Source organism: Schistocerca nitens, chromosome 5 (assembly GCF_023898315.1).
Source record: "Schistocerca nitens isolate TAMUIC-IGC-003100 chromosome 5, iqSchNite1.1, whole genome shotgun sequence".
NCBI classification, from domain to species: domain Eukaryota; kingdom Metazoa; phylum Arthropoda; class Insecta; order Orthoptera; family Acrididae; genus Schistocerca; species Schistocerca nitens.
Window position 1 is genome coordinate 658,396,002 of NC_064618.1, and position 144,179 is coordinate 658,540,180.

Genomic DNA, 144,179 nt, shown 5'->3' on the forward strand with positions numbered 1-144,179 from the left:
CAATGATTGTTAGCAGAATATGGAATCGGTGGGTTCAGGAGGGTAATACGGAACGCCGTGCTGGATCCCAATGGCCTCGTATCACTAGCAGTCGAGATGACAGGCATCTTATCCGCATGGCTGTAACGGATCGTGCAGCCACGTCTCGATCCCTGAGTCAACAGATCGGGACGTTTGCAAGAAAACAACCATCTGGACGAACAGTTCGACGACGTTTGCAGCAGCATGGACTATCAGCTCGGAGACACGGCTGCGGTTACCCTTGACTCTGCATCACAGACAGGAGCGCCTGCGATGGTGTACTCAACGACGAACCTGGGTGCACGAATGGCAAAACGTCTTTTTTTCGGATGAATCCAGGTTCTGTTTACAGCATCATGATGATCGCACCCGTGTTTGGCCACATCGCGGTGAACGTACATTGGAAGCGTGTATTCGTCATCGCCAACTGGCGATCATCTGGCGTGATGGTATGGGGTGCCATTGGTTACACGTCTCGGTCAACTCTTGTCGGCACTTTGAACAGTGGACGTTGCATTTTAGATGTGTTACGACCCGTGGCTCTACCCTTCATTCGATCCCTGCGAAACCCTACATTTCAGCAGGATAATGCACGACCGCATGTTGCGGGTCCTGTACGGGCCTTTCTGGATACAGAAAATGTTCGACTGCTGCCCTGGCCAGCACATTCTCCAGATCTCTCACCAATTGTAAACGTCTGGTCAATGGTGACAGGGGAAGTGGCTCGTCACAATACGCCAGTCACTACTCTTGATGAACTGTGGTATCGTGTTGAAGCTGCATGGGCAGCTGTACCTGTACATGCCGTCCAAGCTGTGTTTGACTCAATGCCCAGGCGTATCAAGGCCGTTATTACCGTCAGAGGTGGTGTTTCTGAGTACTGATTTCTCAGGATCTATGCACCCAAATTGCGTGAAAATGTAATCACGTCAGTTCTAGTACAATATATTTGTCCAATGAATACCCGTTTATCATCTGCATTTCTTCATGGTGTAGCAATTTTAATGGCCAGTAGTGTATTAAAATTTCGCGCCAGTAGTATCAGAGTGGTGCTAGTAACGCCAGTAGGAGGATACAAATCAGGTTAGCTTTAAATACATGTTGTAACTGTCGTGAGCGTTAGTTACATTTGAGACTCGACGAGGTGAGTAGATGTTAGTCAAGAATACCGCTGAGGTGACAAAGACACCTGTATCAACACCTCAACGAGTTTCAACGAGGTCGTATAACATGGCAACGAGAAAGTGAATGTTCTTTCCACGATATTTCTGGAATGTAGCCATTGTACATGACTGCTAGCAGAGGTGGTCCCAAGAATGTACCGTCGCAAGAAGACCGTCCTCCCGATAGCCGCGTGGCACTACCGAGAGGGAAGACCATCGCATTCGTCATTATGGCTCTGGCGAATCATACTGCGCCTGCAGGAGCAAATTGAGCAACAGTTGGCACCACGGTGACACAATGAACTGTTAGAAATCTTTTACTTCAAGGACAGCACCGAGCCAGACGTCCTGTAGTGTGCGTTCCACTGACCCCATTGGCGACTTCACTAAAATGTAAATGTCGTGTGACTAGGGCCTCCCGTCGGGTAGACCGTTCGTCGGGTGCAAGTCTTTCGATTTGATGCCACTTCGGCGACTTGCGCGTCGATGGGGATGAAGTGAGGATGATTCCGACAACACAACACCCAGTCCCTGAGCGGAGAAAAGCTCCGACCGAGCCGGGAATCGAACCCGGGCCTTTAGGATTGACATTGTGCCGGCGATTTCAGTGTCATCAAGCGAGAGCCGGGTGGGGATTTCGTGTGATAGCAGGAGCGCTCTCGTGGTGATCCCACGCACCCCGGCTGCGAATTTGTACGTCAGTCTGGTGATTCGACCTGTTGTGCTGCCATTTATGCACGCATTCCACGGGGTGTTTTCTAATGGGATAACGGTCGCCCACATGCCGCTGTTGTTTTAACCCAACATGCTCTACAGAGCGTCTACATGTTGCCTTGGTCTGCTCGATCACCAGTCGAACACATATGACACATCATAGGATGACGACAACTCCAACGTCACGCACAAACAGCATTGACCGACCATGTATTGACCGACCACGTGCAGCAAGAAGGGAACTCCACCTCACAAACGGACATCCGACACCTGAACGACACAACTGATGCATGTTTGTAATCTTGAGCTCAACGTTCTGGCAACTACAACGCTTATTATCGTACTAGGATTTTACATTTGCAGTGGCATCTCTCGCACTTACATTAACCTGTGACTTCACAATATTGACCAGTTGAATATGTTGCCTAGACAAATTTCATTACTCTACGTTAATTATTTTTTGACGTTGTGATTTTTTTTCCGTCAGTCTATTTCTGCATCTACAGGGTGTTTCAAAGCTCGAAGACTAGACTTCAGGAATCGATTCCTCATATAAAAAGGAGAAAAGAGGATGTCAACAGAGGTCTGGAAATGCATCATAACGGATCTATTGGACCTACAGTTCCTACAGACTGCACTGTACGTCTGTTACACCAACTGCTACACTGATTACTTGTCAGCGGGAATGTTCAAATTTGCCTCCTCCTGTTTGAATACTTGTCTGCTTTCGTCGTCTCCTTGAATTCCATACAGCATCAAAAAGGCCTGGTATAATTCCTACTATCTGAAAGGCTGCTGTAATGCATGCATGAAGAACAGGTTCGTCCACAATAGCAATCGAATACACTAGAGACTTTGTGTCTTCGCAGGTGCAAGTGCAAGAGTTGTTAGTCAGGCGAACGGAGTTGCCAAGTAATCGGTCTACCACTACGTATCCAGCTCAGGAAAATGTGCATTCAGGGATCTCCGGGCAGACAGACTGAAATGTAGAGAGCACCATGGTGCATGAAATAGAATTGTTGACGGGATGGAACTAGTGTGTTTTCTAAGTACTCAGGCACTGCAGTACGCAAGAAATCTGTTTAGTTCTGTCCAGTAAGTCTCTCTTAAAAGACTAAAGCCCCGACAAGTAATCGCCAGCAATGGCTGCCCAGATGTTAATGGAGAAAGTCTGTTAGTGAGATGAGTGGATAGATGCATGGGGATTTGTGTACGCCCGCAAGTGCTGGTTATACAGATTCTAGATTCCGTCCCTTGTGGATTTCACTTCATCTGTGAATAAAGCAACACCTGCAAAGTAGGCGAAATAATACATTGTTGCAGGAACCAATGGCAGAAAGTTACTCGTGGAGGACAATCCGCAGGAGACAAACTTTTACACGCTGCAGATGGTATGGATACAACAAGTTTTCAAATAAAACGTCAAGTGCGGCACATTCCTCTGCAAGCCCAATCGCCTTGAGCTGACAAAAGGACATTCCTCCACAGCGTTCAGTAGATCTTCACCGGCCGGGTGGCCGAGCGGTTCTAGGCGCTACAGTCTGGAACCGCGCGACCGCTACGGTCACAGGTCGAATCCTGCCTCTGGCATGGATGTGTGTGATGTCCTTAGGTTAGTTAGGTTTAAGTAGTTCTAAGTTCTAGGAGACTGATGACCTCAGAAGTTAAGTCCCATAGTGCTCAGAGCTATTTGAACCATTTTAGTGGCCGAACTCCGATGCCTAATGGACGTATGAAACTCCCATATTCACAGAGGCAGTGATGAATTTCTTCAAATACCTTTCGGTCTGTAATCTGTGAACTAGACAGCGTTCCTGGTATAAGAGATGTACCTTCGATTCATTACAATCCAGCAAACCGTGCATGTAATCCATAGTCGCAAGCTCTTGGTTGGTTTACATTTTCAGATTGCAAACCACTGGCACAGGCAATTACAGATCACCCCATTCACACCTCTGATAACTCCTACGGATACATTTAAGATTCCTAGCACTTACATGTAAGGAATATTGAGGATATTGAAGCCAGTTGTCAATCGTGTGATTATTGCTACATGTTTCGGGACAACATATTCCCATTTTCAAGTGCTAAAAACAATGAAACAAGATAAAATAATCCTCCTTATAGCGACAGACGTACAAGGATTACATACGTCCTGAGTTATAACCTACCTTAAAATTTTCTGTGCCATTAGGCCTCGTCACAACTTAAAAACAATCTGCACACGTGCATTTTCAACTCAGACCACAAAACATAAAACATCACAAACTGGTGCATCCACCGTTCCCGAGGTGCAATTGAAACTGAAAGCCGCTGCCATCATCTACTAGCGACCATATTTATTAACGTAGGTTTCCGCCGCCTTTATAAATAAAAACATCCGGAAGAAGGTCACTTGCAACAGTGACCGTAACGTCGGTAGTTTTACATATTGGCAAAGCGGTCACAAACCCAGAAAACTTTTATTGACGACAACGATGATATTTACTTAAAGCCTAATGCTTCGCACCAAATATACATGTCTGTCATCGTTGGTGCTGAGCATTAGACGTTAAGTAAATATCATCGTTGGTAGACGATGGCAGCGGCTTCCAGTTTGCAACTGTATCTGTGGAACGATGAATGCAACGGCTTCTGATGTTTTATGGTTTGAATTGGCAATGCACGTGTGCTGCTTGTTTTTAAGTTGTCACGAGGCCTAATGGCATAAAATATTTTTTAAGGTAGGTTACAACTAACATGACCATTTTTTGGTGATAGCGGGACGCTTGCAGAATTTAGGGAAGAAAACTTATTTAACTATTTATAATTTATTCAAGAACAAAGACATGATAACAATGGATTACATATAACGTGAATTAATCAACATTATATTGCAGTTGCTGGCGCATTTGTTTTATATTTGTCGGGGGAGGAAATCAGTTGCAAAATGTCGGGTCTAGTTTTCAAATAGTAATGGAGCTTATCACGTGATTTGTTGAAGTGAGTATTGGTTATCAAGATAGCGTTCGAAGCAGTGACACTTAACAGTGTTTTGTCATTTGTCCATATCTCATTCATTATAGAAAAAACTTTTTCGACAGGTGTGTTACGTCCAGGCAAACATTAAACGTGTTGAATAATTACACGAAATTTTGTACAGTTCGGTTTGTTGTCACGGAAATGTGTGAACAGCTCCATCCAACTGTCTTTAGTAGCAACTTTTTTAGCGGTCCAGCTTGATATTTTTTCATCATAAAGTTATGCAGTGGGATTCACAAAGATGCTCTTTCAATTCCTCCATCACCATAGGCGCCAGCACATTTACAACCTTGGGATTTTGTACGAGATGATCCATTTTTTAACTATGTTTCAATTAAATCAGAGGCACAGTCATTTTAGCGAAATTGTGGTTTTCTTGAACCGTGTGATACGCCCACGCGCCTCCGGCTGCAGCTACATCCAGATCCTTTGAGAAAAGCAGGCATTGACGAACTGGAAGATGTAGCTTGATCGGAAAGTATGTATTTTTCTGATTTTAAATGTTTCTCAACATCGCTGGCACCACCATGCCCAACACTAAAACAGTACGACACTTTTCAAACGTAACATCCGATGCACCACACCTTTGCGCACATTGCCACCTTGCACACTTGGGTAATGGCATTTCGACGGGGCTATCAGTCTTCTGATTGGTTTGATGCGGCCCGCCACGAATTCCTCTCCTCTGCCAAACTCTCCATCTGAGCGTAGCACTTGCAACCTACGTCCTCAATTATTTAGTGGATGTATTTCAATCTCTGTCTTCCTTTGCAGTTTTTGCCCTCTACAGTTCCCTCTCGTACAATGGAAGTCATTCCCTCATGTCTTAACAGATGTTCTATCATCCTGTCCTTTCTCCTTATCAGTGTTTTCCACATGTTCCTTTCTTCTCCGTTTCTGAGCGGAACCTCCTCATTCCTTACCTTAACAGTCCATGTAATTTTCAACATTCGTCTCAAATTCGTCGATTATCTTCGGTTTCGGTTTTGCCACAATCCATATTTCACTACCATATGATGCTGTACTTCAGACGTTCGTTCTTAGAAACTTCTTCCTCATATGTTTGATACTAGTAGACTTCTCTTGGCCAGGAATGCCCTTTTTTCCATTGCTAGTCCGCTTTTGATGTCCTCCTTGCTCCGTCCATCATTGGTTATTTTACTACCTACATATGAGAATTTCTCAACTTCATCTACTTCGTCACCATCAATCCTAATGTTAAGTTTCTCGCTGTTCTCATTTCTGCTGCATCTCATTACTTTCGCCTTTCTTCGATTTAGTCTGTCCATATTCTGTACTATTAGATTGTTCATCACGTTCAGCAGATCATGTAATTCCCCTTCACTTTCACTCAGGATAGCGATGTCATCAGCGAATCATGTCATTCATATCCTTTCACTTTCAATTTTAATTCCACTCCTGAATCTTCCTTTTATATCCGACATTGCTCCTTCGATGTACAGATTAAACAGTAGGGGGCGAAAGATTACACACTTGTCTTACGCCCTTTTTAATCCGAGCACTTTGTTCAGGGCCGTCCACTCTTATTATTTCCTGTTGTGCACATTGTGTGTTACCCGCCTCTCCCTATAGCTTAGCCTTATTTTTCTCAGAAGTACGAACATCTTACACCATTTTACATTGTCGACGCTTTTTCCAGGCCGACATATCCTATGACTGTGTCTTGATTTTTCTTTGGACTTGCTTCCTTTATCAACCACTATGTCAGAGTTGCCTCTCTAGTGCCTTTACCTTATCTAAAGCCAAACTCATCGCCATCTAACATATACTCAATTTTATTTCCCATTCTTCTGTATAATAGTCTTGTCAGTAACTTGGATGTATGAGCTGTTCAGCTGATTATGCGATAATTATTGCACTTATCAGCTCTTGCAATCATCGGAATTGTATGCATGATATTTTTTCGAAAGTCAGATTGCATGTCGCCAGACTCATACATTCTACACACCAACGTGAATAGTTGCTTTGTTGCCACTTCCCCCAATGATTTTGGGAATTCTGATGGAATGTTATCTATCCCTTTTGCCTTATTTGGTCTTAAGTCCTCCAAAGCTCTATTTAATTCTAATTTAAATACTGGATCCCCTCTCTTTTCTAAATAGACTCCTGTTTCCTCATCTATAACATCATACAAAACTTCCGCCTCATAGAGGCTTTCAGTGTATTCTTTCCACCTATTCGCCGTCTCCTCTGCATTTAGCAGTGGAGTTCCAGTTACCACTCTTAATGTTACCACGCTTCCTTTTGATGTCACGGAATGTCGTTTTCTCTTTGCTGTATGCTGAGTCTGCCCTTCCGACAATAATTTTTTTTTTCGATTTCTTCACATTTTTCATGCACCCATTTCATCTTAGCTTTCCTGCATTTCCTATTTACACTACTGGCCATTAAAATTGCTACACCACGAAGATGACGTGCTACAGACGCGAAATTTAACCGACAGGAAGAAGATGCTGTGATATGCAAATGATTAGCTTTTCAGAGCATTCACACAAGGTAGGCACCTGTGGCGACACCTACAACGTGCTGACATGAGGAAAGTTTCCAACCGATTTCTCATACACAAACAGTAGTTGACCGGCGTTGCCTGGTGAAACATTGTTGCGATGCCTCGTTTAAGGAGGAGAAATGTGTACCATCACGTTTCCGACTTTGATAAAGATCGAATTGTAGCCTATCGCGATTGCGGTTTATCATATTGCGACATTGCTGCTCGCGTTGGTCGAGATCCAATGACTGTTAGCAGAATATGGAATCAGTGGGTTCATGAGGTCAATACGGAACGCCGTGCTGGATACCAAAGGCCTCGTATCATTAGCAGCCGAGGTGGCTGTAACGGATCGTGCAGCCACGTCTTGATCCCTGAGTCAACAGATGGGGACGTTTGCAAGACAACAATCATCTGCCCGAACAGTTCGACGACGTTTGCAGCACCATGGACTATCAGCTCTGAGACCATGGCTGCGGTTACCCTTGACGCTCCATCACAGACAAGAGCGCCTGTGATGGTGTACTCAACGACGAACCTGGGTGCACGAATGGCAAAACGTCATTTTTTCGGATGAATCCAGGTTCTGTTTACAGCATCATGATGATCGAATCCATTTTTGGCGACATCGCGGTGAACGCACATTGGAAGCGTGTATTCGTCATCGCCATACTGGCGTATCACCCGGCGTGATGGTATGGGGTGCCATTGGTTACACGTCTCGGTCACCTCTTGTTCGCGTTGACGGCACTTTGAACAGTGGACGTTACATTTTAGATGTGTTACGACCCGTGGCTCTACCCTTCATTCGATCCCTGCGAAACCCTACATTTCAGCAGGATAATGCACGACCGCATGTTGCAGGTCCTGTAGGGGCCTTTCTGGATACAGAAGATGTTCGACTGCTGCCTTGGCCAGCACATTCTCCAGATCTCTCACCAACTGAAAACGTCTGGTCAGTGGTGGCCGAGCAACTGGCTCGTCCAAATACACCAGTCACTACTCATGATGAACTGTGGTATTGTGTTGAAGCTGCATGGGCAGCTGTACCTGTACATGCCATCAAAGCTCTGTTTGACTCATTGTCCAGGCGTATCAAGGCCGTTATTACGGCCAGAGGTGGTTGTTCTGGGTACTGATTTCTCAGGATCTATGCAGCCAAATCGCGTGAAAATGTAATCACATGTCAGTTCTAGTATAATATATTTGTCCAATGAATAGCCGTTTATCACCTGCATTTCTTCATGGTGTAGCAGTTTTAATGGCCAGTAGTGTATTTCATTCCTCAGCGACTTCTATTTCTGTTTTCCTCATTTTCACGGAACATTTTTGTACTTTCTCCTTTCATCAATCTGATGAAGTGGTTCTTCCGTTACCCAAGGTTTCTTGGTAGTTTCCTTCTTTGTACCTATGTTCTTCTTTCCAACTTCTGTATGGCTCATTCCTTAGTACTTCTGTATCCCACTTATTTGCGCGTTGATTCTTCCTGATTAATGTCTTTAAAATAAAGTACACAAACGCGAAAACGCTAAATGACATAGCGGAGATGCTGAGTCGCAGATAGGCACAACAAATAGAGACTATCGCAAATAAGCTTTCGGTCAGCAAGACCTTCGTCAAAAATAGACGACAGTCACACACACACACACACACACACACAGGCGCGCGCGCACTTCCGCTACTCCCACACACACGAGCGCAGTCTCTGGCAACTGAAGCCATCATTCCATCCTAGAACTTCCATTATTTGAAAACGTTGGATGAGTTGTTTTATTGTGCATGTGCGCCCGTACGTTCCAGTACTAACTAAAACTAAACAGTGTTGCCTCACGTCAAGTTCGCACTCGCGTGACGTGAATGTTGGTTGAGTTGAGCGGTTTTCGAATCTGATGAATATATGCATATAGTTTTTTTGACTGCAAGAATAACTGTCAATAATTTTAAAGCAAACCAACACTGCATGACCTTACGTAACACAAAACTGAATCTGATGCAAGACTATTAATTTTAAATTGGCCGTGGTGATAAAACATACTTGATCAATCTGAAAATAATGGTTCATGAGTTTAATGAATGTTATACATTAAATAAAAAATTCTTACCTTTATCGCACGATGGTAACGCTCTTCGCACTGCTCTGTGTTAGTACTTGGAATTGGATAGTTAGCATACAGTTGCTGTGCAAGGCTGTCGCTTAACAAACATTTTAATTAAATCTAATATGACTGAGACAGTAACTTCTTGAACAAAATACTTAGCCAAAAACGACATGGATCTGGGAACAGGTATTTACTTGTGGTAAGTAACAATATGACACTAACTTCAAAACTTGTTTTTTCTCTCTGAAAATTAATAATGCTAACAATTAACACACAGTGAATTGATTACACATTAAAAATTAGCTTTACAAAGTCATTGGATGTGAGTGCTATTCATTGTCTCAATCATAACTTACGAAACGCGCACTGCACTGATGGCTCTGAGCACTATGGGACTTAAGGGGCTCCGGAAAGGCTCAAATCATGAAAAGTTCAATTTTTACTTTTTTGCGTTTTCTGAATCTGCAGACTATTACCTTTTAATAGATATATAATTTATTCAATTCCGAAGACTACAACTATTTTTAAATTTTTTTTGAAATGTGTTCTACATGGGCGTGACCCACTGTGGCGCTGTTAAACTGCTGTCAAATGGTGTTATTATTAACGTCCGTGTTCATCAGGTACATTTTAGTGATGTGAGATAAAGTATGTGTTGTGGCTAACCTGTGATGGTTCGATATATATCGCTGGTGTGATTGTCGATTGTTTCATATTTATTTACTCTGTCGTTATCTCGAAAATATTCGTAATTAATTCTGTTTCTTGAGTCTCTGTTTTGTTGAAGTATAATAATGAGTAAAAGTAAAGTTATTAGAAATCCTCTGAAGGCTTTTAAGAAAAGGAGAAATGTTGGAAAGCCAAAGGTATGTGTTATTACTGTAAACAATAAAGACGATGAAAATCCCCAACATAGCTTGTGTCCCAAAGAAGAAGACAGTTGGTGTAAATATAACAAAGGATTGCTAACTGGTGAAGTGTACACTCATAAGCATAGTCTGCCTCAAGCAATAATGGAGGTGATAAAACCTATTTTCAGAGACTTAGCAGCACCTGAACTGTTGAAAAAGTGTATTCACGGAAAAACTCAAAACCCCAATGAAAGTGTAAATAGTGTTATATGGTCGAGAATCCCCAAGACTGTATTTGTTGGAATAGAAACACTTCACTTTGGTGTGTATGATGCTGTTGCGACTTTCAATGATGGCAACATTGTAAGGTGCAAGGTATTTAGAAATATGGGAATGAAGATAGGTTCTAACATGGTACGAGCGATGCTTGCTTTAGACAAGGAACGCCTTCGGGCTGCAGACAGGGTTGTAAAGAGTCTAGAAATACAAGCAAGAGTAAACAGGAGGAGGAACAAGAGGAAGCTGGAGGAGGAGTTTGCAGAGGATGAAGATAATCTATCCTATGGACCTGGAATGCACTAAAAAGTTAATCCAATCTTTGTCGCTCGATTCCCAAAACTTTTATTTTCTCATACTAATTACATGTTTTCTAAGGATCTTCCAAACATATTTCTTTCAAACTTTCAGTAAATGTTACACAGTGCCTTCTGCATAATTTAACACATCCTTTTTCCAAAAAACTGTATATTTTTGAATATATAAATACAAAATTGCAGAAAAATGTAGTGAATTTTCATTACAATTGAAAAAAAATCATCTTTAATAACTGAACTAAAATTTTGTAAAATCCCTGTGTTAAGTTGTAGCCCATATTCCAATAAATAATCTGTGAAAAGTTCAACTTCCTACCACAAATACTTTGTGAGGAAAGATGTAATTTATAAGCGTTATTTTAACATTGCAAGTATAGGGCGTTCCGGAGCCCCTTAACATCTATGGTCATCAGTCCCCTAGAACTTAGAACTACTTAAACCTAACTAACCTAAGGACGTCACACAACACCCAGTCATCCATTGCACTGATAACAAAAACAACTTTCTATACTTTAATTATTTCCGGTATGGTTGTTGTTGTTGTTGTTGTTGTGGTCTTCAGTCCTGAGACTGGTTTGATTCAGGTCTCCATGCTACTCTATCCTGTGCAATCTTCTTCATCTCCCTGTACCTACTGCAGCCGACATCCTTCTGAATCTGCTTACTGTATTCATCTCTTGGTCTCCCTCTACGATTTTTACCCTCCACGCTGCCCTTCAATACTAAATTGGTGATCCCTTGATGCCTCTGAACATTTCCTACCAACCGATCCCTTCTTCTAGTCAAGTTGTGCCACAAACTCCTCTTCTCACCACTCCTGTTCAATACCTCCTCATTAGATATGTTATCTACCCATCTAATCTTCAGCATTCTTCTGTAGCACCACATTTCGAAAGCTTCTGTTCTCTTCTTGTCTAAACTATTTATCGTCCATGTTTCACTTCCATACATGGCTACACTCCATACAAATACTTTCAGAAACGACTTCCTGACACTTAAATCTATACTCGATGCTAACAAATTTCTGTACTTCAGAAACGCTTTCCTTGCATTGCCAGTCTACATATTATATCTTCTCTACTTCTGTTCATTCCGTTCAACTACTCTTCCAAGTCCTTTGCTGCCTCTCACAGAATTACAATGTCATCGGCGAACCTTAAAGTTTTTATTTCTTCTCCATGGTTTTTAATACCTACTCCGAATTTTTCTTTCGTTTCCTTTACTGCTTGCTCAATATACAGATTGAATAACATCGGGGATAGGCTACAAACCTGTCTCACTCCCTTCTCAACCACTGCTTCCCTTTCATGCCCCTCGACTCTTATAACTGCCATCTGGTTTCTGTACAAATTGTAAATAGCCTTTCGGTCCCTGTATTTTACCCCTGCCACCTTCCAGTCAACATTGTCAAAAGCTTTCTCTAAGTCTACAAATGCTAGAAACGTAGGTTTGCCTTTTCTTAATCTAGCTTCTAAAATAAGTCGTAGGCTCAGTACTGACACACGTGTTCGCATATTTGTACGGAATCCAAACTGATCTTCCCCGAGGTCGGCTTCTACTAGTTTTTCCATTCGTCTGTAAAGAATTCGCGTTAGTATTTTGCAGCCGTGACTTATTAAACTGATAGTTCGGTAATTTTCACATCTGTCAACGCCTACTTTTTTTGGTATTGGAATTATTATATTCTTCTCGAAGTCTGAGGGTATTTCGCCTGTCTCATACATCTTGCTCACCAGATGGTAGAGCTTTTTTATGAGTGGCTCTCCCAAGGCCGTCAGTATTTCTAATGGAATGTTGTCTACTCCCGGGGCCTTGTTTCGACTCAGGTCTTTCAGTGCTCTGTCAAACTCTTCACGCAGTATTGTATCTCCCATTTCATCTTCATCTACATCCTCTTCCATTTCGATAATATTGTCCTCAAGTACATTGCCCTTGTATAGACCCTCTATATACTCCTTCCACCTTTCTGTTTTCCCTTCTTTGCTTAGAACTGGGTTTCCATCTGAGCGCTTGATATTCATGCAAGTGGTTCTCTTTTCTCCAAAGGTCTCTTTAATTTTCCTGTACGCAGTATCTATCTTACCCCTAGTGAGATAGGCCTCTACATCCTTACATTTGACCTCTAGCCATGCCTTCTTAGCCATTTTGCAGTTCCTGTCGATCTCATTTTTGAGACGTTTGTATTCCTTTTTGCCTGCTTCATTTACTGCATTTTCATATTTTCTTCTTTCGTCAATTAAATTCAATATTTCTTCTGTCACCCAAGAATCTCTACTAGCCCTCGTCTTTTTACCTACTTGATCCTCTGCTGCCTTCACTACTTCATCCCTCAAAGCTACTCATTCTTCTCCTCCTTTATTTCTTTCTACCATTCTTGTCAATTGTTCCCTTTCGCTCTCCGTGAAACTCTGTACAACCTCTGGTTTACTCAGTTTATCCAGGTTCCATCTCCTTAAATTCCCACCTTTTTGCAGTTTCTTCAGTTTTAATCTACAGTTCATAACCAATATATTGTGGTCAGAGTCCATATCTGCCCCTGGAAATGTCTTACAATTTGAAACCTGGTTCCTAAATCTCTGTCTTAGCATTATATAATATATCTGAACCTGTCAGAATCCCCAGGCTTTCTCCATGTATACATCCTTCTTTTATGATTCTTGAACCAAGTGTTAGCTATGATTAAGTTGTGCTATGTGCAAAATTCCACCAGGTGGCTTCCTCTTTCATTTCTTACCCCCAATCCATATTCACCAACTACGTTTCCTTCTCTTCCTTTTCCTACTATCGAATTTCAGTCACCCATGACTATTATATTTTCGTCTCTCTTCGCTATCTGAATAATTTCTTTTATTTCATCATACATTTCTTCAATTTCTTCGTCATCTGCAGAGCTAGTTGGCATATAGACTTGTGCTACTGTCATAGGCGTGGGCTTCGTGTCTACCTTGGCCACAAGAATGCGTTCGCTGTGCTGTTTGTAGTAGCTTACCCACATTCCTGTTGTTTTATTCATTATTAAACCTACTCCTGCATTACCCCTATTTGATTTTGTATTTGTAACCCTGTATTCACCTGACCAAAAGTCTTGTTCCTCTTGCCAGCGAACTTCACTAATTCCCACTATATCCAATTTTAACCTACCTGCCCGATTAAGGGATATGACATTCCACGCTCCGATCTGTAGAACGCAAGTTTTCTTTCTCCTGATAACGACGTCCTCCTGAGTAGTCCCCGCCCGGAGATCCGAAAGGAGGACTATTTTACATCCGGAATATTTTACCCAAGAGGACGCCATCATCATTTATCCATGCAGTAAAGCTGCATGCCCTCGGGAAAAATTACGGCCGTAGTTTCCCCTTGCTTTCAGCCTTTCGCAGTACCAGGACAACAAGGCCGTTTTGGGTAGTGTTACAAAGCCAGAATAGTCAGCCATCCAGACTGTTGCTCCTGCAACTACTGAAAAGGCTGCTGCCCCTCTTCAGGTACTACCAGTATGGTATCTTGCAAATAAAAAAATCATTACTGCCCGTAGCAAATAAGGATATATTCAGCACACATCATATACAACACGTCTTTACACTTGAGATTCCCCCATACATATCTGTATCTAAAGTTACTCTAACACTTTATCCATAACACATTGAACCAGCAATCGCTGTTGAGCAGCGGCGCTACTACACAATCGATACTACTTTTGACCAACTCTGGTTCAATATAAAATTTTCTTACAACATTTTACTCTGTGTAAATACCTTTCAGTCAGCACTGCTTCACAGCATCATGCAAGAATAACTCGGTGGCTACGCATTTACGGACCCATATTGACATAGCCATTTTTCTTCTTGTTATATGAGGAATCCATGCTTGAAGTTTGGCAGCCGAGTTTCGAAACACTATGTACAGTCCACAGTCTAACACGTACGGTGGAGGGTATTTTGTGCAACACAGACACTTTCCTGATCCAATCACGAAAGATGCGCTAAAGGAACTATTGTTGCCTACCTCCCAGATGAGCTCGAATCTTCCTAATTTTTCACGACATAAACACTGGTAATATGTTGTAGCGCCTGACATTGCAGTCGGATGAGCACCTCCGTGACGCATTCGAGCTTACAGGACGAACCTGCGATGAAACGCACTGCTCTTCTTTGGATCTTCACTACTTCATCTATGAATCATATCTGCAAAGAGTCCCAGACTGACAAATAAAAGCCAGACATCGGCTGAACAGGGGTTTTGGCAGTTGCCTGCTTCGTGAGTGGACTAACCTTCCTGTGGAGTCTTCTAGTGAAACTCAGTTTGACATCTCCTTTCCTACAATTAGTTTTTGTGGATGTTCCGTTCTCATACTCCCAGATGAGACTGTTTAGCTCTCGTGCAATCGTTTATTCGTGCGCCGTATTTTCCATTTGTTTATGTTGAGGTTCAGCTGCCAATCCCTCCAACAAACGTCGATCCACTGCAGGTCGTGTTACATTTTGCTACAATTTTCTAGTGTTTCGGAGTCTCTATATACAGTATACATTATTAAAATTGTTATGTCTTACCTAGACCTTGTTCTACACCATCCCCTTCAAATTAGTCCCCTTGGGCGGGAATATACAGTTTCCAGCGTTTCTGCCAATTTCGAAATGCATCCTAGAAGTCATTCCGCACTTAGTAACCTCAGCAGTTTAGCTTGAATCTCCTTCACTCTATCGTATCTTTGCCCCTTCGATTTGATTTTCACGTTGCGGAAAAGGAAGAAACCACACGAAGCGAAATCTGGGAGTATGGCGGAAGGGAAGCAACTGCCATGTTGTTTCTAGTTGTAAATTCCTGAACAACGTAGGCCGTACATAGTTAGTAATTTCAAGGTAGAGTACCCAGTTGATTGAACGCAACTTCCGTGAACGCTTTCGTCCCTCCAACATAGAACACTGCGATAGAGCTATTTAGTGATAGTTTGACCAGGAGCGACAAACTATTGACGAACGATGCCGTCGGCATATATATATATATATATATATATATATATATATATATATATATATATATATATATATATATATATGCCGACGGCATCGTTCGTCAATATATATATATATATATATATATATATATATAGTGATTTTTTTCCACCGTGTACAAACTCTAGGGATTGATCGATAGGATACGGAAGAAAAACAGGCTAATGAACTTATGTCCGGAAATGCATGGTTTCCGTAATAGAGACCATTTATTCTGTCATAATATTGTTACAGAGACTGCGGTTTAATACGCGCTGTACCACGCAGCCGCAGTTACAGTATGTGTTGAAAATAATTTCCATGTGCCTCAACGCATGCGTGTTCGCGCCTTAGCATATTCTGTGTCACACGTTTGTATCGGCCCGGCTGCATCCGAACAGTGTCAAAGGCAGCGTGAATATGCTACTCCAGTGTCTTCACATCTGAAATGGGCTCTGCATACACTACATTTTTGAGATGTCCCCATAACGAAAAATAGCACAGCTTGAGATACTGTGAACGTGCAGGCCACGCAACTGGATCCTTTCGTCCGACTCATCGACCGGGGAAGACACGATTGAGATGTGTCCGGACGTTAACGGTGACGTGAGCTGGAGCACCATCATGTAGCAGCCACATGAACCCTCCAATCATCAATGGCACTTTTCCAGCAGGAGAGGAAGAGTAACCAGAAAGAAACGCAGATAGTTCCGACCCATTAGGTGTCGTGGAAGGAAGACTGGTCCTAAAATACAGTCGCCAATTATCCCAGCCCACACATTTCGGCTGCACTGATGCTGATAATTCACTGTCACCATACCACGGGGGTTCTGCATACCATCCCACAGATGACTGTTATGAATGCTGAAGATAGCACTCAGCGTAAAGGTGGCCTCATCTGTGAATAGGATGGATGACACAAATTCCGAAATCGTGGTTGGCTGGCGAAGAAACAAATGACAAAACTGCTCCCTATGTGTAAAGCCTGTCGCTAGTAAGCCCTGCACACGCTGTAAGCGATAAGGGTAGTAACAATTGTCACGGAGAATGTTCCACATGGTCGTGTAGCTTACGCTGTACTGGCGGGCCAACTGCCTGGTACTGACACGACGGTCGCCTTCCACAGAGTTAATCACATTTTCCTTCAAGTCTGGTGTCCGAACGTTTCGGGTGTGTCCTTCATGATTTCCTGTTTCCTTGAACGATCCTGTTTCAGGCAAACGGTGAAACACTGTTGCAAACATTGAACGGTGTGATTATTGTCAGTGGGCATAGGTCTCCTGATAAATCCTTGCTGTACGCCGCCCGTTGCCATTTTCCTTTTCTTAAGTAAACGCCTTGTCGGCAAGTTCTCGATATTCGAATACGGAACCACTACGTACAACGCTGTGTCGCATCCATTACAAGGTGAGTCAGCAAGAGAAGTGAATCGGACACAACGTTAAAACTTACTGTGGCAGGAGAGGGCGCTAGGGCATGACGTGTGAGGAACAGTACCATCCTCTATGAGGAAACCATGCATACTGTAACTGTGGCTGCGAGGCACATCACATATTCGTATTAGACCGCAATTTCTGTTCTGTAACAAAGTGTCATTAAATATATGGTCTCTAGTACGGAAACCATGAATTTCCAGATATAAGTACATTAGGCATTTTTTGTTCCGTATCCACTCATCGTTCAAGTCCTACGGTTTGTACAGAGTGGAAGTGGCTTTTGACTCATCGAATTTCTTTGGCCAATGCGAAAAAAGACTATGCCATTGCGAGTGTGCCCCTCACTGCTACCAGTGATACGCCCGCTAAACCAGCTGAGCAGAACAGGTAATTAGGATTGTGGAAAGAGCCATATACGTTGGGATCAGTTTCACCATCTAATTGTAATTTATTGTAATCAAATAACACTTTTACAACCAAAGTGGCACATAGCCGGAACTTTACCGAATGCAACTCTTTCACGGTTGAAGGCCTCCAAACAAGAAATCTTAACTAATCAACAAGATAAAAATCCAGTTAAGGTAGCAATAAAATAATTAAAAAAAACCAACATCACAGTAAAGTAGATCGAACAAACATACGCAAGGTGCAATACAAATGGCTGAAGGCTACAATTAAGTTTCAAAATTTTAGAATATATTACAATAGACTTTTAAAGGCAGAAGGCCACACGCCTAAAAACAAGAAATCTTAAAAATCAACAAGATAAAAATGCAATTAAAGAGGCAAATAAAACAAAAACTAAACATATCATGGCTAAGTGGAAAGCCTCAAGGCAAAGCAGATAGAACAAACATATGCAAGGAGCAATACCAATGGCTGAAGGCCACAATTAAGTTTCAAAATTTTAAAATATATCATAATCTTTTAACGGCTGAAAGTCCGCAATGTTTCAGCTTGAAAGATAAATTTAAGAATTAACATGGGGCACTCAGAAGCCTCCAGGGAGGTCAGTCTGCCCTCGTTCACTTAGGCGAGACAGTTCGTGAGCCCAGCTACACTTGATCCGTCGGAACACAACCAAGGGCAGCCACGAACCGACCGATACAACGACTTGCTTCCCATCAATCAGTACATGAGAACTCAAACAGAAAAGGTTACAAACGTGATAATCCCCAATGGAGTATGTATTAGCTGTCAAAATTACACACCATGTTGGACAGCGACAACAGGTGAGGAAAGGACGCTGCCTGAAATTACGTTAGTGGCTAGGCAGGTAACCGAAACACTAACGGCCACTAGGCAGAAAATTCCGCTGGTACACTTGAATTTGAAACACAGTAATATAGTTAACTTCGCCCAAAAGAACACTGCCTGAATTTACGTCAGCGCCCATGGCAGCTAACCAGAACACTAACGGCCGCAAGCGGAAAATTCCACTGGTGCACTCGAATTGTAGTCAACCAAAATAGTTAATTGCACTGCAGTGCGGCTAAATTTCAGCAGTAGAAACACTCGATATTACTCACAGGAAAACGTCCCAAACAGCAAACCACCGAACTAACCACCACAGCGTGAATGGATGTGGCTCGGGAATTTGAAACCACTACTCAACTTTGACGTTCTGGGTCGGTGAACGACGAAGTTCGTAGCGACTGGACAGCTCCACACACGCTCTGACACCGCGCAGGGGCCGCCAGCGGACCCAGCCGATTGCACCGCGTAGAGATAACTTCCCTCGTCCGCAACAACCGACCGACTCGCCACAGAATGCCGACAAAATCTATAATATTCGTTAGTAGAAATAACACTAACTACACACACAACCTGACAAACACTCACACGAAGACCTAAACGATACCCAACAGTAACTAAGCACACATGAAGACAAATCGGGAGTCGATGGATACACACAGCCAACTCATGAGAGCTAAAACGTGTCGTCCGGTTGGACGACTGACCGACGGTCCACCAAGACCGAAGCCCGGCTCAAGTGATGCGTGGCGGCAATGGTCGGGCGAGCCATGCCGACGCAGACCTCACTGCTGCTCCAACCCGACAGCACAAGTGCCACACTGCAACTCCCCGACTGACAGGTCTGGACTGCGCTCCAGACGCGGTCCAACTGATTGATAGACCCGAACTCGCGATCCGAAATCGCAGCCGGAACTCGCGATGAACTCCCATGACAGACAACGACTGGGAAGTAATAGCAGTCAAGCAAAGATAGTACGAGAGGGGATACATCGATCCTCGATGCTAACTCCTCTCACAGTCAGGCAAAGCAGCAACTCAGTGACAGCAGCAATTTAAATTAACGTAGTGAGATGGAAGTACGTTAAAAACATGATGTAAAATACATGATGGCTGTAAGGTGTCAGGCAAATCCAACACCTTTCATGAAAACCCTGACATGATAAGCAAATCCAGTAGTATGTCACATAGCTCCGAATAAATCGTGACATTAAATTAACCAAAGTAATACGAGTAACGAGTGAGCAAATGGAATACCACAGACTAACACAAGAATGCCTAAATGCATGTCACACCTTCCCACCGTGAGACAGACGCAGTTCCGAGGGGAGAAACGAGAACAGAAGCCGAGAGCAGAACCGTGTTAAGCGAGAGGGCCCTATGATAAAGGGCGGACACCCACGTCGCCAGCTAACCGCTACGACCACACCACCCGCAAGTTTTTAGCGTGAGACTTTTTCGCGTCTCTGTTACGTTAGGACCACCCCCCAGCCCATGTTAAAAGATACAACCCTCCGGAAGAACAGTATAGATCTTACGATAGCGCTAAAAGGACCACACCAGCTGCAAGTTTTAGCGTGAGACTTTTACGCGTCTCTGTTACGTTGCAGACTTTAAAAAACATTGCCCCACCACGAAAAGTATAACGTTTCTCATTGGATGGACAGAATTTTTGTAGGCGGAGCTTAAGGTTAACATTGAGACCCTGATTGGTCAGATGAAAACACAGCCAGATCGTTTTTTTAAACCAACTTTGGTAAACTGTAGTAAGGAGAAGTTAGAGAGAGTTGCTTCCGAGAGGGCGAGCTGGACGGAGCTGCGCCGACCGCCGCTCCCTGACGAACACCGACAAGGTAATGAACGCACGCGATGCCGCATAACAGCGCATAAAGCTTCACTCAGAACTGCAGAAGTCTCATCTGTTACACCCCCTTTTTGCGTAATACTAGTGTTGATCGTCAATTAAAGCTCATGGTGTTCACATTTGCCACTTGAAGTAAAAATCTGAAACTAAATGATTTTTCTGTTCTATAGTTATTGAGAAGCAACATCAGCCACTGTAATTTACGACAAGTTAGATAAGTAATTAAAGATAATTGAGGGTCACTGTAGACCATTTTGATAGTTTTCTCTTTTGTGAAACTTAATTTAAACCTAGATTATAGATGTGATATGGCATAGGTCATCCTTCGATCCATTGTAGAACTTGGAAACCCATTCAGGGAATATTCGTTCACATTTTTGTTGAACGCAGTTGGTTTTTACCATCCTGTATTAAAACATTTCCTTTTATCAATAGTGCAATTTATAAACGATGTTTTGTGAGTAGAATAAAATTTCCAATGGTAAACGTAACTGCTTTTTCGACGTTATTTTACCAGCTAACTAAAAATAGGAAAGCCTTGAACCCCTTCCACTACATTTAGTTAGTATTGAGATTCTTTTACAGGGAGTGTAGTGGAGTTGACGCTGAAATCATTAAGTATTTGGTTATATCATCGCTAGTCTCACTGAACTCTTCTGAATTCTACATGTCATGTGTGGTCTGGCGTCTCCTTACCAGTAACAGGTCCCAGGTTCAAACTAGTCAATTCCCTAAAAAACACGCTCAGAGCGTCGTTGCGCGAAAGTGGTAGGGAGACACGATATAGAACAGACACCACGCAGAATGTTTAGATGGCGGGAACATCACGTATTCACTCATCTAAAAACCAGATGCCGACATACAGCCCACATCTTTCGACTAGCATCAAGATGGCTACTGCGTAACATCCTCACACGATGGAAGAAACACTTTCGACAGGGTCACTTGCTCTCAGTCCATGAGACATTACTAAGATGTTTGGAATTTAATCTTGAACGTTGAAGCAAAGTCTGCCAATGAAGAACTTCACGCCAACATCTGCTCATTCCTTGCTGGCCAAGTACTGACGGGTCACAGTTACAGCTAAGACATCTAGGTGGCCGAGCGGTTCTAGGCGCTGCAGTCTGGAACCGCGCGACCGCTACGGTCGCAGGTTCAAGTCCTGCCTCGGGCATGGATGTGTGTGATATCATTAGGTTAGTTAGGTTTAAGCAGTTCTAAGTGGCTGATGACCTCAGATGTTAAGTCCCATGATGCTCAGAGCCATTTAAGACATCTAGTACTCTTGCCGCCGAAGTGGCGTAAGTTACAGAGGTCAGTACCAGGCTGTAAGCCAAATGAGGAAATAATTAAGTGTCTGCAACGCGCAGAAAAAAAATCTAATCTTGACAGAGCAGTGTACGAGACTTCGAGTCGTTCATAATTTTCTACGTAACCTTAGGTCAGAGTTGCACAGCTGTGGCCATAAGACGGTAAAGTAAACTGAGGTATATGCGTTGAACCTAACTTTTCCGACTAACACCTGTTGAATGGGGTAGGTGGCTGTCTCAGCAGATTGTTAGCTGGGCATGCCTTAAATTTTTGTTCATTGCTGGTTACACAGCGTGTGAGTATTCTCCGATATCTATTCAGTTAATTATACTACACGTGCCGTAACGCCATCAGCTTGTTAAAAAAATTAGTTGCACTATATTAATAACACTGAAACAATGTAGTCGACATATGGTATTGTAAGATGCAGTGTTGCTTATAAAGGAGGTTAAAGCCCATGTGTTTTAATTTTAGGTAATTTGCAGATAGTATAACTGAACTTTTATTCTACGAGTATCAAGAAACTCAACTTCTTAAAAAAAAAGTCATTTTTCTGCGTACGTTGTGCCGGCCGAAGTGGCCGTGCGGTTAAAGGCGCTGCAGTCTGGAACCGCAAGACCGCTACGGTCGCAGGTTCGAATCCTGCCTCGGGCATGGATGTTTGTGATGTCCTTAGGTTAGTTAGGTTTAACTAGTTCTAAGTTCTAGGGGACTAATGACCTCAGCAGTTGAGTCCCATAGTGCTCAGAGCCATTTGAACCATTTTTTTCTGCGTACGTTGTCCCTTTTTTAAATTAACAACTATTTTATTATTTAACAATTAGCTAATTTCGTCTCCCTGAGCATTCTCAAACTACATCACAGCACTTACTGTTACGCTTAGATCATGTTTCCATCTACACAGCAATGCGTGAACAACTGACATGTGATATGTGATGGGGTCCGTAACTAAAGCTCTGCACATCCACAACAGTTACTTGCCGAACCTTTAACTGCATTATCACAGATGATGAAGTAGAAACGTAAAACGAAACAAGTGTAACCGTTCAAGTTGCTTCTCTGTACCAGACTACATGACACATAATAAAACATTATCTCTGAAGTATAAACACATATGTGATCGAGGTCTTGAAGTCCAATACCGTTCATATCAACAAACTCAGCGGCAAAGCCGTATCGTCAAAGACATGTAAAAGTCTGTAAACAGAAGCATTGATGAAAAATATACCTGAAACTAAATACAAACACCCACTTTCTCATATCACGTTTAGTACTAAAATTTCGAAACATCTGCCTCCAACATCGCTTCAGAGCTGACAACATCGAGTAAGTGATAAACTCAGCCTCTCGAAAACTGTTAATGTTGTGAATAATATTCGTCATGTAACATCGTAAATTTGATACTTACCCCCTTTTAAAGTTCGGCTGCTTACATTCCTATGACTGAAATTCCGATGAGACGAAGCTATATTTTAAACAATGTGAGACGTGCACGATGACGTGTAAGGCGCATGCGCAGCGCTTCACTCAGGACTTTTCTAATAAGCGATTAGCATATTACGGAGCGACTTTCTGGTGCTAGTTCTCCGCTTGAGTACACGTGTTACGACTTCTTATTTGAAGCTAATCTGATGCATTGTTGAAAGTCAGTCATCTTGTCAAATTTGAAATTCAGGAAATTTAATCATTTGCTGAAGTCGTAATAAGATAGATACAAACAAGATTTGTTATTGTATAAGAAAAATGTTGGAAAATACACCATTTCGTAATGTGAAAAGGTAACTACGAATCTTATTTCAAGTGATACAGCATATGTGAATCCAGACGTTTGCTCATCAGGATAGACTTTCGGACGGATTTTATTTGGTAGCAATCCAAGAGCCTGCGCAAGGCCAGAACTTTTCTGGAGAATTTTATTCACCGCAAAAGTGTTTTCCTCCTTTTTTATTGTTTTCTGGGACAGATATTGTTTACCAAAATCCAGTGTAGAGTCTTGTCATTGCATGGACAACTTCCGAACTGTCTATTACGAGCAGTCTAATCTATTCCTGAGTTGCAGCCTACGACGAACTTAACATCGAGACGTCAGGCAGCAGAAGACTCATTTCGCCGAGGTGCATAAATCTCAATAGTAACTCCCAATACTGGGAATGACTTCCACTTAATAAGTGCACTGCTACATACGACAAACATTACATGCACGCAGTTTTGATTTGTAGATGAGTAGTTAGGACTTTGTTTTTTTATATTGCAAGATTAACTGAACCCATATAAATTCCAGACTTTTTCTTTCCTTTATTGGCGTTAAAAATTCTTGTGACCGGCACTTTACGAGTCGGAGGTGACTGGCTACCGTCTTATATCCATAGCTCCACGAGGATGACATTCCAACTAGTGGTTATATGGTAACTTATATCCGCACACTATAAATGCTGTACATCGATAACGAGATCAACGTATTTTTGTAAACTGTGTTTGGTTCTAAATTATTATATGTTAAAAAGGGCAGCGATTAATGAATAAAAATGCGTTGAAATTGATCGCAAAAGGTGGAAACTACTGTATTTGCTAAGCTGTAGAGCATGCCTTCCTCCAGATCCATTTTCATTTAAATATCATTATACCTCTACAAGTGTCTGTCCAAGCGACTATGCCTCGATAAAAAAATCTTCTCGAAAACTGAAACCATTCGTACAACAGCACAGGAAATGTACCACTAGCTTCGTTTTAGTCCATCTGCTCAGGACTTCTGCAGGTACTTTCTGAAAGAACGCGACTCGCCAGAGAATCACTCTAAAGCTGACAACGGGAAAGAAAGGATCGTCCCCAAGACGAGATGAGTTTGCTGAGTATCGGTCTGGGACGTCTCTCGTGGCGGGAAGGCGGGAGGACTTATTGGTTCAATTACAGGATTGGCCCCGTTTCCTGCGGTCCCCGCTGCCGGCCTCAGCCAGCTGTGTGGTCCGCCCTGCGACCAAAAAGAAGCGTGCGGCCGGAGATCGGCTGACTCACCACCGCACAGACCCCTGTTCAGAGGGCCAGCCTTGGGGAGAGACCGCCAGGTGGATTATACGTCGGCAGGAGAGCGTCGTAAGCCGAATTCAGCAACTTCACGCACACACAAACAGTTCGTACCTCCAGTCAGCTGCAGTGCTTATCTGTCTGGTTATATTGTTTATAGATACAAATCGAAGCGTTACCTCAGTCATTTAATATGTGTACTCTTTTAATACAACCGCTGACAAGAATATAAGTGACTGACAAGGAGGTTACACGGGAAACGGATATTTACAACGTGTTACGAGGGCTGCTCGGAAAGTTAGGTCCGATCGGCCGCGAAATGAAAACCACAGTAGAAATCAAAAAATTTTTATTCGCAACAGTTAGCCACACCTTCCAGCTACCTCTCTAAATAGTCGCCGCTCCGACTTAGACATTTGTCGTGGCGTTGTACAGACTTTCCAGTACCCTCGTCACAGAAAGCAGCAGCCTGTGCTTTCCGCCAATTCTTTACGCTGGTCGGACTTTCGTTGTTTGTGCCAAAATGTTCTCTTGGGAGCCAGCGGTTCATGTGAGTAGAGATGAACAACGGAAGGAGCCAATTAAGGGCTGTATTGTGGGAGATAAAACACTTCCCATCGAAAACGCTGCACGAGCGTCTTCATGGCCCCTGCAGAATGCGGCTGAAAATTGTCTTGAAGAAAGAAACGCATAACATTTATATTATTTGAGCTGCATAGCTTCAGGTGAAGTTCCAATTGATTTTGACAGTGCTTTCCATTTCGCGCCGAATCTGACCTTACTTTCCGAATATGCCTCGTATATGTATGCCACTTAAGTTCAGAACTCAAAGCAGTCGATGCAAATCTCACAAAAATTGACGAGAAAATCAATTTTTAAGGTTTTAAAGTGTATTTAGGTCAGTAAATCTTGAACTGTAGTGACTCTGATAGAATGCTCACGTGCCATAAGAGTGGCCCAGGTTCGATTCCTAGGTGCTGTAATTTTTTCAATAAATCTGCATGTCGTACGAGATGAGAGAAAATTGTTGGCACCCAAGGCTGTTAATCGCTCGTTCGAGTCTTGTTTTGGTCATTACTTTTTTCACTTTCCCCATTTATTTTGAATACCTACGTAAATGAATTATAAAATACCAGATACACTGGCGTAAAAATTAAAGCAGAAAACAACTATTTCCCCGTAATTCACGATATGATCATACCAACTGTCAATAGACGGCCGTACGATCATGTCGTGCATGGAAGACGGCATTCCGATCAACTGACAACCACGCCAACGATGATGTTATACACCTACCAAATGGGGTAGTGTTTGGCTTCTGTATTTTTTACATTGGATCCACTTTACTGCCTCCTGTTTATACTGTTCTATCGCAAAGTAAAAGCAATTTCGAAAAATTTCCGTTTGTTGTTTTACTGTTGGACACCAGTGTATATATTAAGACATATGCTCCCCTTCAGTGTCTCTGCACTCCCTCCTACCCTGTTTTCACTCTTCATCTCCTGCCCCACCACTCTCCTGCCTCTTAGTGTACCCACTGACGCCACTACTCTTTTCATCTCGCTGCCTCCCCTGCTCCCCCTTGCTCGCCCCTCCTTTTCCATCCTCTCCGGCCTCTCCCTCGGCAGCTCCCACCTGGCAGTTTTATTATTCATCATGTGTGCTCCAAGTTGGTTTTAAGTGTGTTGTTCTGGAGTGTTTTTAATACTGTGGCCGACTTTTAACCTGTGTGTGTGCCTTCAGTGTCTTCTTTGTATTTTAAGACTCGCTGACTGTGTTTTTTAACTTTATGTCAACCTTGTTTTTTAATTGTCCCCCCCCCCCCCATGCACGTCTCCATGTCAGTGTATTTTTACCTCTATTATCTCCCCTGACTCTGTTTTATGTCTCCCTTTTTTATCGCCTTACATGTCACGTTTTATTCTTGTCTTAGTCGTCATATCACTCGGTTGAAGAGCGGTGGATTGTGCCGCTGACAGCCCTCCCCTGCCCATGTAGGGCAGGGGAATGAAATCACAATAAAGAAAAGAAAGAAAACAAAAAAAATATTAAGACATATCTAACTGTCAATTTTTATTCTGATTACATATCCTGCACAAATTTCCAGTTTTAATACAAAATGTAAGTTCGTAATTACCAATCTTCTATAACAGTTGTTAGTCAATGGTTTAAATTAGGAAAGAATTAAATTTAAATACTGGAGCAAAACCCAAAAAACAAATACCATCTATCTGGTCTGTATCCATGGATTTATAACAAAGGCGTCATCTCTCATGAGACTCAGTACTAAGTATCATAAGAGCACAGAAAAAATAACTCGCAGCATCGAGCACCCCACACAAATTCTCCATTTTTACAGTTCAATCGTTTTTCAATATATCAGATGGAAAGCAAACTTCATTTAAGTTCTCCTTTCCTGTAAAATTTGCAGCAAGCAGCAATGAAACACACCCACTTGGAAAGCGAACACCGCGTAGCCCACCGAAATATTTTACTGATTTTAGTGAATTAAAGACGCCTGCAAAACTTCAAAGTCGATTTTCACAAGAATTTTTTAGAGTTTCAGCGGAATGCTTAGGTACAGTGATATTTCAGTTCTGAAATTCACGTGCCATGAAGATAAAAAATTACAAAAATCCGATTGCCCTGTGGTCTCCTTGGAAGATCAACTTCACCTCTAGATACAGTAACGAAAAAAATCGCAACACCCAAAGATAATTAATTCAGAAGGTAGGAAGAAAGGGAGGAAGACTGGGTTTAACGTCTCGTCGACATTGAAGTCATTAAAGATAGAGCACAAACTCTGTTTGTACCAAAGATAGGGAAGGAAAATTGACCGTGCACTTTCAAAGTAACCATCCCGTCATTTGACTGGAGATATTTGTAGAAACAATGGAAGACCTAAATCTGGACGGCCCGATGTGGGTTTGAATCACCGTCCTTCCGAATGCGATTCCAGTTCGCTAACCACTGCGCCATCTCACTCGGTATTTAATTTAGAGTAATAAAATTGCTGGAATATGTTTCTGTAGACAACGTATTTAAGTGATTAACATTGCAAGGTTACAGGTTAATGTAAGTCTGAGAAGTCATGGCAAATGTGAAATGCTGGTACATTAATAACCGGTGTAATTAACAGAATGTTGAATCCAAGCATGCAAACATGCATGCATTCATTGCATTCCATGTATTCATTGTGTACAGGTGCCGGATGTCAGTTTTGGGGATTGAGTTGTATGCCTATTCCACCTGGTCTGTCTATACAGAGACGGTTAATGCTATTTGTGGATATCCCTGGAATTGTCATCCGATGATGTGCCACTGTGTTCAATTGGAGACAGATCTGGTGATCGAGTAGGCCAAAGCAAAATGTTGACATTCTGTAGAGCATGTTATGCTACAACAGCGGTATTTTGGAGAGCGTTATCCTGTTAGGAAACACCCTCTGGAATGCTGTTCATGGAAGGTAGCAGAACAGATCAAATCACCAGACTGACATACAAATTTGCAGTATGAGCACAACCAGTATGAGATAACCACGAGGTGGGGCCTGCTGTCATACGAAATCTCACGCCAGACCACAATTCTAGGTATAGGTCCAGTGTATCTACGCCTCCGAACCAAAACACGGCCATCACTGGCACCGGGGCGGAACCAGTTTTCATCAGAAAACACAACAGATCTCCACCCTGCGCCCCCGTGAGCTTTCGCTGTATGTAGGCTGTTTAGGTTTTTATGTTGGTAACGCCACGTAGCGCTCTACATGAAAATCACTGACTGTGCTGTATGAAGTCTGTGGCTGGTTTGCATTGTTGAAATATTCTCTATTGTAGTGTTGGGCAGTTGGATGTGAACAGTAAGTAACTCGTAGACCTACTACACGACAGCGTTCAAACTCGGTGAGTTGTTGATAATGGCGTCTTTGTCGCCTTAAAGGCATTCTCAACTAACACCGTCTCACGGCGTCCAACCTCAAACGTAACTAACGCTCAAGACCGTTAATGCGCGCATTTAAAACAAATCTGATTTGCATCTTCATAGTGGTGCTAGTAGCACCACTCTTATGCGACTTAAATAGACATCGTCTTCAAATGTAGAACCTCGTCTACGAACTTTCGTTTTGTCGCACAACTCATCCTTAGTGTTGCGATGTTTCCGCGTCAGTGTACCGGTACATCAACACATCAGCATCCTGATACCCGAGATCCACTCCTGAATGTCTCTCTCTCTCTCTCTCTCTCTCTCTCTCCACACACACACACACACACACAGTATGAAATTGCAGTAATAACTGAAATGTTATATAAAATTCGTTACCGTTGGCAGCATCATTATTTTACACGTTCCTTGCCTTATTTCATCTTTTTGTGGTTCAGGTTCTAGAAATTGCACGTAGTGAGAATGCGACCGTCAGTGAGCATTGAAAGACATTTGAATTTACATAACTATGCACCTATGCAATCAAAGCGTCCACATAGCTATGAACCGTATACCAAAATAGTTTCTTTATCTTCTGCTGCCAGTCACTGCGGCAAGTTACCCGAACTTATACATACAGCATACAAATCGTTCACGTCTTTGTGACATAAACGCAGCACCTGATGCTGTAGGAACAAATCTCCGAAATATGCAGTATCAAGAATAATGAATGAGTGACTGGTTACAGTGATTTCGATTTTCAGTTGACATACTAACTCATTATTAAGCAGCCATTCTACATTCGACTGAACCAGGTGTTTGCTGCAGTCATTCACATAATATTTTTAATGCCTATATGGTTTCGAATCACCCCTCATTAACAATACTCCAACGAAACTGTAGAATTGTAAATAGACATATAAAGACAAGGCAATGATAAAATACATAAATATATTACCAGGTTACATGAAATTTTCAAGTGGTGTAGTGATGTACTTTATGGCACTAAAATAATCTTTTTAATTTCTTGCTGATGTACTGAAACTGATTGGTAACACCAAACTGGTTTAGTCATTGACATAACTGACAGCCATACACTTTGTTGTTAAACTATGCTAGTTTCTGTCAGTAATAAGGAAAATAGTAATAAATTCTAATGCTCGTTGACATTGTGGTTTGCAACTCTAGCACGAGGGATTCTGCCAGTTCAGTACCGTGCAACTCCTGCGTGAGTCAAACGAAACTATCAGTGTTTGAGTTTTCCTATTACGTATCCACTGTTAATACAACGCCACACGGACGATACACAGTTCAGCAGTGTTCCCTTAAAGGTCTTACTCGATTGTTATCTGGTATCTTCAGTTGTATAGCGTTCTACAATGAACTGATATTCATTTGCTTAAACCTCATTGTGTATTATCGTTGCATTGTACCTAGATAAATACCTTATCTGCGACAGTCAAAAGACTAAAACTAATGTACCCATTAGTTAGATAAGAAAGCGATTTCAAATTTACCGCAGAAAATTAGATTGGTGAAAAAGTGAGTCAGTAACAAGTCAATTACGTGGAGTGTAATGAAAGATGTGCAAATGAAGTACACACGTACGTAAACATAGAGCGTATTAAGGGGCCGCGTTTATCGCAGTACTGGCTTCGAAGCCGAGACGCTAACACAGCCCTGTACAGTGGCGTTCGACAAGGATAGTTGGTTCGAAATCTGCCGGGTTAAGAGATTTTTTTCCAGCATTATCGGCCGGCATCGAGACAAAATGTTCTTGGTCACCATACTTCACACCATCGTGCTGCGTTGAATTTCCAACATCTTCGCAGTGTTTCATGAAGTGAAGGCAAGTTACACCGTTGATGGTGGTGATCCGACCGTCGGATGGGGATGTTAATCACTCCTGTCCCCTTGGTGCGATTCCAGAGGAGTAGGCACTTTTATTATTATACAAGGGAAAATTATACAATGGACAACTGACAACGTATTATTCACGTCCCCATACAGTAGCCTAAAACTTGCAGATACACTTCAGAGACAACTCACTGCGATTAAACGAGCCACTGGTGGCTCAGGGAAAGATAATCCATTCGGGTTAGGCGGCTGAGCTACCTCTTGGATTGTCCTACACAAAAATGTCATACGATTCTTTCTTTCCTTATCGGCATATGAGAAAGAGATCAGTGAATCATGGGAAAAGAGTAAATAAGGGAGACGAAACAAACTGGCTGGCAGATAATGCTGAAAATTAATTTTTCAGTACACTGAGGTTCCGATCTCCCAGAGGCCGTTCGTCAGCAAACATATACAGAGTTTTTATCTAACAACGTCTTTCAGATATTCCTTCAAACTAAAATTATTCCCAGACGCCGTTTCAAGTAAATTTTGCGGATTTTTCGTAGTTGGATGCTCTTGAATGGGAACAACTTAAGCTGATGAGGCCACATCAGTGGAAGCCTAGACGACTGGTTCACCCCAGCCTTTAAACCACATAATATTTACGTGTCATTTTATAGGCTAAACCTTAAAATATAAACAACTTAGTAAATTACAGTCCTTGTTACGTAGTCAGGGATCTAAGCGGTCTATTATTTTCATAACGTGGATACCCAACACTAAATGTTACTATAACTGCAAACACGGCCAATACAAGGGGCTGAAAATCAAAAGATGGGTACTATAAGCTATTACACGGAGGCCCACAAAATTTAACGTAGTTCTAAGGCGGTTCACTGTTCCTGTTAACTGGTAGTTTATCCATTTTGGGTAGGTACTAGTCAGTTAAACAGAAATTTTAATGAGGAATCTGAATGATCGGCACTAAGTCAAGGAAATTAAATTTATAGGGGACTAGTAAAGCAAATTCATTTAGACAATTTTATTACCCTTAAAGTCACACAAAAATATTTGACAACCGTCAAGTGTCCAAACGGTTCACAAAGTGCGTGTAATACACATTTTAATAATAGTAGGACTTTTCATTCTAAGAGACGATAAGTATACAAGCTTGTGGTCAACTCTGCAAATCAGTATTATTGTGCAATTTCTTTCAGAAAGATAAGTGAAAGAAATAGGAATGAGTGTTAGACGACACCTCGTCTGGATGTACCACTAACTGAAGCTTTTGTGACTGTGAAGTATGTCTTTGTGAAAACTAACAGCGTAAGAATATGAAAATTCTTTCCATGTAGATACGATAAACAGGAATAACCATCAGGGTATGCATGTACTTATTCCGTCGTGAAGTCGCGATGTGGCTGTTTATCTCTTTTTTCTGATTTCTTTATCTTAACTGGGAACATTAAAGTCTACATACCATGTTTCAGTTCGATCCTTCTACATGTTGTAATAAAAATAATACTAAATATACTACTAATAATGACTATTTTTATTGTTCTTATTATTAATAGTTGTAGGTTGTAGTGACGACAGAAATTATTTACGTAATTCTTCAGCTATTCATATTATGAGAATACCTCTCCTTACGTGACTTTACCGTCAGGAGGGTGTAATGATGCATTAACACAATGACACGTCAAGAAATCTGAAGTAGACCTTAAACAATAGTTAAATGAAAAAGCTACAGGTAGTAGGCAAAAGTCAGCAGGAGACAAATCAAAAAAAAAAAAAAAAACTATAGACAGAAAGGAAAATTCAAAGATTCATAAATAAAGCTGGAAGACTTCTGGCAATCGGACCTGTTAGACACTGCGCACTAGTCAAATATGGGGTGCCTATGAAACCTGCTTCTCGGACTGCTAGACAGCAATTCAGGCAAATCGGATTAATACGTTTTTGAGCCGTGTGTGGCTCGTGTTCATGCAGTCTATTGCTTGGCATCTTGTCATTGCGGTCGTGGCATCTCGTTTCTTACTCGATTTACTGACGTCACTAAGTTGCTGGCTTGCCTGCCTGTGAGTGGCAGCGGCAGGGCTTATCGATACGAGTACTGTGGCACTATCTTCGGAGCGACCGCTAGTATTTCCGGGTCGCCTTGCGTGAAGTGGAGAGTTGCGAACGGACATCAGGTCGGTTGGGGGCACAGCAGCGAGCAGGTGTGTCCAGCGCGAGGGCAAGCCAAGTCGCGAGAGCGACGACTTCGTTGCACACCGAACCCAGGACGTTTAAGTTGAGGGAAGAGTTAACTGCTAATGCAACCTCGACTATTCTGATACCTCGCATTTGGTCGGCGGGTTGTTGCTCCCAGGGCCGCTGAGCCTGGCCCCAACGAGTGAAGTGTTTCGAAGCGGTGAAATATTGCAGCCATCTTTCTCTATTTGTTATTCACCATTGGAGGAGGCGGAGATTAGTGTTTAACGTCCCGTCGACAACGAGGTCATTAGAGACGGAGCACAAGCTCGGGTGAGGGAAGGATGGGGAAGGAAATCGGCCGTGCCCTTTCAAAGGAACCATCCCGGCATTTGCCTGAAGCGATTTAGGGAAATCACGGAAAACCTAAATCAGGATGGCCGGAGACGGGATTGAACCGTCGTCCTCCTGAATGCGAGTCCAGTGTGCTAACCACTGCGCCACCTCGCTCGTTACATTCATCATTGAATTTAGTATTATTCATATTAGTGAAGTGCAACCAGTGGTAGTTTCTGCCTTGTGGCCGATAACGCCCCAGTTACCTGCCCTGAAGGTTAGCGTACTTTTCCGGCAGTATACCTTTCCTCGGCTGGTCCCGACGGCGGTTCGAGTCCTCCCTCGGGCATGGGTGTGTGTTTGTCCTTAGGATGATTTAGGTTAAGTAGTGTGTAAACTTAGGGACTGATGACCTTAACTGTTAAGTCCCATAAGATTTCACACACATTTAAAATTTTTGTTTGTATCTTTCCTTGTCGTGTTAATGCTGTCCGACACGGCGCGTAGTTCGACAGCCTCTTGTATTGTGCAATTTTTTTGGGAGGTCTATCTTGTTTCTAGTGTTTCCTTCGGCCTTGGGTGTTTTATGAAGACGTAGTGCTGCCTGTTTCTTCGTCCTTGCCTAAAAATATTCCATCGTTGTACCGGTCATCGGACGTTAGGCGGATTAGTTAGTCGGTCGGTCGACGCTTAAGCTGCCCCTAGTTTGAGTTGCCATCCTGTTACGTGAGTACAACCCTTAGCTGCCTGTCTCACGTTACCTTATGTTTGAGTTACCTTCCCAGGCCGATCCGTGGCACACTGAGAGCTGCTTGTCCTGATTCCTTAGATTGTTATGTTTGTTTTAAGGTTATTTGTAATTTTCTAATTATTGTTGGTGTGGCCTTCAGTCGAGCAATAATTTCACTTCTTTTATGATAAGGTCTTCAGCCGTGTTACAATTTGTTTTGTAACGAAATATTTATGTTAATATGCGCTTTTTGGAATTGTTCTTTTGACCTTTAATTCGGGCCTTCAGCCGTTTGTTGTTTGAAGTTATTGTTGGTGGCCTTCGGCCCTAAAATTGTGGATTTTTTTCTGTCATAATGCCTTGAGCCGTCATACAGTAAACTGTATTTTTTTAAAGACATTGTTTTAAAATGTTCATTTCTTTAAATGAAGTTTACGTATGTATTGTGTAACCGAGAGTAACTGATTACGGCTCCATCCACAATCGTATCCTTATCCTGCCACATCCTGAGAAACCAGCTCTCAGTTTTATTACAGAAAATTAAATGACAATACTTAACTTTGAGAATTTACAATTGTGTTTCGCAAGCAAATGGCGACAGACAAATACAGTAAGAAGTCTCTTCAGTACATGCAATTCGTAGTACAAGAGGAGTAATACAGTGTCCAAGTGGCTGTGGAAGTCGGCGGACTGCTAATCTTGAACTGGCCGCGGCCAGGCGGCGTGACGCTTATGTCCTCTCCGTGTCGAGGGCGTGCCGTCGGGTTGTCGTCCTAGAGGGGGGCGGTCCGCGTGCAATTGGCTAACGTCTTCTTCACAGCCCTCTCTACATGGTTCAAATGGCTCTGAGCACTATGGGACTTAACTTCTGAGGTCATCAGTCCCCTAGAACTTAGAACTACTTAAACCTAACTAACCTAAGGACATCACAAACATCCATGCCCGAGGCAGGATTCGAACCTGCGACCGTAGCGGTCGCGCGGTTCCGGACTGTAGCGCCTAGAACCGCTCGGCTACTTCGGCCGGCACAGCCCTCTCTCTTGTAACGTTCACGACCGGTGTGCCGCCACTTGACGTTACGCCGGAACATTTCTCTCTCTCTCTCCCCCCCCCCCCCCCCCTCCCTCCTCTTCTAAGCGACGGACTGTCGTTGTATACGGAGCTCGACAACAGGAGAGGAACAACAGGAGAGGAGGCAGGATTGTGGACGCTGCGCTGGACCGCAAGCTGTGGCTGCAGCCTCGCGCGGAAACGTCATCTGGAAAACGACCAGAAGAGTACGCATCCACCTCCTGAGGCCCATAACCAGAAGTACAAGGCGTCGGCTTTTGCGGCGTGGGCGGGTCCAGCTCCAAATGTAGGACGAGCGGAGGCGGAGGATACGAGGGCACCGTCTCCATGGGGTCGTGCCGCGGTGTCGTAATGACACTCACTGCCGGTTGCTGTGGCCGCGATGTCCCCGGGATCCGTGAATCTGGTGGAAGAGACACAGAAGGATCACCGGGCGCATGACAGTGGCGAATTTGAAGGTTATGTCGGCGCTGCAATCCGTCTGGGCCTGAAATGAGATACATACACGCCCCAAGTCGACGAAGGATCTCTCCTCGCGCTCACCGTCTTCTGCCGCTAAAAACCTGTAAAACACAATATCATGCGGCGCAAAGCGATACCTGCGACCATTCTTCGGCGCCGGATGCTGAGGAGGGTGGAGTAAGTGGAGTAGTGGCCGATGGCGGAGGACGTGAAGCAATTCCACCCGCGATGGTCCATCTCGTGGGTGAGAACGACAGCAAGCGAGAAACAGTTGCAATGCTTGACCCTTGGTGTGTGCCGTGCGTCTGGTCATCTGTTGCTTGAATGTTCTGACAAAACGTTCCGCTTCGTCGTTTGTATGTGGATGGAACCATGCACTAGTTAGGTGCTGTATGCCATTGCTTTCACTGAATGTTTCAAATTCATTTGACGTGAACTGAGGGCCGTTGTCCGACACTATGTCTTCAGGCAAACCTTCGAGGCAAAAATGACAGGATAACACCTACATTATGCTACGTGACGTTGTCGAGTTCATTGACACAACTAAAGGAAACTGCGATGGCGATTGCGACTAAGGCTAAGCAGAAAATTTTTGCGCGGAGCAGACTGTCTTCCGCACATATCTGACACTGCGACATCATCTGTTATATATGGGTGTCCATACTCTGCCAAGTACAGTGTCGACAACCCTCCAGTGTCGTTGGTGAAGTAACTGCAACACTTCTTTTTGCAAGCTTTGTCTATCAATACACGTGACTATTCACTGTCATTTTGAACGAGAATCACATCTTTCTGCATAGCAAGGCTATGCCGACGTGCAAAGTATCGGCGCACTACAGAGTTCTTCATGCTGGGCGATGAGCGAGGTGTAGATGCGCGAATGTATTTTAGCAAAATGTTCAGATCAGCTTCCGTGGCCTGTGCAATTTTCCGATAGTTCAGAAGAAAGGACTGAAGCAATTCAGAATTGCGAGCATCGATGTGACAACAAGATGCGGCAGAACCGTCAAAGTCTATATCTGGACCAATCGGAAGACGTGAAAGTGAGTCCGCATTACCATGTTTAGCCGTCGGACGATACACAATCTCGTATTGATATTGAGAGAGCAACAAATCCCATATTTGCGATTTTTTGGCAGTTTATACAGGAACCGGCTTCATCGGATGAAACAAGGACTGCAGTGGCTTGTGATCCGTTGCTAATTAGAATTTTTGATCATACAAATAGCGGTGGAATTTGTAACACCATACACAACAGCCAGTGCCTCTTTCTCTATTTGTGAGTAGTTACACTGAGCTTTGGACAACACTTTTTATGCGAAAGCAGTAGACCTGTCTTAATCACCAAATCTATGCGAAAGCACTGCACCTCTTCTATAAGAAGAAGCGTCAACTTGCAACACAACCGGTTTGTCAGGATCAAAATGAACCAAGCATCGATCACTGAGCAATGCATCTTTAAGAATTTGAAAAGCATCTTGGCTCTCATCTGTCCAAACAAAGGGGACATTCTTGCGACGCAAGCAATGCAATGGAGCTGCGATTTGTGCAGCATTCGGTATGAACCGAATATAATAGTTAATTTTCCCTAAAACTGACTGCAATTCTCTGACATTTTGAGTAACTGGCAGGTTCCGTATGGCTGACAAATGTGACTGAAGAGGATGTACAGCTTGACGCTTTATTACATGACCAAGAAACTGCAACTCAGGTTTAAGAAAATCATATCCAGTCGACACTTCAGTCCTGCATCAGATAACACACGAAACAACGCACGCAAATTTGCAATGTGGTCTTCAGGTCTAAGACTTGCTACGGCAATATAGTCCAAATACTTTGAACAGTATGGTACTTGAGCAGTCAGCTGTTCCAAATAGCACTGGAAAATGGCGGATGCAGAAGCACTGCCAAAAAGCAAACGCTAATACTGTATTTAAATAAGCCCGAATGAGTGTTCACAAAACACACGATTTAAGATTCTTTGTCTAGTCGTATTTGAAGATATGTGTCCCGCAAATCAGTTCGTGAAAAGTAATGACCAGCGCCTAATTTGTCCATGAGATCCCCTGGGCGTGGCAGTGGATACGTATCAATCAGAGTTCGTGGGCTGACTGTAGACTTACAGTCAACACAGAGACGTATGTGACCTGAAGGTTTGGGGAGCAAAAGCAGTGAACTTGCCCATTGACTGGCTTGTATGGGCGCAATAGCTCCGCTATCTTACAATTCTTTAAGTTCAGCAGCGACTTTGTCCCGTAATGCAATGGGAACAGTTCTCACCCGACAAAATGTTGGCTGAGTTCGCGTATGCAAGTGATACATGGCAGGCAAAGTACATGTTCCGGGAAAGTGTAGATGTTTATATTAATATGTCTACTCACACCGATCTTAAAATCCATTCAACCACTACTGGAAACAGCGAGAAATTTTTCAGTGTCGTATTAGTTTTGCAAAAACGGTAGTCACAGATTGCCACTTTGTGTTTACCTATCTAATATTAAAGGGGCCAGTATTAACCTAAAATCGGAAAAATATGTAGACTGATCAAACACTTGACGGTGAGCCCCCGGTGCTCGAAATGCATCGTGATTTGAAATAAATATCACGATTTGTGACCGAAGGCAGTTTGTTTCTTATTTTATGAAAGTAATACAGTCGCGAAATCAAGAATGATAGAAATGGGTTCAAAACATTTACTTAACAGTTCTTTGGGGGTGGAGTGGTAATCCCCCCACCCCCCACCCTCCGCCTCCCTCCATGATTCCCACCTTGCATGCGCCCGCACATGGGTGCGATAGTAAGTGAATATATATATATATACACTCCTGGAAATTGAAATAAGAACACCGTGAATTCATTGTCCCAGGAAGGGGAAACTTTATTGACACATTCCTGGGGTCAGATACATCACATGATCACACTGACAGAACCACAGGCACATAGACACAGGCAACAGAGCATGCACAATGTCGGCACTAGTACAGTGTATATCCACATTTCGCGGCAATGCAGGCTGCTATTCTCCCATGGAGACGATCGTAGAGATGCTGGATGTAGTCCTGTGGAACGGCTTGCCACGCCATTTCCACCTGGCGCCTCAGTTGGACCAGCGTTCGTGCTGGACGTGCAGACCGCGTGAGACGACGCTTCATCCAGTCCCAAACATGCTCAATGGGGGACAGATCCGGAGATCTTGCTGGCCAGGGTAGTTGACTTACACCTTCTAGAGCACGTTGGGTGGCACGGGATACATGCGGACGTGCATTGTCCTGTTGGAACAGCAGGTTCCCTTGCCGGTCTAGGAATGGTAGAACGATGGGTTCGATGACGGTTTGGATGTACCGTGCACTATTCAGTGTCCCCTCGACGATCACCAGTGGTGTACGGCCAGTGTAGGAGATCGCTCCCCACACCGTGATGCCGGGTGTTGGCCCTGTGTGCCTCGGTCGTATGCAGTCCTGATTGTGGCGCTCACCTGCACGGCGCCAAACACGCATACGACCATCATTGGCACCAAGGCAGAAGCGACTCTCATCGCTGAAGACGACACGTCTCCATTCGTCCCTCCATTCACGCCTGTCGCGACACCACTGGAGGCGGGCTGCACGATGTTGGGGCGTGAGCGGAAGACGGCCTAACGGTGTGCGGGAGCGTAGCCCAGCTTCATGGAGACGGTTGCGAATGCTCCTCGCCGATACCCCAGGAGCAACAGTGTCCCTAATTTGCTGGGAAGTGGCGGTGCGGTAGGATCCTACGGTCTTGGCGTGCATCCGTGCGTCACTGCGGTCCGGTCCCAGGTCGACGGGCACGTGCACCTTCCGCCGACCACTGGCGACAACATCGATGTACTGTGGAGACCTCACGCCCCACGTGTTGAGCAATTCCGCGTACGTCCACCCGGCCTCCCGCATGCCCACTATACGCCCTCGCTCAAAGTCCGTCAACTGCACATACGGTTCACGTCCACGCTGTCGCGGCATGCTACCAGTGTTAAAGACGGCAATGGAGCTCCGTATGCCACTGCAAACTGGCTGACACTGACGGCGGCGGTGCACAAATGCTGCGCAGATAGCGCCATTCGACGGCCAACACCGCGGTTCCTGGTGTGTCCGCTGTGCCGTGCGTGTGATCATTGCTTGTACAGCCCTCTCGCAGTGTCCGGAGCAAGTATGGTGGGTCTGACACACCGGTGTCAATGTGTTCTTTTTTCCATTTCCAGGAGTGTATATATATATATATATATATGTATATATATATATATATATATATATATATATATATATATATATATATATATATATATATATGAATTGGTATAATAATTCCAGCAACGTTTAACATCATGCCAACGTTAATTCCATCAGTACCTACTCTCTCAGCACTCTGCTGTTTCTGTTTGCTTTTTTCCTGCTAAATTAAGCTATGCGACGCGCCGTTGTAGCCAGCTTTTTAAGTGTTTGATATAGCGTCCTCCTTCTACTGACGCTGCATAGGACTTACTTTATTATCTCGGAACTTTAGTATTTAGATAAGGAACAATTAGCTCCCGCTAAGACGGAGTTTCCGGTTTAATAAGATCATATTAGCGCGACAAACAACAAGTACATTAATTTCCAGCACAGACCTTCTCTGAGGCACAAAGCTCTTTTAAAGATGGAAACAGCAAGCCTTGCATCTCAGATGCTTCAGTCTCGCTAATTCATTAAGAGCGACTCTCATCTCTTCCAGCTCTGTCACTAATTTAAATGACCGCCACAATATTAAGAATAGCTTGTCTTCCCCTCGAAAGTTCCACTAAATAGACTTGCTACTTACAGTGAACCGCACCGAGCGTACCGCGTCCTCCTAATATTGTCATTTATCAGGCTGAAGGAATCTGCGACGAAGTGACTTTTATTGTAGTCCGAGTACTGCGCAATATACTACTGTATGTATGTACTGGCGGCCGGTGTGGCCGAGTGGTTCTAGGCGCTTCAGGCTGGAACCACGCGACCGTTACGGTCGCAGGTTCCAATCCTGCCTCGGGCATGGATGTGTGTGATGCCCTTAGATTAGTTAAGTTTAAGTAGTTCTAAGTTCTAGGGGACTGATGACCTTAGATGTTAAGTCCCATAGTGCTCAGAGCCATTTGAAGCATTTTATGTATGTACTGGGAAATATTCGCAAATTCTCTTTCATAATATCGAATGTAGCGTATCGTCTATGAAGATGAAAAAGTATATCAGAGAATGGAAGATAAGAAGATAAATGCTCTTAATGAAATAAAACAATCGTAAATCAAGTTACATAGAGTTTCAGATTCTAGGAATTACGAGAACAAAAGAGATTAAATGAAATGAAGTGCATAATCGTAAGTAGTGGCCAAAAGACTTAGTATCCACTATAATGATACCTACAGAGGACAACAGAAACACCAAAAAAATGTGCAGAACTCAGGGCCATCATATTAATCCCACATGCAGCGGCAGTGTTACCAAGAGTGTCGAACGGTAGAATAATCGCCAAAATACACAGCTTTATAGATGAACAGTTTGGCTTTAGATGAGGAACAAAAAACATAATACAATTATCAAGAGCAGTAGACGATAGATATGCAGACAATAACATAAAAGATTATCTTAACTTGGGAAAAACATTTGACAGAATGCAATGCGATAAGATGTTACAAATTTTAAGAGGAGGGGGAGTAGACTGCAAGGAAAGGAGGGTGATTAAGGACATATACAGGGTGTTACAAAAAGGTACGGCCAAACTTTCAGGAAACATTCCTCACACACAAATAAAGAAAAGATGTGTCCGGAAACGCTTAATTTCTATGTTAGAGCTCATTTTAGTTTCGTCCACCTACGCTCAATGGAGCACCTTATCATGATTTCATACGGGATACTCTACCTGTGCTGCTAGAACATGTGCCTTTACAAGTACGACACAACATGTGGTTCATGCACGATGGAGCTCCTGCACATTTCAGTCGAAGTGTTCGTACGCTTCTCAACAACAGATTCGGTGACCGATGGATTGGTAGAGGCGGACCAATTCCATGGCCTCCACGCTCTCCTGACCTCAACCCTCTTGACTTTCATTTATGGGGGCATTTGAAAGCTCTTGTCTACGCAACCCCGGTACCAAATGTAGAGACTCTTCGTGCTCGTACTGTGGACGGCTGTGATACAATACGCCATTCTCCAGGGCTGCATCAGCGCATCAGGGATTCCATGCGACGGAGGGTGGATGCATGTATCCTCGCTAACGGAGGACATTTTGAACATTTCCTGTAAAAAAGTGTTTGAAGTCACGCTGGTACGTTCTGTTGCTGTGTGTTTACATTCCATGATTAATGTGATTTGAAGAGAAGTAACAAAATGAGCTCTAACATGTCCACATAACATATTTTCTTTCTTTGTGTGTGAGGAATGTTTCCTGAAAGTTTGGCCGTACCTTTCTGTAACACTCTGTATAGGGAACAGGAAGTCAAGGTAAAAACTGAAGAAGAGACATGAAAGTCTAGTGGGCAGAGGGTTCACACAAGGTGTCAAGTCAAATATGCAGCGTGACAGGATAATTATTCACCTGATATTACTTTTCATCAGTTAGACATCAGTAATGTGTTCTCACTAAGGCAGTGGCCAGGGGCTCATGAAACAAACAGTAATGCGTTCACACAACTTCATTAAGAGCTGTAATGTGACAAAAACTATTTTTTATGTAACTAAGATTCTTTGCCACCAGATTACCAGATCTCGATGAGATAAATTCGATAATGTTACTTTTTTGCAGTTCTGAAAAGAAATCATGAAGTAAAAATACAGTGGATACTAAGATTTTTGTGCTATTGCTACAGACAGCTCTTCAGTTATGTAATGACAAAATAGTAGCAGAAGACAGATAAGAGTCTACATTATCTGAAGACTGTTGTAGCGTTGCTCTTGGGGGACGAAAAGAAAAAGAATTGTTACTTTTTTTTTAATGTCGAAAAAGTGAATATTTTTGGTGGGCCACTTGGCAACAGAATCAGGGATTTATTACGCTATTATAATAAGATACGTTGACCATTAAATACCTGAATAACAGCAGCATATTGATATATATATATTTGAGATCGCTCGGAAGAAATATTATCATTTCTGTGCATTTTTATAGTCGCGATGTAGTCATACCCGGATCAACACTAAGGGACCAGAAGGTTTATAGACTTTAAAAGAAATGCAACACTACACAATTAAAAAAAGAGTTGGTTCAGAAATAATAGGAAAACGATAATGTTCCTTCTGCCTCATACTGCGTTCGGCCCGTCAGCGTGATCGTAATTTCTTTTCATATTAAATTACAATAGATGACCATTGTGGTTAAATACTTTATACATAACAGTCAAAATGTCCTCTTGACGCTGTCTGTTCGATATCAGTTACAAGAAACTACATGTTTTCTGATTGTAAAAAAATAACAATTAGCATATTCACTCAATATTTTCACATAGAATATAAAATACTGTTGCGGAACGCAGCAAGTCCGCGACCGCCTCTCATGGAATACAAACAGTAAAAGGTGAGGCGCCAAAAGCCTCATTTGTCTTGAAACAACAGAATTCTTTCTTATACCATTAATCGATACATGTACATAGATTTACTGGCACCGCGAAAGAACGGCACAGATAAAGAATAATAGATTTTGTCGCTGCTATGCGATGGTTCATTTCTTTTACTTTACAATTGTTCGATAACTTTAGGCCATCAGGCGTTTACTATTGTGCGTATATTAATGTTTGTGAGGCGAAAATTACTAATATTACACTGCCTCCCATGAGGAGGGAAGGAATACCGAAAGTATTACTTTCATCCTCATGCCCATGGGAATATTTGTAATTTTCGGGTGTAACATACAGGTTATTAAAAATTTCATTTCACATTCATTCCATAATAAAAGAATTAACTTTTCAATTTGTAATTACTGACGGTGGATCATTGTGAATTTGTTCTGTGTTTCTGTCAGTGTTTGTATGGATTCAGTCTTTCTTGATGATTCTTAAAATTAAGGCTATAAGTACACATATTTACAAAATTTATAAGGAAATAGAGTCACACTTCATTTTTCATCGTTGCAAAAGGAATTTGACTATCACAACTGGTACACAACTTTATGTTTTGACTGTATTCATTATATTGTCATCATCTTGTCGATTGATTGCCTTGTCCGTTGTCGCACTTAATTATACATTTATTTTCGTCGCACATACACTATTTATGATAGACTTGGATTGTAGAGCGGCCAGTGGTGATGGCTTCGACAAGGAAGTCCATATCTTTCACTTTCAGGGCTCGAGTGTGGCTCTCCGAATTATTTCTCATATGAAACAGATAAAATATCTTATATTAGAATAGCTTACAAAACTAATTTTATATACATGTGGGATGGGATATAGGAAGGATCGGATCCTTGACGTATTTTCGTGTGCTTATTTTCATTCGTATCGTGACCTCTCGTTAAAGTTTACATTTCAACATTGTTTAGAGGTGACCTTGTGACTTGTCTCTGTGTACAATCCAGTCATTATACTAATTACGTTAACTTCTCTTTCTTAGAGTCTCTCGGAAGGTTTATGATACATACAAAATGTTTTCAGTACTGGGTGTGAATGTTTTTGCTACAGAATGTAGCGCACAGCAACCGTGTTGGCGGTTGAACGTTTACATTATTTCGTCACGTGGTGGCTGTCAGCCTCCACTGTTGCGAGCAGTCTTGAAATTCAGTCTGTGCGCGCGCACGTGACCGGAGCTTTCTTGCAGAGCGTTGATTTCTCGCTTGAGGTGCCGTGCGTCGCTTTTGCTCGGCGAATCGTGGCTTTGTGCTTTTTAGATTGCTGGAGGGAGCTTCTGCCACCGAAACTGCCTCACATCACTTCCTGTCCACTATCCAGTTACGGATTCACAGGTAAGTCGTAGCTACCGCTGCAACTGCATGTGTGGAATGACACTGATTATTACACACTGCACACATCAACGAAGTTTTCACACACATATGGTGCAGTAGAATACTGCCACTGAAAATCGTCGAACTTTAAAACTTCACTTGCACTGTGGTGAGCGTCTGCGTGAACGGTGTATTAAAAGAAATTCTCGCTTCATAACATCACACGGTGTTTACAATTTGATTTACATACTAATATTTACAAGAGTTCATTTAAATCGAGAAATAATCTAATTGACCACTTTGAATAAAACAATTGTTTCTTAATTAGTCTTTTTTTTTTATTTATGCCTACGGTCACAGGTAGGCTATTATAAGTCCTTTTTCTTTGACCAAATTCATTCCAATCTCCTTTACAAATTAATTTAATTCATAGTAATCTTTATCACGCTTGCTTATTCATTTTGTAGGCCCAATACATTTTTTTTTTTAATTGCTCGTTTTATTAAGTGACTTGTGAGGGGAGCTTCATGTATGTCAAAAGTTTTTTCTCGTATGTGCTTGTCTTTAAAGAAAGTTCGAGGACAGATTTGAAAATAGCAATTCCGCCTCTGAATTTCGTGTAGAAATACAAACAGTCGAAAAAGAAAAGTAGGAAAAGCGGGCCTACTCGCGAGTCGTCGACAGAATTTAAATTACTCCTCAACCAGGTTGAAAATTTAATTTACATTGCGCATTACAAGAGCAATATGCGCGTCGCGAACGTACTCATTTTTATATGTAGTGCCTCACTTCCTAAGCACACGTGCATCTTTACAAGTTGATCCTGAGGAGTGGATAGGATCAAGGATCTTAAAGGATTTGCACTTAGGAAAGGGATTCAATAATCAGATAATCACAGAGAAAACAATAAATATTGCAGTGCGCACTTAAAATAAAATCTATCACTTCTAGCATTTATATCTAATATGCATCTTGCTGCAGCTTGCTTACTACTCTTTGCTCATTTCTTCGACTAAGTCAAGTTTATGCATTACGCATTTGGGTATTAATTATCATTTGTATGTATAAGCCTCTCATTAGAGTGTTGTTGTTTGCTGCTGTCGCGACCTGTGAAGCTTGGGCGAGATCCTTATTCTATTTGCTGCTAGCTTGTGAATTTGCAGTATCGCTAATGCTCAATAGTACCGTGAAGTTGGCATAATAAATCATGTTACTCATATGTTCTTTTACTCAGCTTGTTTATAGTCTGAACTCATCTTACTTTGCGTTATATAATAAAATTCCTTTTTATTCCATCACGCTTTTACTTAAGGTTAACGTCAGGCCTTTTTTTAGAACAATTGCACTGCGTTATCAATCTGTTCATGCTTAATCCTAGGTATCTGTTTACTTCAAAGAGATGTTATTTCATCGCTGGCACAGCACTGTGCTGTAAGTTACAAGTTAAATCTACCGACTGTTTTGCGCTAACAGGTGGTGCCTTATTTACGTCACATTTGAAAATAGGGAATAACCTCATGGAATCGAATCTTCTCTCACAACTTTCCTCTTTTGTCTGGACGTTTAAGTATTTCCTTTTAAAACAGGTCATTAACTTGTCCTCGATTAAATTTCACTTACTAATACTAAGCACATATAATCATCATTTTCATATTACTATTTAGTGAGAGAAGTGCATTATTCGCTCCTTCCTGCTCATTCTCAAATTACTGTTTAGCGAGAGAAGTGCATTATTCGCTCCTTCCTCTTTCCTCATTTTAGTACCTCGGGGCTAATTAATACCTCTCGAGTACATCATTTTTCTTACATACTAACTTATAACTAAAATTGAAAATCGCCTCTAGGACATGTCCTCCTGTTTAAATAAAGATTATTCATGTAAATACTTTTCTACAACTTATTCTGTATTTTATTTTCCAGACACGTTGTTTTGATACATAAGGTTTCCTTTTAGCACCGGTTAACGTCCGTAGTCAGTTCAGTTCAGTTCTTGTTACTCATTGGTTAATCCTGATCTCCAATACCTTAGAATTTTCTTACAGCTTAAATTAACTTAATTCCTGGCGTTATAAAATTTTCTTAAATCATGATGGTGGAACAATCCTTTGATTTTATTCGTGGCAGGGTCAGATAACAAATAGCTACCAATGTGTGGTTTCCTCATTATCACAAAGGGACCTTCATAAATGTGTTGCCACTTACGATTCTTCTTTAACAACAGGGATGGTTTAAAGTGAGTCCTGACTAATACCTTTTCTCCTTCTTTGAAATCTATAACTCTGTTTACCTTCTTATCAAATGCCTTTTTTCGGAGGTTAGCATACGTTGACAATGATATGAGAGCTTGCCTGATTTTTGCGTCTAGGTCTAATTCGTTGTCTTTGTAACTTTGGAAGGGGGTCTATCCATTCAAACCTGCAGCATCCTCTAGGAGGCTCAAAGGTGCTGCTTTTAATTTTCCGCTCGACGCTTACTTTCCTCCTGATTTATATTTCTTAAAGTTTCTTCCGTCTGGAACTGGTGTTGGTTTTGTGGTACGAACTCGGTTGGAAATGGATCTTGTTGTCCTGGCGTATTCGCTTGCGCATAATAAATTTGCGTATTATGCGGGCGTTTAGGCTTCAGACTTCCCAAAGGTCCGTTCGCTTGTTGCGTGAAGTGTATATTTTGTGGCTGAAAGGTATTTTGCTGTGGCTTGTGTTGATTGTAACCGTTACTGAAAGGTGTACATTGGTCTCCACCTTGATTATGCCATTTATTTCTTTTCCACTGACGATTTGAATCGTAAGACTGATCGTTTTGATAATTACCGTTGATCGGTTGCGTGTTCCCATATTGCTGGTGCTGTGTATTATAATGTGCATTTTCGTACTGAGGTGGTGACGAATTATATATTGGATTGTATCTCTGGCCGTTATTGTACTTATTTTTGTATTTGCTGTTGGAGTACGTATTGTGTTTATTTTTGAAACCGTTGTGGGGTTGGTACTGGCTGTCGCTGTGACGCGCTTTCGCTCGGCCACCATTGTTGCCTGCATATTCTGTATTGTGCTGGCCGCCTGCACTGAAGTGAGCGTTGCCAACATCAACTCTAGTGTCCTCGTAAATCAGATCTAACGAGTCTAACACAGATAGGAAAGTGTCCGTATCGTCCTCAGACACGTTTACTAACTTTTCTCTGATCGCAATCGGTAGCTTAGTTTTCAGAATCATAATAACGTCTTTGGCGGTGATCGGCGAATCCCAGAACTTGATTTTCGCTAGATACTTTTCAAAATATCTTCTCAAACTACCGCGCTTACTGTTAAACACTTCGGCGTTGTAAACCTCTTTTCTCAGGCGCTGCTGCACACCAGAAGTCCAGAATTTAGCTAAAAACATCTGTTCAAACTCTTTGTAACTTTTACAAGAGTCGACCATTTCGGTTCCCCATAAGGCAGCATCGCCTATGATAAATCCACTAACGAACTGAATTCGCTGGCGGTCACTCCAGCTACTCGGGAAAATTCCTGAAAAATTTCGGAGGAACACTATAGGATGAATTTCTCTTTTCTGTGGGTGAAAGGTCGGAAAAATGCGATGTTTGATCACGCTTTCCTTCTGCATCAAACTGACAAAAGTGGGTGGGCTGGTACTCTGGTTAACTTGTGCTTCTATAGAACTATGAGCTTGAGCATTATCAAATGGTGAACGGTAATGTACCTGCTGTTGTTCATTACATCGTGGTGAATTATTCCACTCTCCTGACACGGAAGGTGGGGAATTTTCAACTTGACATTTTAGTGAACGAACTTCATCAACTATCTGTTGACGCCATTCAGGTAAATCTTGAGCTAACGTTCGTCTTATCTGGCCTAATTCTGACATCACCGTGTCTCCTGTTTTTCCAGGGGCTGCCAATAATTCAAAGGTCACGTTTTTGACCGTTTCCCTGAGTTCGTTCTTGACCTTGTTTTCTATGAATCCGTCTTTGTTTTTAATCCACTCTTGGTAGTGGTCGGACAATGCTTCAGCATGTGCCTTAACCGTATTCTTTATTTGATCCTCTACATTAAGAGTCTCTATCTGTTTGGAAAGATCATCAACAACATTCTCGATCGTGTCAACTGCGGTTTTAACTCCTTTGACCTCATCAGAGATTGCAGTATAATCTTCTTTTAAGGTCGCAGCTTGTTTTTGATATTCCATCACTTTTGAATTTATTTCTCCTTTGGCTGCTTCGAATTTTTCATCTAACCGTTTTGAAATATCCTCTATTTTTGACTCTACTTGTGTGTCAATTTCTAGCCTCATGGTCGTGATCTGGCTACTGATTTGGCTTTGGACATTACCCAACAGGGTATTTAAATCAGCTGTTATGTCTGCCTTTAGTTCGGCCTTTACCGAATTTAACCGTGTATTTAGGTCATTTATCTCCGTTTGCAGATCTATTTTTACTGAATTTATGTCTGTTTTTACTGAATTTATGTCTGTTTTTACTGCTTTTACTGAGTTACACAGATTTGTAAGGACCTGATTTTTATTATGCCGCCTTTCGGCCTTCTCTTTTTCTTCGCGGGCCTTTTCATCTAATTTTTCCTGCTTTTCACGTTCCTGTCTTTGCGCTTCTCTCTGTCTTTGACTTTCGAACTTGCGTTCCATTATTGCTTCGATCATTGCAGCCAAGTCGTTTTTTTCAAAAGCGGGAATAGTTTGCACACTAGGACCAGCTTCAAAAACTTCGGTCGAGGCTGTTTCTGCCTCCGCTCGTGTACCTGTCGCGCGTGATCGTAATGGATAGTGAGGTCCATTCGCATCACCGCTGTCGTCTGGTTTTGTTTGTGTCCGCTGTTTACCGTCAGCCATGTTCATGAATTATTTGTCAAACGTCAAAATGCTACAGATATTGTTTGTCACTGCCGTCAGTCGTTTGTCTGTGACGTAGTGCTATGGCTTACTGGGACCTAAGATGAAATTTAAACTCTGGGTAACAACTGACGTTCATGTACGCCAAGAAGACAAGATGGTTCCTACTAATTACAAACAAATGAATTATCACACGTTTTACCAGTTTTGAGCGTAGTTATCCGCCATATCGTAATTTTTTTTTATGCACTGACAACAATGATACACTTTCACTGAATTTAACTACATAAGAATGGACTATGAACAAATTGAAATAAAGCTGTTTCAAGGCAAGGAAAGACAGGTTTACGTTCTGATCAACTCGAAAGATGCAACGTCACTACGAAAGCTTGGCTACTGCGTATAAAAATTTGACTTACTATGGCTGTCTTGATGATGATACGGCTGGATACTCGCGTTTTTTTTGTAATTTCATCAATCGTTCTCCTGGATTAATTAAAAGGCTTTCCCACTTCTCTTTCTCGGTTAAATTGCATCCACATGAAAAAATGAAACAATTATTAGAACAAGCACTGAAAAAATTTTAAACACATACATGAAATGATTTTTTTGATCAAGTCCCTGTTCGGGCGCCAAGTGTAGCGTTGCTCTTGGGGGACGAAAAGAAAAAGAATTGTTACTTTTTTTTAATGTCGAAAAAGTGAATATTTTTGGTGGGCCACTTGGCAACAGAATCAGGGATTTATTACGCTATTATAATAAGATACGTTGACCATTAAATACCTGAATAACAGCAGCATATTGATATATATATATTTGAGATCGCTCGGAAGAAATATTATCATTTCTGTGCATTTTTATAGTCGCGATGTAGTCATACCCGGATCAACACTAAGGGACCAGAAGGTTTATAGACTTTAAAAGAAATGCAACACTACACAATTAAAAAAAGAGTTGGTTCAGAAATAATAGGAAAACGATAATGTTCCTTCTGCCTCATACTGCGTTCGGCCCGTCAGCGTGATCGTAATTTCTTTTCATATTAAATTACAATAGATGACCATTGTGGTTAAATACTTTATACATAACAGTCAAAATGTCCTCTTGACGCTGTCTGTTCGATATCAGTTACAAGAAACTACATGTTTTCTGATTGTAAAAAAATAACAATTAGCATATTCACTCAATATTTTCACATAGAATATAAAATACTGTTGCGGAACGCAGCAAGTCCGCGACCGCCTCTCATGGAATACAAACAGTAAAAGGTGAGGCGCCAAAAGCCTCATTTGTCTTGAAACAACAGAATTCTTTCTTATACCATTAATCGATACATGTACATAGATTTACTGGCACCGCGAAAGAACGGCACAGATAAAGAATAATAGATTTTGTCGCTGCTATGCGATGGTTCATTTCTTTTACTTTACAATTGTTCGATAACTTTAGGCCATCAGGCGTTTACTATTGTGCGTATATTAATGTTTGTGAGGCGAAAATTACTAATATTACACTGTCTAACTGGCTAAAACTTTAATAATTAAAAAGGAAAATCATCTATCTAGACCTCCCTTTTTTATTTATAAATAATTTGCAGTCCCCCAGTAGGGAACATGATAGCAGCAGCAATGTACTCACTCCTCACTCTTTGAATAATATGGATTAGATCGACATGAAAATATTTTGAAATGAATAAAATTTTAGATTTGAAGTTCGGTGACACGTCGATAAAGCGTGTGGTTTTGACTTCTGTGAGGATGATGATGCTGGGCGTCCATGTTGAGGTATTTGGACGCAAATTGGATAGAAGGAAATGTTATTTGGAAATAATGGATGTGGTATCGCTGTTAGCAAGTGTGAAGAGATAGGATGTTGGTGGTAGAGTGTTGATATGATTTTAGTTGAACTGCGAAAGGATGGGGAATGTAAGTAGCATGGTAGATTATCCTGCATTTGATAGGGAGGGGGGGGGGGGGGAAGAGAATAGGTTTCAGGACTGACTATACTGTCCATCAGGAGTGATCAGTTGAAATTACCAAGCAAAAGGACATGGAGTGTGTCATAATGTAAAGGAGGTGGAAGTAATGTAGCCCAAGGTTATCCAACATTCAAAATTTACATAATTCCTTATATTATCTGCACTGATAAAACATTATTACTGGGATTAAAACTTCGCAAATTTGTCTCAGTAACAAGCCACATCGAAACTGACATATGTGGTCCCTCTTTGTCTTTCAAAAAATATTAGGGTGACGTGGCCTCCACTAATAAATAATAAAACGCTGAGACAGTTAATGTAATCACTTTCTAGATTTCTCTTTGAAACAATAATCTATCGTCCACAAGAAATACATTATTTGTATTTTAATCAAAGAGCATTACCCAGCAATTTTTTTTGTTAACAAAGGAGTTACATACATACATCCCAGAAACCAATGTCAAAATATAGCACACATAAATAATGTTTAGTCATGCATCTACCTCCACCTAACCAAGCATTATTTATAAATATATTTTGAAAAGTTATGGATTCTTAGAAATGAATATTTGTTAGTCAAGATTTATTTACAATAATGATAACTAGCTTAAGCTAAAACAGTCATCTTCAGATCTGAAATTTATAGAAAACTGAACATAAGGGAAAATAGTGTGACACAGGAAACTACATGCTACCAGGTGACATTGCAGTTATAAAAATTATACTAACGGTAATATAAGACTAATTCTAACAACTGTTACATGACATATACAGAATATAATAGTAATAATTACGTAAACAAGTTGACCAGTTCCAGATAACAACAAACATTCATGTTCAAAATAATGCGTAAGTTTTATAAGTGCCTTTGAATAGTATTCACTATATGAATATGTTGTTATGAATGTAGGTATGCAATCCACTGATATGCTTCCTCATTGCCGATGCCATTATCTTATTTCTGATGATAAAAAATGGGTCTCTGGGTCATTCCTCACTCACTATTTTATTATTATTATTTTTTTTTTTTTGCTCATCAGTCTACTGACTGGTTTGATGCGGCCCGCCACGAATTCCTTTCCTGTGCTAACCTCTTCATCTCAGAGTAGCACTTGCAACCTACGTCCTCAATTATTTGCTTGACGTATTCCAGTCTTCCTCTACAGTTTTTGCCCTCTACAGCTCCCTCTAGTACCATGGAAGTCATTCCCTCATGTCTTAGCAGATGTCCTATCATCCTGTCCCTTCTCCTTATCAGTGTTTTCCACATATTCCTTTCCTCTCCGATTCTGCGTAGAACCTCCTCATTCCTTACCTTATCAGTCCACCTAATTTTCAACATTCGTCTATAGCACCACATCTCAAATGCTTCGATTCTCTTCTGTTCCGGTTTTCCCACAGTCCATGTTTCACAACCACACAATGCTGTACTCCAGACGTACATCCTCAGAAATTTCTTCCTCAAATTAAGGCCGGTATTTGTTATTAGTAGACTTCTCTTGGCCAGAAATGCCTTTTTTGCCATAGCGAGTCTGCTTTTGATGTCCTCCTTGCTCCGTCCGTCATTGGTTATTTTACTGCCTAGGTAGCAGAATTCCTTAACTTCATTGACTTAGTGACCATCAATCCTGATGTTAAGTTTCTCGCTGTTCTCATTTCTACTACTTCTCATTACCTTCGTCTTTCTCCGATTTACTCTCAAACCATACTGTGTACTCATTAGACTGTTCATTCCGTTCAGCATATTATTTAATTCTTCTTCACTTTCACTCAGGATAGCAATGTCATCAGCGAATCGTATCATTGATATCCTTTCACCTTGTATTTTAATTCCACTCCTGAACCTTTCTTTTATTTCCATCATTGCTTCCTCGATGTACAGATTGAAGAGTAGGGGCGAAAGGCTACAGCCTTGTCTTACACCCTTCTTAATACGAGCACTTCGTTCTTGATCGTCCACTCTTATTATCCCCTCTTGGTTGTTGTACATTTTGTATATGACCCGTCTCTCCCTATAGCTTACCCCTACTTTTTTCAGAATCTCGAACAGCTTGTACCATTTTATATTGTCGAGCGCTTTTTCCAGGTCGACAAATCCTATGAAAGTGTCTTGATTTTTCTTTAGCCTTGCTTCCATTATTAGCCGTAACGTCAGAATTGCCTCTCTCGTCCCTTTACTTTTCCTAGAGCCAAACTGATCGTCACCTAGCGCATTCTCAATTTTCATTTCCATTCTTCTAAATATTATTCTTGTAAGTAGTTTCGATGCATGAGCTGTTAAGCTGATTGTGCGATAATTCTCGCACTTGTCAGCTCTTGCCGTCTTCGGAATTGTGTGGATGATGCTTTTCCGAAAGTCAGATGGGATGTCGCCAGACTCATGTATTCTACACACCAACGTGATCAGTCCTTTTTTTGTTGCCACTTCCCCCAATGATTTTAGAAATTCTGATGGAATGTTATCTATCCCTTTTGCTTTATTTGACCGTAAGTCCTCCAAAGCTCTTTTAAATTCCGATTCTAATACTGGATCCCCTATCTCTTCTAAATCGACTCCTGTTTCTTCATCTATCACATCAGACAAATCTTCACCCTCATAGAGGCTTTCAATGTATTCTTTCCACCTATCTGCTCTCTCCTCTGCATTTAACAGTGGAATTCCCGTTGCACTCTTAATGTTACCACCGTTGCTTTTAATGTCACCAAAGGTATGCTGAGTCTGTCCTTCCGACAATCATATCTTTTTCGATGTCTTCACATTTTTCCTGCAGCCATTACGTCTTAGCTTCCCTGCACTTCCTATTTATTTCATTCCTCAGCGACTTGTATTTCTGTATTCCTGATTTTCCCGGAACATGTTTGTACTTCCTCCTTTCATCAATCAACTGAAGTATTTCTTCTGTTACCCATGGTTTCTTCGCAGCTACCTTCTTAGTACCTATGTTTTCCTTCCCAACTTCTGTGATGGCCCTTTCTAGAGATGTCCATTCCTCTTCAACTGTACTGCCTACTGCGCTATTCCTTATTGCTGTATCTATAGCGTTAGAGAACTTCAAACGTATCTCGTCATTCCTTAGTACTTCCGTATCCCACTTCTTTGCGTATTGATTCTTCCTGACTAATGTCTTGAACTTCAGCCTACTCTTCATCACTACTATATTGTGATCTGAGTCTATATCTGCTCCTGGGTACGCCTTACAATCCAGTATCTGATTTCGGAATCTCTGTCTGACCATGATGTAATCTATTTGAAATCTTCCCTTATCTCCCGGCCTTTTTCATTTAAACCTCCACCTCTTGTGATTCTTGAACAGGGTATTCGCTATTACTAGCTGAAACTTGTTACAAAACTCAATTAGTCTTTCTCCTCTTTCATTCCTTGTCCCAAGACCATATTCTCCTGTAATCGTTTCTTCTACTCCTTCCCCTACAACTGCATTCCAGTCGCCCATGACCATTAGATTTTCGTCCCCCTTTACATACTGCAATACCCTTTGAATATCCTCAAACACTTTCTCTATCTGTTCATCTTCAGCTTGCGACGTCGGCATATATACCTGAACTATCGTTGTCGGTGTTGGTCCGCTGTCGATTCTGATTAGAACAACCCGGTCACTGAACTGTTCACAGTAACACACCCTCTGCCCTACCTTCCTATTCATAACGAATCCTACACCTGTTATACCATTTTCTGCTGCTGTTGATATTACCCGATACTCAACTGACCAGAAATCGTTGTCTTCTTTCCACTTCACTTCACTGACCCCTACTATATCTAGATTGAGCCTTTGCATTTCCTTTTTTCAGATTTTCTAGTTTCCCTACCACGTTCAAGCTTCTGACATTCCACGCCCCGACTCGTAGAACGTTATCCTTTCGTTGGTTATTCAATATTTTTCTCATGGTAACCTCCCCCTTGTCAGTCCCCTCCCGGAGATCCGAATGGGGGACTATTCCGGAATCTTTTGCCAATGGAGAGATCATCATGACACTTCTTCAATTACAGGCCACATGTCCTGTGGATACACGTTACGTGTCTTTAATGCAGTGGTTTGCATTGCCTTCTGCATCCTCATGTCGTTGATCATTGCTGATTCTTCCGCCTTTAGGGGCAATTTCCCACCCCTAGGACAAGAGAGTGCCCTGAACCTCTATCCGCTCCTCCGCCCTCTTTGACAAGGCCGTTGGCAGAATGAGGCTGACTTCTTATGCCGGAAGTCTTCGGCCGCCAATGCTGATTATTTATGAAAATTTAGGCAGTGGCGGGGATCGAACCCGGGACCGAAGACGTTTTTGATTATGAATCTACCCCTAGACCACGGGTACACCCATTTTATATTATTTACTATTTTATATTATTTAGTATTGCATACTTCAGTGCTTTAAGTTGCTTGCACTTAATTGCTTGGTATTATTCCTAGTACAAATATTCTTATTATTATTCTGAATTATACTGTACAAAAATTATATGCCATCTAGTAGCATTTTTTTACTTTGAAATATGATTGTAAGTTACAATTATACATTTTGTAGTAATCTGGGACTTGGGTACATGTCTCATTACAACTTTTATTAGTATTGTTATATTCTGTATATGTCATATAATAGTTGGTACAATTATTTTTCTGCTTCATTTCATATATTGTAACTGCAGTGCCATGTGGGCACAAGTAGTTTCCCTGTAAGCCCATGCATGTAACACGAGTTAGTGTTCTTCCCACACTGACGAGGGATATTACTCCGTTATTCATCGATGTTATATGGCAGTGGTAAAATTGTCCATTAGTGTATGATAATTACTCTTTATATTGTGTGGATACAAGATGACAAAATGTTATTGTATAATTTGTACGACAATTTCACACATTCGAGTGAGAATTATTTGGTTTCAAACTTGCAGTGGTATAATGACACCCTATGTGATATTCCCTGTTTAATTTATATATTTTAGGTGATATTTATAGTAGTGTTTATCGATCAGCACATGTACGAAAAGTATGAGCTGTGAATGCTGTTAAGCACAAGCATATGACGAAAATAGTCTCCTACTGGCCTGTGATTAGACACAGCAATGTTTATATTATTTGGTATTTACTGACTTCATGTAGCCTTTGCCATAACGACAGTTTATGTCATACCACTCTTCCTCATGTGCTACTTGTCAGATCTGAAGATAGCTAGCTGTTTAGCTTAAGCTAGTTATCATGATTATAAGTAAATTTTGCGATCTTGACTGACAAAGGATTATTTAATCGTATAATAATCCATAAGTTTTAGCATTTGCGCACTGCTTATCACCAACACGAATATGTCACAACCAACGACAGAATCACATTTTAGACATTTTTTTTCAATATATGGGTAACTCTTGCTGTTAACAAATATTCATGCTGGATAATGGTATCTGACCGAAACTTCGGAAACAATAGAAACCAAACTAACTAAACAGCAGCTATAATGTTAAATGACATGATTTCTGTAGTCAACAAAAGCTGCCAAACACAATCAGTAAAACACTTAACGAAGGTTTATACAATGCTTGCACATAAAAGAGTGCGAAGCGAACTGCCTCCGGCCAGAACACATTCGGTGTATATACAGTTACAGAACGTTCCAGTACAATGCTTCTTGACATTTGTGGATATTTCTAGAATGTACTTGAACTGAACATAGAAACTAAAATTTTACAGTTAAGGTGAGTTCTGAACTCACGACCCTCAATGCAACAGTCTAGTGTCATAACCAGAACACCACGGTAACTGTGCTACTCAGCTTTTTCTGCGACATTGCTCCCTCCTTAAGAGAACAGCGCCTCGGTGTTACGTCCTCCTAGTCCAGAAACGAGTCATCAGTCCTGCATACTCCGATTCCCGATGACTGATGTTCGCCCTGCCAGTGATCTTCTTAGAACTTCCTTTGCCGCTACGCTCTTCGTCACTTTTCCACTTGTTGCCTGTCGCTGGAGCTTCGAATTTACCTTGGGTTCCAGGATCGTTATAGGACTTCATTCGAAGGACGTGGATCATATCTCTGAACTTTCGTCGTCTTGTGTCGGGGTCGAAATCTTCAACTTCGTAATTAATATCAGACAACTGTCTTACAACCTTATAAGGTCCAAAGTAGCGCCTGAGAAGCTTCTCAGAGAGACGAACCTTCCGAACAGGAGTGAAGAACCAGACGATGTCACCAGGCTTGTAGACAACAGGTCGGTGGCTAGCATCATACCTTCAGCGATCGTTTTCTTGAGCCTGAAGCGTGCGGAGTCGCGCTAACTGCCGAGGTTCCTCAGCTCTGGTTAACACCTGGCCAATGTAGTCGTCGTCCATGTCATCAGGATGTAATGGAAAAACAGTGTCCATCGTCGTATAGCCGCACGTCCATGAACCAGGAAAAATGGCGTAAATCCTGTGGTGTCTTGTTTTGCGGTGTTGTAAGCAAACGTCATGAAAGGTAGCACCTCATCCCAGTTGCTCTGCTCAACATTGACGAACATTGATAGCATGTCGGCCAAGGTCTTATTAAGGCGCTCAGTAAGCCCGTTAGTTTGCGGATGGTAGGCAATCGTCATGTGATGAATAATGTTGCATCGATGGTTTATATCTGTCAAAAGATTTGTGAGAAAACTTTCCTTCGATCCGTAACTAACGACCTTGGGACACCGTGTTTTAATACAATGTCTTCCACGAAGAATTTGGCTACCTCGAATGCTTCGACTGTTTGCACCGCTTTTGTAATGGGATAGCGTGTCCTCAGCAACACCCTTCATGAGATGTGCAACCTTATCTTCCTCCTTCATTCTAGGATCCACTATTTTACACAGCTCCAAGACGTTTTAAATGTAGGATGCTGTAGTTTCTTCTGGACGCTGTGTCTCGCATTTTAGTTTACCTTCAGCCTTGCACTTCTGTCGTTGTGTGTCGCCAAAATACTTGCACTGTTCCGCCTGGAATACTTCCCAGCTTGTGAATTTTTCCTCGTTGTTCTCATACCATTGCTTGGCAGTGCCCTCAAAGTATAGAAATACGTTAGCCAAACACACAGTGTCATCCCATTTGTTTAATTTGGCTATACGCTCATATACCTTCAGCCTCTTGTTTGGATCTTGGCCATCGTCACTATAGGACCCGGAAGGATGCCTCATGTTGTGGCACACAGTTGGTATCATCGTAACGTCCTCTTCTTCTGTCTCCGATAGATTGCGATCTGTTGAATATGGCTTGAACTCGGGTTTCTCGCCACGTAAATGGCGGCTCTATCGTGGCCTGATGGGAGCCACGGTGTCGTCGATAATGTGCGCTATCAAAAGTTCCAATACCCAGCATCTCCTCCAGAATGTCACATAGAGTAAGGTGTAATTAATGACGAACACTAACTCCACTTAATGAAGGTTTATTCAGCACTTGTACATACACGAGCGTGGAGCGAACTGCCTCTGGCCAGAACACATGCGGTGTATATACAGTTACAGAACATTCCAGTACAATGTTTCTAGACATATCTGGATACTTCTAGAATGTACTCGAACCAGTCACAGAAATTAAAATTTTACAGTTCAGGTGAGTTTTGAACTCAGGAGCCTCCATGCAACAGTCTAGTATCATAACCACTACAGCACAGTGACTGTGCTACTGTTTCTTCTGTGACAATATTTTATAATTTATTTATTTTACCTGCATACATTACGTCTAAACAAAAGCTCTTCGAAAGTTACCTTTGGTCCATGTTACATGAACTGTCAGCAAATAATAATAATAATAATAATAATAATAATAATAATAATAATATGATGATGATGATGATGATGAATTATAGTAACTGGTACAATGATTAATAGAAGGTAATCTTTTGGCTTTGCAGGAAGGGCTGAACTACAATCACAACACTGCAAAGTGCTGAAATTACGCTTTATGACTGAAATATATTGCAAATCAAATTCACTGCTGATCCTTAACGTGGTAACATGAGGAAGACTGCATGCAACAAATGTCAAACGTGATTAGCATTTCAGTGCAATCACAAAAAGTAGGTAGGAGGAACTCCATAGATGTTCATATACACCATTTCTCAAGTCAACATCTCTTTTTCTCAACATTTAGAAATCGTAGAGGGATAATGAAATATGATTAAAAAGGCTTTTTTACTGGTTTCTGACGTTACATACCGATTTGCTGTAAACTATTTGTGGAAGATGTTAACATAAAAGACTTTTAACTATCATAATCAAAAGGATATCATGGACATCCCACTTCATACCTATACCTAAGGAAGTTATCTTATTAATCACGAATAAGAAACCTCTTTGTCACATTACCTTATTGCAAATACCATTTCATTTGTTTTAAACTCTGTATTAAATCGATAATTTGTATATAGCTTCGTCATAGAAAATAACCGTGACAACTGTTGTAGTCCATTATCACTGCCCTTCTTATATGGTGACATTTGTAAACGAATACACTTTCCAAAATGACAAACATAGTTGTCATTGTCACCTTGCATTGTGATTTAGCTACTGCTGTTACGGCCTAACGTGCTTATTGTGATTGAATTTTGTTCGGAATTAAGTGCATGGAAATGTATATACAAGGATGTATCAGTAATTCATGAGTATTATTTCATATCGATCAGTTGATTTTCTAAGGTATTTTCTCTTCTTTCCCACAATTACCCTTATCTGAACGACTGCACTTTTTTGTTATTAATTAAAACTATCAGTGTGCGAAAGTTTCCACGGGTCCCCTCGTTCCGTATATTGGAAAAGGTTTCACAGCGGGTTTCTCATTCAGAAATCACATTTGAATGTTGGTTGTTTGTGAGAAGATCTTGTTATGCCTTGTGTGCTTACAGGCATGTGCCATCATTCAACAGTGGCAGATTAGTGGCCTATCGAGACTGCGGTTATCGTTCCGTGATATTGTTGCTCGCGTTGCTCTTAGTCCTACCTATTCCCATGCCATCAGTGTTTGCTAAAGTTATTGAAAAGGCTGTGAATGTAAGGATAACCGATCATTTTATATCACGCGATTTGCTATCAAATGTACAGTTCGGCTTTAGATGTCGTTTAACAACTGAAAATGCTGTATTCTATTTCTCTGCGAGGTACTGGATTGGGTAAACAAAAGGTTTCGAACGTTAAGCATAATGTTTTTATTTAACTAAGGCTTTTGATTGTATTGATCACAAAATATTGCTCCAGAAGTTGGACCATTGCAAAATACGGGGAGTAGCTCACAATTGGTTCACCTCTTACTTTAGCAACAGACAGAAAAAGGTCATTATTCAAAGTGTTGAGAATGGCTGTGATATGGGTTCTGAGTGGGGTACGGTCAAGTGGGGGGTGCCCTGGGGATCAGTGTTGGGGCCACTTATGTTCCTTATTTATAGAAATGATATGCCCTCTAGTATTACAGCTAACTCTAAAATATTTCTGTTTGCTGATGACGCTAACTTGGTAGTAAATGACGTATGAAACACTGGCTCGATTTCCAATAGTGCAGTTCACGATTTGAGTACATGGCTTGTAGAAAATAGACTAACGCTAAATCACAGTAAGCCTTAGTTTCTACAGTTTCTAACACACGATTCAACAAACCTAAAGTTTTAATTTCACAGAATGGGCATATGCTTAGTGAAACTGAACAGTTCAAATTTCTAGGTGTTCCGATAGATAGTAAACTGTCGTGGAAAGCCCACGTTCAGGATCTTGCTCAAAGACTTATTGCCGCCGTTTTTACTCTTCGAACGGTATCTGAAGCGAGTAATCATTCGACACGAAATTCAGTCTACTTTGCTTATTTTCATTCGCTTATGTCGTATGGTATTATATTTTGGTGTAACTCTTCCCGTTCTAAAAGGATATTTTTGGCTCAGAAACGGGCGATTCGGGCAATAAGTGGTGTACGTTCACGAACCGCTTGTCGAGTCCTGTCCTTGAGTCTAGATATTTTGACATTGGCCTCTCAATATATATATTCCTTGCTGTCTTTCCTTGTTAACAATATCATGTCATTCACAAGAATAAGCAGCTTTCACTCAGTTAATACACGGAAGAAATCAAATCTACTTTTGGATCAGACTTCCTTAACTCTTGTTCGTAAAGGTGTGCTGTATACTGGTACATCCATTTTCAATAAGCTAACACTAGAATAAAAAAATCTTAGCAGTAATCCAAGCGCTTTCAAATCGGAACTGAAAAGTTTCCTCATAGGTCATTCCTTCTATTCTGTCGAGGAATTCACTGAAACATTAAGCTGATTCGTGTTGTATTGTTGATTGCGTTTACTTAAACTTATGGCTTGACTTTTTTCGGTTTCATAAACATTTTATTTTTATCTGTTATTAATTTTATGTTGTAATTTCAAGTAATGACACGTTCCATGACCCTGGAGATTTACTGCTCAATTTGGTCCTACGGAACTTGACGTGAAAATAACTAAATAATGTACTACATGGAATCGATGAGTTCCAGAGGGCCATATTCAATGCTATGCAGGATCTTAATGGCCACATAAAAATCGCGCTCGACTGAGCTGAAATACTGTTCACTCGGCCGACCAGGGTCCTACAGCCATGTCATGTCCCTCGAGTCAGGAAATGGTCTTATTTGCAGTATGGCGAGTAGTCGAGCGGACAGCAGTATGACGACACCTGGAGTAGCACAGACTTTCAGCGTGGCGACCACAGACACTGCTACCGATGACCCGGTAACAGAGTAACAGAGCGAGAGGCGTGCCGATGATGGTGCATCCAACGATAAAAAAAAAAAAAAAAAAAAAAAAAAAAAAAAAAAAAAAAAAAAAACAATGGACACAGGAGTGCGACCACGTGGTCTTTTCATACGAATCCCTCGTCTGTGGGCAGCATTTCTAGGACCATGTCCGTGAAGACAACGAACCTAACCAGGTAGATTAGTCATCATCAGTCGTGCCTAGGTGTAATGTTACTGGGTGCCAGTAATCTGAGCAGTAGCTGCTGCATTTCTGACGCACTAAGTCCGGTGGCTGTGGCCTGTCACTGAGGCCTCCATGACGTTATTTTTCAACACAGTAACGTCACACTCAGTGTTGAGCTACTTGTCCTAACGTACATCGATACAGAGGGTGTTCAACTGCAGCCTTTTGTAGCACATTCTCAAGATCTCAAAGTCAGGCAAAAAACTGAAGCAGCGTGAAGCTGTTAGCCTGTCTCATCTTGACTCGATTTCCAGCCGAATTATAGCCATTGTTGCTGCCCGACAAGTGGCAGTTGTGTGTGATAAATTTCGCTCCATGTGTACCCCCTAATCAGTTACTAATTTAATCATGTATTCTTCCTACTATACTGTATACATGCAATAACTAAAATATCGTTATTTGCTATATTTCATGGTGTTGCCGTTTTAATTTATTTCCGCTTAGTAGAACAAATAATATACACTGATATTGGAGCAAAATAGTGCTCTATTACAACTAATTAGATTTCGTTGGTTGTCAGAATCGTCGATTTAAATAAAGACACAGTGAATACATTCTAAACAATCAAAACGTAGCATAAAGTTGAGGCGAACGGGACATAATTGTAAGCAATGAGAAGCGGGAGTGGAACATGCCTGAATACTACCTAGCCTATAGGTAGCCACATCTCCACCTGCAGCCGCAGACAGGGGCCGCCGGTTCGTCAGTAGCTCGCGTGAACCACGGAGGTAATTCACCTCTCGCAAACTGTAAGCGTCTCGCTTCACACTACAGGTTCTCATTGTGCCAACATGACGCAAAACACAAGATCCTCTGTGTTGGGCGTTGAATTCGTGAAGCAGGCGTTACCTGTTGGCTATTTCTGAAAAGAAAGACAATGGTTCTGACTAATCCAGATGGAACCTCTTTTAAGACCCGAGAAGACCGCATGCTGCCGAAATTGCAATCTTTCTCTATTGCCAACTTAAATGGTCTTTTCTATAAGACACAAGGAAACTCTACAAATATATTTTTGTGATTAACCAGGTGGGCGTAACCGTCCACTAGTTCCCATCATATTTATCCTTAAGGGGGTAGGACGTCGAACGGGACGACTTGGAGCAGGAGAAGCACCAGAGGACATTTTAATTTCCACTGTCTATACTTTTACGAATAAATTCATAAAACTTTGTCAAAATGACCAGAAAGGATTCAGGATTTACACTCATTAGCAGTGGAAGTTCAAAAATAGAAGGAAATTATTTTTTACATTTGGAATTTGACCTTTTTCACTTACCATTGGCTGCATTTGTTGCTATAGGTACACTTTTCTTCATAAGTAAGGGAGAATCTTCGATGAATTTTGCACAGCATACAAACCATACTTACATGTGTATGAAACTCTAGAATTTTCCAAATCTATTGAAAACTGTGGTAAAAATTGAGATAATTAACTACAAATTTTAAGTTTTTTCTAAACATGAAGTTTAAAATGTAACAGCACCTTCATTTTTTCATAAATGAAATAATTTCTCGAGTTTCATACACCTGTAAGTATGGTTTGTATGCTGTGCAAAATTCATCGAAGAATCTCTCTTACTTATGAAGAAACGTGTATCTACAGCAACAAACGCAGCCAATAGTAAGTGAAAAAATGATAAACTTTCACATGTAAAACAAAATTAATTTTGTTATGTTTTTCAACTTCCACTGCTATCATTGTGAATCCTGAATCCTTGTAGGTCACGCTGACAAAGTTTTATTAATTTATTCGTAAAAGTATAGACAGTGGGAATTAAAAAGTCCTGTGGTGTCTCTCCTGCTCCAAGACGGCCCGTTTGACGTCCTACCCCCCTTAAGTGCATTACGTTCTGCTTCCTACTAAGAGGACTATTTTATCGTCACCAATATATTGGTCATAAATTATAAGGAGACTGGACAAAAAATTATTCATCCCCAACATCTTAGTTTGTGATAAGTACCCTTCATAATTATGTGGATACTAGCTGACACAATGTTAGTGTATAGTATGTTCGACGATCTCACACATTTGGGGGAGAATTATGTCATTTCAGCCTTGCAGTGGTACAGTGTGGGGCCAATAAAAGTGGCCTGGATGAGTGGATACGATTGGACATGAATGTGTGCGTATAACCACACCCCGTGACGCGCACGCCACGTGTACAGCGCCAAGTGATCGACGCCGGTTCAGAGCGTAGTGCGAGCTGTCACTTTGAGTGGAGCAGTGCAGAGGGGACGATGGTACTCACAGTAGAGCAGCAGGTGTTCGTTGTGGAAATTTACGTGGCGAAGAAGTCGTGGAAACAGTCTGGTCAGTTGCTTGCTGAGAAGTTTAATGGTGTCAAAGTGCCAGCAAAGACTGCCGTGCAACGCGTAGTCCGAAAATGGCGTCAGACAGGATCTGTTTTGAACAAGTAAAAAAAACATTCCTAAATGTGCCAACTCACCAGAAAATGTGACTGCAATTCACAAGAAAATACTTCAAAGTCCTACCAAATCAACCCGATGCCTCTAGCAAGAGACCGGCACATCAGGTCGAGTATGTGGACGAGTACTCCAACTGGACTTAACCCATGCATCCATACCGAGTGCCTGTTGTTCATTCATTAAAACCAGCAGATGCAACTCAGCGCCTACAGTTTTGTGAGCGGCTGCTCACTGAGATAACAATGATTGACTTGGACATGGATCTGTTTTTTATGTCTGATGAAGTCTGGCTACACCTGGATGATAATGTTAGAATCGCAGATTCTGCGCAGCGCAGAATCCTCATAACTCCCACGAAACGTTATTATTGGGTGATGAGCTTTGTTGTGCAGTGCCTGCACGCCGCTTATTGATTCCATCTTCTTTCATCAGACGCTGACTCTGCATGTTACATTCCCAACATTTTGAAGTCATTTGTGCCAGCGTTAACGGAGGAGGGAAAGACCTATAGTTACTTCCAATATGATGGAACAACTGCCCATACAGCCAGCCGAACCTTGGACTCATTTACTCTCTTCACGCCTGACAGCTGTTAGCAGAGGTCAGTCTGGTCGCGGCTTTAGCTGGCAATCAGGTCACCTGATCTGTCAGCGTGCGATTACGTTGTGCAAAAAATGGATCAAATGGCTCTCAGCACTATGGGACTTAACATCTGAGGTCATCAGTCCCCAAGAACTGAGAACTACTTAAAGCTAACTAACCTAAGGACATGACACACATCCATGCCCGAGGCAGGATTCGAACTTGGGACCGTAGCGGTCGCGCAGTTCCAGACTGTAGCGCCTAGAACCGCTCGGCCACCCCGGCCGGCTGCTTTGTACAGGGAGCCCTCAAGTCCAAGTTTTATCGTAACAACCCTCATAGTACTCAAGAACTGTATTTCGTTTGCTCTGCTGTGTTTCTTTGCACCCTGGAGCTCTGTTCTCCACGCCAATTTTATTCGCGCCGTCCTGCATAACGGCACACTGCGCCATTCATCCTATTTAATTTCTATTTTTAGGTGATATTTATTTTAATATCCGTAATGACTTCAGATCCCCGAGGAGGAGACCACAAGCTACTTGACGTATACCATGTCCAGCTGAAGCCACTCGTTTATTACGAGATCCCACAGAGGTACCAGAGTGTGGGTATGTTGATTGCCACGTTTTACTCGATCCTCCGAGTACTCGTAGTTCTAGATATTTCCCATGGGACAAAGGCTGACTAATTTACCGTTTCATTCAAGGTACGACAGTCTGTCTGAGAGTGTGTAAAATCGGGGACGTGCGTATAGAGCAAAGTGAACAGTTCTCTTGTCGTCCTATGAGTCGAAACTGTCCACAGATAGGAAAGGAAGATCCTTAGTTAGAGAGAAATAAATATGTTTTTTATATTCTCGTTTGCTTCAATGAATGGGCGCGAGTCATGGTAGGAAAGATAATCCAAGACAGGAGAGAACCACGTCCGGTTCGAACTCCACCCTCCAAGTACATTGGACCGTCGTTCACTGTACGCCTTATATTACCTAAAAAAGAAAACCGCTATTAGTGGTGCCACATTACAATCCTCTAGTCAGCATTCCTGATTCTGTTTCGTTTGGCCCATCGAATGCTAGCAACTTTTGTGCTCCTGTGCATCCAGTTTTCCTCCTAATGTTCACCAGAAACTACACTACTGGACATTAAAATTGCTACACCACGAAGATGACGTGCTACAGACGCGAAATTTAACCAACGGGAGGACGATGCTGTGATATGCAAATGAGAAACTTTTCAGAGCATTCACACAAGGTTGGCGCCGGTGGCGACACCTACAACGTGCCGACTTGAGGAAAGTTTCCAACCCATTTCTCCTACACAAACAGCAGTTGACCGGCGTTGCTGGTGAAACGTTGTTGTGATGCCTCGTGTAAGGAGGAGAAATGCGTACCATCACGTTTCCGACTTTGATAAAGGTCGGATTGTAGCCTATCACGATTGCGGTTTATTGTAGCCCGACATTGCTGCTCGCGTTGGTCGAGATCCAATGACTGTTAGCAGAATATGGAATCGGTGGGTTCACCAGGGTAATACGCAATGCCGTACTGGATCCCAACGGCCTTGTATCACTAACAGTCGAGATGACAGGCATCTTATCCGCATGGCTGTAACGGATCGTACAGCCACGTCTCGATCCCTGAGTCAACAGATGGGGACGTTTGCAAGGCAACAACCATCTGCACGAACAGTTCGACGACGTTTGCAGCAGCATGGACTATTAGCTCGGAGACCATGGCTGCGGTTACCCTAGGCGCTGCATCACAAATAGTAGCGCCTGCGATAGTGTACTCAACGATGAACCTGGGTGCACGAATGGCAAAACGTCATTTTTTCGGATGAATCCAGGTCCTGTTTACAGCATCATGATGGTCGCATCCGTGTTTGGCGACATGGCGGTGAACGCACATTGGAAGCGTGTATTCGCCATCGCCATACTGGCGTATCATCCAGCGTTATGGTATGGTGTGCCATTGGTTACACGTCTCGGTCACCTCTTGTTCGCATTGACGGAACTTTCAACAGTGGACGTTACATTTTGGATGTGTTACGACCCGTAGCTCTTCCCTTCATTCGATCCCTGCGAAACCCTACATTTCAGCAAGATAATGCACGACGGCATGTTGCAGGTCCCGTACGGGCCATTGTGGATACAGAAAATGTTCGACTACTGACTGGCCAGCACATTCTACAGATCTCTCACCAATTGAAAACGTCTGGTCAATGGTGGCCGAGCAACTGGCTCGTCACAATACGCCAGTCACTACTCTTGATGAACTGTGGTATCGTGTTGAAGCTGCATGGGCAGCTGTACCTGTACACGCCATCCAAGCTCTGTTTGACTCAATGACCAGGCGTATCAGGCCGTTAATACGGCCAGAGGTGGTTGTTCTGGGTACTGATTTCTCAGGATCTAAGCTCCCAAATTGCGTGAAAATGTGATCACATGTCAGTTCTAGTAAAATATATTTGTCCAAAGAATACCGCTTTATCATCTGCATTTCTTCTTGGTGTGGCAATTTTAATGGCCAGTAGTGTAGTTGAAATGGCCTGCGTCGCTGACGGCAAGTACATCTCTCTGTTCTGAGGCCGATTGTTAGAGAAAATTCTAGCGACGCGCTTCCTGTCCCTGTCCCAGTCTCTGTTCTTGTTCCTTACGCCGTGATACATGACAGCAGGTGGTACACCATGCTACACCGCTCTCTCTACTCACGCTGTAATGTCAGTGTAGATACAGTGATTTCATTAACGACGTGGTCATGAGCACGTCCAAACATAATCGTTATTTTTAGTCAATCGTATGAGATCTCAGTGTAGATATATCTTACTATACTGATTCCGTGCAACCGAATGGCAAACACACACCAATTCACTGTCCTGCCTGACGTCAGCAGTGGACGGTCAAGTGATCCGCCTTGTACCAGTTCTGCACTATCTACAGCGATCCACAACAACCAGTATCCTTTTTTCAGAGGGTGATATATGTATTCTTTGATGCTCTTATTTGTAAATTAAGAGGCATCACAAAAAATAATAAAGTATCTTCCAGACCTAATAAAAGATACAATCTATTTTCCGTCCGTTTCTTGTCTCGCGAACAAGTGTAAAACAGATATGGAATTTTTTATTATACCGATGAATGATTTGTTAATTAAAATATAGCACTTTAATTTAACTAAGTGTTCCTGAAAACAGGGCTTGTAAATGTATTAAAATCTCCATCCGCTTTGGGTATCACACTAAAGGCCTTAGGACGTTCTGATGTGGCACGCGTACTTTACAAAACAGTAAATGTTTTTCTGTATTAGTGTAGTTTTTGTGACATTTCCTGATTTATTGCAACCTTTGTAATCATAATTCGCATATCCTGAACAGACTTCATTAAACAACTAGTGAAGCTGAAAGGTATGTGCTAAGGTCTGATCAGGGTAGCTCCAGAAAATAGTCGGTAGTTGCCAAACGCAAGGTGGAACGAGTATAATATCTTTGAGTAGGAGGATTTTTGATGGTTAAGAGAGCCGGCCGCGCACAGTAAAAAACCCGGAAAGTCCCAGGTAGGTGCCCGGAGGAAGCAGACGTGTGGTGACAGCGTTAAGGTAGGTCGCTGCCCCTGACCAAACCTTAGGATGTAAATGAGAGAAGATATATAATAATTTCAAATTGGTTTTTGTTAGATAATGTTCAGAGTTAGGATTGGTATGTCCAAGATTTGACGCAGTAAGCGTTTTGTAAAATTTTTTGTAAGAGTGATTCGTGCTACGAAAATGTTTGAAATAGTAGGTTTTGTGTATGACTTAAAATTTTAACAATATATATATATATATTGAGATCAACATTGTGTTTAAATCTAACAGCCTGAATCATAATCCACATCCTTTGCTTGTATTGAATATGTAAATGGGTAGTAAACTAAAGTTACCCACCAATGAAAGAACCAAGTAAACATCAGGGCCAAAAGTTAATTTTCCAGTACCATCTTAATGCCATTGCACAAACGGCATTCTTCTCTTAAACTTGATTGCTGAGTCAAATACATGTTGCATTTCTGGCAAAATGGAGGAGTGCAAGAAACAAGTTCACAGACGCAGTCAGATGCAGATTTGCTGAATAATTAATGTAGAACAAGCTGATCACTGATACTTTCACAGAATAAAAGGATACGAATTTGGTTAGATACTTTCAAAGTAACAAATGCAGATCCAGTTACACAAAAACCACATCAAAACCACTCCAACGTTGTAATTTAAACAAAATTTTCCAACCCCTGTTACTCACAGTATATAATGGTGAAACATTCAAACAATCCACAGGACCTAAGTTCAAAATGGTGAGAAGTTCAAAACTTCACTCATCCTAAATTTAAAATGATGAGAAATTCACTTTCCCTAAGTATAAAATAATGGGAGGCCCACTGGTTGTTATAACTAGACCACTTGTTCTAACTTTAAAACTTTGGAGTTTACTACCGCAGGCTATGCGGTTGTCAAACACTTGTCGCTGTCGTGTTGTAAAATACGAATGGGAGATGTGTTCACTCCCATCTTTATGTAAACAAATACATTCGGGGAGAGACTTTTAGTTGCCGGACAGTTCCGGGTTTGCATTTCCGTAGGCCCCGCATATCGGACTGGTTTAATGCCACTGCCGCAAGGTTCGACCGCATCGGCCCCACCAGCTGCCTCATCCGCTCATGGTGAGGCTACCACCAAAGACCGCGTTGCGCTGTGTCACATTCCTCCACCCTCCACATCTACTATCAAACTGTCGATGGACTCTGGCATCCTACCGCAACAGAGCACACAATGCACGGCTAGAAGGATGTCAATACCATTTAATCAGTTCGCAAAATGGACAGCTGTTTGTCACCTTTGAAAGTTTCAGAAAGTGTGTCCCTCACCACAACCATGTGTTTCTACACTAACCGTACACAGATTCTATAACTGTCCAACATTCTATTGTACCGAGTCGCTTGCGATGGGGAGAGCCCACACGACTGTGATCACAGATTGAGACGCACCGCTGTTACAAAACTTGTCTGATTTCCGTATTTTGTTCTTGTGGCGGTGGCACAGAACCATATCAAATGCGGACCAAAGACAAGGAATTTGATATTGACATAGACATCGGTATCCATCGCCACCCAGGGCCTTGAACGAAAAGAGTGCACTTCGTCATCATTAAGAAAAACACGGTGTTTCCTAGGAGCTCTTCAATGAAATCATACATCTTGGTTCATATTCGATATTTCACTCGTTTCCTGGCAATGAGGAACTTTATCGAATACATCTACATCTACATCTACATCTACATCAATACTCCGCAAGTCACCTGACGGTGTGTGGCGGAGGGTACCTTGAGTACCTCTATCGGTTCTCCCTTCTATTCCAGTCTCGTAATGTTCGTGGAAAGAAGGATTGTCGGTATGCCTCTGTATGGGCTCTAATCTCTCTGATTTTATCCTCATGGTCTCTTCGCGAGATACACGTGGGAGGGAGCAATATACTGCTTGACTCCTCGGTGAAGGTATGTTCTCGAAACTTCAACAAAATCCCGTACCGAGCTACTGAGCGTCTCTCCTGCAGAGTCTTTCACTGGAGTCTATCTATCATCTCCGTAACGCTTTCGCGATTACTAAATCATCCTGTAACGAAGCGCGCTGCTGCTCTCCGTTGGGTCTTCCTATCCCTTCTATCAACCCTATCTGGTACGGATCCCACATTGCTGAGCAGTATTCAAGCAGTGGGCGAACAAGCGTACTGTAACCTACTTCCTTTGTTTACGGATTGAATTTCGTTAGGATTCTTCCAATGAATCTCAGTCTGGCATCTGCTTTACCGACGATCAAGTTTATATGATCATTCCATTTTGAATCACTCCTAATGCGTACTCCCAGATAATTTATGGAATTAATTGCTTCCAGTTGCTGACCTGCTATATTGTAGCTAAATGGTATGGGATCTTTCTTTCTATGTATTCGCAGCACATTACACTTGTCTAGATTGAGATTCAATTGCCATTCCCTGCACCATGCGTCAATTCGCTGCAGATCCTTCTGCATTTCAGTACAATTTTCCATTGTTACAACCTCTCGATGTACCACAGCATCATCCGCAAAAAAACCTCAGTGAACTTCCGATGTCATCCACAAGGTCATTTATGTATATTCTGAATAGCAACGATCCTACGATACTCCCCTACGACACACCTGAAATCACTCTTACCTCGGAAGACTTCTCTCCATTGAGAATGACATGCTGCGTTCTGTTATCTAGGGACTCTTCAATCCAACCACACGACTGTGGGGAACTGTATCGGACACCTTGAGGAAGTCAAGAAACACATACTGTCTATAAGTTGAGGGACACAGCATCAACTGCCTTGTGGGAGTTGTGAATGAACAGAGCCAGCTGACTCTCATACAGGCGTTATTTATGGAATGTGTGTTCATGTTCTGATCCCCAGGAACTTCATAATATGCGAGCATAAGACGCATTCAAAAAACTCCTCTGCCCACTGAAGTTAACCATACAGCCGTTTAGTTGCATGTATCAGCTGGATGACAGTTCATGAAAATGAAAATGACTTTTCAGTTACATGTGGACTACGTTTCTTTGTGCACAATTCAGCGCCGATTCCTTGTTGCATGGACAGGGCAAAGCCACTTTTATATTTTTCAAGCAGTACTTACAGAATTTGACGTTTTTAAGAATACTCGACCCTATAATCGGACATCGATGTAGTGCTCAGGCTAGCATTGCATTTTTAAGTGACCCTCCACATAAATTTCAATGAACGACTTTATCATCAGATGTTTATGCTGGTTTTCTAGATCATTTCTGACGAATACCAGTGTGGTTCCTCCAACAAGACTACTATAGAGATGTATGTATCTCATGGACATACCAGATACAAAAAACGATGTGTGATGATCAAAGGCAATGTCACGTTCCATGTGTGTGAATACGGTTGATATTTATGTCTCTGGAAGCTACTTGTTAGCAGCTAAAACCTGTCATATGGAACCATTATAGACATGAATTTCCTTCTCATATTTAGCGATACAGCCCCTACGCTGCATGTAACGACATGATGACACTTCATTAAAATGAGAATAAAAGTATAGAAGCATGTGGAGCACTTTTCCTTTTTATACACTGTACATAGCCGACTTTGTGTTAGAAGGAGATTGAACAAGTCCTTGACTTTTGAACCAGATACATCATCCTTATCTTTCTTCAGTGAAATATAATCAGATGAATACTTTTCCTGCCGAACCTGAAACACACATAAGACAAAAATGTGCAACTCACAACACACAGGTGACGACGGTTTAACGCCATCCAGCAGTACTTAGGTATACATTTTAAAGTAAAATCAGCAAAGCAGTAATGCATTGTTCCGTAGAAGACACACTAAGAGGCAGTGTACAGACACCAGATGTTTACATTACAGCATAATGCAACTCCATAGAATGATGAAACTTCCTGACAGATTAAAACCGTGTGCCAGACAAAGGCTCAAACTCGGGATCTTTGCCTTTCATGGGCAAGTGCTCTACTGGCTGAGCTACCCAAACATTTTTCATGAACCATCCTCACAGCTTTACTTCTGTCAGCATCACATCCCCCGGCGTTCCTAAAGTCCGAGGCTAAAGTAAAGCTGTGAGGACATGTCGTGAGTCATGTTTGGGTAGCTCAGTCGGTAGAGCACTTGCCTTTACAAAGTAAAGGTCTCGAGTTCGAGTGTTACTCTGGCACACAGTTTTAATCTGCCACGAAGTTTCATATCAGCATACTTTCCACTGCAGTATACAATTTTCATTTCATAGAAGAACGTTTGCACTTGGCCATATAAGGTTCCGAATGGTTTCGCGGCAATAATAAATTTATCACCAATTTCATGTTTCCCTCGTTCACAAAATGCACGGTTCTTAAATGAATGACATAATATATGTCCAAACTGCTTAAAAAAGTGTATCAGATGTGACAGAGCAGATTGTTTTAGGAGTTTTATACAGTTTTTTCATAGTAGTGCATTCCCTACAATTCGTCTATACATTACTGCAGCATCCTGCATCGAATAGCACACAGTTAATGCAATGGCTAGCGGAAGTGTATTCTGCAATGTATCAGCCATTATAATAAACTACATACACCCTCAAACGATTCGTGGCTTGTACCATTTGCACCTCTCCTGCTGAAAATGTAGTGAATACATGTTGCAAAATTTTTGTCTTTGCTGTGTAACTACAGTGGTGTTGTATTGCTTTACATAAAGAACTCTCTATGACAATCTATTATCAATACATAGAGCATCAGCGTTTTAAGTCTGCAATCAGCAGCATGCTGCTGATGTTATACTAACATCGTGAACAGAGGAGAACACTAAACCTGCTAATCTATCTCCTGCAATAAACGCAAGCAATTGGCTATGGCACACGGCGCTTACAGGATCTCACCATTTCATGTCACTGACTCAGGATGACTACAGATGTGAAACTGAACAACATGCTTTATGTTCAAGTATATCAGATATGACAGAGAAAATTCTGTCAGGAGTTTGATACAGCATTTCACAGTAGAATATTCCTGTAATTTATCCATACATAACTGCAACACCCTACACCCCATAGCACACGGTTACAGGTAAGAGGAATGTCATTCCGTATACGTTTGACTGCCTTTGCGGGAGCCTACATACACCTTCAAACGAACATAGCATGATTTTACTCTTTTAACACAGACACCAATCCTAATGGAAAACAGAACACAGTTCGTTGTACTGAACTGTCAATCTCCTAAGCGTCAGTATACATAAACAACAGATATAGACAGCTAATGTTTCCAAATGTTTTCTAAATCTTTTCTGATAAGAACCGCTGGTCTGCTGGGTATACAAATCTATCAAGGTTGCTTCTGATTCATATTACATCAATCCACAGTGACAGCTCGTTGCTAGGTTGTGGGACGTTGAAATATGGTGAAGTGTAGTTAGACTAAAGTATTTCTGATGACATTTGAAAAACTTGGTACAGAAATTGAGCGGTTCATGGACTGCACAGTGAAGATTACAAAACACTTTACTCCATTCATCTACACATTGCAAAAAAAAAATGTAGAAAATTGCTCACAAAACAGTAAAAAATTACCCCAAAAATCATAACAGATTATACCAGAAGTGTAACAACTTGTCCCAAAACTGTAAACAAGATGACTTACTTTAGTGCAGTGTGGATGGTGAGCAATCCAAGATGACGATCCTGAGGATACTGACGTAGTCTCCGTGGTCATAAGTTTAGAATTCAAGATGTCTGTCAAAGGTGGCACTCTGGGACTTCATCAACGACGTCAGAATCCAAGCTTGCAAATCCAGTATGGCGGACCTGTATTTATGAGCATAGCCTCCAATGGCTCCAGTCCAAAATAATTGTTCCAGTTTCCACTGTTTCCAATCTTCTATCTCCACCGCTCATCCTAAGTGCCCACTCATCAAGAGAACTCGGCAGATGTGTCCAATACACCCTAGTCTCGCATTCGGGAGGACGGGGGTTCAATCCCGCGTCCGGCCATCCTGATTTAGGTTTTCCGTGCTTTCCCTAAATCGCTCCAGGTAAATGCCGGGATGGTTCCTCTGAAATGGCACGGCCGACTTCCTTCCCCGTCCTTCCCTGATCCGATGAGACCGATGACCTCGCAGTTTGGTCTCTTCCCACAAACAACCCAACCCAACACCCTAGTCTACTTCATCACGAAGTGTCATCACAGATCTAGCATCTACAGACAGAAGAACCTACCTCGTACAGAAAATTGTAATTATTAAACCATGCCTCACTTTCAATGTTCATTGTTATTATTCATTACAGTTATGTATGTGTTTTCATGTTTTTCCATTTATTTCTGTTTCCACGCAATCACTGCCTGACATAATCACTGCAGTGCCTATACATCTGAGAAGCAGCAGAAATCAAGTCATCACGCAGAATTATTTCCAGATTTTGGGTCTCCACTGTTACCAACATCTGCATCGCTTGTTGAGCCACTATGAAAGTGGTGTTATTCTCTCCAGTGTACAAACTCAATGCGACCGACAATAAATGTGGCAGTGTAGGTTCGTCCTGAAGTCATGAGTTCGACGTAGTGGTAATTTTTGGAAATACACGATTTAGTGAAATGAAAGAAGTGCTTTCCGACTATGAATGGTATCCGTTATGTCAGGATTCATTACAAATAACTACAGTATTCGAACACCCAAACACCTGCACTATTTCTCAATTGTCATACCATGAAAATATACCCCAAACAGAATATCACATAGAGCATTTGCATTAGTTTTTAGGAATCTTCATTCCGAAACCTGTTGTGTGTTAGCTCAGCCATATAGTGTTTGGTAGTAGGCTATGATATTTTTGGAAATGTATGGCATGTGCTTATGAAGCTTACACATCAGAACATTTCAAAGGAAGTCTTTGGTGTTTATTTCGACTTGTGTCGTGCTTCAGCACGCAGTAAGCATGATGAATCAGCATCATCTGTAACTGATGTTGTTACAGAGCTACATGCATATTTATACTTACTTGTGTATCCTAAATTTTAGTTCGAATTTTAAAAAATCGCAAATAATTGACTATTTATCTTTCTAAATTGTGTTTCATTTCGTCAGAAACCTCAGACAGGTTGAATAAAATATACGGTTAAGATTTCTAAGGTACAGATGAGAATTATAATGATTTATGTGTTCAGTTATCTAGATAAAGAGGCAGGCGACACAGAGGGAGAAACTGGAAACATTTATTTATGAGCAGGAGCTTGTAGAAGAATTGTAACTCAAATTTAAACGAATAGTCGTCCATGCACACATATCTAGCAGAACAGTTCTTGACATGAAGGACCGTGACTTGCTATGTCAAAACAACTTAGCGTTTTCTTTTATGATATGAAACTTAACATTTCAATTGCAGTGTCAGAGAGATCCTTAATATTCCATACATTTTTAGTTGTTGGCACTCTGTTAGGGATTGCTAGCACTATGTTACAGAAACCTGGCAGTTCATTCATTTTCTGCTTTTGCTGGAGTTAGGAGTTCACTATTACAAAAGACGAAGTATGTGTCCAATGTGTTTGCTTAAAATGAAATTATATAGAGGTAAACCATGCAAGATTTCTGGGGGAGAGTGTCCCTTATGTAAGGGACAGTACAGCACATTTGTCAGTCAATATAGTGTAGTGCAGTACCTGAAAGTGTTTGTGGGTTTGTACAGCACAAGATAAGATGATACTCAGAAGGGGCGGTCTCCCACCATCCCACAGAGATCATGCATGGTTCGTCTCTACATGCCTTAATTTTTGAGTGATCACATTCCACACTTATTTTTTTCTTCTCATAATGAATTGCTAAGTTCAACAGCAGCTGGGAAAGCATGAACTGCTAAGTTTCTCTAATATAGCAACAACAACTGAAAATATAAACTGTTGAGTCTCACTCTGACTTCATAACGGTTGAAGTGTTTTCATCTCGTGTGAAAATTTGCGAAGTCAGATGTACATAGCACTAAGCTGTCTTATACTTTTACACCTGTTGTACAATGGATGACTGAGATTGTCAGTTTTCAGAGTTCTCTGCATGAAGCTATATAACTTTTATGCACAGTGAGAGGTGTTTTCTTACATTTTCTGGTGTGACATTGAAACAGCTGAACTATTAAATTTTATCCAGTGTAAAAAATCTGCTAAGTTTCTTCGACATAGCAGTAACTGGACTGTAAAGTCAAAGTACTTTACATCATAAATGTTCTATTAGCTATGTATGTATCCTGTGCATAGAGGCAAGTTGTTTAAACTTGAGCTACAGATCTTCTACATGCTCTGGTCTAAAGGTAAATGTTTCCAGGTCCTTGTTGAGATATGTCTCGACTGCCTCTTTATCTCGATAACTGCACAAGTAAATCGTTCTGGTTGTCATTTGTACTTTGTGAATCTTAACTGGATATTTTATTCAACCTGACTGAGGTTACAGAGAGATAAATTATCATATTTTAACTTTTTAAATTTTAGCTATCGTTGTATAGTGCAACTGGGCACATAATTCTCTGAGGCAGTAATGCTTATGCAACATACGTACTGCTTACTGAAGCAAAACATGCATCTAAATTAGTAGTAAAGACTACCTCTGAAATGTGCTGATGTGTAAGCTTTGTAAGCACCATCCATAAATTTCCTAAAAATCCATACACATACTGCCACCATCGAAGACAATCATACACTGCACACTATATGGCTCAGCCAGCACGTATCAGCTTTCTGAATGTGGATTCCTGAAAGTGAACCCAAATGCGCTTTGTGGAGTTCTTGTTAGTATATATTTTCACTGATCTTGGGCAGTCCCAACATATATTGTATGACAATCCAGTAACAGTGCAGGTGTTTGAGTGTTGAATATTGAAGTATTTGTAATGAATTCTGACATAATTGATACCACTGATTTTCTTATGGCACTACGTTTATGTACACTCCTGGAAATTGAAATAAGAACACCGTGAATTCATTGTCCCAGGAAGGGGAAACTTTATTGACACATTCCTGGGGTCAGATACATCACATGATCACACTGACAGAACCACAGGCACATAGACACAGGCAACAGAGCATGCACAATGTCGGCACTAGTACAGTGTATATCCACCTTTCGCAGCAATGCAGGCTGCTATTCTCCCATGGAGACGATCGTAGAGCTGCTGGATGTAGTCCTGTGGAACGGCTTGCCATGCCATTTCCACCTGGCGCCTCAGTTGGACCAGCGTTCGTGCTGGACGTGCAGACCGCGTGAGACGACGCTTCATCCAGTCCCAAACATGCTCAATGGGGGACAGATCCGGAGATCTTGCTGGCCAGGGTAGTTGACTTACACCTTCTAGAGCACGTTGGGTGGCACGGGATACATGCGGACGTGCATTGTCCTGTTGGAACAGCAAGTTCCCTTGCCGGTCTAGGAATGGTAGAACGATGGGTTCGATGACGGTTTGGATGTACCGTGCACAATTCAGTGTCCCCTCGACGATCACCAGTGGTGTACGGCCAGTGTAGGAGATCGCTCCCCACACCATGATGCCGGGTGTTGGCCCTGTGTGCCTCGGTCGTATGCAGTCCTGATTGTGGCGCTCACCTGCACGGCGCCAAACACGCATACGAACATCATTGGCACCAAGGCAGAAGCGACTCTCATCGCTGAAGACGACACGTCTCCATTCGTCCCTCCATTCACGCCTGTCGCGACACCAATGGAGGCGGGCTGCACGATGTTGGGGCGTGAGCGGAAGACGGCCTAACGGTGTGCGGGAGCGTAGCCCAGCTTCATGGAGACGGTTGCGAATGCTCCTCGCCGATACCCCAGGAGCAACAGTGTCCCTAATTTGCTGGGAAGTGGCGGTGCGGTCCCCTACGGCACTGCGTAGGATCCTACGGTCTTGGCGTGCATCCGTGCGTCGCTGCGGTCCGGTCCCAGGTCGACGGGCACGTGCATCTTCCGCCGACCACTGGCGACAACATCGATGTACTGTGGAGACCTCACGCCCCACGTGTTGAGCAATTCCGCGGTACGTCCACCCGGCCTCCCGCATGCCCACTATACGCCTTCGCTCAAAGCCCGTCAACTGCACATACGGTTCACGTCCACGCTGTTGCGGCATGCTACCAGTGTTAAAGACTGCGATGGAGCTCCGTATGCCACGGCAAACTGGCTGACACTGACGGCGGCGGTGCACAAATGCTGCGCAGCTAGCACCATTCGACGGCCAACACCGCGGTTCCTGGTGTGTCCGCTGTGCCGTGCGTGTGATCATTGCTTGTACAGCCCTCTCGCAGTGTCCGGAGCAAGTATGGTGGGTCTGACACACCGGTGTCAATGTGTTCTTTTTTCCATTTCCAGGAGTGTATTCAAACTGTGAGTTTCCAAAAATTACCACTATACTGAACTCAAGATCTAAAGACCAGCGTACAAAGTGACATTTACTGCCACACACATTCAGATTGTAAATTTCAGAGAATAACACATAGCTGCGTTGTACTATGGAAATGGTTCAAGAAGTGATGTGTAAGTTGGTGATAGAGGAAACTCAGTCTTGAAACAATTCTGCACACTGATGTGGTTTCTGCTCCAATATGTCAGGTGCATTATGCAATGAAGATGGTATAAAAATGTGTGCATATGTAGAATATATTGGAAGCTCTTGTTCTGGAAACAGCTCTGTGTTTCGCTCTGATATATCAGGCAGTGCGTCATTAGGTGTATCTGCATGCCAACTTGATTTCTGCTGCAGGACCCATCTGCTGATTTCATCTGATGAGTGGACACTGAGGCTGAGAGGTGGGTGTAGACAAATGCAACATAAGAGTTTTTGGGCATTTTCTTACAGTTTTGGGGCAATTAATTGCATATAAGAACAATTTGTTACAGTTAAGAAGCAACTTGTTACAGGTTCAGGTTCACTTGTCACAGTTTAGGGGCCATTTGGTACAGACTGGGGGGAATTTGCCACATTTAGGGGCGAGGTGTTACTGCATGGGGAAAATCTAATAGATTTTTGTTGCAGTTTATTATAGTGTGTGGTTAATTTGTCACAGTTTTGCTGCAATTAGTTACAGCTTGGAGGTGGTGCTTTTTGTTACTGTTTTGTGGGGTAAATTGATACAATAGTTTCTGCAGGATGTAGATGTCAATAGATAAGTGTTAAGTGGGCTGTTTTGTGTAGCATATAATGTGCTGAACTGTCCCCTCCATATTTCGACCTCAAATAAAACTAGCAAAGTCATAAATATTTTAGAGTGTTTGGCTACACTCAAACTTATTACAACGACCCACAAACTAGCAATGAGCTTTCATCATGGACTGATTTAATAATCAACCATATAAAAGTTTTCATGGTAGCTTGATAGGTGAAGTGAGTATAACAATATATGTCTACCCAGTTCACATAAATAACTCCTAAAATAACCTGCTCTCTCACGTGTAGCATACTTTTAAGTAGCTTTGACACAAAATGTGTAATTCAGTTAAGAACTAGGTATTTTGTAAAAAGAAAGAATCTTGACTTTGAGGAGAAATTATTGTAGCCCTAACATTCAGAACATTTATAGAGCCAAGTGTAAACTTTCTCCTATGAGTGTTCGATATAATGTCGGTCGTCCAGCCTCATAAAAATAATAAACGGTATTCAGTCGAAATATTAGAGGAAGCAGTTGAATTTATGTGGCTGCACGCCCGAAATTCTATGGAACAGTCTTTGCACTGCGAAAATATGAAGATGCACATTCGAAGTTGCATTGTGTTTTATGTACGAGTATGCATCTGGTGTATACAAACTGCATATAAATGTGTCTCCTGTAGACCAATGTAATACTGCTCTGCTGATTTTATTTTAAATATAGACCTAAGTACTGCTGGATGGTGTTAAATTATTATCACATGTATGTTGTGAGTTCCACATATTTGTTTTGTGTATATATCAGATGCACAGGAAAAAGTTTCCACCTCAGTATATTTCACCGAAGGAAGTTAAGCATGATGTACCAGTTAAAAAGTCAAGGGCCTGTTCAGGCCCTGTAAAACAGAATAGGCAATGTATTGTGCATAAAATGCAAAGATCTCCACATGCTTATATACTGTTAATCGCATTTTCATGACGTGTCATCATGCTGTTACATACTACTTAAATGGTATATCACTGAGTACAGCGAGCATATTCATCTCTATAATCGTAGCAAATGACAGTTTTTAGCTGCTAACGAGCGGTTATGTTCTTCAGATGTCTCCATCAATTGCGTTCACCCACATGGAATATGACTTCGTCATTTATCATCACACATCGTTTACCACTCTGGTGTGTCCATGAGATACACATCTCTCGATAATGACCTTGTTCGAGGAAGAGAGCCAGTATTCACCAGAAATGATTTAGAAATCCATTAGAAACATCTGATGATCAAGTCTAACACTGCAGTTTATGGGAGGGGAGGGTGGGGGGTTTACTTAAAAATCCAATGCTAGCCTGAAAACCAAATCGATTTCTGATTACAGGATATATTATTCTTATAAACTGAATTTCTATAAGTATTTATTGGAAGATATAAAAAGGACTTGTCCACTAGATGTATCAAAGAAATGGTGCCACATTGTATTGCACACGCTATTAAAGTTAATTCTCATTTTTCATGAACTGTTATTAAGCTGATACATGCAAGTAAAAGGCTATGTGTTTAAGATTGACTGGTTGTGGACTTTTTGAATGTGTCTTATGTTTGCACACTGAGTTTTCTGGTGGCAGAAAATCAACAAGCATTCCATAAACAATAATTGTGTGAAAGTCAGCTTGCTATGTTCATCCATGAGACCCATAAGGCAGTAGATACAGTGTTCCCTGGCTTCTAGTCCACGTTTGATACATTTCCGCGATGTCAGAAATGAGAAAAATATGGACTATCCAGCCAGATTTTTTATTGTGTTGAGGATTTCCTAGCAAATAGGCATGTTGCTCTTAATATTTAGGAAACGCACTCTGTTCGTTCATGACCTCAAATGGCTGTAGATAAAAGAGTCTATATTGCAACTAGTTGTTGTAGGGCTTATTTCGATAACACTAAATGTCTGACTGCAACTGTACTCTGTACTGTTATGTTTCAAGTTCAAATTAAAAAAGACATTGACTACAGTGTCATATGTATCGATATTTAGCACTTTGCCCATTAAATGAAATGATTCAGATCAACTCTGTTTCAAGGAAACAGCATATTGTTCTAAATGGTGAGGAAACTCACTCTGTTCATTCGTGACTACAAATGATAGTGGATACAGCTGTCTAGGTCGATGGTGTTTTCCTTGACTTCCGGTCGGTATTAGATACCGTTCTGTGGTGTCATCACAAGAATAAAATAGGAATATCAGACCGGACATGTAGCAGCAAAACGTCTTTATCAGTGTTCACAGAGGTATGGGCTCCCACCACCACATGCCACTCGCAACAACAAAACTCCTGACATTTCCGAAAATTGTATAGAGCTAGTATAAAAACATGCATTTGTGTGTGATGGGGGACACACTACCTGTGGCGTCTCAAGGTGCAAAGAGCTATCCACTTCCTTAACAGATGACGACATCCTTGTAGTAGCACATTGTGTGTCTTCCTGCAGCCAGCCACTGGAGTCAGCCAGCAGTTTGATGGCAGTTGTGGAGAATGGAGGAGTGTGATACAGCTTGGTGCAGCCTCTGGCGATGGCCTTGAAGTTTGTAGATGAGGCATTGGTGGGGACCACAGAAGATATGGCCTGTGCTGCCCACCAGAGAAAAGTCTCTCCCCAGCATGGTATTTGTTTAAATAAAGATAGAAGTGCATACGTCTCCTACAACAATGATAGTGAGACTGTTCAACATCCATACAGGCTGCCCCAGTAAGTTACATGGTCACAGAGTTACGACAAGTTATCTACTTCTGAAAAGCAGAGGGCCAGCCTTTACTTTATACTTAGGTTTAAGTAAATTTCTCACCATTTTATGTTTAAGATAAGCGAAGGTTTTAATTTCTCATTATTTTAGACTTAGGTCAAATGGACTGGTTGTATCTCACTGTTATAAACTTTCTTTACCACTGGGGCAGGGGAAAAAATTTGCTTAAACTGTGGTCTGAAGTGTATGGGAATTCCGTAAATGTAGCATAACTGGACTTAAGTTTAATGTAAGTAAACTGTGACATCATAGGAAAACCAATGATTTTTGAATTTCCTACCATTTTAAACTTGGCATTCTGTACTGTTTTTTAATCTTAGGACAGACTGCATCAATCAGCTTGGAAATTTGACAACCATGACTGCTATAAATAGTCCTGCAGGTCGCCACATTTCTGAGTGAATAATAGCTTGCAAACTGTATTGCAAAAATTTTTTGTGTCTGCTAAGTGGTTTTTCATGTCTCTGAAAGTAGGTCAGTATTAACAGATGCAGATTCAGAGTGATTACCAACTGTGGGGGGGGGGGGGGGGGCAGTGAAGGGTGAAAATAGGTTTACATATCCCAAGTGGGTTTTTGTAAATAGGCAGTAGAATTAGACAGACAAGGGGAAAAACAAGCTTTGTCACAACTATTAATAGCGTTCAGACTTGGACCTGCATGGTGAAAAACACCTTTGTTCCAGGACTGACGCAGGGGAAGGGGCGACTCTGAGAAACAATTGCCTTTCTCATTGAACCGGCGCAAGTCCACATCTTGAATTTTTTTTATTTTCATGCCAATTGAACAATGCACCATTCCAGATTTCCAGCCAGTTTATGCTCAGTACAACAGCCCTACATCCACAATGACATCATAGGAACTGGAGTAAGCCCTGTAGTAGAATTAGGCTGTTTTGGATTCCCTGCGATTTTTGAATTTCCACCATATTATACTTTGAGCAACTGGCACATCTTAGAGCGGTGAGGGGGCAGGGAGATGGGGGAAGGGGGGTGGGAAATCTGGCAACAGTGCATGGCAAATTACTAGGCATAGGAATGGGGAAAGCAGATAACAATGCAGGATATCCTAGTTCTCTCTTTGTTACACTACTCTAAAGCACAGCAGTCTTCATAAGAAGTTCTCAGTTTAATGTCTAAGAAAATTGTTCGGATAAAGCTACGAAAATAACGTAATTTAATCAAACGATGGTTTACCAAGAAAACACGTTACGTTGTTTCGTACTAAAAACTCACAAGAATGAGTTTAGAATTAAAGAATTCTGACAGTGCATTGGTCTGTAATATAACAGACAAAAGCACTGTGCTTTGTTCCTGTCTGGAATGAACAGCTTATTGGGTACATTCCTGCTCTCCTGCATTCCACGCACTCTTTGTAAGTGACACAATTTACGTCGCAAATTACACGGTTATTACAGACAATTATGTAAGATACGAGTTCAATGACTCTTGCAAACACAGCGATGTATTAAATTTTCGATGCTTCTCATTCGCTGAAACATCTAATTAATCTAATAAAAAGATGCTAAAAACAATCTCTTTCATATCTTCTTTTATTTGTTTATTTGCTATATGACATAAATCTTCCAGCTAATAACACTAATTGACTCACATTTAAGGAATAAATATTGATATTTCTTATAGCTTACGGTTCCTTATACCAACAAAAAAATTTCATGTAAAAAATAAAAATGCAGTGTATTGTGATATCATCAGAATAACCAAATAAAACAGAAACAGTTAACTTTGAACCCTAAATGGTAGTTAAATTATGGCAGCTGACAATTAATTTGTATCTCTGAGGACCACAACTTACTAGACCTAAAGAATAATTTAATTTGAGTTTCATATAAATCTGAGATAATTAACATTGAGTGTAATATGGTAGTTAACACAACTGATAATTTAGTTACAGCAGTGTGACTGACAACTTTCAGTAATTAGTGAAAAATTTAAATAGAATTACAAATATTTTGGCAGCACATATAACAGGGAAGGTATTCGATGGCTGTCCCTTGATGGTTCAGTTACAAATTTAATCTGTATATAATATGTTCTCTGTATATATTACATTATGATTATTATAAGTTTCATCCTTAGCAAATTTTTACGTTTACTACATTCGAGTCTCTTAATTTTCCCGCCGATATGTAGCATAATACTGAACTTCTATTAAAATTTTTAAGTGAGTGTATGAAATTGAATAGATTCACTATGTACCTCTTCATTTTACAAAGCCTCTCTTTTTTTATAAAAAATATTAAATTAATGTCGACATAAAGTAAATTTCGCATCACTGATGAAGCGTCGTTTTGGAAACTTTGCTAATTCTTCAACGAGTAAGTAATTAGATAGCATTCCCTGACTGTTATTCAGAATTATGGCAACTGGTGTAGAGTTTCAGTGTGTTCCTGAAGAAAATTCACCACTGCGTTTATTACAAACAGTTCTGTCGTCTATCTCTTTATATGTACACCACAACTGTTTTTCCTATTTACTCATACATTGCATCGTTTACAGGTCATGTATCAATGGAATGAGAAACCTCATAACAAAATTGTCTCCATATTTCGTTACTTCTGCGCAAATTTATGCAGGTCTAAAGGTGGTTATTGTCTTCCCATAGTAATGACATCCAAATAATATACATTTTTTATCGAAAATTCTTCTGCACTCTTCTGTATAGTTTCACCTTGTTAAAGGTTTTTTATTATCCTTTGTGCATTCACATTGTTTATGTGAATTGTGTCTCTGTTAGTTTGATCTTTGTTGCCTAATACATGTAATTTCTCGCCACTGAACATAATTTTCTGTACCGATAAAATAGTATTTCCAAACTCGCTGATTTCATAACCTAAGCATATCGCTATAGAACTTGTGGCGAAGCAAGTCGGGATATTTTTACTTCCCCTATTGTTTTGCCATCTGCTCCTTAAATTTGTTTTTTCCACTTTTCACTAATTACCATTAACATACGTGAGTATAACCTGCATTTTCGTAAAAGAGAAAGGTTGGCCCTCAGTTTTAAACAATAAAACATCCGGTCTAATTTTGTGCTTAGTTTTATGTATGCAATGGGTTTTTCAATTCATTTTGACTATTCCTAGTTAGTATCTTTCATTATAGGACAAAATCAGAATTGTTTCTTAACTCAAATTCTATTGTTGACTTACAAACAAATATAATTTCTATAATAATTATAAACGTTTGGAAGACGAAACACTAGCATTCTTTAAGTATTTATTTTCCTCTATTCCGAAACATGTTAGCAAAGCCAGCCCTTAATTAATTCCAAAATTATTAACAATTTTGTCAAAAGTATTGTTTGTGTAATGATACTTGCTAATTTCATGATTTTAACAAATAATGTGTCCTAAATCTTGCAGTAGAAGAAACTATTTAAAATAACCAGTTTTTCGATGTATTCAGTTAACTTAATGAGTTAAGTTTTAATTGTAATTTCTATAAATTTATCTTCAGACAGTGTGTAGTTTCAGTACCTATTATTGCGAGGATATATAAGGGCCACATTTTTGGTCCTGAGAGAGTCAGTCCATGACCGAGTTTCAAACAAGAAACCTGTGTTGATTAGAACAACAACAATGTTTCACCTTAACTGTGAAATAAGTGTTACACAATTAGGCCATGTGTTATAACAATGACAGTGTCTGCCCCATACATACCTTTCTATTCTTCAAAAGCTTTGAACTTTGTGGTTAGGTTTTTACTGCTTATAGATTTTCAATGGTAAACTATTGTCACAGTATATGGAGGTTTGCCTGCAAACTATTAATGAGACTTATGGAAAATTAAAGCACTGGCCATATATAACTGTGTGTTATCGGGGGGTTGCGAATAGTGAAAGTAAACTGCTGTGAAACAAGGACATGCAAACTTTGAACAGTGAAATTAACAGTGGTTTACAGTGCAGTGGTACAACAGCCAAACAGCGCATGGGTTTCATGGACACAGTATAACAACAACTTATCAGCGGGACGGTTCTATGGAAGCAGCCATTGAGTACAGGAGCAGCAAAGCAGGACGCAGGAGGACACAGCTGACCGAGATAAACAAGACGCATCACCGAGGGAATTATAACTCGCAGCAGACCACAAATCGAGATGACAACTGCAACAGCAGCAGCAGCAGCAAGCAGCAGACGAGTGATTAAAAAACAAGGTAATTTCATAGCGAAAGCCATTTCATATTTAGTGATGCATAATGAGTGGCCTACATGAAGAGGACAGTGTGACTGGAGATAAGGCACTACAGGTGCCTGATTCAGTAGACGATAGTGCTCATAAATCAGACATGAATGTAACTTTGAATGATAGGGACTAAAGTCCTATTATAGATGAAATGATAAAAGCGCCATCTACATTGTGTGGTGATGTGAGCGAAATGGACGATAACAATACTGAAGTGGGTGAGATCTTTAAGGTTAAGTAGGTTACCAAGGGCAACATTTTATGGCAGATGGAAATTTGGAAGCGATGATAAGGCAAATTATGAGTAGTTTGAGTAGTATGAGTACGAAAGAAGACATTAGTAGTATGAAAGTAGAAATTAGTACTATTAAAACTGACATGACTAGTCTAAAAGATGAACTGAAGAAAGAAATTAAAAAGGAAATTAAGGTAGTTAGTTCTAGCCTCTAAGAATTAAATAAGAAGGTTGAGGCAGTAGGGAAAAATTATGACGAAAAGATAAAGAAAGTAGAGCAGAATACTAATGAGAAATTAACATTGAGTAGTAAATGTGTAGAAGAGAGAGAGAAACTTTCTGATGGCAATTGTAGGAATGTGGAGGTTTTCGAGAAACAAGGTTCTTAAAATAGGGTTAAATTTGAGAACCACATCGATCAGATTAAAAATTATTTAGAAACAGATGTACAAACCAAGTGTGCAGTAGTGGTAGAGGAAAAACTGGTAAAAGTAAATGAAAATAAAGATTAAAAATTGACTGAAATGAAAATAAACGTGGAAGAAGTAAAAAACATAAAGCATAAAGAACGTGAAAGTGGGTCTGATTCTGACAGCAGTTGTAATGATGATAGCAGTGACGAATGCAGTAGTGATGAGGACGAGGTATTAGAATTTATTGTCAATAATGATGTCAATGTGTTAAGTAAAAAGAAAGTAATAACAGCTAGTGTATAAGGTATACATGTTAAGTGTTTACTGGTCAGTAGTAATGATTTGAATGGTAATTCACAAGCATTTTTTGAATCTGTTGAGAACACAGAGGGTATAGCACTGATGCATGTGACTGGAATAAAAATTATTGGTGCCACTGGTCAGCTATGAAAGAGTGTCTGTCTTATTTTTCATGTTTCTTGAGGTAGTCAAACACTTCTCCTATTCTGCCTCTATAAGTGAATCAGAATCATTCTTTCTTTGACTTTCAGGTGATTTTGTACAGCAGGATACATTAGTATAGAAATGTTTTAGAAAATGTTTTTCCAGTGTTTCCATGTGTGTATATATATTATGTTGTGTTTGTGATAAGTAATGCAAGCATAAGAGCGTGGAAGAAAGTAAATTGGTATAATGGTTAAAGAATTTCTGTCAAACAAAGAGGTAAGGTAAACAGAAAATAAAAGGTTTCAGCGTATGTGGAGGACAATTAACATGTGAAGTAATGAGCTCATTGGTGTAGTAGCAGAGGCAATATGCAGTAAAAACCATCTTGAATCTAGTCTTCATATTGACTGGGGTATAATAGAAGTGTTTGTGTTCAGTGCCATTAGTATACTGAGATAACTGTTCACCCATAGAAGTATGTCATGGTACAGCCTTTACTAACATTAAGGAATTTCAACTTTAAACATAGTTTTTGTACGTGCAACACATCATGGATAATATAACGTTTTACGCAAGATACTTCTCACTGTTCACGGTAACCAAAACGACATAGACGAAATTTTCCTAACATTTAACGAGCTTCATGTAAAAATTAATTTTACACTTGAAAATGAATCCTCTTACAGATCTTTAAATTATTTAGATCTTACCCTCACTATAGTGGATAGCCACATTGCGTTCAGCATTTTTCGTAGAAGTAAATAGTCTGATAATATCATACCGGCCGATTCCGTCCATCCGCAAGTTCATAAGTAATTTTTTTTTTCATTCCAGTATACATCGTGCCCTGACAATTCCCCTGCCTCCAGATGCTTTAGAATCTGAATTAGTAACGCTTGAGGAAATTGCTAGAAATAATGGTTACAAGGCTGATTTGGTGAGGCAAATGTACAACAAGAAACTAAATAAAAAAAATAACTCGTCATCCACATTAGACGATGGGGGAGAAAGTGAACCTGCTGCCATTTTATCTATTCCCTTCATAGGCAGGGTTTCTTACAGATTATGACGAATGCTTAAGAATTATGGGTTTAAGATAGCATTTTCAACCAATAATAATCTGAAAAAAAAAGTTTGGTCCATACGTTGCAAGCATCACATGACAAACTAGGGTTTAAAATCACCTGTGGGGTTTGCCAGAACTATTATATAGGTCAAACAGGCAGAGCCATTGTTATTAGATATAAGGAGCACATTCCAACCAAAAGTAGTGACAGCACACGAGGTTCCTTCTTCGCCGAACACCTGATCCAAATGGCACATGCGCCTAATCCCCTAAACAGCACGGAGCTACTTCATCATGAGATTAAAGATACTAAATTAGACATCCTAGAAGAAACGGAGATTTTTAAACATCTGAAATTTGATAAGGATAACCTCCTTAATGATCAACTTCAGTTAAACAACAATAATTTTTATGCCATTATTTTGAATATTATGGCCAGATAATGGCTGGTAGGCAGGAGCCGGGCAGTATTTCGGTGGCGGTGTGACACAGATGGGCGGTGTTTGATGTACTTTATTTTAGACGTCCCTTAAGGTAGTGGCTAGCATGCGTGAATTTGAGCACGTGACATTTTGGTATATGATTGCCATCAGGTGGTCTTTCCACATATGGTGCTTACATAATGTGGCACACATGGTTTTTAAACAATTAAGATGCCCGCTTTACCCCATAGATAATAGTCATATTCATATAAGTGGTCACTAGCCCACCAGCGGTGAAATGTAGTCTCAGGTGACAAGATGAAGTTTTGCTGGTCTGTCTCGACATTTTGGGATTTAATTCCCTTTACATTTATTTGTAGTTGCAATCCAGAGACGACTTCATCCTTGTTCATTTATGGCATGCTCATGGGCATATTAGTAGCTATCTTTTATTTCTTTTTAATTCTTCACTGTGAAGAACATGCCGTTTTCTCATGTCAGGTGTCCATAAATTTCCCTATGTGTCTCTTCGGGTCAAGCATGTTTTATCATATCATATCTATTTAATAATAGCCTTTAATATAAGAGGAGATAATTCTCTTTTGTAGCGCGTAGAAAAATTGGCCTCTGTGGTTCGATAGAGTATAAGGGCTATGAAAGAGCGTTGCACGTCCGTTCACGTAATTACCATATTTTTTACACGTAAAAAGAAAGTAGCAACATCAGAAGACTCGTACGTACTCCAGGAAGACCTGCAGAGGATTAATGAATGGTGCGACAGCTGGCAGCTTTCCCTAAACGTAGATAAATGTAATATAATGCGCATACATAGGGGCAGAAATCCATTCCAGTACGATTATGCCATAGGTGGTAAATCATTGGAAGCGGTAACGACCGTAAAATACTTAGGAGTTACTATCCGGAGCGATCTGAAGTGGAATGATCACATAAAACAAATAGTGGGAAAAGCAGGCGCCAGGTTGAGATTCATAGGAAGAATTCTAAGAAAATGTGACTCATCGACGAAAGAAGTAGCTTACAAAACGCTTGTTCGTCCGATTCTTGAGTATTGGTCATCAGTATGGGACCCTTACCAGGTTGGATTAATAGAAGAGATAGACATGATCCAGCGAAAAGCAGCGCGATTCGTCATGGGGACATTTAGTCAGCGCGAGAGCGTTACGGAGATGCTGAACAAGCTCCAGTGGCGGACACTTCAAAAAAGGCGTTACGCAATACGGAGAGGTTTATTATCGAAATTACGAGAGAGCACATTCCGGGAAGAGATGGGCAACATATTACTACCGCCCACATATATCTCGCGTAATGATCACAACGAAAAGATCCGAGAAATTAGAGCAAATACGGAGACTTACAAGCAGTCGTTCTTCCCACGCACAATTCGTGAATGGAACAGGGAAGGGGGGATCAGATAGTGGTACAATAAGTACCCTCCGCCACACACCGTAAGGTGGCTCGCGGAGTATAGATGTAGATGTAGATGTAAAACATAATTTGACGTATCTGGTCATTTGCTATTACATGGCGATGAAGTGGCGTTGTTCGTTCACTCACGCGTTATTGTTAGTAATAAGATAAAAAATTAATCTTCACAATATTCTTAATTCAGTGCGTGTCAGCAATAAGAAGTATATCTACATCAACTGATAAAAAACCTACTCGAACATCTGTGTACAGGTTAACCGAGATTATTGCATTATGCCGTTTACATACTACAGTTTCACTGTTTTATGTCCTACGTCATGTTTCATTAATAACGATTGGTGCGTTATGCAGCATTCGTTGTGAAAGGGCCGATATATTATAATAGTGTAAGTCGGGATATCGTGATCGAACTTATAAATATCCATGCATAATCTGTTAAAATATTTTAGTCATAACCCGGTGCAGAGGCTTTATGTTTAAGATTTTCAACCTTTCTATAAGTTTGAAACTTCCTGGCAGATTAAAACTGTGTGCCCGAACGAGACTCGAACTCGGGACCTTTGCCTTTCGCGGGCAAGTGCTCTACCATCTGAGCTACAGAAGCACGACGCACGCCCGGTACTCACAGCTTTACTTCTGCCAGGAAGTTTCATATCAGCGCACACTCCGCTGCAGAGTGAAAATCTCATTCTGGAAACATCCCCCAGGCTGTGGCTAAGCCATGTCTCCGCTATATCCTTTCTTTCAGGAGTGCTAGTTCTGCAAGGTTCGCAGGAGAGCTTCTGTAAAGTCTGGAGGGTAGGAGACGAGATACTGGCAGAAGTAAAGCTGTGAGTACCGGGCGTGAGTCGTGCTTCGGTAGCTCAGATGGTAGAGCACTTGCCCGCGAAAGGCAAAGGTCCCGAGTTCGAGTCTCGGTCGGGCACACAGTTTTAATCTGCCAGGAAGTTTCATATCAGCGCACACTCCGCTGCAGAGTGAAAATCTCATTCTGGGTTTCTATAAGTTTGTTTTCAAGTTATAACTGCGTTCGTCTTTTATCTTTGACAGTCATGGTCTTAGTTAGACATGCGCAATGTTCCCCGCCATGTTGTTTTGCAGCGCGTTACCTTTTAGTTCCACGTGAGCTCCCGAGGCCTACTGCACGGCGTCCATGCAGACGAGGTGCACGCCATAGCTTAAGTCTTGGTCTTGACTTAGTACTTATGTACCGCATTTTTAATATGTGACTACGCCTATTCAGGCTGTTTTAGTTTTATTTCTAGACCATGCCCTCTCAGACAAATTATGGATTCAGGTATATCTTCAGAAGAAGGCTCAATTACTTGGGCTGAAACCTAGGTAAAGGTTGGTTTCATTACTGCAATCGAGGCTGATACTTTTTTATATCTTATATATTAAACATGGTTGCCTGGAATAATGTGTTTGGAAAGAATAAGCAAGATATGTATGTATATCGCCCTTCAGGCTAGAATATTAAGCAATTTGATGGAATTCAGTGAAATAATAGTTTTCTAAGTGATAATTTTGTCTGATCAGTAATGAGAGTTACGTTTGCCTTAGTATAAGGATCTGTTACTGTGGAGTGTTTTTCAGTAGAGTCAATTTTGCGTTAGACAAGCAGGCAGGTGTTTATTTATTAGATAATGAAACAATAATGAAATAATATAACAATGAATAAAGTTACGGTATTAATGGTTAGGGAGCTTGTCTCTGCAGTAGGTATATTTTTTGAGAAGGCACTCCACTAGCTAACGAGATAAGAAAGGTAAGTAAAATAATGGAGCTGACAGACATGATTAACGAAAAAGATGACTGTACACAAACAATTGCGGTGTAACTGTACTGAAGATCTAATTGTGAATTAGGCAACCTTAGGTAGTGTGTATATTGCGCAATTCATGACAGTGCAACTGGGAATGAGAGCTTAATCGAAAGAGCAATATTTTAGCGAGGTACATGTCATATAATGCTGCATCATTGGATCTATACGTTATCTGGAATCTTCTATTTGTTTTCTGAGGAATTATGAGCTTGAAGTGGTAATACTGGAACGAAGAAAAGTAATTTTGCTGATTAACTGATAAATATAGCGCAAGAGTGATGTGAATATTCTGACAGGTCAACTATTTGGTAACATTATGTGATTTTATGAGGATTTAATTTTCTGTTTCAATGAGAGTAGTGCTCAGTTGAGTAGAGAAGTGGGGTGATGATTTGGTACAGCTTCCATCCCCTTAAGTTTGATTTTAATAGTAATTAAGTTATGTAATGGTGACTATTTTTTTCGTAATGTAATGATTAGTAAATTTATGCTACTGCACATTTGAGTTTTTTCTAGAGGTAATGTACATATTTTAGAAGCTAAGGTCATATTTTGCAAATTGGAAAGAAACAGAAGTCCTTCAAGTTTAACCAGTTTCAGACAGAGTTATGACTTAGAGTAATGTTTTGTAGTGTAATGCATACTTGATTAAAAAAAGTTTTTAGTCAGAACCTTTCGCATTATAGTCAAATTTAGTGCTAATTATTGTACTGTTATGAGAACTATGTATTTATTTATGAAGTAATGACCATTATTTGCCATAAGTGTTAAACATATTTGTATTAGACTTAAGTTAGTAGGGTATTAGAGCTTTTCTTTACTGTGGCAGAGGAGAGCCACCTGCAAGGGAACTGATCGCAGTGCATTTCCTAACTACCACTTGGACCTGATGAAGGCGTGGACAACTTGGTGAGAAAGTGTGTAAAAGCTCATTAAAAGTGTGAGAGTGCTTGTCAAAAATACTAAACATTGAGTAAGTGAAATTTTCTGCCTGAAAGTGAACTTCAGTGTGCAAGATAATTTAGTAATTTTTACTACCCATCAGGATTTATTTTGTTTAGCAGGACAGGATTTGCACAAATTTTAAAATGTAATCTTCGCTTACCAAAAAGAAAAGATATGACTTATGACGGAGATACCAAGTATAGCTTGTCGATATTTTGTGCAAATGTACAATACACTGTACGTAAATATTTTATATGGGGATTTTCATATGGCCAGTTGATATTAGTGTAAATTTCAAGAAATATATGTTCTGTAGTTTTGATGATATTTCTTGTCTAATATTTTTTTGTGTGTAGATTTAAACCCACTGTCTGGGCTCACTTGTGGGCATTGAATTGCCCAGTTAGCTATTCACAATATCTATCTGGTCAATCCAATGAGGGGGGCGATGTGACGAAGCAAGCTGGTCTAATTTTACTTCTCCTATTGTTTTGCCATCTGCCTCCTTCAATTCGTTTTTTCACTTTTCGCTAATTACCATTAACATACGTGAGTATAATCTCCATTTTCATGGAAGAGAAAGGTTGGCCCTCAGTTTTAAAGAATATAACACCAGGTCTAATTTTGTGCTTAGTTTTATGTATGTAATGGATTTTACTATTTTATTTTGACTATTCCTAGTTAGTATCTTTCATTATAGGACGAAATCAGAATTATTTCGTAACTTAAATTCTGTTGTTGACTTATAAACAAATATAAATTTTATAACAATTATAAACGTTTGGAAGAAGAAACATTAGCATTATTTAAGTTTTTATTTGGCTCTATTCAGAAACATGTTAGCAAAGCCAGCCCTTAATTAATTCCAAAGTAATTAATGGTTCTGTCAAAAGTATTGTTTGTATAACGATACGTGTTAATTTCATGTTTGCAACAAATAATTCGGCCTAACTCTTGTAGCAGAAGAAACTGTTTAAAAGAATAAATTTTTCTCTGTATTCAATTAAAGTTTTTATTGTAATTTCTGTAAATTTAACTTCCAACAATGAGTAGTTTCAGCACCTATTACCGTGAGAATATATAGGGGCCCGATTTTTGGTCCTGAGACAGTCAGTCCATGGCCGAGTTTCAGACGAGAAACCTGTGTTGATTAGATCAACAACAAAGCTTCAACTTAACTATGAAATAAGTGTTACACAATTAGGCCGTGTGTTAAAACAATGACATTGTCTGCTCCATATGTACCTTTCTATTCTTTAAAAACTGTGAACTTTGTGGTTAGGTTTTTACTGCTCATATATGTTCAATAGTCAACTATTGTAGCAGGATGCGGAGGTTTGCCTGCAAACTATTAATGGGGCTTATGAAAAGTTAAAGCAATAGTGCACTGGCCTTGTATGTATAACTGTGTATAATTGGGGGGTTGCGATCAGTGAAAGTAAACTGCTTTGAATCGCAACTGTGCACCTGTTGGCTACATTATTTAAAGTAGTCAATGTTGCACTTCCATACCACATTTTTCTGTCATTATCACAACGCAGTACGTCAACACCGAGGGCAACAGACAAAGAAATAAAGAAGGGGAACTGTCACAAACTGTGCTCATAATATGTTCTTTCTGATGTACTATTAGCACTAAAAATTATGATCAAACAATAAACATTGTTGTTATTTTAACGTAATTAAAGTGCCTGTCGGCATATCCCTCTCAGGTATTTTATTTTGAAGGGGGGGGGGGGGAGGGCTTGCAGCATATCGACTATATTTGGTCAAAAAGCACGCCAGTGCAGATGAGTTGCAACAGAGCCAGCTCAAGGCAGGCAAGAGAGTTATGAACTGTGGAACGAAATACGGCCGACAGCCATCGCAAACCAGAGTCAGCTGGGTGCAGCATAACAACAGCCGATGTTGCAGTATGCTAGTGGAGGGACAGAAGCCTTTTGTCACTTGCCACCATGTAAGTGTTTAGAGTATAGGCTTTAAGCCCTAAACGAACATAGTCTGGAGCATATAAGTACCCAGCCGTTCGTGTACTACAATATTCTTGTCTCAGTACCACAGCATACACCATGAGCCTGTGAAAACCAAACGATATGCTGGAATGCAGTCAGGGTTCGCTGTACGACCACTGGACAGAGCAGCCTGCCCTGAGACACGAGAGGGTCGCCACCAGAGCAAAGAGCTGCCCACTCGCTGGAGGTAGTTCACGGCCACCTCCACACTATCACCAGCTATGCTGCCGCACTGTCATCACAGTCGCAGCCGGAGACATCGCCGACAGCGGCATCTGAGTGATGCCACACTCATACTTGCTCTTTGTGCTGGCTGAAATGCTGGATATCTATTGTTTCGCATGAGAGGCAACTAGGCACCTCCACCAAGCTGTTCCTGATCCAGTACGGCTTAGGGCCAGAATAAAGAAGTTAATTAAACAAATCTACTGTCGTCCTGATATGACATATTACTCTCCATGGGTGACAATTAAAGGATCATTTAAAAGGGTCACCTGTCTTCTGCTCACCACAGCTTCCTTCTCATTGCAGGGTAGCTCTTACAAGCAATATCCTCAGTTGTTTGTTGGATTTATTCAAATTTCTGTTTTCCTCTACAATTTTTGCTCTCTACAGCCCCCTCTAGAATGTCATCACCATTTATTATAATTTTCAATACTAACATTAGCCGTAATTTCAATATCAATTTATTGGCAACCAGTTTCGTTGATACTGTTCACCATCATCACAGCGAAAAAACCAGGAAATAGTTATTAGTAGTACAATAAACGTGGACAGTGGCCCATTCAGGGAGGGAGGAGCCTTCTTCCCCTCTACCCCCCCCCCCCCTTCAACATGGAATTATACAGTTGAGAATTGCAGGGAGTGGAATCTCTCCCAAACAGGAGTATGGATATCGGCTGCAAAATGCACATTGCAGCGGAAGGTTCAAATGGTTCGAATGGCTCTGAGCACTATGGGACTTAACATCTGAGGTCAACAGTCTCCTAGAGTTTAGAAGTACTTAAACCTAAGTAACCTAAGGACATCACACACATATGCATGCCCGAGGCAGGATTCGAACCTGCGACCGCAGCAGTCGCGTGGTTCCGTACTGAAGCGTCTAGAACCGCTTGGCCACCGCGGCCGGCGCAGCGGAAGTAAGAATTAAAAAAGAGGTGAGCAGTCATTGTTCAACAACACCAACAAGAAATAACGGAGGTAATGAATTCGACAACACGCAACACAGGTATGTCTGACATCTTTCCTTTAAGTGAAGGATCAAGTTCTCTTCCCCGTACGGGACTTTGAGGACAGCACAGGGTGTTAATTCATTTACTACCCAACTTTTGCAAGAAAAGAGTAATATACCAAGGGAAAACCTTTTACAAACGAATGTAAGGCAAATATGTGATGTCATACTAATACCATAGGCTTGTTTCAAGTTTTTGTTGAGGTAGTTTAGGCAGATACCACCCAATGGCCTTGCGGAAGACAATATTTACCGTAGAGTCTGAGCGCAAGCAGACAATCACAAATCTCTGTGTAGTGGGGAAAAACAGGATACGTATTGATCATCAACAAGGGAATATGTAAACAAGTTTGTAGAGGACAACTTGCTACACCATAAGCAGATGATAGTATTCATACCAAACGACAGAACACATCGGCAGCGAGTTATTAGAAATGAAAATCCTTACCTGCAGCACGCGTCACGTAAGACGACGATCCCGCGCATAGAGGCGGAGCAGTGAAGTCCTGCATGCCCGGCAGCAGAAAACGGGCAAACGAAGTCGACGTTGCCGAACTACGTTACTGTGGACCACAGTCAGGCTCATTTGCCTGCGGTACATCGTATTATACGTCAAATCTATGAGGGGAATAATAAATATTAAAACCAATTTCGATCAGTCGTTATGAGAGAAATATTAATACACGTCTTGATGATGTTGCATCCTCTAGTCTACACATTTACTCTGCGTGAGGTCGGGAGGCGAGAACAGCTGATACAGCTTTGGGAAGACGTGAAGTAAAATGTTTCTCAAAATGACAGTTGTATAACGACAAGATCATAGAAACTGCTTGCAATAATTATCATTTATTGCGATTTGAACTCCATTTATAAGTAAAAATTTAATATACAACAAAATTAACTTCAAGCACAAACCGAAATCATTGGACAACTGCTTCTACTCAATAGGATTTTTAAAAACGTGCATAAGGTGTGTGTGTTGATGTATTTGACTGTAGTTAAGTGTAATCTCTGCACGTAAAAAGGAATTAGTGGTAGGAAAAACCAACGAAAAGACTATCCTAAAAATGGTCAGTAAGTTGTCATATTTTTCACTGTTAACGGGCGTTATGAGTGTAAATTAACTCGTTCGATATTACAGTGAGAGACCGTATTTATAATCCATTGAACATTGCCAATAACTCCAGGGAATAAAGACCGATAACATCGAAAACCACCGATATCTTGACAAGTAACAGTTACTGTCATTTTAGAGCCTTATCCAGTTTGTACCTTGAAAATGACAGGGGTTTACATGTGGAAATATCGGAATTTTGACGAATTTATCCAGCTGCATTCTCATGTGTTATTAGAGCATACAACATGGAGACAGAAGCTTAACTTCTCCTTGTGCAATATGTTGAAGATTATAGTCTGCATAATTAAATGAAAGCAAAGTCCTAATCAAAAAGGCTAAGAAGTTCTCATTATTATGCACACAACTGATATGTTGACAAACACATTTTTTAAATCACGAGTCTTTAAAACTAACAAATATTATTACTTTGTTCCAAAGTGTACATCACAATACCACCGTTACTTCTATTTCAATATGTTTGAGCCATGTGCGGCTAGCGTTCTTGCCGTTCGTACTTGGCGTCTTGTAATAGCGGTAGAGGCATCTCGTTTCCTTCTTGTGTTAATGGCGCCACTGTTCATCGGCGACGAAGGTTGGAATTTGTACGCCAGTACCGCACCTGGGTGCCCACTGACTGGTGACAGGTGGCCTTTCCAGGTGAATCACATTTTATGCTCCGTAGCACCGATGGCCGTTGGCGTGTACGCCGTGAAACGTCCAAAAGCAAACACCATCCAACAGTTATGGCTTGCGGAATGTCCCTGGGTGATCTCGTCATTGTGGAAGCGCAATGGATCAACACAAATCTGGGGACCGTATACATCCCTACGTACGGTTGGTTTTCCCTCAGCGCGACGGCATCTACCAGCAGGACAATGCCACATGTCACACAGGGCTCAGTGTACGTGCGTGGTTCCAGGAGCACCAGAATGAGTTTACCGTGCTCCCTCGCCCACCAAAATCCAACTAATAAAACCCAATGGAAAATCTGCGGGACCACCTTCATCGGGCTGTTCGCGCCATCGAACCGATAAACGTAGTGCAGCTGGCCACTATACTGGATTCGGCATGGCACCACATCCCTGTCGGTACCTTCCTGAAACTCATTGACTCTCCTCATGCACCTCTCGCAGCGTACTCACTGCAAAAGGTGATTAATCAGGCTTTTGACAGGTTGGCACATCAATGTGAGTGAAAAGTAGATTGGAATCGTATGGAGGCTGCCGAAACGTCGCTAGGAAGTACCTCTGCTAACGCAAGTCATAAAGTTTGCCAAATAGTGCGTTGCAAATGTAATTTTAAGGATAATAATACGAGAAAAATTGAACAGCAGCTGGCAACGACAGATGTTAACTGACTGTACAAGATGGCATAATCAATGAGAAAATTACGTTCGTATGCGTCATCGTGCCGCAGTTTGTAAGAACAAAAAGGGCGGTACAACGAAATAGAAATATGAACGGCTTAATATTAAAAATATTAACTACTAAGTGTGGCTAAAGTATCGCTATATTCTTATTCCAGAGAGTGCAGTTTCGTGTGAGATCGTTACAAGAAGATGGACCATTAAATTATATCAATTGCGCAACGGAAATTCCAATCATAATTCAAACGCGATGGTCCAGGGAACGGGTTATCTCAAAGTTTACGTAATCATTTTTCAAGCAGAGAGTGTTGTTGTCAGTGATCTCACAAGAGATGTAGGAAGATGGCGGTGTGCGCATGAGGGGAAGACGCAAATCGAATTATCTTTCAAAAAAATAATATTTATTCGCTTGTAAAATCCTCTTAAGAAATAAATATTTATTTGCTTGTAAAATCCCCTTTCTTACGTCGCTCATCATGTGCGTAATAAACTTATTCATATGGATCCTTGAAGTGGTATGTTTTATCCAATAAATATCATCATCAGCAAGAGATCTTTACCCAGATGCGATAATTCGCAGATGCACTCTGGAATGTAATAAGCTTTAACATTCGTAACATCTAAATATTTACACCGACTAACAAGAGGCTATGAACATCAACAAAAGCAAAACGAGGACATGGAATGTAGTCGAATTAAGTCGAGTGATCCTGAGGGAATTAGATTAGGAAATGAGACACTTAAAGTAGTAAAGGAGTTTTGCTATTTGGGGAGCAAAATAACTGATGATGGTCGAAGTAGAGAGGAGATAAAATGTAGACTGGCAATGGCAAGGAAAGCGTTTCTAAAGAAGAGAAATTTGTTAACATTGAGTATAGATTTAAGTGTCAGGAAGTCGTTTCTGAAAGTATTTGTATGGAGTGTAGCCACGTATGGAAGTGAGACGTGGACGATAAATAGTTTGGACAAGAAGAGAATAGAAGCTTTCGAAATGTGGTGCTCCAGAAGAATGATGAAGATAAGGTGGGTAGATCACGTAACTAATGAGGAGGTATTGAACAGAATTGGGGAGAAGAGGAGTTTGTGGCACAACTTGACTAGAAGAAGGGATCGGTTGGTAGGACATGTTCTGAGGCATCAAGGGATCACCAATTTAGTATTGGAGGGCATCGTGGAGGGTAAAAATCGTAGAGGAAGACCAAGAGATAAATACACTAAGCAGATTCAGAAGGATGTAGTTTGCAGTAGGTACTGGGAGATGAAGAAGCTTGCACAGGATAGAGTAGCATGGAGAGCTGCATCAAACCAGTCTCAGCGCTGAAGACCACAACAACAACAACAAGAGGCTGTAGGATGAAGCTATATAGGATTCGCACGCTAATAAGTAATAATACAGATGCATCAGTGACGGCCCAACCAAACTTCAACCTGCACATTTTCATAGTGATCGATAAGTTGCACAGGGTGTGACGGTATGGTACTATGGTGGGTCTCCATCACTTTAAGTTCGATCTGCCAAACCGAAGAAAAAAATTAGTAGAAGTCAGCACAAACAAATCTGTATATTGATCCAGGTATTCTTTCTACTCTGCTACGAGCAATCTGATTAATTGTTAAGATGAGGATTTGATCATTGATGTCACTCTCATACTTTGTGAACAAAAAAGCAACATTTATCAGAAAAATCATGGCTTTACACGCCACCAAAAATCGTTTAATCACCTGGAGGTTAAATTTAAATGACGCAAAGGTCATCTTCATTCAACTATGAATTAATCAGCGGTTCCTAGCCAAAAAATAAGATGAGCACGCCTTACTCGCAACTCAGACACAGCCCTATTGATGTCTTCCACGTTTTTAGATATCTACTTTAGCTGCAATGTAACAGTTCATTTTGACAGAGTGGGTACTTAGCTGGCCAATTCCCAAAACTCTGTAGAGTTGCCAGCCGTTTACCCAACCAAGTGGAAAAGAAAAAATACCGTAGTGGTCGTTGTGTTGTTCCCACTGAAATCTATCATAAAAAATTTGAACAGATAAGGAATTGTAAATTTTCACAGCTTCTCATGTTGGTTTTACTAGACCAGTCGCAAGCGGTACTTTTAATAACAAAAAAATTCAAATGGCTCTAAGCACTATGGGACTCAACTTCTGAGGTCATTAGTCCCCTAGAACTTAGAACTAGTTAAACCTAACTAACCTAAGGACATCACACACATCCATGCCCGAGGCAGGATTCGAACCTGCGACCGTAGCGGTCTCGCGGTTCCAGACTGCAGCGCCTAGAACCGCACGGCCACTTCGGCCGGCTTTTAATAACAGCGGGAAGCACTTCGTCGCTCGCCCCCTCAGGTCACAAGCCAGGTTATAAAACTAAATTCAGCGGAAAGTTATCTAGTCCCCATAAAGAAAGAATGAGACAAAACGACCCTGATTCTCCAGTTATTCACTCACCCACACATTATTGGGCGTATCCATGGTGGAGAGTATGGAGAGAGGACAATACATGTTGCTGGTGTGAAATGCAGAAAAATTAGATCAATAAACGATGGTTCGCTGTGCAGCCCTTCTCCCAGAAATGATTTGTATGCAACAAACAGCAGATGAGTAATCTCTTGGTTCAAATGGCTCTGAGCAGTATGGGACTTAACTTCGGAGGTCATCAGTCCCTAGTAATCTCTTGGACTAATTGAAAGTAAATTAAGTATTCCAGATAGCAATGGCATGAAAGGGGTTGAGGTAGAATCTTTTCAATATGTTGAGCAATGTACAAGTACACTAAACTGATGAAAGGTGGCCAGATACTCCTATTTTACGCACAACTGTCCACTAGATGTCACCAGAAGAAGACCTGCCGTTATAGAAAGAAGTGGGCTGGGTTGTCAGTAGAGAATCAGCCATAGCAGATTTGTTTGAACAGGAGAGCCCAGTGGCTTCGACCGTATGCTATTGTTTGAATATCACCTGAGTGGCATCCGTCATGAACATTTCAACCCTCCTACAACTGCCAAAGTCAACTGTTGGTGATGTTACTGTGAAGTGAAAACGAGAAACAATAACCACAGCCAAACCAAGTTCAGGTGCACCTTATGTACTCACAGACAGGAACTGTCCAGCATAGCGAAGGGTGGTTGTAAAAAATCGCATGAAACAGCGGGAGACATCACTTGTCATATGGAAAGTGCTACCAGCAGCCCAAATAGTACAATGATTATGCGTAGGTAGTTGACAAGGATGGAGTGTAATGATCGAGGAAAACATCATACGTACAAAGAGCGACGCCATTGGACAGTGGAAAAGAGGGATTTGTAGTGACGAATCACGCTGTAGCCTGTGGTAATTCGACGGAAAGGTTCGGATTTGGTGAATGCCTGGAGAAAATTACCTACTGTCCTGTCCATGAAGTACGGGAGAAATGGTGTTACGATATGGAAGTGGTTTTCGTGGTTAGCAACGTGGTCTCCTTATTTCGCTGAAGAGAATGTTAAGTGTACGTTCTTTTTACAGTAGAGGGACAGGAAATTGGTGGTGCAGTTTGAAAGGAACGATTCCGGAATTTGCCTCAGGTCTTTTAGGGAAATCACGGAAAACCTTAATCTTGATAGGGATTTTATCCGGTAGAAATGGATGTTTCGATTAAAATGTCCCACTAATGTGAAATCTTTGAAAAGCTAAATGCGTTGATACTCTCATTCCAAGGGTGCACATTTTAAAATTAACCGAAAGACTTCAACTCTTATAAAAAATTAAAACTATGGAAAAGAAAAATTAATGAAGGTGGTTCTCATTGTTATTTTTTCCTCTTGCATTAGTCTGTGTTCTTCAAAGAAATTGATTTATTGTGCAATACAAAATGAGTCGTTGAAGAGCACGTATCACAGCATATCAGTTTGGGAAATACTTTCAGAAAGGTAATAACAATAAATCTGCATAGATTGAAGACCTATCGAACGCCAAGGTTCAATCTGAATTTAGTTCTTTAGAAGAAAATCATTTTATTTTGTTGTTTCAAGACAGTACTTTGAAGGCAAAATTTACGAGACGGGAATTTTATTACTTTTTAAAATTCGCTAAATATGAATTTCCACTGCAACATAGTATTTGTGTGAAGTCTGCCCATTTAATTCAGAGATTTGATAAGTTATGAAGTCAACAACAAATACCTCCATCTCGTTAATTACAAATCTGTTCAGTTTATATTTTTGAGCTGAAAATACGTTTTTCTTATATTATTACTTATTTCAATTAATATGAACATCAAAGGGGTTAGATGGACCACTACTTACGGTACCACTGTAAAAAATCTTATATAGTAATTATGCCGCGAACCAAAAGATTCTACAAACTCCTGGTGACGAACATCATATGCTTCTTTGCAGCATGTTACTGTGATTTCTGTTGGATATTAGCCGTCCAATATAGCAGGCTAATTGCTTCTTGACCTGAAACTGTGCCGTAGGGTGTCACCAAGAAATCAATTTCAATATTCGGAATGAAATTTTCCTCCCACTACGAAATTTACAGTGACATGAAACGTTATTACAGATTACAGCTCTAGTTTTTCTTCGGGACTCGTCATACCAGGACCTTTGCCTTTCGCTTGTAGTGTTCCAACCAATAGAGTTATCCAAGGACGTCTCAGAACTCAGTTCTGACCTTCAGTCTCCCAGCACCTTTCTCCGTCAGGCGATAGGCACAGTTCAGGACAGGTGTGTTGAAAATCGTCGTCACAGGAGGCTACAACAGCCTGAAAATTTGGAGGTAGCGGAACATTGTTTAAAGGAGGACATAAGATGAAATTTTCGAGACCCTGATAGTTGCCGGTTCGTCCGGTTTTTAGGACAGTCTTTATAGGGAGTCATCTGAAATTAGGTTGGGAGGCAACTCGATCTTAGTAGAATGTGGAAGCCAGTACTATCTCGCATCAAAGGACAACATTCTTTGATGAGGCCAGCCTAAGTGTTTAAGGATAGTCTTTGATTGCACCAAACCGCTGGCGTTTGTCTCCTACTGCGGGAGGCGCCACAAGGCCAGCCTTGGTGGGCAGCACCTGTGGTGCGCGACGCTTGCGCTGTTTTAAGCTACGTGAGCTTATATAGGAAGGCGGTTACTGGTCTTGGAGTCCGTCTTCAGAGGTACTCATGAAACCTCACGACATATTACATCTCTCTACATCCTCGGTACTCGTCATAACAGGACTCTGCGAATCCACTTATTGACTTTGACTCGTGGCGTAAATGTGTCGGTTAGAGCTCCTAAAAACATAGGCTGGCGCATCCGCCTTTTGTTTCCCAACGAATGCTAAAGACAACACGCAGCATATGCGAACTGTATTGTTTTGTTCAAGTTTTCTGAAATATTTTAGAAGTGTCCTGCATAGAGCCTTAAATCGTGCTATTTTGAGCTTTCATTCCGCTCATGTTTACATCGATATGTTGATTAGACACAAAAATCTCGCATTTTATTTGCGTATTGCTGCTTTTCTTTGCTGGTGAATGAAGAATAAAGGTGCAAGAAAGATGTATATTTCTGTGATAGAATCGCGTACTATGTTTATGTTTTATTTTCTTCGCGGAATTCTAATTAAATATTCGATAATGACGTTTATTAAATCATATACCAGGCTCCTATAAATACGAGTTGGCGCGGCTGCATCTTAAGTGCATATTTGCGCAATAACCAGGTATAAATACGAAACTCACCAAACACGGCACTTCTAACCGAATGAAGGCTTGCTCCGTTAAATTTCCAGGACACACAAGAACACACTTAACACTCACACAATACACAATTCCTTCTCCAAGGTAAAGCACAATAATACGTGTAAATATGGAAAATAGCTAAAGTTGGCAAAGGGCCGATTATCTGTACTGTTAATTTCTACCTTCTGCATTCTTCCAGTTAAATATGAATTAAACCATTTGGGTTCTGTCCCACTCATACCACAATACTTAAGCTTATCTAGAAGAATTTCATGATTCACACAGTTAAAAGCCTTCGAAAGATCGCACTGTTAGTATCAAAGTTCGTCATTGTGACTTCTGGGGGGCGATCTGATATCGATGACATTATTGAAATACAAGCCAAAATCGCTTAAAATTTTTGCTTAGATGACCGGTTTTGGCAGAATTACACTGAGTATAGTTTTTGACGTGACCTAGACCCTATCAACCGAGGGGCCTCAAGTCTTACATTGTGCGTTCCTTATGTGAAACGGCGATAGTGGAACTGGCGAGCTTTCTCAACTTTAAAAATATCAGATAGCTCTGAAGTGTTACGATTACTATTGTGATACAGATCCGATGACGGCAGTTTAGGCCTAATTCTGCCGAAAACGCTCATCTAAATAAAAGTTTTAAGCGACCGTGGCTTGTATTTGATTAATGACTGTCAATATAGCATAAATGACTGTCAATATAGCATAAGACACACTTATAGTACTCTAAATACTGTATGTTCTGGAATGTTTTGCTGTGTTATGATATTTTGGGGCTGCTAATTCCCTACAGGCAGAATCTCTGTTAAGAGGTAGTACTTTCAAAACAGCTAAACGAAAATCTGCGTTCGAATACCCCATACGATTTTTACTATTAAATAGGTTAAGGTCATAATAAATATTATTTACTTACATTACATAACTGTGGGCTCCGTCCGCGTTCCGAGATTTGCGACGACAGTTAACAGTCCGTTCTTTTTTCCATCCGTATCTTCTGGGAAACGTACCATGTTAAATTCACTTCTAGAATGGTTAGAACAGTTTATGGCAGCACAACCACCCATAATTTCGTGCTAAAGTGCCGTGCCGCAAATCCTATAGCACCGCAGAACGTTTACACTTCAGAGTTCGGGGAAACAAAATGGCGGATGCGCCAGCTCGTACTTACAGGAGCCTTAGTGTTGGTTGCGTGAGTCGTGCATGCTTGCTGTATTTGAAGTGTGCGCTGCGACATATTATAGTGATGGATATTTGTGTTTTCGTTTGTAGTAACGATGTGATGTGTTTCGTAGTAATATGTTATTTAATTTTTTTTCTTTTTGAGCTTACAGCTTTCGGTCTTAGTTCGTTCGTGATTTAGATTGATTTTTTTTTTTTTTTTTTTTTTTTGCATAGATATTTCTTGGTGGGTGAGTGCGACGTGATTACATATTAAATGGGAGTGGTTTCTGAGGTGTAATTGTTTAGGAGATTTATGTGTGTGTGTGTGTGTGTGTGTGTGTGTGTGTGTGTGTGTGTGTGTGTATGTGTGTGTGTGTGAGAGAGAGAGAGAGAGAGAGATCTATATTAGCGACATAGGAGACAATCTGAGTAGCCGTCTTAGATTGTTTGCAGATGATGCTGTCATTTACCGTCTTGTAAAGTCATCAGATGATCAAAACGACTTGCAAAATGATTTAGATAAGATATCTGTTTGGTGCGAAAAGTGGCAATGGACCTTGAATAAAGAAAAGTGCGAAGTTATTTACATGATTACTCAAAGAAATCAGCTAATTTTCGATTACGTGGTAAGTCACACAAACCTGAGGGCTGTAAATTCAACCAAATACTTAGGGATTGCAATTACAAATAACCTAAATTGGAATGATCACATAGATAATATTGTGGGTAGAGCAAACCAAAAACTGCGATTCATTGGCAGAACACTTAGAAGGTGCAACAGGTCTACCAAAGAGACTGCTTACACTACGCTTGTCCGCCCTATTCTGGAGTACTGCTGTTCGGTGTAGGGTCCGCATCACGTGGGACTGACGGATGACATCTAAAAAGTACAAAGAAGGGCAGCTCGTTTTGTATTATCGTGAAATAGGGGAGATAGTGTCACAGACATGATACGTGAATTGGAGTGGTAATCATTAAAACAAAGGCGTTTTTCGTTGCGACGGGATCTTCTCATGAAATTTCGATCACCAGTTTTCGCATCCGATTGCGCAAACATCCTGTTGGCACCCACCTACATAGGGGGATATGATCATCACGATAAAATAAGAGAAATCAGGGCTCGCACGGAAAAATTTAAGTGCTCGTTTTTCCCGCGTGCCGTTCGAGAGTGGAACCCTCTTCCAGGCACATTGTTGTGAATAGCAGAGTAATCACGTAGATGTAGATGTAGAAGTGTTTCTGTGTCTGTAAATATGTGATGTGTTTGCATATGTTTGTGTTAGTGGTTTGTGGCACGCTTAGTGGCCACCCTAGATTGGTTCAAATGGTTCAAATGGCTCTGAGCACTATGGGACTCAACTGCTGAGGTCATTAGTCCCCTAGAACTTAGAACTAGTTAAACCTAACTAACCTAAGGACACCACAAACATCCATGCCCGAGGCAGGATTCGAACCTGCGACCGTAGCGGTCTTGCGGTTCCAGACTGCAGCGCCTTTAACCGCACGGCCACTTCGGCCGGCCCACCCTAGATTAAACTGGAGTGGATTACTCTTGGTAATTACGTTTTTATGATGTTTCTTTATTCTAAGATGGTACGTTGTTCACGATATGAAAATTTATTTGAAGTGATAGTTTTCACTTTCATACTTCATTACTTTCGTTTGGAGGGTCTGTTTTTGGTATCGATATGTGCGTTTAAGTTATATAACCAAACGAATTTGCGATATAACGTTTCATTGATCGGTGTGCGGTTTATGGTATCACTGCTTCGTTTGAGCTACAGGTCAAGGGAGAAATTCTATTCCAATTGTGCGGTTTTTGCATTTTTATTCAGTTTGTTCTACACAAATTCATGTGTGTCATTTTTCCAACATCTTTTTTTCTTTTCAAGGGATAGGGGATGGCGTCTGGTATCGCTGTCTTCGTTTGCCCTACGAGGTCAAGCCAATTATTCGATTCCAATTTGAAGTTTCCTGTATATTTTTGTTCGGTTTATTCTATAGTAATTCATGTGCGTTATTTCTCGATCTTTTTGGTCGTTTTGAGAAGCTCCTGGCTTTATCAACCTTTCTTTAGTTTGTCCCCGCCAAAAGTGTCCTCATTTCCGTGGTTATGTCATTCATTTCATTTCATTAGCTGATTCAAATATTTCGTGTGGTTCTTTATAGTTGTTTTCGACCGTGATGGTCTATATTCGTGTCACCATCTTGAAGGGTGTAATAGGCCTGTTGTTAGATGTTATCTGTGGCTGTCTTAGTAACATGTGTAAACTATCCTCTTTACTTTGAATATGATGTTATGGGTCAGAGCAGATGGGTTGAAAAGGACCTTCCTCTGTTCTCGGTATTCAGCAGCAGGTACATCTGTCTCTCCTGAAGATTATGAACAAATAGATTTCCGAGATATCGAATTATATTGAATTTAAGGTCTGCCAGAAAACCCGAGGTGGCTTCCAACAACATTTCTCTTATTCTTTCAATCGACTCCGAGGTTCTATCTCACGCTTTGGCAGAAACACATGTCAAGGGGACTGACCTGTTTAAAGCTTAGGTGTTGCTCCGACAATGCTGCATTCTAGCAGACGGGAACTATTTTTCTGGGCTGTGTGAGGATACATCCCTCAAAGAATGACTGCGAACTGTAAAACGCAGACGCGCGTATGAGAGCGGTGAAACGGGCACCGCGGTGTCATAAATAGATGGCAGAACCTCTGAACTTCAATGATTGGCGGACTGCCAGCATGATGATTACTAAGACTGCGGAACGGCTAGCGTGTAAACGAACGTTCTGAACTTTAGATCGAAGAAACCCGGTCGTTGGCGAGAAACGTTCAAAGAAAAGCCGCCATGGCTGAAATAAGTGATCAGCATAAATATTAAATAAGACTAAATTCGGTAAAAACTGAACCCATCTAGCTGCGGCGAAGACATTAGCCTGGTTATAAAGATTAAAATAAGATGAATGGATAAGTAAAACCGTGCTATCGACTGGAAAAGTAAGTTTTAAGTTATTAAATATTACATGTCTTACGTCTAAAATAAGTTTCGAACATTCATGTCTCGACGACGCCTTAAGCAGTTTTCACATACTTTGCTTCTACGGATAGATCTAATTGAGCACCATCAGAATATCTTAGTAGGTTTCTTATAAACATTACCTGCTTTAAATTACAGACCGAAAAGTGCATTTCTTTTGTCAAATCCTGAATTTTCACATAAATAATAGGTACATTATTGAAAGCAGTAGCAGCATTACAAGTGAATATAGATACAGATTTATGAATACACTTAATTTTAATTGTTTGTATTCATTATAAACAAAACTTCGCCAAGTAATGTTTATGTTAACAAAATCGTAAATATTGTACAGGCTATTTACCCAAAAACGGCGATGGAAAGCGAAGGAAATTCACATACAAATTGATGATGACACATGTGTGTAGCATAAAATTTATAATTATGAAGCATGTTCCGAAAGTCGGAAGCGTGTGAGCTTGACTCACAGCCGACCGAGAGCTAAAGTAGCTGGCAGCGATCTTACTCTGGGACCAGCTGAGCAATCAGTGAGTGGAGATTAGTCAGTGATTCGATGCTTTCAGGAGCAGCCGATCGGCGGTCATCTGTCTGGAGAGTGGTGTATGTATGAGCGACAGTAGGTCACGTCTCGAGTGCTGATTCGTGGACTTTCGATATTTGCGTGAGTCGCTGGTGAATGCTCTGAATTGTCTAGTCTGAACTCTGGAACTTTACCGCACTTATTTGCAAGTGACGTAAAATTTTAATTTTAACAAGTCTGCAATGGTAAAATTTTAAACTTATGCTAAATGAACGTCCATTTCTTTTTCCGAGATTTTTCCCGATTATATGAGATATTGCTCGAGTTTGGTTTAAGCTCCCACTCAGACTTTAATTGATTCAATGATAACCAGTTATTAAGCTGTGATAAATGTTGAATAAAAGTGAATAAGCACAATTTGGTTAAAGCTAAAAATACTTTGGGAAGTGAACGTTATTTTTCACCGCTGATCCAGCCTGTTTATATTTTGAACTTTGTGATTTGATTTGAGGGTAAATGGGGCACGGGCGCTTGGTTGGCCCACAGATTTCAGCGTAGCCAATTCTTTGAAATACAATTACGCTTTCAGACGCCCTACAAACACAAACGGCGACTTTCTACTACCATAGTTTACAGAATAGTTATTTTTTCGGGGAACAACAGATTCTCCCGAAGCAACAAGGTGGGAGCAAAGTGTAAATAATAATAATAAAAAAACTTTCCGTACAGTCGTATATTTTAGTCTCCTCCGAGACCAATAAGTTGGTAGCTCTATTGCTGAACAATATTCTATAGTCATAACTGGAAATTTAATAGCACTTCTACCAAATGAGAGTGAAGTTTCTTCAGGTGAAGAGCTAATCCAGCGCGAAACAGGACGCTTGTAAAAACCCTCTGTAAAACAGCACACTCTCTTGAGGTGGGAGAGCCTCTCAACTACTCCTTGATCTTTACCAAGTTCAAATGAAAACGGAAACCAGCATCAAAATTTCCTGTCAGGACTGTGGTACACCAAAGCATCAATTTTTCTTTTCATATTAACAGACTGAAATTGTGCCCAGTCTCCACAGGAATGGTGCTCCTACAAAAATGTAATACAGAAAGGGTGATTTGCAAAACCCCGGTCAAGGAGAATCATTGTTAGACTCGAAAAAATAAGTTATTTTCCGAACAAAACAGTCATCGTACGTATTTGATTAATTTTTATGTCCGATTTTGGCAAAATTACACCATATTCAGATTTAAAACTGGAAAAGAGGAAAATAAAACCATTGGTTTTCCATTTTACCTAAGCTATTTATAATTATACATGAAAGAGATAAATACATAACGTACCAGGTTATCTAAAATACAAGTCAATTGTAAGCCTCATACCTCAGCTGATGTTCGTCGTTACAACTGAGAATACACTGGAAACTCCACGGTTATACTGTATATGAGAGTGCGTCAGGGACTTGACGTTACCGTTAAGATAAAATGGCAGCGTCAACTCCTGTACTTTCTCACATGTGCTGTCGTGTTACTGGTACCTGTATTAGAAAGCCTAAAAAAATAAAATGTATTGAAATATATCAATGAAATAAGTGAAACATGAAGCTACCATTTTACAGTGTAGTGTTTTTTTTATTATTATTTCATGTATTGCACGTATCAACACAAGTCGTAAATTTTACAATTTTTTGTTAATAGCGCAAACTGTTCCATATCACAAGAAATACTGTTTTCATCAATAAAGAATCAAAGTAATAATAATGAGTTACAAAGAAAATTAAATTAATTAAAGGAAACAGCGGGTGCAAAGTTGTTTGATTATCAAGATAGTCTAAAACTTCAAAGAAATTGCTTGATCAGGTTATAATAATACCAATAAATATTAGTCATCAAAAACATACCAGGGCCTTGGAATGTTAAGACAATTAGAGAACACCGACTGAAGAACAAGAGCTCTGAAAATCTGGTGAAGAGTACACGGGCACATTAACAGTTCCGACAGACCTCGTCCGGATAACGGAATAACAGAAATTTATGAACATTGATGGGTCATGTTTCAGCGGTGGTAGGATTTTTTAGGCTATTATTCGAGTGGCAACTTATTGATCTCGATGCTCGATCGTCCACTCGTACTATTGTCGTTAAATTCACAGGTTCAGTGTGATGAATCGCGAGTAATGGGAAAAACGACATAACTACTCGTCAGGAGGATTCAGCACTAGTGAATACTGCAACCAATTTGGCACGTAAACTGTAGGTACACTAGACCTGGATGCAGACTACACTGATCCTTGAAGTCCATCTGAGAAGTGAGGGTAACCTGTTCGTGTGCCAAATTCAAAACCTCCTATCCATTGGAAAACAATCGACTAATGAAAGTGGATCTACTTTTTGTGACCAAGCTAAATAGATATTTTCACATACTCTGTGGTTTGCTTTGTAGGCCCTGCCGAAATTTTTTTACCGCCAATTTCGTCTTCCAGATGGATCACTGTGTGTGAAGGGGGGTGCTTCTCAAGAGGGGCTATCACTGTGTGTGAAGGGGGATGCTTCTCAAGAGGGGCTTCGTTTCAACGGAAATAGTTATCTTGGCGACAACTGGTAACTTATTGATGGTATTACATTTTGATCCACAAAAGGCGGAGAAAAGTACACCCACACCTGAACAATATTATTACATTAACGTCATCGCTCGATCGATTCCGGAACGCATACAAAATTAATGTAAAATTTTATGTGCTTAACAATTAATGACTTTTTGATATCAATTTATAGCTTAATTCGATTCCTCTGCTTAATTTTACGTATTATTAAATATAAACAAATTTTCGTAAGGAAAGTATTAAATTTAGAAGGATTTCAAGGCAGAAGTGGCAAGCGAATGAGTGTAAAGTGGTCTTAAGACCAAAAAAAGACATGATTAACGCATAAAAGAACATTGGAGGAAAAGAAAGTGAATATACGAATGAAATGGAATTGCCACATGGTCGCTAGTTGACCAAAACGAAAGGGCAAAAATATAGCAATATTTTAGCCTGGAACAACACCAACTGTAGGACAGTATGAAGGTTACGTTCAACATCTATTCTAGGTAATGCCGTTGGAGACTAACTTCAGTAACAACAAAGAGAGGTAAGGGAATCACATATGGCCTTGTTGAAAGAAGCGTCCCAGCGTACGCACTAAGAGATTTAGGAGAACAACGTAAATGCCAATGACTAGATAGCTATTTTAGTCCTGTTCTCCAGTAAAACGAGACCATGTATTAAACAACTCAAATTCTGGCCATGTATTTCCAGGTACCGTTCTCAATCTGTATCAAGTACTTTGACATAATCTAAAATTACAGTACAGATGCTAGTTTTCTATTGTCTACGTTTTTCAGTTACCTGCTGCGAGATTATAGCGTTATCAGCACACGATTTAGCTTGCAAAATATATTTCGTTCTTACAGTACGATACCTCTTAAAATACCATTTAATATACTTCAGGAAAAAATGAATGGTTACGACGGACAGGTCTGAAAGAGTGAAAACCAGCTCAAGAGAAGTTGTCCATCCCTGAATTCAAAGGACTTAGTTTTTTGCGTACGCATTTATCTCATCTGCCAAGATTCTGCCACGACTACTGTCACTTCTCACCAGACGTTTTTAGAGAATTAACGCTGCGATGTGCACTCTACTTGAGCTGTGCATAGCAATAATAGTAATGAAGACATAGGATTACAGTTACGTCGTTTTTTTTATATTTTGTTATGTGATTTTCTCATAATATAAAGTTCTTGTAGAAGATAAGCAATGACATACTAACTGAAATGCCGGCCGCGGTGGTCTGGCGGTTCTAGGCGCTCAGTCCGGAGCCGCGCGACTGCTACGGTCGCAGGTTCGAATCCTGCCTCGGGCGTGGATGTGTGTGATGTCCTTAGGTTAGTTAGGTTTAAGTAGTTCTAAGTTCTAGGGGACTGATGACCATAGATGTTAAGTCCCATAGTGCTCAGAGCCATTTGAACCATTTTTAAACTAACTGAAATATTCCAGTAGCACAGGAGGAACTAGCTGTGGAAACAAAGATGGAACAAGGAAACGAAAATTCATTATTATGTTAACAGCGTTCTTTATCGAGTGAAATGACGTTGGCACATATCTTGTATCGATGCACGAAGTAGGATTCATTTGGACTACCACTTATCTTTCGCTTACAGCGATGAAGCTCCCTGCAGTACCTGTCAGTACTAAGATATCGTATGGCGCATGCCATATCTCGATAGTTGGCGTGACCTGCCAACACGATTTGACTCACAAGTTTCTTACACGAACGTCTGAGGTACAAAAATATCCACATACTTTTGAAACGAAGGGAGCTGCTGAAATGAACTTCCGTAGGCACGCGAAAGAAGTTAAAATGGCCACTGTTTAGACTCGCTAAGTCACAACACGCCAAGACCGCATGGTTCACATGAAATGTTAGCGGGTCACGCATCTGCAGATATCAACACTGTCGCGTGCTTTTTGCGAAAAAGAAAACGGGTGATAACTGCCCTGTTTCAGTTCGCGATTATGGGGACAAATTGCCCGCGTGTTTCAGTGTATAACACGCCACCTATCGTGGCCTTCTGTCGCGCGATACGTGGGAGAATGACAGACCAGTCAGTGGCGAATTTGTGACACTCGTTGCTCCTTTTAGCTTGGAGAAGGTAGTGAAACCTGTTCTATTTCATTAAGACTAATGACTCCGAAAAGGAATCGTGATGTTGTATGTTATAGTTCAAGCGAGAACTGCAAAAAGACGACTGAACTTGTAGGGTGTAACAGTTATAAGTGCAGGCGTTTTTATATGTGGTACCCTAATATATAGCTCACACGTCAGTCTGTCGATTGTTTTTTGTCACATTGCACAGTCTTCCCACAGACCCGTCACAAACTTTACGACCTGATGTTTTCTGCATGATCACAATTGCACCACTAATTGCACCAATAACTGCATGCCTGTCAGTGTAGAGAAACCATTTTGTGTCCACGTGTCGACACTTCAATACCTGACCTGCTGCTCCTGGGAAAATAAGCATTAATGGTGTGTTCTTGCCACATGTACGTGGAGGAGCTAACCAATATACAAAGATACGGCTTGTACCAGCTATAATTATTATTCAGGAAACGATGTATTGTCGTACAGTACACAGTCCTAGTCATCAGTAGAAATATCTGCCCTTACACCAGCAACTCCATATATTTGTCATTTACATCTCTATAGAAAGCAACCGACAGTAAAAAACGAAATTTGATACATGAAATCCTGTTAAAGAAGATATAGCGAGACAGAAAAGTAATTTCCGATATCTTGACTGAATAGCTAGTTTGTAATCATATGTGCCCGAGCATCGTATGTCATATAAGGACATTATTGTATTATGTTATCAGATTGTAGACTCTGCTGTGTCTGATTATATTGGTTATTGTATATTGTGTATTGTTTATTGCATATTGTTATCAGCATTTACGTAAACATCGGGAAATCGTTACAAATCTGGCACGCCACAACAGTATTCCATAAAAATTCAACAAGAAACAATGAAATTAAATTACGTATGATTGTAAACCACATAACACGAATCGTAGTGGGAATATAATACAGCTGATGAGAATAACTTGTTCGCCCATGAAATATAGCACTGCGGGTTGCATCAATAGGGGCAACTGAATCACCCTTGATGTAAACTGTATCGTGGCCAGAACTGATAACAATATTAATATTCAGTCACTTATACACTGTTCAGTTTGTTTCGATGAAGATTTTATCTGGTGACGTGAAAATTCCGTGCCGCGCGAAGAACAGCCGTCAGCTCTCGCTCTACCTCTTCATCTCTAATGCAACAAAGAAAACACAAAACAAACCGTTATTAGTTTTATATTTATAGTTAGAACTGTAAAAATCATTACAGATAGCAAGCATCATCATATAGCGTCGAGGTGGAAAACGGACAGTGGTGAAGCCCAAATTCTGCATCATTATAGATCACACTGTGAGGAGCTATTGGATATGCAACGGAATTGATTTGGTAGGTGACGATGGGAGGCTGTATGGTCGCCAGTGTGTGGTAAGCCTTTTGTCATACACTTCATCACCACGGTACCAAATGGCATACACCAACAGGATAATTCAAGACTCTACACTGCAGTTCTTATCAGAAACTCTTGAGGAACGTAAGGGTCCTCGGTTGACCTGCCCAGCTCCTAAATTGTTAGGCTCAGAGCATGTCCTGCATCCGACAGGAAGACGTGTAATTTCAAAACAGCCTCGAGCCAGCAGTCTTCATAAACTGGGACAGCATGTATTTGTGTGTTTCAAGTAAGGCAAGAGATTCCTCAACACTAAATACGGCTGCTGTTAGCTTCCATGTCACATAGAATACAAGAAACTATTGAGGTCCATTGGACTCACATTTGATACAGATGTTCTCGATGGGCATCAACTCCGAATAAAATGAATATTTCATCGTCTATACGACGAACATCTCCACGGAGTTTAGTGAACTGTGCTTCATGTTGTCTCACTTTTCATTTACGTCAATGTAGACGTAAGGTAAGGTTGTAAGCTTGCGACACTGCTGTGCAAGATACGTTTCGAATAGACATAGAATCACTAATTTCTTTGTCTTTCGGATGTGAGATCCTTACGAAAAATAGCAACTTTATACGAAAGCCTTACGAGGATTACCAACATTTTTGCAGATATTTCTATGTAAAATGCAGTATGAATGTACACCCGAGTAACTTATGTTAGAGACGGACAGATCCTACACCGCCTGAAAAAAATGGTGAAGCACCAGAAAGACAGAGACGGATATCAATGCCACTTCGTACATATACATACCATCGGCAGGCATGTAGAGGATGAGAGTTAAAATTTACGGTGACTGGCAGAACTGCCACCAGAATAAATATTAATAAATGAAAAGAACTGGTTTGCTTTTGTTATACAGTATTACTTTTATTGCATTTACCGGTTTTAGGCTTACAAGGTCATCTTCAGACATTTACTGAGTGTTGTAAGTAAAGAAGTTACAATGCTTGTAAACAACATTGGAAGAGAAGTTAAAACGGTTCAAATGGCTCTGACCACTATGGGACTTAACTTCTGAGGTCATCAGTCCCCTAGAACTTAAAACAACTTAAACTTAGAAGGACATCACACACATCCTTGCCCGAAGCAGGATTCGAACCTGCGACTGTAGCGCCTAGAACCGCTCGGCCACCCCCGGAAGAGAAGTCACATGTCGACATTGAAGCAGAAACATACAGTAAGTAACATCTTTGATAGTGTGGTGGTAATGCAATGTAAAAAGTAAAAAAAAATGGAATAGAAAGTAAATAAAAATAAAAACGGAATAGACAGGAAAAAACTTTAACACAAAATAGGAACAGCATGCCTACATAACAGTTTCTATTAATAAACAAAACTAATAAAATAAAATAAAATAAAATTAGTACTTGGCAAGGCTACTTCAGGAGGTACAAAACATGGAGAGTGACACACAAACCAATTAAAAGAAGAAAGAATTATCAATGTAACTGCAGAATTATTAGGAACTTAAGCAATATCAATAAGAAAAACAGAAATGAATAAATGCAAGAAAATGGAGGAGAGTAAGGAACATACTGTAACTGCAATCTTTGAGAGTGTGGTGGTACTGTATTTTGAAAGGTAAAAGAGGCTGAACAATACACAAATGCGGAAGGTGCAAACACCTTAACACGCTATACTCAAAACTGTGACTATGTAACAGTTTGCTTTAAATAAATGAACCAAGTAAAATAAAATAAAATAAAAACAATACTTGATGAGACAACTGCAAGAGGTATGGAAAGTAATACATGTACCAGGTAGAAGAAAGCCTTAACAATTGAAAATACAGTTTCTATGTATTACACAGAAAACTTCAATAAAATAAAAGAAGTTAATGAATACAGGAAAACGGCGCTACGGTCGCAGGTTCGAATCCTGCCTCGGGCATGGACGTGTGTGATGTCCTTATGTTAGTTAGGTTTAAATAGTTCTAAGTTCTAGAGGACTGATGACCACAGCAGTTAAGTCCCATAGTCCTCAGAGCCATTTGAACCACGAAAACGGGAGCATGTAGGAATCGTTTGGTTTCCTCATACCGAACAGACGCAGCTATTTCTCATCTAGTTTGAATTTATCACTTCCGAAAAACACATTTTAACTGGTAATGAACATGAGAACAAGTGGTAACTGACCGACCTATGGATGTCTGTGCATTACCGCATTTTAACGCTTGCAAGTGCTTTAATTCGTGTGAACAACGACCTGATTGACTTACTTCAGAACATAATAACTCGGAAAAGACGCCACGTAGATTGATTTTTTCCTTGACAATTATTTCTCAACACAGCCTGTAACCTGCCCGCAATTATCGACCTTAATGACGTGAATAATTAAACCGCGTGTGCGTAATGGAAATTTGGGAAAAGCAATCGTCACCGAAGTTAACCTATCGATAAAGAGGGAGAAAGGTTTACATCTAAATGAAAGGAAAAATGCAAATGAAATTGGTGGAAATTAATTGTGAAAAAGTGTAAATTTAATAAAGAAAGTAAATGTGCGGTCGTTACGTTAACAATTAACTGGCGTTAATTAGATATTTGAGATTTGGGGAAAAATTTCGGTCGCCAGTCCTATGGACAACTACTATAATAACTGAAAAAGAAATGTTAAAGCACATATAATTAGCACTAAAAGCGTGGCTACTGAAGGTGGACACGTGTTGTCTGAAAACTGAATGTTTGTCAGAAGTAATAAATTTCGCTACACTCCGACTTAATTTAGCAAAAGAATTAATAAAACCGGAAAATTGAAAGTTAATTTAGTGACTGAAATTAATAGTGAACTTTGCTTCTGAAGCACTACGAAATTAAATTAAAAAAGGTTAGCCTTGGGCTACCTCAACAATCATCTAAAAAGCAACTTGAATCTACGCAATTTAGAAATAAGGTATTTAACTTTGAACTTGAATTAAATGATTTTGAACAATTAAATAGTAAAATTTAGTACGTACGAAGCTGAGCTGCAGTCACAAGTAAGCTAAAATATGGTAACAAAACTCGCACTCTTAATTTGTGCTTGTGTATTCTAAATATAGTTCTGTTTGGTTATTGTAGCCAGCTATGAATAGTTTAACTGAACTTTGAAATTAAAGCAGTGAAATGCAATGATATTACTTTAATGCTGGGGTTTGAATTTCAACGACACTCGGGTTGCTTTCGGAAAAGGAAGAGACCGTGCTTGGTAATGCAATTGGGACAGTGAGCAACAAAAGGTTCATGCTAAGATGCTGTATTTTAGTGATGCAATTGGGACAGTTTGAAGAGCTGAGGTCTGGTATACAGTTCTAAAACATAACGTGCTTTCAGTCTTCCTAGTTGGTTGATTGAAGGTTTGAAGTCGTCGATCGAGGAGGTGGCGACAATCACTTATTGTCGGCCGTCGCTGTTGCAGAAGCTGGATGTTGGCGCGCCTTCTTCTAGACACAGTCACCAGGCGAAACGGGCTCTTGATGTGTGCCAGCTAATGTTTCCCGTCCGCGACACCGTGCCAGAAAGTATCATAGCAAGTCGAGCGCAATTACACGCTGCCAAATCCCGAAAGCGCGGCAACTCGCGGGAGCGTCACTCAACACACCTGCTCCACCGCCCTACTCCAGCCAGACTCTGCCCTGCCCTCGCTCCATGCGACAGAGGTAACACTACCCATGATCCTGAACATTTTCGTTCTCCACACGAACCATCGATGTAACCATTCGATAGCATAATTTTCCCTAGGTAAGACCCAGCGTAAAAAATACAAATAATATTTACAAAGCAAACCAATTATATATCGACATAAATGCATATATATATATATATATATATATATATATATATATATATATATATATATATACACAAATTGTAAAACAATTACAATATATAAGGACACAGAAATGCCATATCTTCAGGTAACAAAATAAGGAAAAAATTTATAGTACAATAGAGGAGGATATGCATCTCTGGCGTTACAAGCCTCTCCTGCAACATCCTTACAAGCCGCCAGTCTGGTCGGAGATAAGCAGCAGGAGCAGCAGATAAACTAGGGAACTGCTATCCCATGCGTATGCTGCCGTTAACTCCTCAACACAAACGGTAGTGGTGCCATGAGGGCGAAGTAGAGAGTGTGAACAGCGTCAGATGTTGAGTGATCACTGTGAAGAACACGGAGATGAGGCGCACTCGAGTGACACAGCGTTATCAGCGCCTGGAAGAATTTGAAAGGCACCTCATTGTGGGTCTCATTTGGACGGCTGGTTGAATCGTATAATTTCCAGATTTGTGGGGCATTCGGATGTGGCAGACTGGACTGCATGAGAACGCGAGTACAGGCATACTCGTCGTCAGTACTCGAGCAAACCACGTCTGACCACCACAAGGGAAGATCGCCGTGTTGTGCACCAAACACATCTTAAACCCTTTTACATACGCGTCTGCGTCGGAGAAATAGTAATTGACTTTCTGCAATACTCTGTCCTTCCACACAGCTGGTCGGAGATAAGCAGCAGGAGCAGCAGATAAACTAGGGAACTGCTATCCCATGCGTATGCTGCCGTTAACTCCTCAACACAAACGGTAGTGGTGCCATGAGGGCGAAGTAGAGAGAGCTGATAAATGACGTCGCATTGTTTTCGGTAATGATCGCGGTTCTACACTACCCCGGATGACCGTCGTCCGCCAGTATGGTGTCGACCGAGAGAGTGGTCCCGTTCTTTCAATGTTTTGAAGAGGAACGGCGATGTTATTCTGTCATGGTGATTGGAACCACCAGTTATGACTTCCCGTCACTGTTGGTTGTCACTGAAAGAACTCTGACGGCACAACGGCACGCCACGTACATCCTACCTTCCCATATGTTACCTCTCAAGCGACGGCATAGTGCTGTTACTTTCCTACAGGACAGTGCAGTGCTCGTCCACATATGGCACGTAACTCTATGAACTGTCTGTGTGATGTTGCGGTATTCCTGCGGCCAGCCAGATCACTAAATCTGTCCGCCATAGAACAGAGCAGAATCACCTCGGACGTGAACTCTGTCCAATTCAGAATATTGGGAACCGGTTACAGAAGGCGTGGTTCAGTTTGTTTCAGGAGAGGTTACCAAGGATGTATGATACCCTTTCCAGCTGAATCAGTGCATGCATCCGAGTGTGACGTGGTGCAACGTCATGCTGATGCTTGGGTCCATACTGAGATGTCTTTTGTAAATTTAACTTGATCATGTAACCACTGAAAGAACATTACATATCCTCTCAATCAGTAAAGTTACATTTCGTTTCCTACTCTTCTGGTTGCCTTTTTTTTTCTTACGTCTTGTCAGTTGCAGCATTAGAAAATTGCAGCAAAATGCAGGAAGATCTGCAGCGGATAGGCACTTGGTGCAGGGAGTGGCAACTGACCCTTAGCATAGACAAATGTAATGTATTGCGAATACATAGAAAAAAGGATCATTTATTGTATGATTATATGATGCTGGTAGCAGTTACTTCTGTAAAATATCTGGGAGTATGCGTGCGGAACGATTTGAAGTGGAATGATCATATAAAATTAATTGTTGGTAAGGCGGGCGCCAGGTAGAGATTCATTGGGAGAGTCCTTATAAAATGTAGTCCATCAACAAAGGAGGTTGCTTACAAAACACTCGTTCGACCTATACTTGAGTATTGCTCATGAGTGTGGGATCCGTACCAGATCGGGTTGACGGATGAGATAGAGAAGATCCAAAGAAGAGCGGCGCGTTTCGTCACAGGGTTATTTGGTAAGCGTGATAGCGTTACGGAGATGTTTAGCAAACTCAAGTGGCAGACTCTGCAAGAGAGGCGCTCTGCATCGCGGTGTAGCTTGCTGTCCAGGTTTCGAGAGAGTGCGTTTCTGGATGAGGTATCGAATACATTGCTTCCCCCTACTTATACCTCCCGAGGAGACCACGAATGTAAAATTAGAGAGATTGGGGCGCGCGCGGAGGCTTTCCGGTAATCGTTTTTCCCGCGAACCATACGCGACTGGAACAGGAAAGGGAGGTTATGACAGTGGCACGTAAAGTGCCCTCCGCGACACACCGTTGGGTGGCTTGAGGAGTATAAATGTAGATGTAGATGTATCATAGGAGTGTAACAACTTTATCTCCAAGTTAGTGGACGACAACAACCGATGAAGAGCCTTGATGTCAAGAACCATGTCATCAATGAGGGGTGAAGAAACTACAGTCCCAGGGTGTGTGCCTGTTCGCTGCTCGTCGCCAGGACTAGCATTTTTGCAGCATGAAATAAGTGAATGTGGAATGCTGCTGGAACGATTCAAATACTCGTATTAAATTTAGGTCCTTTGTGAGGTCGCCGCTGGAATCGTATGCATGTTCTCCATGCAACTTCTGGCTCTACAGAACCTGAATTGCAATCGAACTAGTAAGGATAAAGATTCTACCCATCATTTCAATCGCCTTTTTATTAGTTTTTACAATGTTTTGGCAATACATAACGATCGTGCAATCAGTCTTCCATTCTGGGACTAATTTTTGATGAATCCAAATTCCATCATAGGCTTGAAGAAGTAATTCTACAGCATTGTATTTTTTATCATAGAATATGTGATCTGATCCATTCCTGAGGCAGTAATAGGGCTGTCTTTGATGACTGACGTCAGCTCCTCAATACTGAACTGAGTAGTTAGCACGTGTTGAGTTGCTGGAGTTTGCCTTTGTCTCCTGGACACCTTATTGCGAACACTTTGTGGGTACAGAATTCCTCTATCGACTAATACGATTGTATGATACTGACTGCAAAGGCGATATCTCTAAATCTGTGAAGCTTCTGCCCTATCTCTGATGATTTACTGCTGTTTTTCAAACTTTTAAAATATATTATCCATCTACTCTTCTTGATGATTTCTTGGTTCTAGCTGCCGTTTGTTTATAGTGCAAGAAGGTGTTCACGTTAGGTTGTTTAACGTATTCACATAACGCTGCCCTTCTGTCTTCAATGCTTTAGTGCAGTCTTCGTTCCACCATGGATCACCCAGACGTCTTTCTTTTGGTAACAGAGGTTGTTTTGAGGTGGATTCATTTGCTGTGTGATATCTGCTCTTCTGTAGTTGTGTATAAACTCTGTCTGGAGGCTGCTTTTATAATTGATTTTGCCTCTGATTCAAGAATTTGACGATATTTATACCAATCCACTTCGTTCATATGTGCTCCGTTATTTTTCTCGCATTGTATATTCACAGTTATAGGGAAATAGTGTGTCCCATGGTATCCTGCTGAACCGGCCATGCTGTCATTTGTTTCATACAAGGAGAAGCTAATGCTACATCCATTGCAGTTGGTCTCATCCACGACGCTTGGTTTAATTTTACAGATCCCTTATTGTGTATGATCGTGTTATAATCGTCAATGCAATCAATACAATCAATACCCCTACCTTATCATTCATATGACACTCCCATGCTGTCTGGTGGGCATTTAAGATCTCACAGATTAGGAAGGGTTTTGGTATGTGTTGCAACATTGTGTACATGTGTTGTTCGAAGTTCCTACATACTGGGGGATGATATACGGATGCAATGGAGAATCGGTGTTTTTTAGTTTTTACTTCTACTGCTATTGCTTGAAAGTCAACGTTAGGTAGTGGCATGATAAATGGTTTATTGTTGAGTTTCGTACTAATCAATACAGCTACTCCCCCTTTCCCATTCTATCGATCAGATCTTATTAGCTGAATCCTCGACATGTAATAGACGTGATTGGTATAATAAAGATTCCACTTATAACATCAACAGAATAGTCACCAGTATAAATTTCGTGCGCGGACGACTCTAGTGATTTATTCGAGAAGTTTGATACCCGTTTTTCTGTTTCTACGAGTTGAGCTCAAGTATAGTCTACGTCTATCTTGATCCATAGTTATTTTTTGATGCTATCGAAGCAACGATATTGTATATAGTAGCTTGATCCAAACTGTCTTCTTTAATGAATTGTTATTAGATGTGTTATTCCAGCCACCAACTGTTCGACAACTACCGTATTCTTAATCTGTCCTCCTGCTATAATTGCCTATTGTGAGTCAGGAGTATGTGATAGTGTTACTTATGGATTCTCTTTAATAGGAGATATTGGTAAGTGTATATAAACAAAAAGCCTAGACTTTATTTGTTTTCATCTATTTTGGTGAACAGTTGTCGTGAATGTGTACTCAAGCTCAATAGTTTTAACGGGAGAGGGAGGGACTCCTCCTCCGACTCTGATTTACTCATACCACAGTCTTTGGTCTACATATTATTCAGCTTCCTTAAATGAAATATTGCATGATCAACGATTTTACCTTTTTCTTTTCTACAGAAACATCAGCTAAAAAACTTTATCGATAAGCACATGTTCCACGCTTTCCACCGTAAGTTCAGAAACGATGCGTATTACAAAGTTTTGGTGATTTACAGACAGCCCACGGCTTTTGCCAGTTTTAAAAATGAGATAACGAAGTAACTATTTGCTACTATAATTTGAAGCTTACTGTTACTCCTACACCTGCTGGAGACTTCTCACTGTTTTCAGTCTCCAAAGATTCACTCTCTTCCTCTTTACTAGAACAATTATTACCGTTTAGCAGCGCTGTTAGTATCCCGATTGTCAATGTCTGCCTACGTATCTGGTAATGCACTGCTCTTAATGAACGACGAAATTGTGCTTGTCCGAAAGCAACGCTGAAACTCCTTAGTTCTTACAGACCTACACGCACTAAACTCACTATCAACGCTACTGAAGAGGGAACGTGTGGAGATCGCCGTGTTTTTTTGCGGACGCGAGAGAACAACCTAACAGCACCAATTAATTTCGCATACGTGATATTGGGGAACCTGCGTTAAGCTCGATCCAAGTGGACCGCGGCCAGCAAAGTCAGACGGTTGATCCCCTCTGCTAGGTATTGTTGCTCAGTTTGCACTGCTTCGTGCTTTTGTCCCATACGCGTCCATCGTCGCCGCACCGTCGCCGAAACCTGGCCTAACGGTAAATACGCACGCAGGTATCGTGGCTGCCCGTCGTGTGCGGGGCTCAGGGGGGTGAATTTCAGTTTCGCCGCTCACGCACCTCAGTGGTACTGCTGCCACACTGCTTGCCTCGCAAGCTCGCAAGAAACGGACGGCGGGCCTTAGATGAAAACAACAATGACAGCACGAGAACGCTTTTTCCGGAATCAGTGAGTAAAATTATGAAGTCATATACAGCTACTGCATGAGGTTTCCTAGGAGGGCGAGGACTATGCTCAAATAAGGGTTGAACACATTCATGACCAAAATATTTACTGAGCAACACATGCTTAAAAGATCAATCAGACCAATAAAGAAAAATTTAATTGTAAGCTTTCAAAAAATGAATTAAAAAACGTGTTAAGAACAACAGCAACAAGTGTCAAAAGTGATCAAATTTCATAAATGTGCATATCCCCAAATATGTACTGCAGTGTTTACTTTGCATTCATATAAGACATTCATACACTGTCAGACTGACCCACATTGTACTGTTAAAGTCATAGTATACCCAAAATGTTGTATAGGGTAATGAAAATATCTATGTTCAAAGACAACTAATGAGCTTTTCACTTAAGTATCACAGTTAAGGAATGAAATAGCTTAAACAACTCGCAACACAGAGGCAAAGAAATTTGTTGCAGTTCTTTGAGAATCAATAACTTATGAGTAAGTTTCAATTCTTATAGTAAGATAATATGTAATTATTAGGGCACAGAACATTTTTTAGTAAAAGTTTATATGACAGAAATATGAAGCAAAAATTTAATACAGTATCTAATCTTCAAAACGACAGCTACAACAAGAATTTATGTCACACACAATTTAGTAATTCACCTTACCGTTTTTTCTGACACCCTGTTTACTGGATTTCAATTGCTTGGTACCACAGAACGTTGGTCCACTCAAGTACTGTTGATCAAGAGACAGCACAATCAGCAACGGAACGGCCAGTGTCGGTTGGTCACAGCCAGTGTGCTCCCTGCCGCCGTTGGATAAGCAGCTGCTAGCAGCAAGTCGTATACTCTTAGCTGACTTATTTGTTACATAGTTTAATTCTTAATTTCTTTGCATGTTTTTGGGTTCTTGCATTGTTTCATTCATAAATTTCGGGCGTATTAAAGTATTTAAGAGTTGTAGTGCTGTGTTGGCAGAAGAGCCAACACCGTATTGCTAGAGGAGGCCGAAATGCACGCGTTTAATTACACGCAGACTGGCGTGAGGTCTGGAACAGGTCAGAGAAATGAGAACTTAGAAAAACGGACGCAGTTGCGGTAATACTTAACTTTAATCCACAATTGGTGAACATCTCTCTTGACTGTACATCATTTCCATCTTAATATAAACTGGTAATGGCGCCTTGCTAGGTCGTAGCAAATGACGTAGCTGATGGCTATGCTAACTATCGTCTCGGCAAATGAGAGCGTAGTTCGTCAGTGTAGCATCGCTAGCCAAGTCGGCTGTACAACTGGGGCGAGTGCCAGGAAGTCTCTCTAGACCTGCCGTGTGGCGGCGCTCGGTCTGCAATCACTGACAGTGGCGACACGCGGGTCCGACGTATACTAATGGACCGCGGCCGATTTAAATGCTACCACCTAGCAAGTGTGGTGTCTGGCGGTGACACCACATGTAGCATCGTGCTTTAGTACCTGAATAGTGTAAATTCGCGTAGTCGTCTGTCTTCTGTTATTGTTTTGAACGGCCAGTGTCGGTTGGTCACAGAAAGTGTGCTCCCTGCCGCCGTTGGATAAGCAGCTGCCAGCAGCAAGTCGTATACTCTTAGCTCACTTATTTGTTACATAGTTTAATTCTTAATTTCTTTGCGTGTTTTTGGGTACTTGCATTGTTTAATTCATGAATTTTGGGCGTATTACAGTATTTGAGAGTTGTAGCATCGCGTTGTAGTACCTGAATAGTGTAAAATCGCGTAGTCTCCTTCCGCCGCCGACCAGTGAGTCAGCAGTGCGCAAGTAGCAGCATTACTGCATTTACTAGTCAATCTTGTATTTTAATAACCGTTAAAATTTTCTGTCGAATTGTTTGTGCTCTCTGTAGATTAGTTCAGACGTTCTTTGCACAACAGTTTTTAGCACGGATAGGGACTGCAACTGCTGTGTTCGGATGCAAGCTGAGTTGGCATCCCTTCGCTGCCAGCTTCAGGCAGTGTTGGCTTCAGTCACATAGCTTGAGGCTGTTGCCAATGGACATCACTGTGGGGGTCCGGATGGGGGTTTGTTGGCGACAGCCAGCTCGTCCCACGCATCCCCCGGTCGGACTACGGCAGTGGCTGCCCGGAATACTGCCCACATTGAGGCTGAACCCTCACCCATGGTAGAGTGGGAGGTCGTTTCGAGGTGTGGCAGGGGGCAAAAGACATTCCGGAGGGCTGAATGGAAGGCCTCTCCAGTTTGTCTGACGAACCGGTTTCAGGCTCTGTCTCCGGCTGATAGTGATCTTTGGCCAGACATGGCTGCTTGTCCTTTTCCAGAGGTTGCCCCTCAGTCTGCAAGATCCGGGCGGTCACAGAGGGGGGGGCTTACTAGTAGTTGGGAGCTCCAATGTCAGGTGCGTAATGGGGCCCCTTGGGGATATGGCAGCAAGAGAGGGCAAGAAAACCAATGTGCACTCCGTGTGAATACCGGGGGGAGTCATTCCAGATGTGGAAAGGGTCCTTCCGGATGCCATGAAGGGTACAGGTTGCACCCATCTGCAGGTGGTCGCTCATGTTGGCACCAATGATGTGTGTCGTTATGGATTGGAGGAAATCCTCTCTGGCTTCCGGCGGCTATCTGATTTGGTGAAGACTGCCAGTCTCGCTAGCGCGATGAAAGCAGAACTCACCATCTACAGCATCGTCAACAGGACTGACTGCGGACCTTTGGTACTGAGCCGAGTGGAGAGTCTGAATCAGTGGCTGAGACGGTTCTGCGACCGTGTAGGCTGCAGATTCCACCACTTGCGCCATAGGGTGGTGGGGTTTCGGGTTCCACTGGATAGGTCAGGAGTCCACTACATGCAGCAGGCGGATACACGAGTAGCAGGGGTTGTGTGGCGTGGACTGGACGTTTTTTTAGGTTAGATGACCTCGGGCAAGTACAGGAAGGGCAACAACTTTAAAGGGTGCGGGGCAAAGTCAGGACAAGCAGCAATCGGTATTGTAATTGTAAACTGTCGAAGCTGCATTGGTAAAGTACTGGAACTTCAAGCGCTGATAGAAAGCACCGAAGCTGAAATCGGTATAGGTACGGAAAGCTGGCTGAAGCCAGAGATAAATTCTGCCGAAATTTTTACAAAGGCACAGACGGTGTTTAGAAAGGATAGATTGCAAGCAACCGGTGGTGGCGTGTTTGTCGCTGTTAGTAGTAGTTTATCCTGTAGTGAAGTAGAAGTGAACAGTTCCTATGAATTATTAAGGATGGGGGTTACACTCAACAACCGAGCTAGGTTAATAATTGGCTCCTTTTACCGAGCTCCCGACTCAGCAGCATTAGTGGCAGAACAACCGAGAGAAAATCTGGAATACATTTCACATAAATTTTCTCAGCATGTAATAGTCTTAGGTGGAGATTTCAATTTACCAGATATAGACTGGGACACTTAGATGTTTAGGACAGGTGGTAGGGACAGAGCATCGAATGACATTATTCTGAGTGCACTATCCGAAAATTACCTCGAGCAATTAAACAGAGAACCGACACGTGGAGATAACATCTTGGACCTACTGATAACAAACAGACCCTAACTTTTCGACTCTGTAAGCGCAGAACAGGGAATCAGTGATCATAAGGTCGTTGCAGCATCCCTGAATAAAAAGTAACAGAAGGCAGATTTCAGACTACCTAACAGATCAAAACGAAAATTTCTGTTCCATCACTGACAATGTTGAGTGTTTATGGAAAAAGTTCTAGGCAATCGTAAAATGCGTTTTAGACAGGTACGTGCCGAGTAAAACTGTGAGGGACAGGAAAAACCCACCGTGGTTCAACAACAAAGTTAGGAAGCTACTGCGAATGCAAAGAGAGCTTCACTCCAAGTTTAAACGCAGCCAAAACCTCTCAGACAAACAGAAGCTAAACGATGTCAAAGTTAGCGTAAGGAGGGCAATGCGTGAAGCGTTAAGTGAATTCGAAAGTAAAATTCTATGTACCGACTTGACAGAAAATCCTAGGATGTTCTGGTCTTACGTTAAATCAGTAAGTGGCTCGAAACAGCATATCCAGACACTCCGGGATGATGATGGCATTGAAACAGAGGATGACACGCGTGAAGCTGAAATACTAAACACCTTTTTCCAAAGCTGTTTCACAGAGGAAGACAGCACTAGAGTTCCTTCTCTAAATCCTCTCACGAACGAAAAAATGGCTGACATCGAAATAAGTGTCCAAGGAATAGAAAAGCAACTGGAGTCACTCAACAGAGGAAAGTCCACTGGACCTGACGGGATACCAATTCGATTCTACACAGAGTACGCGGAAGAACTTGCCACCCTTCTAACAGCCGTGTACCGCAAGTCTCTAGAGGAACAGAAGGATCCAAATGATTGGAAAGAGCACAGGTAGTCCCAGTCTTCAAGAAGGGTCGTCGAGCAGATGCGCAAAACTATAGACCTGTATCTCTGACGTCGATCTGTTGTAGAATTTTAGAACTGGTTTTTTGCTCGAGTATCATGTCGTCTCTGGAAACCCAGAATCTACTCTGTAGGAATCAACATGGATTCCGGAAACAGCGATCGTGTGAGACCCAACTCGCTTTATTTGTTTATGAGACCAAGAAAATATTAGATACAGGCTCCCACGCAGATGCTATTTTCCTTGACTTCCGGATGGCATTCCATACAGTTCCGCACTGTCGCCTGATAAAGTAAGAGCCTACGGAACATAAGACCAGCTGTGTGGCTGGATTGAAGAGTTTTTAGCAAACAGAAAACAGCATGTTGTTCTCAATGGAGAGACGTCTACAGACGTTAAAGTAACCTCTGGCGTGCCACAGGGGAGTGTTATGGGACCATTGCTTTTCACAATATATATAAATGATCTAGTAGATAGTGTCGGAAGTTCCATGCGGCTTTTCGCAGATGATGCTGTAGTATACAGAGAAGTTGCAGCATTAGAAAATTGTAGCAAAATGCAGGAAGATCTGCAGCGGATAGGCACTTGGTGCAGGGAGTGGCAACTGACCCTTAACATAGACAAATGTAATGTGTTGCGAATACATAGAAAGAAGGATCCTTTATTGTTTGATTATATGATAGCGGAACAAACACCGGTAGCAGTTACTTCTGAAAAATATCTGGGAGTATGCGTGCTGAACGATTTGAAGTGGAATGATCATATAAAACTAATTGTTGGTAAGGCGGGTACCATGTTGACATTCATTGGAAGAGTCCTTATAAAATGTAGTCCATCAACAAAGGAGGTTGCTTACAAAACACTCGTTCGACCTATACTTGAGTATTGCTCATGAGTGTGGGATCCGTACCAGATCGGGTTGACGGAGGAGATAGAGAAGATCCAAAGAAGAGTGGCGCGTTTCGTCACAGGGTTATTTGGTAAGCGTGATAGCGTTACGGAGATGTTTAGCAAACTCAAGTGGCAGACTCTGCAAGAGAGGCGCTCTGCATCGCGATGTAGCTTGCTGTCCAGGTTTCGAGAGGGTGCGTTTCTGGATGAGGTAACGAATACATTGCTTCCCCCTACTTATACCTCCCGAGGAGATCACGAATGTAAAATTAGAGGGATTCGGGCACGCACGGAGGCTTTCCGGCAGTCGTTCTTCCCGCGAACCATACGCGACTGGAACAGGAAAGGGAGGTAATGACAGTGGTACGTAAAGTGCCCTCCGCCACACACCGTTGGGTGGCATGCGGAGTATAAATTTAGATGTAGATGTAGAAATTCAGAATCCAACTGCCAGCATGCAGGTAGTTAGTGTAAATCTGATTTAGGCACCTTCTAGATAAGCGAGACAATTAAGCGCATGGCGATAGTAACTATTAGTATTACCTGAGAAGAAAAAGTATGTTTAAGTTCAACAGATAGTCAAACCATAAACGATCTTTAACCTCTCAATCGTGGAACTGAGCACAACATGGAGTAAAGGAGTAGAAACCAACCCCTCCAGTATTAACAGTACAAAAGAACAGTTAGGGTCTTATTACTGAACACACAAGAAAACCTCAAGATTAGATTACATTAGATTAAATTTACTTTTATTCCAACTGATACGTAGTGAGGAGGTCCTCCAGGATGTAGAACATGTCAGAAAAACAGCAATACATGACAAATATTTACAACTGAAACAAATAAGCTATTGTACCATTCCACAGGTCCCAAGTGGTGTGGTCGTCATTTTTTAATGAACGCTATATGAAAGAATCTTTTTACAAATACTAATGCCGTAAATTTAAAATAAAATATGTTTTTTATAAGGTAATAAACGTGTAATACAACTACTATAATACTTATTAACAATGAACACATTACTGCACTGAACACACACACATTTGCAATGAACACATTACTGCACTGAAATTGTGCAGAAGTTGTGTGTGTCTATAGGGTGAGTCACCTAACATTACCGATGGACATATTTCGTAAACCACATCAAATACTGACGAACCGATTCCAGAGACCGAACGTGAGGAGAGGGGCTAGTGTAATTGGTTAATGCAAACCATAAAAAAATGCACAGAAGTATGTTTTTTAACACAAACCTACGTTTTTTAAATGGAACCCCGTTAGCTTTGTTAGCACATCTGAACATTTAAACAAATACGTAATCAATGCCCTTTGTTGCATTGTAAAATGTTAATTACATCCGGAGATATTGTAACCTCAAGTTGACGCTGAGTACCACTCCTCCGCTGTTCGATCGTGTGTATCGGAGAGCACCGAATTACGTAGGGATCCAAAGGGTACGGTGATGGACCTTAGGTACAGAAGAGACTGGAACAGCACATTACGTCCACATGCTAACACCTTTTTATTGGTCTTTTTCACTGACCCACATGTAGTACATAGGTTGCAGGAGTTACACGGAAATGAAGAGGCTTGCATCGAATAAACTGCCATGGAGAGCGCTCTCAGAACAGTGTTCTGGCTGAAGACAAGAACAGCTTCTTCTTCTTTTTCCTTAGTGTATGTACCGCAAAATGGTTCAAATGGGTCTGAGCGCTATGGGACTTAACTGCTGTGGTCATCAGTCCCATAGAACTTACAGCTACTTAAATCTAACTAACCTAAGGACATCACACACATCCATGCCCGAAGCAGGATTCGAACCTGCGACCGTAGCGGTCACGCAGTTCCAAAATGTAGCACCTAGAGCCGCACAGCCACTCCGGCCGGCTGTCTCGCATGTTAGCGGAGTGCGCTGTTTTGGTTCGTTGTCGCCACTTCTCTCGATCTTGCACCTGATCAGGGTGAAGGCCTTAGATTTTGTCTTCATGCAGTCAAGTCATCGCTGCCTTGGTCATCCTGCTGGCCGTTTCCCATTTACATTTAGCTTGAAACTAGTCTTTGCCACTGTTGCCTCGTCTGCTCTAAGGACATGCCCATACCAACGTAGGTGGCTTTCTCTCATTTTCTCTACTATTGGTGCAACACCGTATAGCCAGCGAACTTCATTATTTGTGACGTGATCATGCAACGTTAATCCCGATGTCCACCTAAGTATTTTCATCTCCATAACAGCAAGTCTTTGTTCTACTTCCTTTGTTGAAGACCAGCATTCAGCCTCTTAGAGTGCAACTGGACGGATTACAGATCGGTATACTTTCGATATGAGCGTGTTTGGAATTTCTTGTTGCATGGTAATCCAGTAACGGAATGCCATTTGAGCCACGTAATGCTAAGGCGGTTGGAGATTTCTGCACTGACATATCCATCGGGCCCGCATCTCGTGGTCGTGCGGTAGCGTCCTCGCTTCCCACGCCCGGGTCCCCGGGTTCGATTCCCGGCGGGGTCAGGGATTTTCTCTGCCTCGTGATGGCTGGGTGTTGTGTGCTGTCCTTAGGTTAGTTAGGTTTAAGTAGTTCTAAGTTCTAGGGGACTTATGACCACAGCAGTTGAGTCCCATAGTGCTCAGAGCCATTTGAACCATTTGAACCATATCCATCGGAAGCAATTGTCGAGCGCAGGAACTTAAAAGTCCTTGCTATTGGGAGGTCAACACCATTGATTCTATGATTACAGAGTCATTTAAGTCTGCGGAAAGGTAATATGTTTTCAACACATTGAGCCGTAGTCCTACATCTGCAAGGCGGTCATTTCGGGCTAGGACTTGAAGTTGTATAACATTCTTATCTTCACTGGCCAGTAGTACATCATCAACATACAATAACGTCCAGGGTGAGGTTTCTGCAGGTTTATTGTGATGGTATCCATGACAGTGATAAATAGGAGCGGTGAGAGAGCAGATCCCTGATGAACACCCTCGGAAATAGGGAAGTCGTCAGATAGTCCGGCATCTGACTGTATCTGGCTTTTCGGGTTTTGGTAGAGAAGTCTGTGGTTTCACCGCCAGACACCACACTTGCTAGCCTTTAAGTCGGCCACGGTCCGTTAGTATACGTCGGACCCGCGTGTCGCCACTATCAGTGATTGCAGACCGAGCGCCGCCACACGGCAGGTCTAGAGAGACTTCCTAGCACTCGCCCCAGTTGTACAGCCGACTTTGCTAGCGATCGTTCACTGACAAATTACGCTCTCATTTGCCGAGACGATAGTTAGCATAGCCTTCAGCTACGTCATTTGCTACGACGTAGCAAGGCGCCATTACCAGTTACTATTGATGCTGTAAAACATGTACCGTCAAGAGCGATGTTCACCAATTATGGATTAAAGTTAAGTATTCCAGAAGATACGTACGTTTTTTGCTAGTCTCAATTCCTTGTCCTGTTCCAGACCTCACGCCAGCCTGCGTGAGCTTAAACGCGTGCCTTTCGGTTTCCTCATAGTGGGTTGGCGGTCTTGCCAATCCACAACAAAGTCTGACCCAACTACCGTGCTCTTCATGTACTCCATGCTGTCGCAGGGCAAGCCAAATTAACTGGAGTAGCCTTTCCGAGATCGAGAAAGGCAAAGTGTATATGTTATGACTTCTCACGGTGCTTTTCGATAAGCAGGCGAGCTGCGTGGATAGCATCCGTCGTCCCACAGCCCTTCACGAATCCACATTGATTGATGGAAAGACTGATAATTTGTTGGATCCTTTTCTCGATGATGCGCTCGATTACTTTCATGGTGTGTGACAGAAGGCGTACTGGGTGGAAGTTGTTACAATCAACTGGACTTCCCTTCTGCTTCCAAATTGCAACTGTTATGCTACATGTCCGTTTTGCTGGAATCTTTCGCTCCTCAACGATCTAAAGTAATCCGTCAACCATTCAGCTGAATCCCAGTGGTTTGATTTCCACAAGTCTACAGGAATACCATCTGGCCCCGTTGCCTTTCCATTTTTCATTTTCCGTAATGCTTCGACAACCTCATCCTTGGTGACTGGTGCAATGGGTCCCTCTACTGAAGTTAACACTGGAATTGGAGTACCGGTATGTGGAAAACTCCTCATTGCAAACTTCCTCAAAGTATTTCCTCCATCGCTCTGCTACTTTCTTTCTGTTGGTGATAAGTTTGCCTTCTTCATCATTGATTACACAAAATTTTTCAGTGTCTGCAGTTTGTTTATGGCGCTGCTTCGCCAGTCGATAAATTTCTGTTTCTCCAGTAGGTGTTTCTAGTTTATTGAAGACTTCGCTTAAGTGGGCTGATTTGGCTGCCGCAACTGCCTACTTTGCTGTATCCTAGCTTCACGGTAATCCTTCCAGTTTTTATCTGTCTTAGAGGCGAGGAACTTTTGGTATAGCTGCTTTTTAAAGTGCACAGCCTTCTTCACTTCCTCAGTCCATAGCCATATTTGGCGATCGATTTTAAGTCGGAATGGTTTTGTGGTGCCTAATTTTTCCTGTGACGCTTTTAGGACACGGTCTTTCAGGGCATCCCATATCAGTAATAGGGGGAAGTTCTGCTTCTTTGAGTTGCCACCATTTAGTACGAGCTGGACCATTGCATTCTTTCTTTCTTTGATTTGGAGGTGATGCGCAATTTGACAACTAGCGGGCGGTGTTGTGTAGCAACTGTTTCGTATGGAATGGCTTTTGTATCGAAAACGAAGTTTAGGTAGCGTCGAAGTACAGGAATGAAATCTATCTGGCTCAGGTTGTTACCACTGTAGTAAGTCCGAAGGTGGGACATCCTCTTCTTGAAGTAGATGTGTAGTGGACTGACAAGGCAGCCAGTCCACAGAGACGGGTAGCCGAAAGGGCACACGTACACACACGCCGACTGGCGCGAAGTCTGGAACAGGATTCGTAATGAATGTGATAAAGAAAAGAACGTAGCTACTAGAACACTTAACTTTTATATCGTCCTTTGGTGTACAGCATTCTTGATGATACAAGTGAGACTATCTTGAGATACATCCAATGGTACTAATGGCGCCTTGCTAGGTCGTAGCCATTAACTTAGCTGAAGGCTATTCTGTCTCTCGGCAAATGAGAGAAAGGCTTCGTACGTGTAGTCGCTAGCAATGTCGTCCGTACAACTGGGGCGAGTGCTAGTAAGTCTCTCGAGACCTGCCGTGTGGTGGCGCTCGGTCTGCGATCCTGACAGTGGCGACACGCGGGTCCGACATGTACTAATGGACCGCGGCCGATTTAAGCTACCACCTAGCAAGTGTGGTGTCTAGCGGTGACACCACAAGATGTTCGTGATGACTAGTTCGTGTGTTTCTGCAAAGTTCAATATTCTCTCCCCGTCTACATTTCTATGTCCAGCCCCATTACTACCATGGCATCGGTATCCATCTGTATTTGAACCAACATGACCATTGAGATCACCAGTTACGATTAGAGTATCTTCAGGTGGCACTTCTAAGATCTGATCATCAAGCAACATCCAAAAGTCGTCTTTCGTCTTTTGCGCTCAGCCTGTTTGCGGAGCGTAACGTGGGAATATATGGATGTTTCTCTCGTCCGTAGCCGAGACAACTTTCGTCAAACGGTCGTCAAATCGCTCTACTTTTGCTACACACTCCAGAAATTTCAAACTAACAATCTTCCCAACACTTATGACTGATTTTGGGCTGCCATAATAGATGATTTTATATCCATCACCGATATCTTGTGATTTTGTTCCACTCCACCTGGTCTCCTGCTCTGTACAGATGTCAATTTTACGCCTTTTTAATGCAGCCGCTACTTCACGTGCTCTTCCCATCACAGAGCCGACATTAAGAATGGCAAATTTTGTTACTAGAGCTAGTTTGCTCAGCCGATCCCGCACTGAAAAAGTCGGTAATCCTTGCTCGTTTCTCACGCCATTCGTGCATGGATGAGGCGCGTCGCCTGTGGGGAACGCCCTAGCCTTTTCCATTCCTTTATATTTCGACATTGAGCTATGATGATGTGACGAAAGTGTATCGGTCGGCCTGTCACGAGGGTCTGTCCGCGATGCACAGTTTTAAGCTGTGGTCCTAGTCCTAGATGAGCCAGCATCCAACTGCAGGACGGCAGTTTTCCTGTTGGTCCGCGGGAGGTATTTGATATCGTTCTTGGAAACCATATCTGGGAGGCATTCCCCTATTTGCCACCTGGGGAGCGCACACTAGGGGCTACAGGCTCCCCCGCGAGGAAAACAACAGCAGCTGTATATTGTCACGTAGAAGAAGGTGTAAGTAGATGACGAACACTAACTTCAATTAACGAAGGTTTACTCAGCACTTGTACATACAAGAGCGAGAAGCGAACTGCCTTCGCCCAGAGCATATACGGTATATACAGGGTGGTCCATTGATAGTGACCGGGCCGAATATCTCACGAAATAAGCATCAAACGAAAGAACTACAAAGAACGAAACTCGTCTAGCTTGAAGGGGGAAACCAGATGGCGCTATGGTTGGCCCGATAGATGGCGCTGCCATAGGTCAAACGGATATCAACTGCGTTTTTTTTAAATAGGAAACCCCATTTTTATTACATATTCGTGTAGTACGTAAAGAAATATAAATGTTTTAGTTGGACCACTTTTTTCGCTTTGTGATAGATGGAGCTGTAACAGTCACAAACGTATAAGCACGTGGTATCACGTAACATTCCGCCAGTGCGGACGGTATTTGCTTCGTGATACATTACACGTGTTAAAATGGACCGTTTACCAATTGCGGAAATGGTCGATATCGTATGGCTATTGTGATCAAAATGCCCAAGGGGCGTGTGCTATGTATGCTGCTCGGTACCCTGGACGACATCATCCAAGTGTCCGGACCTTTCGCCGGATAGTTGCGTTATTTAAGGAAATAGGAAGTGTTCAGCCACATGTGAAACGTCAGCCACGACCTGCAACAAATGGTGATGCCCAAGTACGTGTTTTAGCTGCTGTTGCGGCTAATCCGCACATCAGTAGCACACAAATTGCGCGAGAATCGGGAATCTCAAAAACGTCGGTGTTGAGAATGCTACATCAACATCGATTGCATCCGTAGCATATTACATTACAGGAAGATGACAGATTTTTTGCACGCGTTCTATTTAGCGGCGAAGCGTCATTCACCTACGGCGGGAACGTAAACCGGCATAATATGCACTATTAGGCAACAGAAAATTCACGATCGCTGCGACAAGTGGAACATAAGCGACCTTGGCTGGTTAATGGATGGTGCGGCATTATGGGAGGAAGGATAATTGGCCCCCATTTTATCGATGGAAATCTAAATGGTGCAATGTATGCTGATTTCCTACGTAATGTTCTACCGATGTTACTACAAGATGTTTCACTGCATGACAGAATGGCGATGTACTTCCAACATGATGGATGTCCGGCACATAGCTCGCGTACGGTTGAAGCGGTATTGAATAGCATATTTCATGACAAGTGAATTGGTCGTCGAAGCACCACACCATGGCCCGCACGTTCACCGGATGTGACGTCCCCGGATTTCTTTCTGTGGGGAAAGTTGAAGGATGTTTGCTATCGTGATGCACCGACAACGCCTGACAACATGCGTCAGCGCATTGTCAATGCATGTGCGAACATTACGGAAGGCGAACTACTCGCTGTTGAGAGGAATGTCGCTACACGTATTTCCAAATACATTGAGGTTGACGGACATCTTTTTTAGCATTTATTGTATTAATGTGGTATTTACAGGCAATCACGCTGTAACAGCATGCGTTCTCAGAAATGATAAGTTCACAAAGGTACATGTATCACATTGGAACAACCGAAATAAAATGTTCTAATGTACCTAAGTTCTGTATTTTAATTTAAGAAAGTCTACCTGTTACCAACTGTTTTTATAAAATTATCAGCCATATGTTTGTGACTATTACAGCGCCATCTATCACAAAGCGAAAAAAGTGGTCCAACTAAAACATTCATATATCTTTACGTACTACACGAAAATATAATAAAAAATGAGGGTTCCTATTTGAAAAAACGCAGTTGATATCCGTTTGACGTATGGCAGCGCCACCTAGCGGGCCAACCATATCGCCATCCGGTTTCCCCCTTCAAGCTAGACAAGTTTCGTTCTTTGTAGTTTTTTTCGTTTGACGCTTATTTCGTGAGATATTTGGCCCGGTCCCGATCAATGGACCACCCTGTATACAGCTACAGAACATTCCAGTACAATGATTCTTGCCATTTGTGGATACTGCTAGAATGTACTCGAACCGGATACAGAAATGAAATTTTCACAGTTCGGGTGAGTGTTGAACTCACGACCCTCCGTGCAACAGTATGGTATCATACCCACTACAGCACGGCGACTGTGCTACTCAGCTTCTTCTGCGACATTGCTCCCTCCTTAAGACAACGGCGTCTTGGTGTTACGCCCTCCTAGTCGGGAACGAGTCATCAGTCCTGCATACTCCGACTCCCGATGACTGATGTTCGTCCTTGCGGTCGATCTCCTTAGAACCTCCCTTCCGCTACGTTCTTCGTCACCTTTCCGCTTGTTGCCTGTCGCTGGAGCTTCAAATTTACCCTGGCTTGCAGGATCCTTATAGGGCTTCATTCGAGGGACGTGGACCGTACCTCTGATCTTTCGTCGTCTTGTGTCGGAATCGACATCTTCAACTTCATTAGTAACATCAGACAACTGTCTTACAACCTTATAAGGTCCAAAGTAGCGCCTGAGGGGTTTCTCTGAGAGACCAACCTTTCGAACAGGAGTGAAGATAAGTACGAGGTCACCAGGCTGGTAGACAACAGGGCAGTGGCTCGCGTCATACCTTCGTCGATCGATTTCTTGAACATGCAACGTGCGGAGTCGAGCTAACTGCCGAGCTTCCTCATCTCTGGTTAAAACCCGGCCGATGTCATTGTCCACGTAATCAGGATGTACCGGAAACACAGTGTCCATCGTCGTAGTCGCCTCACGCCCATGCACAAGAAAAATGGCTGTGTTGTAGGTAAACGTCACGAAACGTAGCACCTCATCCCAGTTGCTCTGCTCAACATTGACGAACATTGATAGCATGTCGGCCAAGGTCTTATTAAGGCGTTCAGTAAGCCCGTTATTTTGGGGATGGTAGGCAGTCGTCATGTGATGAGCAATGTTGCACTGACGGTTTATCTCTGTCACAAGATTCGATTGAAAAACTTTCCCTCCATCCGTAATTAACGACCTCGGGGCACCGTGTTTTAATACAATGTCTTCCACGATGAATTTGGCTACCTCGGGTGCTTCGGCTACTTTCACGGCTTTTATAATGGCATAGTGTGTCCGATAATCAGTGCAAACAATACTCCATCTATTACCACTAGCAGACGTTGGAAATCATCCGACTAGGTCAATCCCATCACGCTGGAAAGGCGTTTCGGCTGGTGGAACTGGTATGAGTTGGCCAGGTGGTTTCTGAGGAACTGCCTTTCTCCTCTGGCACTCTCGACATTGCGACACATAGTGACGGACACTCCTGAATATACCTGGCCAGAAAAATCTCTTGCGGATCCTATCGTATGTCTTAATAAATCCTAAATGTCCGGCCTCAGGTGTATCATGGAATTTCTGTAGAACATCTAAGTGCATGTGATTAGGAATCACTGGTACCCACCTCTTTCCAAACGGATCAAAGTTTCTCTTGCAAAGTAATCCACTAACTACCTTATATTGTCCCGCCACATCCTCTGACCGATTTAAGGCAAGCATAATTTGAGATAACTTGGCGTCCTTCTGCTCAGCAGAGAGATCCTGGAGTGCAGCGAGGCAGTTACTATCTTCATCAAAGTCTTGATGGTCTTGCACGGGGTTTCTTGAGAGACAGTTAGCATCTTGGTGTTTTCTTCCACTTTTGTACACTATGGTAATGTCATGCTCTTGCAAATGTAGTGCCCACCTGGCGAGTCGTCCTTTTGGATCCTTAAGAGCTGTCAACCAACAAAGTGAGTGATGGTCTGTAACAACTGTGAATGGCCTTCATAGAGATACTGTTGAAATTTGCAAATGGCCCAGATCACAGCAAGACATTCTCTTTCTGTAGTTGATTAGTTTCTCTCGGTTTTTGTAAGTGTCCTAGAAGCACAGGCTATACCCTTTTCTTTTCCATACGAAATCTGCACCAGAACATCACCCACTGGCATCTTTGTGTGCTTCTGTAGGTGCTCTCTCATTATACAGACCAAGTACATGGTCAGTAGTCAGAGCTTTTCGCAGCACATCGTGAGAATCTTGTTGAGCACCATCCCAGATAAACTTAGCATCGGCTTTTAACAATTCTTGGAGTGGCCTGGCTTTGATACAAACGTATTTGATAAAACGACGGTAATAATAACATAATCTGATTAAGCTTCTTTCATCTCTAATCTACATCTACATCTACATTTATACTCCGCAAGCCACCCAACGGTGTGTGGCGGAGGGCACTCTACGTGCCACTGTCATTACCTCCCTTTCCTGTTCCAGTCGCGTATGGTTCGCGGGAAGAACGACTGTTTGAAAGCCTCCGTGCGCGCTCTAATCTCTCTAATTTTACATTCGTGATCTCCTCGGGAGGTATAAGTAATACTTTTATGGATAGGAAACTCCGTTATAGATCTCACCTTTTCTGGGTCTGGCCACACACCTTAGTTTGAAACAAAGTGTCCAAGTATTTTGGTTTCTTTTGCTCCAGAGAGACACTTTCTTGAATTAAGTTTCAGTCCGTCTTGTTGGAGACACTTAAGAACGGCCTGCAGTCTTTCTATATGTTGAAACTTCCTGGCAGATTAAAACGGTGTGCCGGACCGAGACTCGAACTCGGGACCTTTGCCTTTCGCGGGCAAGTGCTCTACCAACTGAGCTACCCAAGCATGACTCACGCCCCGTCCTCACAGCTTTAATTCCGCCACTACCTCGTCTCCTACCCTCCATATCAGCGCACACTCCGCTGTAGAGTGAAAATTTCATTTCTATATGTTCATCAAATGTCTCTGAGAACACTATAATGTCATCTGAATAACAAAGACACATGGTCCACTTCAGGTGACGTAGAAGATGATCCATCATCCGTTCAAGAGTTGCTGGTGCATTACACAAACCAAACGGCATTACCTTAAACTCATACAGGCCCTCAGGGGTGATGAATGCAGTTTTCTCAGGATCAGCCTCATCTACTTCGATTCGCCAATTTCCCGAATACATGTCCATGGCTGAGAAAAAATTAGCCCCCTTCAGACAATCTAGTGTATCGCCAATTCGTGGAAAAAGGTAAACGTCCTTTTTAGTTACCTTATTAAGCTTCCTGTAATCAACACAGTAGCGTAAACTGCCATCCTTCTGCCTGACGACCATGGGCTCTGGGAAGGCTGAATGAAGTCATTCTTCATCATTTCCTCTACCTCGTTGCGAATTATTCGACGTTCTGACACACGGTATGCTCTATGGGTTATTGACTGATGGTCTCCAGTGCTAATCCAATGCTTCACCGTCGATGTGTCTAATTTGCTCTTCACCTGTGGATTGAATCATTTAGAGAACTCTTGAAGAAAGGCAAGTAGCTTCTTCTGTTGTTCCTTAGTGAGATGTGGTGATAGTCGAGCTAGAAGATCTTGTGTCGTAGTGGTAGCGCTAATTTCGCCCACAGACTCGACATGGGAGGTTTCTATGACGCTCAGCTGTTCTGCAATTTAAGGCTCGGAATTTGCTACGCACATGCGTCTTGGAAGGATCTGCGGTTCTCGGCGATAGTTAATTATCCACAATTCTCCGAATCCGTTCTTAAACGAGACGACAGAGGCTGGGATGACCAAGTTATTCTTCAGTGGTAGGCTTCTCTTACAATCCACTGCAAGATCCATGGGTTGATGCATGGCATGACACATGACAGTTACCTTTCTAGAACTGACTGCAGGTATGATCACTTCATCGAGCACACACTGTCTCCACACACTCCGATGCGCGTCTTCCTATCCACAGTCTTTCAAATCGTCCAGCATAATCTTCGAGCGACCACAATCCATAATTTGCCTGAGAAGCTTTCATAAAGTCCCAGCCGAGAATGACGTCATTACTACACTCTTGTAAGACGATGAATTCTATGGGCTGTGTATGGCCACTTATACCCAGACGAATGTCACATCTTCCTGTAGGTTTTACATATTTCCTATAACCACCTTCAGCAGAGATGTTTTGTTGTTGAGGAATAATGTTTTCTGAAACTGGCAACTGGCGACGGTACTTTTCCGAAATGACGATTATGATGCTCCAGAGTCGACAAGAGTTTGGGCTGGTTGGCCGTCCATGAGGACATCGACGCAGTTTCTTATCATTTTTGTAGTGATCGAGGGCGGAGGATTTTTCTCTTGGGCGGCCTCGCCTCCAAGAAAGGCCACACCCTTTTGTTTTCCTGGTTGCGGCGGCTAGGTGATCGGCTGGAGCTTCTAAACGGCGATGGAGACCTTGATCGGCGTGTTGGGGAGCGTCCTCTCCAGCGGCTAGCTTGCGGCGATGTTGACGTACGTCGTCCTACACCCACCTCTTCTTGTTCATCTTCGTCGTACCGGCGTTGGCGTCGGCTAAGGTCAGTCTGCTGTCTTCTGGTTGGTTATCCTGGGTCCCCCAGACATCAGTCCTCCTTTCTGCCCAAACAGTTTACTCACGCAGCATTGTATGAACGTAACTCCGTCTGGGTCTCGACGTTTTCACCGTTTTAGAGGGAAATGAAGGACGAAAGATGATTGGGTTCAATGTCTGTTCCACATCCTCCCTTATGGCCTCTTGAAGCGTCTCGGTTTTTCGCTCACCGTGCAATCCAAATGCCTTCTGAACTTCCTCTCTCACTATTTGACGAAGAACACTTGTGAAATCAGTTTTTTCCTCCATCGCAGACATCTGTACGGCATTTGGAATCCGTTAAAACTTCCTTTGTGTTATTCTTTTTTGATACATTGTCTCGATATACTGGCACCATTTTATGAAGTCGTCTGCTTTCGTAACCTCATTCAGGAGTAGGGCTTGATACATGTCCTCAGAAACATCCTTCATGAGATGTGCAACCTCATCTTCCTCCTTCATTCTAGGATCCACTATTTTACGCAGCTCGAAAACGTTTTAAATGTAGGATGCTGTAGTTTCTCCTGGACGCTGTGCGCTGCACCTTAGTTTATCTTCAGCCTTGCACTTCTGTCGTTGTGTGTCGCCGAAATACTTGCACAGTTCCGCCTGGAATACTTCCCAGCTTGTGAATTCCTCCTCTTTGTTCTCGTACCATTGCTTGGCAGTGCCCTCCAAGTAGAAAAATACGTTAGACAAACACACGGTGTCATCCCATTTGTTAAATTTGACTATACGCTCATATACCTTCAGCTACTTGTTTGGATCTTGGCCGTCGTCACCAGAGAACCCGGAAGGTTGTTTCATGTGGTGGCACACAGTTGCTGTCATGGTAGCGTCCTCTTCTTCTTCTGTCTCCGATAGATTGCGATCTGTTGTATGTGGCTCGAACACGGGTCGTGGCATGATGGGAGCCACTGTGTCGTCGGTGATGTGTGCTATCACAAGTTTCAATACCCAGCATCTCTAGCAGAATAATGTTACGTAGAAGAAGGTGTAAGTAGATGAATGACGAATACTAACTTCACTTAACGAAGATTTATTCAGCACTTGCACATGTAAGAGCGCGGAGCGAATTGCCTCCGGCCAGAACACATACGGTATATATACAGCTACAGAACATTCCAGTACAATGATTCTTGCCATTTGCGGATACTTCTAGAATATACTCGAACCGAATATAGATGTGCCATTTCTCTGGCGCGTTGCGTATCCGGCACTATCGATAGCGACTTGTATTTCTGCTTC